Here is a 144179-nt window from a genome sequence, read left to right as displayed (position 1 = left end):
GTCTTCAACAAAAGGTGCTGGGAAGACTGGAAATCCATATGCAACAGAATGAAACTAAACCCCTATCTCTCACCCTGCACAAAAATCAACTCACAATGGATCAAGGACCTCGAAATCAGACCAGAGACCCTGTATCTTATAGAAGAAAAAGTAGGTCCAAATCTTCAACTTGTTGGCTTAGGATCAGACTTCCTTAACAGGACTCCCATAGCACAAGAAATAAAAGCAAGAATCAATAACTGGTATAGATTCAAACTAAATAGCTTTCTCTCAGCAAAGGAAACTATCAGCAATGTAAAGAGAGAGCCTACAGAGTGGGAGAATATCTTTGCCACTTATACTTCAGAGAGAGCACTAATTTCCAGAATATAAAAAGAACTCAGAAAACTCTACACGAAGAGTACAAATAACCCAATCAACAAATGGGCTAAGGATATGAACAGACTCTTCACAGAAGATCTAAAAGCAATCAACAGACATATGAAAATGCAAATCAAAACTACACTAAGATTCCATCTCACCCCAATTAGAATGGCGATTATCAAGAATACAAGCAACAATAGGTGTTGCAGAGGATGTGGGGAAAAAGGTACACACATTGCTGGTGGGGATGCAAATTTGTGCAGCTACTCTGGAAAGCAGTGTGGCGATTCCTTAGAAAACTTGGAATGGACCTACTATTTGACCCAGCTATCCCACTCCTTGGCCTATACCCAAAGGACTTAAAATCAGCATACTACAGAGATACAGCCACATCAATGTTCATAGCTGCTCAATTCACAATAGCCAGACTGTGGAACCAACCTAGATGTCCTTCAATTGATGAATGGATAAAGAAACTGTGGTATATATATACAATGGAATATTACTCAGCTACAAAGAATAATAAAATTATGGCATTTGCAGGCAAATGGATGAAATTGGAGGATATCATGCTAAGTGAGATAAGCCAATCTCAAAAAACCAAAGGAGGAATAATCTCACTAATAAGCGGATGATGACATAATGGGGGCTAGGAGGGGGGCAAGAATGGAGGAAGGAGGGACTGTGTAGAGGGAAAAGAGGGGTGGGAGGGGTGGAGGGGAAGGAAACAAAAACAGAATGAATCAAACATCATTACCCTATGTAAATGTATGATTACGCAAATGGCATGCTGTTACTCCATGTACAAACAGAAACATGTATCCCATTTGTTTACAATAAAAATAAATTTAAAAAGATGAGGAAACAGTTTCTAAACAGCTGTCTTATTTGTTCACGGTCACATGGCTTGGAAATGAAAGAGCAATGGCCCAAACAGTCCTCACGACTCCAGATCAAGAAGCCCAGTGGACCATGCTGGTGCTGTGGTCAGGTGTGTTAGTCAGCTTTTTTCTCACACTGTGACAAATACCTGAGAAAAACAACTTAGAGGACAAAAGATATACTTTGGCTCATGATTTTGAATATTTCAGTCCACAGTTACCCAGCTTCGTTGCTGTTGGGCCTGAGGTAAGGCAGAACCTCATGATGGAAGGGCATGGTGGAGGCATGCTGCTCAGTTCATAGCAATAGAGAGAAGAAAAAGGGGAAGGAGAAAGGAGGAAGAGGAGAAGGAGGAGGAGGAGGAGGAGGAGGAGGAGGAGGAGGAGGAGGAGGGTGAGGGGAATCTGCCTTAGTACAAGGAAGGAGCCAGGGACAAGAAATACTCTTCCAAGGCATGTCCCCAGTGACCTACTTCCTCCAACTAGGTTGTTCTCATAGCCTCCACCACTTCCTGATAGTCCGTTCAGCTATCAATGGGTTAATCCATTGACCAGGTGAACTATCGTGCAGGTGAACCGGAATCATGACTTCCAAAAAAAATACTCCCTCTTCCCTCTGGTTTTCTAAGCTGTGGAACTTAAACTGGAAATGCTGGTAATCCTTCTTCAAATTATAAAAAGCCAAGGAGCAAAAGGCAGAACCTAGAGGTGTCAAAAATCTCTTCCTGGCAACATAGGTTGAACACTAGAATTCAGCCATACCTGGAATTTTCTTCCCAGGACCCCCATTTTTTTCATAGACCGTACGGACCTGTCATCTTCACCTAGAAGAACCTGCAATAAAGGAAAAACTCCTGATTGGGCAGACATGAAACTTATCCCAGTCTGTTATTTAGAAGTTGTGTGACTTTTGGCAAATTATTTTGCCTCTCTGGGCACACAAACTTTGTGTATAAAATGAGAATTTTGTATTGAATGTTCTTCAGATGACTTTCTAGAGCTGAACATGGAGAAGGAAAACAGGGGCCAAACTCCCAGCTCAGCTGGAACTAAGGGGAAAGCTTTGCTTCCAAGTGAGCTTATTCTCTATTCCCAGCACATTCACCACCGCAGACAGGCAACCACTGCTGCCCATTCAGTGTAGGCTGCTGTGACTAATGACCACACCCAGCTCTTGTTAGTCCCTTGATCTTCCCAGGAGATCTCATCTCATCTTCTCCACTTCAATCAACCAAGTACACTATGCAATTTTCATGATCTGTCTCTTCAAATCTAATCGGCACATCAAATGACCAAATAAATATTCAATGTATAACAGAAGTAAAATGTGGTGTTCGGTATTGTGATTATTAGCATTCTGTCTTTATGTGTATCCTCCTTGGAAGGGACTGAATTCATTTTCTTCAAATGCATGCCTGAGAAACAAATGGGTTTTGAAGTCAAAATGAAGGAAAAACATTTTTTAAATATCTTTATTATTTACTAATTATTTGTATGTGGACCTGAGGATACAACCCAGTGCCTCACACATGCCAGGCAAGTGCTCTTACCTCTGAGCCACAACCCCAGCCCCAGAGATGAAAGAAATTTTTGAAGAGTACTTAATCCTCCTCATTGTTCATCCATTCATTCTTCCATCACCCAATGACCAGGGCATTGTTTTGGGCTCTTTACATTGATTCTATTTTCTGCTATTGCTTTCAGTGAATGAAAATTTAGCCAAAATAAACTATACTTATGGAAAATAAAGATATCAGCATAATCTTGTATGATTTACCTAACATTTGTTGAGCTGAGAGGTCACATACCACTTTTAGATGTGGGAAAGACACAATTGTTATCTTGCCCTGAAAACCCCATTCCCACGGATGCTGGGAAAATGTCTAAACTAGTTCATTGAAGAAACTTCATTCTCTGTTGGCTAAAGAAATCTTTTAAAGACTTGTTTAGTATCTTCTGGGTAAATAATCAACCAAATTCAAGGTTCGTGTCCCACTGAGTGGTATCTCTCATCTTAGATTTCCACAAGATGGTGCCTTCCCCAAGAGACACTTCCCACAAGGAGTCTTCCATTAGATGGCACCTGGGTGGAGAGAAAAGCGAATCTTACATTTTGTGTTGAAGAAAGAAGTGATGTCTACCTGCTGATCCAGGTGGTGTCCTCTCTGGTCTTTGAGATGTCCTTCCTATCCGCTGGGCAGAAGCTGTTGATGCCCATCATCAGTGTAACTTATGGTCCGGGGACCCGGTGGGAGTCTGTGTATCTCCCTCTTGTTGTGCTCCCTTACCTTGATCTTTAAGCCAAGTCTCTGTCCCACAGTGATCCATGATGGTCCTCGGGCCCTCATCTCTTTCTTACCCTTCCACCTCTGGGAGCATGTGCTAATGCCCCACGCTAGCTGACCTTCTCTCAACTATCTTCTTTTGCTTAAGCATGGTGTACTCCCATGTCTACTTCTCAGTTTGGTTGCAGTTTTCCCACTCTGGTGTAGGGGGTCCCTGAAAAGTGCTGTTCCTCCTGAGCTTCAATCAAAATGGGGCATGGATCTTCTCTGCTTCTAGGTTTCTTTGCTGACCTCTCTTGATCTGACCTCAGGAACATGTCTTCTCATGGTTTCCTCCTGGAATCAGACAGTCCATTCACATCAGTGTTGTTGGAGGACTGGTCAAAAATACGAATTCTCAGGTCCCGCTTCAGGTCTATCAAATCAGAATCTCTAGGGATAAGACACAGCATTTGGTTTTAACAAACCCTCCAGGGGATTCTGACCCCCACCCACAACAATCTGAAAACCACTCTTCAGACTCTATACCACGCAACTCAGGGCTTGAACCCTGGGCCTAGCCACACTGTCCTTACCTGAGAATATTTTAGAAATGCAGATTGGCTAATGCACCTGAGATTATTGCTAAGAACTTTAAAGATCCTGGGGTGATTCTTATAAACTCTCAGTTTGAGACCCATTGCTCTCAATGATTCGACCTGTACTCAGCTTGGATTGTAGATAGTGCTACAGAAGGCAGTTTTCCTTTCACTCTGTCAAGAGGCCACCTCCTGTCAAAGCTTGGACATCTGGAAGACAGTGATTAGACTATAACTCACTTGTGCACAATCCAACAAAGTAGCTTTATTTCTGTTACTGTTCTACTCGTCCTCCTGACTTACCGACCTACTGGGTAGCAGGGTGCCAAAAATTACTTCACTTGTAAATGAAAGACACTGTCACCTCTTCTTGCTTTAACTGTCTCTATAGGGTAACTTGATCACATTGGGGTAAATGTTGAGCGTTTCAGAAAAACTCCAACTATCCTACCCTCCCGTGATGGCTCCGGGTAGGAGAGGCTTACATGACCTTGTTTTGCCAGGGACAGGTGGGGTTATACTGTTTGCATGGCATTCTGTGCAAAATAGAAAAAGGTGATGTTCCTTAAAACACTTTCCATTCAGTTGTTGAAAAAGTGTCATGTTTACTTTTTTAGAATAGACACATCATTGCCATATACTTTAAAACTGCCACAGTAAATGTAAAAATTCAGTGTCTGAACTGAGTAGTGTCTCCCTAGACGTGGATTTGTGTGTGTGTGTGTGTGTGTGTGCAGTGCTCAGTCTGCACAACTCTTCATCAGTCTCCATATTTTTTATCATAATGATGTGCAGCAGATGGAGAATGAGGTTTCTCCCAAAGTCTTGCAAACCTACAGGGAACGTGAACTACTAGCAGTAACCATCACACACACTGCTCTCCAGGCTGTGAGGTTCAACACTCCTCTCTGCCCTCTTCTTTTTGGCTCTTCTTTGTGTCTTCCCTACAATGCACTGGATCAGGAGCACAGCAGATTCCCGCCTGGCCTGATCCACGCTTGATGACATCATAGCTGGTCCTCATTTTCCCTTGGCAGAAAGAAAACTCCAAGTTGAAGCCCAGGCCTTCTTCTTCATGTGAAATAGAGCCTGAGGGATGTTCAAAATGTCTTTCTTTCTCCACAATGACTGGTTTTCGGGACTCTGATCACTAGTGACTCATAGTGTTGACTTCCTATTTTCTAGTTAAAATTCACCATCTTCCTGAAGCTCGAAAAGACACTTGCTTCAGCGGGCAGGTCCCTCAGGGCAACAGTATCTTCTGGATTTGAAAACAACAGAAAACCTCTTGTAAGAATTGTATTACTTGCCTTAAGGTCTTGTGGAACCTTATTGAAGGCTCTAAGAAGAAACCAAAAGGCTCCAGTGTCTTGACTTTTTTCCCGATATTTCTCTGTTGAGAGTCTTGGCAGGTGTTGTCAAGGGTACAGCCGGCAGGGGTTTAACCAACGATTTTGCTGCTGCTTAATGAGAGCTGCTCATTGCACCAGCTAGAGGTACCCTCCTTTCCCTCTCTGTTGGACCTCTCCATCTCTGCCTATTCAACAATGTACATCACCCCATCTCCATGTTCCATATTAGGACCTTTTGCGGTTAAGGAGACAACCCCCCCCCCGCAAGTTTAGATTAAATTAAATCATAAGATGGTTTATTTGGTTCATGTAACTGCAACATGCAGACTCGCCATGTCACTAGGATATAGCTCCAGTGTTCTGTGATTCCCGTCTTCCATGTGCTGGCTCTTTCTTGATAACAAAATGGCCATAAAGCGGTCAGGCACTTCATCTGCATACCACATCATCAGGAGCCAAAAAAGAGCCTTTGTCCCAGCACCTAAGCAGGTTAGTCACATGCCCACCACTGAACCTTCTCGGTGGTCAGGAGATTAGACCGCTTGGATGGTTTCAGTTAGCTACTGAGGAACATGATCTATTCCTAAAGCCAAGAAACTCACAAAACTGGGAGTTAGGCATCCCTCCAAAGAGGCATCTCTGGACGATGTGACATTTGAAAGAATGTCTAGCTGATGCCCAGGAATCTATGTCACTAACTGGGCCCCTGCCCGTCTCACCAGTAAGCCCCGCGCCCTAACAGTCAAGGAGGCAGCAAAGAACCCCTGCGATTCAAGGACCACAGAAAACTTAGGCAACACGGATGCCACTGGTGACTGTTGGAGACTGTAAATCAAAAGTCCCTCCTGCTTCCATTTCCTTTTCTTTTTTGAAAATGTATTTTATTAGAATTATATTTAATAGTGGAATTCATTATGTTATATTTGTAAACTTCCCCTTGCCCTCCCGGCCTCCCTCAGGATCTCCTTCCTCAACTCTTTGGGTCTCCTTTCTATTTTTATGAGATACCTTCCATTTATTATTATTATTATTATTATTACTATTATTATTATTATTATTCCTGTCCCTCTACAGTTTTCTTAGCATCGAGTCAACCTCCCTGATTCTGGTGAGGACCCAGAAGAGGAAGAAAATTCTGCCATGACTTCAAAGGACTCCCGTGGCCGGTTAGCATAAGGACAGGCAGTTAAAACTAAGTTGGCAAAGAAAAAGCAGCAGTTCTTTTTGTTGCACTGACTATCCCCAGAGACTGCGCTGTGTAGTCTGCAACAAAATCAAGTCAATTTATGACATCTTACTACAAATCTCGGGGTGAAACATCCCAAAAATATTTCTTGTAAGGGGTGACTTCTGGAAATCACAACTCCTGTTGCTGCCAATTTACAATGATTACGAGGTCCTCAATAATGTCTTTTTCTATAGTTTAACTTGAGCAAATGTAAAAAATACCAATGAAGGTTTTCCTAAAGGAAACTCTTTCTCTTAACCATATTTTCCCATATAATCCTAAAATTTTTCAACCCCCAATACAAAATAGTTCCGAGGGTTTCAAGAATCAAACTCCGACATTGAAATGGCACTTAGTTTATTCCATTAATCAAAATTTGGTTTATTCATTCAATGAACAGTTGTAATTACTAGTGAGAATATCAATAAGAATGGGTCCTTAGAACAGGTGTGGGCCACCTGTAATCCCAGTGACCGGGGAGGCAGTAAGATTGCAAATTCAAGGCCAGCCTGGCAACTTGGAGAGACCCTGCCTCAAAATAAAATGCAAAGGTCTGGCAGTTGTAGCTCAGTGATAGAGCAACCCCTGAGTTCAATTCCCCAGCAACACACACACACACACACACACACACACACACACCCTTTGTAGGTCAGAATGAGAGTAGAGTTGTTACTCAATTTCCACGCTGGAGTTTCAGGATACTTTGTTAATGTCAATAGCATTGGAGGCGGGGCCAGAACTTTTAGGACATTTATGAAAAGAATTTTCATAGAAGGATGTTTACAAGTCCATTCAACTATCCAAGAGTTTTCAATGAAATACTGAGTACTGAAGTTACTATTGGGCTTGTCAAGTCACTGTGGATTAGAAGTTCTTGATCGCATTGGATTTGAAACTCAGCACACATTTCCTGGTGAATAAAATTTATATTTCTATTCCAGAACTGGCACTGAACAACATGGAGAAGTCTCTGGTTCATTCCTCTATTGGATGAGTGCATGGTTTGCTTTTTAAACATCTAATTGCAACATTATTTGAGGAATTGCAACCTTTTTTTTAATGTGTAAAAATCCACTGGTGTTTCATAAAGGGCTTCAGAAAATGATAAGCAGAAGAAAAATAGGTTATGGGACATTATATGTTTAATGATATGCAAATGCTATTAAATTAGAACATGATTGTATCACTGTTCTTCGGGGGAGAATGGATTTAAGCAATTCAAAACAACAGATGTTAAGAGTTTTTTTCTGGTGTAGAGATCTAACAATATTAAATTAGAAATTAAAAACCATACATATTGAATTGCATCTTTCATAGATATTAATTTCATAGTAGACAAAAAGACAAACTGATTATAACTTAATTTGCTTTTTATTTGAAAGGTGGTTAGTATTTTCTTACATATGTAGGACAACTAAATAAAGGCAAAGGCTACAGCCACAATCTTGCAGAAATTACACAATTTAGCCTAAGTCTTCTGACACCTGGACTGACCAATTTTAACCAGCTTAGGAAAAAAAAATACTGGAATGACATTTGGAGTTTAAACTAAGAGAAAGTATCTGATGACTCCTGAGCTTTTCAGAGAGCAGAGGAATAAATGGTGCAGAGGGTTTCAGCATCTTCCTTCCTTCATTCCCACCTCTTAGGGAGTATTGTCTTTTGGGTAAGAAAACACACCTTGGGCTCCTCTGGCTCTTGACTCAGCGAAGTGCGCAGGAACTACAAGGTTCCGTGATAGAGCACCATCGCCACCTAGTGGGCACAAGTCGGATGAGCAACAAGTGATGTGGCAAGAAAAGGATCTCAGGAAAAGTGAACCTTAACCCCACATCACTTCCTCTTCACCCTCAATTAGACCTGCTTGTGTTATTTTCAGCTAATTTCTTCAAACCAGGTGCATTAGTTGAATGTAACCAATCACACAAATCTAATCTCAGTGTGCTCCGTCTTAAAGCTGTCATAAACCCGGAAGAATAAAAGAAAGAACTGTGCTCAAATATCTTTTTTACTTGAATGAAGTTAGAAGGTTTACACTAATGAATAAAGAAAACTTTGGAAACGTATACTGCTGTACTTTAAGTTTAATTTTTTATTGTCCTCCCTAGGAGGTGACCACTTAGTAGATATAAATAAACATCTCAGTCAGAACCAGATTTTTTTCAGAAGAGTACACAAAAGAGGAGGGACAGATAGAAGTGCCCTTGGCAGCCACTTCCCAGGAGAAAACAGGAGGGACAAGGAAAGAGAATCTTTAAAATCTCTCCCCTGTCTATTGATACAGTTAACACAAAAATAAAAAGCCCAGGTAGTTTTCAATAGTTAAGGAGGTGACAGGTGTTCCCCTGGATGGCATTAGACTTCCTCCAAAATGGTTCAAGCACATGCCAAAAAGACCCAGTGGTTTTTATTTATTTTTTTTCCTTAGTTTTTGTGAAGATGGGGTCAGTGGTTTGTGTGTGCCTGTGAATACATGTCTTTTTGTGTCTGCTGGAGAATTCTTCGGGTTCCTGGCAGGGTCACTGGATGGACATCGACAAAGAAGTCTATTATCCTAAAAGCTTTATTGGGTTGGGGTTTTACAGCAGTGGTGTTTCCATGGCAACCCGTGAACCGGTTTAACCGGAAAAGAACAGAGACTCCGCATGGATAGCAGAATGATGGTGAGGCAAAAAGGAAAGAGTGCTACAAAAAGAAACACCTCCATGCTCCCTGTCGCCAATTCTATTTTAAAATCAATGCCTCCAACTAAAAACAAGCTAATGAAGTCAACGGAGGCAATTGGCAAATAATCGTTTATTTGATCATTACTCCAAAGAATAGATATCTAATGTCCTGTCAGCTTAGCTTGACAAGAGGAAGAGGATAATCAGTTTGGGTAAGCACATTTGCTCTGGATGCTCCCAGGGAGATAATGCTATGTAATTTGGATAAAATGAAGTGATTATTTTTGATGTCTTTTAAGTTCTTTATCCATGAAGATTCTCCAGATTCGGTAGAGAAAATGGAAGTTTTAAAAACCTGTATTTGGTCTCTTCTCTGGCTTATCCAAGATGTCTATTTTGAGTTCATTAAATTTAAAAAATAACATTTTGAATAAAAAAAAAAGTCAAAAACATAAATAAATTTATAATAGATGTCAACCTGTAGGTTGATAATTCACAGTGTGTGTCTCCACAGAATTGTGGGCAAAGAACAGGTGCCTCTGACAATACCCTACAGAACCAGAAACAGTGGAGATCCTCGAACTACCTTAACAGATGGATTTAACCCTCTGGAGGGAGTGACCATGACAATAGTTTCCTTGGGATCAGCTCCTATCAGTTCATATCACTATGTCCCTACGCCCAGAGTCCTTCCTTTTTTATTTCTCAGGTAGCTGGATACAATCCTGATAAAATGGGAATAACTCATAGTAAGGAGCAATTATCTCACCACAGTGGATAAAGTGTTTTCATAGCTACTTGTTAAAAGTAGGTGTTACTGTTAGGTTGGAATTTGGGCGACTATATGATGGAGAGCAGAGCAACTGAGGCAAAGGGCATTGCGCCACAATTAAACGGGCAGGAAAACTCCACTGACCCCTTACCTCCACCTGCCACTCAGCAGGATCCCCGCCCATTCCAACCTATAAAGACCCTGGGCAGCCGGAGCCATGTGCGATTTTCTCTGGCTCCCTACCCTGACCTGTACCTTGGAGGGGGCTGGGGATTTCGCCCAGACCAAATTCCAATAAAGCTTGCTTCAGCCGCTTTCTATCCGATTTTATTTGCCCACTAGCCGTGCCCCGAGCTTATAGTTACAATTGCCCCTGCAGTTTGGGACAAAAAATTTCAAGAAAGTTTTTCAAAGAGTTAGTCAGTGGATGATCTGATGTTCCAGTCTGGGTCTTCTGGTGATAAAATCCCAGGCAATAGTAGCTGGAAGGTCTTGTCCCTTCCAGAAATATTTTCAGTTTAATGGGGAACTTTGATACGGAAACCTAAAAGCCTTTAAAAAACTAAAGGGTTCACGATCCATGTGGAAATTTTTAGATGGTGTCTAGCGCACTCTGTCCTGAATCACACAAGCATCTTCCCCGTTTGGCTTCTCTGTGACTGGCCCTCCTCTGAGGGTAACTACGGATCGCTAGGAGGTTTTGGCAACTTGGCTCATTTGGGAACTAATCCCACAACATCTTAAATAAGTGTTCTGCTATTAATTGTTAAATAGAACATTCTCCTTAAGAGTGGTACAAATTTGTATTTGCCAGTCTCGTCACAAAACCAATTGAAGGAAAGTCCCAATCAGGACTCTGTAACAGGTCAGTTTAATTACTATCTATAAGATTTATGATATTTCCAGAGGTAATAATTAATGTGATAACTCTCTCCTTTTCCCTATCATGACCTAAACCCAACAATGACACTGAAGAACTCTTTACTCATATGTCTGTACCACACCTAAAGAAAGGGTAAAAGTATTTTAAAAAAATCTTAAAGGTAGAAAATCAACTCTGGAGGCAATTCAGGGTCCTTGGCTTCAAGTTCTGACTGCTTTTAGTTAACTGTGTGGTCCTTTCTGTATCTTTTACCTTTAAATGTGTTCAATTCAAAGGTCACCAATAATGTATTAGTAATGAAACAGCTCACACAATTGTATTCTATTTAGTGCAGTGTCTTTATCTCTTAAGCACACGTGAGTGTGTCTCATTCAGAGTGCCTGGACAGAATCTATGGATTCTCTAAAATCGTTATAACCAGAATAATGCAAAGAACAGATAATGCGCAGAAGGTCTCAAAACCAGGCAGTTTTCTATTGTTTATGGATCACCATGAAAGACTTTAAGGAAAATTATTGCCATTTAGGCACTCACTGATTTTTCAGTGTGTGTTGAGAAATTCATTATGGAGAGAATATTACTCTCATTATTAGGATTTTGGTTTTGAATGTGAGGGTAAAACATGGTATCAAGACATTTGCTACCTGATCATTTTGGGACGAGTAGAAAGAGCAAATAAAGAAGAGAAGGAAGGAAAGGAGAAAAGGAAAGAGCAGGATAAAGAGTCTTTAAAAACACTTTGGTTAGGAGAAATGTCACCTAGTGCCGACCTAAATCTAGGCAGCCATTTCCTCAATGAAGATTCATAATGATCTATCAAGACCCTAAATACTCTAAGTCCACAAAGAAGTCCTTGGGTGGAAGATTTAACATAACTGTCTACTTGTCTAAACATAAACTTCTGATGATTTCAGCTATCATGTCCTCGGCTGTAGACTGAAAAAGAATCAAAACAAAACTGGGAATCCATTTACTTTTACCTCCTATAGAAATCTTATAAGCTCAGTGACTAGGTTTCCAGACTGACATAAACCTCGTGAAGCTTCATGAGATCATTTCTGTTGTAACTTCAGTATTTAAACCTAGTAATAGAGTAAATTCAAAAAAAAATATTTGTTATAAAGGAGGAGAAGCATTAGTTGGGGATTGTTGGAGATAGAGAATTGAGAGAGCTGATGGTTCATGGCCCAAAATCCAAAGTAAGAGTAAGAAAAGCCATAAAATCCAGATACAGGCTGGTTTTGTGGTGGCACACACCTGTAATCCCTGAGACTCAGGAGGCTGAGGAAGGAGGATCACAAGTCAGAGGCCAGCTTGGGCAACTTAGTGAGGTCCTATTTCAAAATGAAATTTGAAAAAGGGCTGGGGATGTAGCTCAGTGGTAAAGTCTCCTTGGGTTCAATCCCCAGTACCTTAGAAAACAAACAAACCAACAACCAAAAACACACACAATGGGCACTGATTTAAAAGTACTGATCTTACTAACCTCTGAGGGATGATGGCCCAGATACAAAAAAAAAAAAAAAAATTATCATCAACAATAATGATCCCAAGTCATTAGGAAAATATTAGGTTTTGTTTAATCCATCTCATTTAATAAAAGGCAGGCAGGGAGATGTACAATGTGCTTTTTAATGTTTCCATTGGACAGGATTAAAATCTTCACTGAGGACACCTGTCGCCTCCCAGGCTGCACTTCCCTTTACAAAAGGTGATCTGGACACAGTGACCTCCTGTACCCCATCCTTCGTTCTATTCCAGGACCTCTAATTCCACAGTGTCTTTTGTAGACACAGAAAGTGTGCATTTCCCTTGCCTTTGTGATTTATTGCGGGTCCCAGTACAGAATTTCAATATGTTCCACATATCGGACCTTCCCGTTTCGGTTACAAAGCAGTACAGAATCGGGTCGGCCACGCAGTTCAGACTCGTCAGGGCCACGGAGATCCTGTACATTGTGTACGTCTGCCTCCCGGACTTGTCCTCCAGGTTCATGTCCCGCTCTAAAATGCAGCGAACCAGCAGCATCACGTGAAAGGGAGTGAAACAGAGGACGAAAGTCAGAGTGATGCTGACCAGCAGTTTAATGATTCGTATCTTTTCCTGGTTTTCTGTGGCTTGATTGTGCCTCACAGCCTGATAGACTTTCTGGTTGCAAATCACGATGATGACCAAGGGTACCGCGTAGCCCGTGCAGGTCCTGAACAGGTTGAGGTTGATCTGCCACTTCTCCAGAGGGTATTTGTCATAACATAAGGTAAAATTAGACCTTCTGGCATCACAATATTCGATGGTTGTTTCATCTTCCCACAAAATGACAGCATTAAAGATAGATTCCAACACCCAGATAGAGAGGCTGACCATGAAGGCGAATCTTCTCGTCCTGAAAAAGGAGAACTTCAAAGGGTAGACCACGGCTAAATACCGATCCACAGCAATGCAGGTGAGGAAGCCTGTACTGCTGTAGAAGTTCATGTACATACAGAAGGCACTCCCTTTGCACAAGGCAGGTGAGAAAGTCCAGTTGTCTTTATTCCAAGTGTAATCAATCCACAGGGGGAGAGTTAATGCATACAGCAAATCCGACAGAGATAAGCTGAAGAGGTAAATCCCTAACTCGTTTTCCTTCTTTGCTTGCAGAAAGGACACACACAGGGACCCGATATTGGCTGGGATACTGACTATGATCACAAAGATGTAAACAATTGGAAACAGATAGTGTTCCAGGTCGTGCTGTTCTTCAATGCATGTGCTGTTCATTGTTTCTTCTTAAGGTGGCAATAACATTAATTCTTAGAATGTAGGAACAGGAAAAATAGTCTTTTGTAGTTTGTTTTCAACATTGAATTCTCTTTTCCTGTTTTTTTTTTTTTTTTCCAATTTTCCTTTGGTTTCTAAGGTTCTAATTAATTCATCACTGCTTTTAAAGGGTGGTTCAGTTTTTATAGATGATCCATTGTTGGAAGTCAGAATCCAAACTCCTGGCAGTTAGTTAAATTCAATGAATAGAAGTCCACGTGTCCATAAGCACAGAACCCTTCAGGATCAACTGGAATGTCCTTCAAGTTCCATGGAGCATTGTCTCAATTTAATTTTCTTCATGAGTCTCACAGAGATTGGTGCAAAAAGAATTAATTTTCACAGAGACTGACATCTCCTTTTAAACACTTTTGGGTCTGTAATGAAAGATGAACTAGAATAGGTTAGATGTTTACAAGATAGATAACCTCAATACAATCATGATTTTGAAGAATTCTTTTATTCCATTTATTGAAAATATTGCAAATGCTCTAAATTACAATGAAGGTGCTTAAGTAGAAAAAATACTTAGTAGACTTTAGTAAATAAAATCATGCTGAGATATTTTACTTACTGCAAATAAGAATTACCTAAGGGAATTATATTTCTCGCCAGACATGAGCTAACAACCCAAACTAAACCCAAAAGGCAATTTTAAGTGGCTAAAAATAGAAAATTTAGTTATTTGGTTGTGATCAGGAAATGCCTCCAAGTTCGTGATACTCCTTGTGATGATACAATTTCACATTTTTAATTTCGTGTTCAATCTAGTTGTAAAGCACTTTCAAAATCACCATTTTAGCCAAGTAAATATTTTCATAAGAAATATGATAAAGTTGAATTCTAAAGTACAGCAGCTTATTGAGTCTTAATACATAGACAGCCCTATCTCTTCTATCCTTTTCCTTCCTTTGTGAGCTATCACACTCTGTCTTTCAGAAACAAGAGAGACTTTCATAAGGCTTTTATACTTTCATAAACAAGATGATAGAATGTTCTGACTTCTAGGTAAAATCTTATGATCAACCATTTTTTTGCTGATATCCCAGGTAATTTATTAGGGTAGTTTCTTTTTGAAGCTATAATGTCATAGCTTCACACAGGAGTAAAGGATCCATTCTTCTCCCCATCCTGGAGTGGAGAAATACTTCGTATTCCTGTTGGTGGGGGGCTCTCTGTAGTTTGGATGATTTACCTGATGGGGACCTTCACAGAAAGCTTTGCAAGGGCACCATGCAGAGCATTAAACCTCTACTTCCAAGCACTGAAGGATCCTGAGCATATAAGGGACCTGCCATCATAAGGCACAAGGATCCTGCTTGTAGAGCAAGCCATATCCAGAGTACATAATATATCTCATTCAAAACAAAATGAAGAAAACCTCCTGAGATCTTCTAGCTTCATCACACCTAAAAACATGAATGACATGTGAAAAACAGCCTTTCAAATCCAAACAGTCCCTTCCAGAGAGAAAAATAATTCTGCTGGAGAAATGAAAGTGGGAGCTGAGATGAGGGAGGTCAGTGATAAGCTCTGGAGAATCCGAAGGCATCCGTGGCTCTGGAGGAAATAGCCAGAGCCTCTGGAGCAGATCAGCACTAAGTCTGGGCCCACACAGGGAGGGAGGTCCTCGACCACCCCACACACATTGGGATCCAGGGGTCTCCACCCTCAGGGGAAGGGTGAACCAGAAAACAAAATAAAGTAGTAAACCCCACAGACATTTTGCAGACAGCAGAGAAAAGTTGGCAAGTTCCATATCTCAGCTTAGTTTCTGTGAGGAGCTATAAAAAAAAAAATGCTTCCCTGAGTATTCATGCAACTCCATCTCTAGGTATATATGGATACACACATGCTTAGCACAGCAGTGCACCAAGATTAGAATGTTCACAGTAGCACTGTGTGTAAAATCCCTCAAATTAAATGCCTTTTAGCAGTAGATTGGATAAGTAAACTGTGGTGTATTAACACAATTGAAATCTATACATTAATAAAAATGAAGAAATTATTGTTACATGCAATAACATGGGTGAAGTTCACAAATATAATGCAGAGTGATAGGAAAGACAAACGTGGCAGAGTGTGTACTAATAAAAGCCTAGCAAAGTTAATACATGCTGCTAGAAGTTAGAAGTGTGCTCATTTTTGGTAAGGTACCAGATGCCATGGAAAGAGGGCATGATGGGAACTTCTGAGATTTTGGTAGTTTTCTGTTTCTTGATATTCTGCCACTTCCACCAGCAAACCCAGTGTGTAAAAATTTATCGGACTGCATACTTGGGAAATGTGCTTTTTTTTTCCTGCATGAAATAGTGGAATTAGAAGGCTGTGTGAGATGGAATGCGAAGTATCTTGACAAATAACATCTGTTTCACAAGCAGATGGAGTATGTATGCCTTCCTAAGAAATATGATTTTACTTTTTAAAACATAAAAAGTCATTAAAACAGAACAAAGCATAAATAATTTAAATAGTTATGGAAATAAATTCACTAAAAATAAACATTGATTATATGAAAAATAAATAAATTTTAGGCACTTGGAAGAAGTAAATACAAATTCTCCCTTGAGATAAGCCTTCTTAACATCACCTTCAAAGAATCCCGGAAAGCTGGTCATATGCGTGTTATCCCAGTGGCTCAGGAGACTGAGGCAGGAGGATAGTAAGTTCAAAGCCAGACTCAGCAACTCAGCAAGACCCTGTCTCCAAATAAAATACAAAGAAGGGCTGAGTATGTGGCTAAGTAGTTAAGTACCTCCGAGTTAAAATCCCTAGTACCAAAAAAAAAAAAAGCCATGTGACCTTACTAAAAATATCTATATATGACCTCTCTAAAAAAATCCATATATAAACTCACTAAAACATACACGTGCACATGTATACACACAGAGAGAGAGAGAGAGAGAGAGAGAGAGAGAGAGAGAGAGAGAGAAATAAGCCACTGTGTGTGAGACTGAGCAGAAACAAGAAAGAACTAGATCCCTAGATCCACTAAAGCTTTAGAGGTAAATTAATATGTAACACAAAATGTGTGTTTAATATGTTTAAAGAAATAAAAGAAGGAACTGGAACACAAGAGTAAGGAGCAAGAGAAAATAAAAATGACATAATTTTTTAAAAGATTGAAATAGTTTCTAGAAATAAAAACCATAATAATTTAAATTTAAGAATCAACCAATTAGTTAGATACAGATGAAGAGAGAATTCACATTTTGCAAGACAGAACTAAAGAAAGGAAATGAGATGATCGGTGTTAAAGAGAAAACACCAAAGAGCCATGTATAATGGTCAGCAGGTGTGTAACCTGAGTTGCATGAAGGGAGAGAAGAGAGGGTAGGGAAGAGGCAATACTTACAAAGATAACGATTGAGCACTTTCTGGAACTGATGAAGGACATGGAATCCTCAGATTTATGAAGACTTACAAATTCCAAATAGGATTAAAAAAATAACAGAAACGTGACTCTATACTTAGAGACATTGCAATCAAACTGCAGATCACCAAAGATTAAGAAAAAAAAGTGCCAGAGAGAAAAGATGGATTACCTACATAGGATAAGGTTTAGACTGACAGAGGATTTGGTAAAAACAATAATAGTAGACAGAGGATTCATAGTCCTAAATGGCTAAGAAAATATATGTCATCTTATAACTGTGTAAACAACAGAACTAATTTGCTAGAACCAGAGAAAAAATAAAAACATTTTAAGACAAACTACCACCGAGAAAATTTCCTCCCATTAAATTTCTCACTTAAGCAGCTTCTGTAGGACATAATGGAAGGACTAGAGTGGAGTCTGAGAAGTACCAAGAATTGATGAAGCTGCTAAGGAGGTGACCTGATGAGGACTCGGCATGGTGTTCCCCGCTAGGCTGATACACATGAACCCTGGAAACATCCTCCCTTGGGACCAGGACCACGATTGTGGAAGGCTGGCCATGTGTACCCCTGCTTCTCAATGTTACTCAGTAAGTATACATTTTTCCTCAAGAAAAAGGATAACATGGATAAAACGATTTGGGGAGAGTTTATAAAGTTCTCAGTAGAATGGATTTCTCTAGCTGCAAAAGTGTTTTCTGTCTTGCTGAAAACAACCACGGGACAAGCCGGTTTGATGAGGCAGATACCGGGTCTCCTCTCTGTTGGGCAACAGAGGCCCTACGACCTTGTGGTTATAAGCATGGGTTCTGGAGACAGTTCGAAAACTTCTCCATGACCTTTGGGGGCTCTGTGACCTAAGTTCCAATTTCCACATGCGTCACTTAGTCATAGGGTAGTTGTGAGGGTTGAACGGGATGGACACCAAGCAAAGAACCCGGCACAGGGCAAGCCTTCACTGTGTGCTAACTGTCGCTGTGGTTTCAATGGTAACATTGGTACTATGCTGCTCTCACCTGTGCTTTCCCCTATGTTTCTTACAAGGAGCTCACCTTTGACCACCTGGCCAGAGCATGGCAGAGGAACCAGAGGAACTTAGCCTGGTTTGAACAGTAACGCTTCATATATAATACCAAGATTTGCAGATAATATTTGTTAATTTAATGCATGCAGGTCCACAGTTTTAGTGGAACACAAACTTCCTGTTATTCATGCATTTTTTTTTTCAAATGTTGGCTTGTCTACTTTAATCAGATTTGGAAAAAAATTGTTTTTAGAACCAGCCAAGAAATTTGGATGAGTTTTTAATTTTTATTTTAATATTTACTAAATGCCAAAAGACAATCTACAGAATCTTAAAGTATACCTGTTCCTAAACAGCTCCAAAAATAGTCAGAATCATTGATGAGAATTATCGAAAGGAAACTGTTTTCCTCTAGTGTTACAAGAAGGTTTGCTTTCATTTATCAGTTTACTAGCTATTTATTAAGACTACTGTATTCCAGGCAATGTGATAGTCACTTACTAACAAATAGTTGTTAATGTTAGAACATTATTTCCTAACTTCACATGATTTCTGATGAGCATGAAAGATGTCATTAGATTATTGTATTGCTGAGGAAACGTGCCCAGTAGCCCTGCAGCTGGGAGCTGGTAGGTTTCCTCCTAAACAATGCATTTTGGCAATATACCATTTTCTGAACAAGAAATGGAGCATGTTTATTCCCTTTTTGTATATCTACCTAACTAGTTCTAAATTTAAATTTAGAACCTAACTAGTTCTAAATTTAAATTTCGACATCCCTTCACCAACGCTCAAAGTAGAGGAAACCACGCGTCTTCCTCTTCTCTTACAATACCCTGCCTCACTACATTCATTATCCTACACCAGATAAAACTCTGCAGCCATGCTGACCACCCTGCCAAAGCACGTTATCTAGCTTAAAATCTCATTCTGTTTTCAATCTTACACTTACCCCTCTTTCTTGGAGTGAGGCTTTTGTTGACTGAGGAGTCTGATAACTCTGGCATCGAGAAGAGAAACCAGCACTCTTGAGGGGACAGGAAATTGCACTCATATCTCATATTTCATCATAAACCAATGAGGAAGCAGCATCTTAATGGGAAGGTTTATATTGTCCAAATTCGAGCAACAAAATAAAAAAAAAAGTCAAGATCTTAAGTACTTTAAAACAACGTTTTTATCATTTACTGTGTGTAATTTTTATGACTCACTTTTCTCTTTGCATTTTATTTACAAATATGTACTGATAGTATGTGTGCTTTACTTAATAGAAGATGTACTAGATGTTCCACTCGTTCATTCATTCCACCCATACATATTTCTATGCTATTCTTAGGACACTGTGCTAGGAGAGGTGTAAGACCTGTCTGTGACCCAAATAGGAACTTGTCACTTAGTAAAGGAGACGTACAGGTAAGGTATGATGAGCCAGGACGGTGTGAGATAAGAGACAAAGCTGCAGGTGGATTCGGGTGATCAAGTTCTGGGAACAAGACAGAAGAGGAAGAACATGGGTTAGGCGATTGATCGATTGTGGAGAGTCTGGTTTAACTGATGCTGCAGAGTCTGGTTTAACGCAGTGATAAGGTGCAGCATGGGGAGGTTAAGGTAGTCCACTTTGTAAAGTCTTTTTTTTCTCTTCTTTTTAGGGCTAATGGGATTATATATGTAGTATTTCATTGTCTTTTAACTCTCCTTTGAGAATAGAAAACAGATTTTAAAACCAGTTAAACTTCCTGGCTTGGGCAAATAAATAATTTTATGAAACTTGAAAGACTAATACAGATAGTTTAAGACTAATATAGTTATGATAAAATTCATGTAGTACTGTAATGCGTTAAAAGTTACTGCTAAATTTATAAAATTGTTTAATATGAAGTGAAATTATCTCCTAGAACTTCCTACTTTTGAGATATAAAAAATGTCAGACGTCATCTTTGAAACTTGTCCTCACAAACCTTTATTAGAAATGGGGGAGAAAAATCACATTGTACTGACAGACGTCATTTGGGACGGAAAGTTTTGACTTAATGAATCAGCACACGCTGAGTCTGTAACCACAATTATTCATCTTGGCCTTAAGTAGGGTATATCAAAAATGTACAAGTCTTTGATACTTTTTTTTTAAAGTTTTTGATTAAGAACGGTAAAAGTAATACATTAATAAAGTACAGAAGAATTCACAAATAAGTGAGCATACTATAACTTCAAAATTCAGAATATATTGTTACTAAAATGATGAAAGATTAAAGGAAAATTAATTTTAAAAAAGCCTTAAATCTTTACAAAAACGAAAGTAATGATTTCAGTTTACTCGTGACTACAATCCCAAATTCTCCTTTTTTTAGCTTGGTTTGGTACGTCTGCTTCTCTGTGGTTTCTAAACATCGGTATTTCATGACTCTAACAATCTCTTACATTAACTAACTAGATGATACTTCTGCTTTTAGGGAAAGAGTATTCCATGTCCACAGCAAATATCTATGCAGTTTGCTCTTCAAAACTAAAAACAAAAAAAAGGATGTAGTTAGAGAACGTGAGAAATACAATTAAACTTTCACTTCTCCTGATTCGATAGGAGAAAAATTGTGGCTAACCTGTGCTAAAACCCTGCCCAGTTCACACAGTAAGTTTACCAACACTAAATAAGAAGATACTTCCTTCTTATTTAGTCCCAAAAATATAGCACTGGCATATTTTCAACCATAGGGGTCTCTAATGAGTAGTCAGAAATGCTAGACACTGAGTCACTGTGACATTTTAACAACGTAAAGGTCAGACACAGTCAATTAGCCTTACTAAGCGCACTGTCTTAGGGAGGTTAGCATTTGTGTTCAGGTGTCCAGCCTTCTGAGGTCACAAGCTGGGCACCCAGCACTGGCCAGTCAGAACACTTGGGATACCCAATGGGGAAAAAGGAATCGAATGTGGATCTGCCTGGTTCCAACTTCTCCATGAGGCAGACAGCACAGGATTTGATTCTGCTGATAAGGGGTCCTTTGTGAGGCCACATAATTTGTCTGGTGCAATCTCACTAATGAAAACAACAACTACACATGGCAGGGTAAGATTTTGAAATACTGTTCTATTTTCTCAATCTTATTTCTTTTTACCTCGGGGCTCTTCTTACACACTCCATTAGCCATTTTATGTTTATTGTCTCAAGAAAAGAGATTCTTGTCAGAAAGTAAGAAAAGGAAGAAAGGGGGAAAAATGTGAGTTTTAAGGTTACAAAAGATGGAAGCAACTCAGAGGATAGAAAGGGCTGAGGCAGAGACAATGTGCTTGGGAGAATTCCTGCTGAGGTGAAGGAAACCTTCCAGACCCCAGGAGCACAAACAGATTTTCCTGTGTGGTGTGGGTGGGGCCCAGGGTTGTAAGAGAGGAAGCAGGGAGAGCTTAGATGTGGTGAGAACCTGAGAAAGGGGCCCTGCATCCTGACTAGCTACCCTTCCCCACCCCCAGCAATGCCCTCCGGATGGGGGAAGGTGTAAGATAAATTGTGTGATCTGGGGAGGAGAGTGGACCTTTGGTTCCTTCCAAGATGAAGTCCAGGTGGGTGATTTGACTCAGGGTAGGTTCTCGAGGGGCCTGAGGCAGCCCTACCACCACAGCACAGGTGGACTAGAATAATTTCTGGAAGGCCTCAGCCACTTCCTGGAATTCCTAGTAGCCCAGTGTGGTGACACAGAAGCAGCCTGGCAGCCACTGGTGAGGAACAACTCAGGTGATTCCTACATGAGAAAGCTGTAGAAGAAAAGAGGGTGTTTAAGGAGACACCAGAATTATTAGAGAGAACAGCCCTAAGAATCAGGGTTCAGACTGCTCTCAAGCCTTGGCAACATGCGAATCCCCTGGACCCTAAATGATGTTATGGAGTGGAGTATGTCCCTCCAAAAAGTCATTATGTTGAGGCCCTAACCCCTAGTACCTCAGAATATATTTGAAGATAGGGCCTTTAAAGAGGTGATTAAGCTAAAATAATGCCCTAAAGATGCGCCCTCATCCAGCCTGACTGGTGTCCTTATAAGAATGGGAAAGTTGATAACCTAGAAGAGATGGATACTGTTGAGAACAGGGTGATCTCTGTGCAGTTAACTGTCTTAATCACCAGGATGCAGGCAGTTGTGACTGCACTCTCAAGAGCCAATACAGGACAAACAGGACTGCTGGGCCCCCGTGCTTATCGAGGTTGTTAAGAGATATTTGTCTGAGGAATGTGCAGCTGCCTGGAAACCTTATCTGTCAAGGACAGGGGGGCCTAGCCCCGACTCCTCTCCTGCATAGTTCACCCCTTCCCTCCTCCCTGCTTCCCCTAGGACCGTTCAGTTCTGGTGGGACCCAATAAGAATCAAATAGATTGGCAGGACCCAACCAGAGGAGGACTAATATTAAGCTGTTCAAATGTTAACCAATAACGTACAGGTCTTTGTGTGCGAATGCTTGGAAATCTCTTAAATAGAGGGCTTTCTCACCCCTCGGGTCCACTCCCCACTCAGCCATTGCAATGGTCTGAGAGGCTGGTTGCGGTTCAGGTTCAAGCTTGCAATAAAACCTCGTTGTGTGTCTTGCATTACCATGTGTGCACTTTGACTCTCTGGGGATCAGTCGATATCAGGGACCAGTCAGTGTTGGACCCTAACAATACTTCCTAGACACATGCAACCTACCAAGACAGAATCATGAAGAAATAGGAAACCTGGACAGACGGATAACAAGTAAGCGAAATGGACTCAGATCTGGACACACTCAGGCGCAAACTCCACAACTTAAGTTGTTTTCCAGGAAAAGCCTCCAGGCTTCTCAGAAATAATTCTGTGGTTTGGAACCAGTTTTTTCAGAATGGACATGAGCAGAGTCAGGTGCTCTGGTCAATGATGTCACAAGTTCAAAATCATCTATGCAGAACATAACCTCCCCACGCCTCAAAAGATATTTATGCCCTTCTTGTCATTCAACCAACAAGCAGCTTTCAAAAAACTTTTTCTTTTTGTAAAGTTCTGTTGCCATAGAAACAGCTAAGCCTGTAGGGCAGCAAGCGCTTACATGATAACCTAAGAAAACTGAATTAAAAAAAGTCTCCCATCAAAGATAAGCCCAGGTGTCAATGGCTTCACTACTGAATTCTACCAAACAGTTAAGAAGGAATAATACTAATTGTAAGGAATCCGGCCTCCCCACCACCTGTCAATCTGCGCTCCGCCCGCCTCTTCCGTTACAGGAATTTCTGGCCTCCCCATCACCTGTCAGTCTGCGTTCTGCCCTTCTCTTACATTACAGGAATTTCCGGCTTATGCTGCTGTCATCTTCCTGCCTCCCACATTACCTTCTAACATGTTATTGGTCCATCAGTCAGTGTGCAAGAATTCTCCTCCGCGATTGGTTCCTCCCAGCCCTCGAAATTCCAATATCTGGGAGAAACCATGCGCCATGTTCTCTCTTTTTTCTTTCTCCCCCGCCCCCCAGCAGACGTGAGTCGTCCGCATAAAATAAAGTCCCTTGTGTGAGATCTTGTGTCTGCGGAGCATTTTTCTGGGAGCTATGGACGAGCCACAACTACCCCTAACACTAATCCTTTTCAAACTCTTCCAAAAAGTTAAAGAGGTCAAATTCCAAATTCATTTCATGAAGTTAGAATTACCTTAATGATGAAGCCAGACAGGACACTAAGAAGAGAAAATTATAGGCCAATGTCCCTGAAGAACATAGATGTAAAAATCCTAAAAACAAAACAGCAGTCAAATTCAACAACATGTTAAAAGGATCAGAATTTCACCATGATCAAGTGGAACTTACACAAGAATGCAAAGATGGCTTGACAGATACAAATTTATAAGTGAGATGTGTCACATTAACAGAATGAAAGATAAAAACCAAACCTATTGAGGTAATTGAGTTGAAAAAATATTGTTCAAATGCCTGTACTACCCAAAGCAATCTACAGGTACAATGCAATTCTTATCAAAATGTTGCTGAAAGCTCAGTCCTTGCCCCAGATCCCAATGTGATAATGAGGACACTTTTGAGAAAAAGGCAAAAGAAGGTTTATTGCTTTGCTAGCAAAGGAAAAACACAGAGGACTCCTGTCCCAAAGGTTGTGATTCTGCCCATCAGCAGGAACAGGGGACTTTTAAAGGGGTGACTCAAAGGCTGCATTCCAAATGTTCTCTTGTCTAGAGTTGTAATTCACTTGCTAATTTGGGAGACTCATTTCTGAGATCTTCTGGTACCATCCCCAAAGTCTGAATTACTTAGTTCCTATGGTGGGTGTATTGAAGGACAGATAAATCTGCCTAAAATGGAAAAGTAAGGTAATCCTGTTTCCCCTGAGATTGGGGAGTGGGGAGATTAGGGAGGGGCAGAAAGAGAGAGGAAGAGAAACAAAAATGTCCATTCAAAAAATAAGTTGCAGTGGCAGAGCAGCGAGGGCTGTATTCAAAACATAAAGTGGACCATGGTAGACATAAGGTGGACAAAAGTTCCAAAGATATTAAAAAAAAAATCAAAAAATTTGTATAGAATCACAAACTCCTCGAATAGCAAAAGCAATCTTGAGTAAAAAGAACAAAGCTGGTGGTATCACACTACCTGACTTCAAAATCTGTAACAAATCTAAAGTAATCAAAACAGCATGGAACTAATGTAAATATAGACACACAGACCAGTGGAGCAGACCAGAGATCCCAGAAATAAATCTATGCATTATACTCAATTTATTTCTGACAGAGATGCAAAGGACACATAATGGGGAATGGAATTTTTGTAACCCTGGTCCACTTTATGCTTTGAAGATAGCCCTCCCTGCTCTGCCACTGCAACTTATTTTTTGAATGGACCTGGTTCTTTCTCTTCCTCTCTCTTTCTGCTCCTCCCTAATCTCCTCACTCCCTAATCTCAGGGGAAATAGGATTACCTTACTTTTCCATTTTAGGCAGATTTATCTGTCCGTGAGTACACACCCACCATAGGAACTAAGTAATTCAGAATTGGGGGATGTTACAGAAGATCTCAGAAATGACTGTCTCCCAAATTAGCAAGTGAATTACAACTCTAGACAAGAGAACACTTGGAATGAAGCCTCTGAATCACCTCTTTAAAAGCCCCCCATTCCTGCTGATGGGCAGAATCACAGCCTTTGGGACAAGAGTTCCCTGTTTCTCCTTTGGCTAGCAAAGCAGTGAACCTCTTTTTTCCTTTTTCTCAAAACCATGTCCTCATTATCACATTGGCATCAGGGAGAAGGACTGAGCTTTTGATAATAATTTCTTCATTAAATAATATTAGAACAGCTGAATCTTTACATGATGAACAAAATTATATCCTTTTCTCACACACTATATATATATTCCATCAAAATGGAATAAGACATCATTGACAGATCTAAAACCATAAAACTACTAGAAGAAAACATACAGGAAAGTCTCCCATGACATTGGAATAGGTAAAATTTGGGGGGTATCACCTCCAAAGCATAGGCAACAACAGTGAAAACAGGCAAATAAGATTGCTTAAACTGAAAAACATCTGCACATCCAAGGAAACAATAGAGTGAAGATAAAACCTATAGAATGGAGAAAATATTTGCAAATCTTACATCTAAGAAATTAATATCTAAAATATGTAAGGAATTAAATTCAATTGCCAAAAAATAAACAACCCAATGAAAACATGGACAATAGACCTAAAAATATATATTTCTTAAAGGAAGACATAAAATGGACAAGAGTTATACAGAAAACCAAACTCAAGCTAGGTACAGTGGTGCAGGCCTGTAATCCTAATGGATCAGGAGGTTGAGGCAGGAGGATCACAAGTTCAAAGCCAGCCTCAGCAAAAGCAAGGCACTAAGCAACTCAGTGAGACCCTGCTCTAAATAAAATACAAAAATGGGCTGGGGATGTGGCTCAGTTGTCAAGTGCCCCTGAGTTCAATCTCTGGTACCCCAAACCCCCCTGCCCCCACAAAAATGAAACTCAACATCACTAATTGCTAGGAAAGTGAAAATTCAAACCACATTGAAATATCTCCTCGCACCTGTTAGACTGGTAGTTATCAAAAAAGGAAACAAAACAAATGGTGGCAAAGATGTGGGGAAAAGAGAACCTATGCACACTGTTGGTGGGAAAGTAAATTCATATGGAATCATGCAAAACCATATGGAGATTTCTCAAAAAACTTAAAAATAGAATGGCCATATGACCTAGTAATCTTGTTCCTGGAAATAAATCCAAAGAAAATGGAATCAGTGGTGAAGAGTTTGTGCTTCCATCTTCATTGCTGCCGTACTAGTCAAGACGCTGAATCCGTCTAGGTGTCCATCGATGGATGAATGGATAAAGAAAATGGAATACGAGGAAGCCTTAAAAGAGAAGAAAATCCTGTCCTTTGTGACAACCTGGAAGAACCTGGCAGACATTATGTTAAGAGAAATAAGCCAGGCGCAGAAAGACACATACTTCAAGATCTCATTTATGTGAAGAATCTAAAAACAGTGTTTAAACTCATAAAAGTAGAGTCGAATGGTTGTCATCAGGACCTGGGAGCTGGGGTGGTTTGGGGAGATGTTGATCAACTGGGAGAAAATTTTAGATATATCAGGGGATTGAGTTCAAGAGAATTATCATACAGCAGGGAGACTATGGATTGTACAGCAGGGATTCGGTGGGTTGTATTCTTGAAAAGAGCTAAGGGGGTAGATTTCATGTCTTCTCACCACAAAAACAAAAACAAAAATGGTATATGAGGTGATACATATGTTAATTGACCCAATTTAGCCCGTATATAGGATGTTGTACATGATCGATATATGTGTAGGTTTTGTCCTTTGAAAATGCATTAATTTTATTAAAGAAGAAATTTGAACTTACAAAAAGGCACCAGGTGGCCTGTACCCAGGGGAAAGACCACGTGAGGACATAATGAGAAGGTGGCTGTCTATAGGCTAAGGAGGGACCAGCCCTGCAGATATGGCTATCACAGTTCAGTTCAGAGGGGAGTGATTATTATGTACTTGAAATGTCACTAATCCAAACTCAGATGTGTATATGCATAAAATGCACTCTAGGTCTTTTGAAATTTTAACATGAAAAGAAGAACATAAATATGTATACCACTGCATGTTGTGATGATGATAATCTGAGTATCTAGAGTCAAATAAAATATATCATCAAAGTGAATTGCATCTGTTTTCTACTTTTGATGTGGCTGCTAGAAAAATCTCTTATTATCTACGTACATTGCATTACATTTCTGTTGGACGGTATTGTATTAACTGTCCTCTTCTTCCTGCCTAGGCTCTCGACCTAAGTGGACTCTAAAATTCTTCCCCCTGGCAGAAGTGCAAAAATAAGATGGGTATTCAGAATCCAGAGGAGACTGAACACATCTCAGGTGTAGCGTGGACGGCAAACCTTCCTGGGGTCCCTTATCTGAGAAGATCTATGCAGTTACAGCCTCCAACAGAAGAACCACAACCAATGAAGGCAGTTTTAAAGTGGGGAAGATGCAGAGACAGAGACTGAGAATTCTCTGCCCTGATCACGTTAGTCCTCCATTGCAACCTGGCCTATTCATTGCAGAAAACAGAAACCATCCATGGTTACATGGAGCAGGAAAGGAGTGACTGAGCAGCAATCCGAAGACTGACACCAGGGCTTTGGAAACAGGCTTGTAAATCAGGTGAGAACCAAAGACCAAAAGACAGCCAGGTTCCTGCCTAAGCACTCAGGCTAGGATGGCACTGCTGACCCCACTGTGCTGGGCTCTGGCAGCCACCTTGATGAACCTTCTGTGTCACTGCCTCCTCTAGACTCTGGCATGGTTCCAGGGTGATTCCAACTGTACTGTCAGGAGCATAGTCCAGTTGTGCTAGGGCCGTGGGATAAGTTGCTGAAAGACCAAAGAAAACACCTGGGGTCGGGGGACAGGCACAGGAGACACAACACAAGGTTTATTGGAGAATGTTTATGGGGAGGGCACAGTGGTGACAGGCTGGCCAGAGAACACCTCTGTCCCTCATGGGACAAATACTGTTTCCATTTCTCATGATGCCTTGTCTAGTGGTGGTTGGCTGGAAAGCTGGTACTTAACTTTACAGTGTCCTCAATTCCACACCAGTTACCAGGCTTCATGTTCGTCTACAGAAACAGTAACATCATTAGTTTACTTAGTTTGCTTTGTGCCTTCTGTGACCAGCATTCCAAGGAGCAGCTGTCCTGGGGTGAGTGCAAGAAAAGCAGTTCCTACAGAGGACACTAGTTTGACCTATTTGCAATATATGTGATAAAGAGAGTCAGAAAATGGTGTTTATGTGCACATTCTGTTCCTGACCTGCTGTCATTGTTTCCTTAACTTGGCTAGACTCTTGGGACCAGAGAGGGGCGTTTCAGGAAGATGGGGCCTCACTGCCCTCCCTTTCTTTAAGAATGACACATGTGTGCATATCTGGTCACCCTTCCAAGGTCAAAGTCAAGGGTTCAAGGAACCCACTGAGGGAGCTTGGTCACTGTCAGAGCCTGTGTTGCTGAGAGCAGCAAGAGGAAGGATCTGGAGCCTTTGCTTCTCAAAGAGGCAGAATTCTGCCTCCTGCCAAGACCCTCATCATGGGGAATAAGTCACATTGAATGTGGATTTGGGTAATCATGGGCCAACAGAACAGAACAAAATGAATCATATAAATAAGAAAACAAAACAAACGCATGCATTCTTTCCCTCATAAATAAAATATCCAGACCAATAGAAAGAGAGAAATAATCTATTTTTCTGGGATTGTCTTAATGTGAGAAGAGAAGTAAACATGAGAGTTATACTATTGTTAAATTAGTATGTCATTTAAAGAGCATGTGATATGGATTGGTCACTCTCCTAAGTGCTATGTGACTGTAAACTTGACTGAACTTCATGTCAGTGCATTGCAATCATTATCTCTGCTTTATAGATGGGTAAACGGAAACCTAAAGAAGGTAACAACTTAGCTATAACTAGTTAGTAAGTTGTAGGAGAGCGACTTGAAGTCAAGCAGTATAGAAATTCAGGACCAATGTTCTAAGCACTACACTTTACCATAATGGCTCTTATTTCTATGTAGTCTCAAGAAAACAAACATTCAGTAAGCAACATCTAATTTATTTCATAAGGTGGATTATGTTCTCTGAAACACTTTTATTGCCATTATATAAAGTTCTGAGTTAATAGAACCCTTTACATATTTTAGAGAGAAGCTGCTGAACAGGGTGACCACATTAACAGCTGAGATCAAGAGACTTAGGTCCAGAACTGAAAAACCAGATCCACAGGAGATGCCACAGGATAGTTCATGAAAAGAAAATAATTCATATCATTTTATGGCCAGGGACTCCTTTAAGGAGTGTTTTCAATGTCTTTTGTAAATAATCTTTCATCTTATCTTCTTATGTGACCAATCAGGGATATTTTTTTAGTTCAAGTAGCATTTACTGAGTATGTATTACACGTTGTATGTTGTCATTAGACATTTTGTACTTAGGAAGTACAAAGAGAAACAAGACTTGGCCTCTGTTCTTGAATTTCTGACAACCTACTTGAGATTTCTACAAGGAAAGCCATTTCCTCACATCACAGGACAACCAGACCACTATCAGACTGTCAATGCGTTTTTGTTGAAAGGCAAGATCTCTTCTCATTAGAGATTATGTGACCTTTTTTTCATATTTTTTGCTTTAGAAATACTAGCTCTTTGCCGTGACTTATGTACACTCGTGATACTCAGAAAGACTTCTGGTTTAAGAGAGAGAGGCTGTGGTTCACCAGGCCCATGTCTGTTTTGCTTGCTCCTCAAGCATCCTCAAGGATCAGTTGCTGATGCAAGGGAAAAGGTGTCCTTGGAAAGTCAGCAAACCAAAGAAGGGAGCCTAGAACCAACAGAGACAATGTTAGGGAATTGGGGTACAAAGGTTTCATAAGGAGGAAAAGGAAGAGTGGGGATGAACCTGCTGACCAGGGTATTCATCCTCTACAGTCTGTTTTTTTTTTTTTCCCTCTTCCAGAATATTCTTGAGGTAAAAATTGACTTTCATCTCCTAGGCTATTCCCTATAATTTTTTAAATTATTTTTTTATTTTTACATACTGCATTTTGATTCATTGTACACAAATGGGGTACATCTTTTCGTTTTTATGGCTGTGCACGATGTAGATTCACACCATTCATGTAATCACACATGTACATAGAGTAATGATGTCTGCCTCATTCCACCATCTTTCATACCCACCCTTCCCTCTCATTTCCCTCTACATAATCTAAAGTTCCTCCATTCTTCTCTCATCCCCCCCAACCCCCACCCCAGTTTATATCATCATCCACTTATCAGGGAAAACATTCAGTCTTTGGTTTTTTGGGATTGGCTTATTTCACTTAGCATGATATTCTCCAATTCCATCCATTTATCTGCAAATGCCATAATATCATTCTTCTTTATGACTGAATAATTTTCCATTGTATATATATAACACAGTTTCTTTATCCATTCATCTGTTGAAGGGCATCTAGGTGGGTATGCTAATTTTAAGTCCTTTGGATATAAACTGAGGAATGGGATGACTGGGTCAAAAGGTGGGTCCATTTCAAGTTTTCTGAGGATTCTCCACACCACTTTCCAGAGTGGCTGCACCAATTTGCAATCCCACCAGTAATGTAAAAGTGTGCCTTTTAGATAAACACATTATTTCTCTGCAAATTAAACATTCTTTCTTTTTCTTTTGTCTTGGAATTGAACCCGGGGTTGTTTTACCTCTGAGCCACATTCTCAGCCTTTTATAAAAAATTTTTTTTTAACTTTTTTATTTTGAAACAGAGTCTCACTGCCTTGCAGAGGGTCTTGCCAAATTTTTTGGCAATAGGGTGCCGAGGGTGATCTTGAACTTCCGATTCTCCTGTCTCCACCTCTCAAATTGCTGGGATTACAGGCACGAGCCATTTAAACTGGTCACATTACTTCTTTTTAAATTAAAGAACAAAATAAATAAATCCTCTGCCCATACTTTGAGGTTATCTGAAGACCATTAGATGTCTTGGGGTTCTGTAAATCTAGAAAAAAGTTACTGTTTGGTAACTTTAACAACTTGTGCCTCTTCAGTCCCATTTCTCAGGACTGGCTAAACTTGAAGTTGATCACTGAGATACGAAAGGCATCAAAAGGCAACCTTTAACTGGAGAATGGGGGAATACAGTGAAAGACAGCCATTTTCTCCTGGTAGGGGACACTCAGAAGTGTCATCTACAGCCAAGCTAGTGGGAGACTAATAATAAATGGCTCAGCAGTGTGACTTCCAAAAAGAGTGATTTTTAAAGTCAACTAAAAGCAAGGGAGGCTGGAGTGTTTATTTAGGATTTTACTTGGTTATGTCATTATTTTTTAAACTCATTTGAAATGGGAGAAATGGGATCCTCCTCTCTTCATGTCTTGCTTAACTCACTGATCCTGAAACCAGAGATGCAATGGGAACCATTGCATGTTATTCTCTTTATCTTTATTGAACATCTTAAGCAAATTGTTTTCCAGCTTGTATTTATTGCTCCTTTCCTTTTTTTTTTTTTTTTTTTTTGTTTAGTGGTCTTGCAACAGAAAAGGTTGCATTCTGCAGGCTCCTGACAAGGCTGAGGACTCGAGAGACAGAGTGACGGGAGAAGAAAGAGCTTCACAAAACAAATTTTCAACTCTAGGGAGCTGAAAGTTCACAGATAAAGGATAGGAATAATGAAGGAGGGAGATAAGTTAGTAAAGGGAAGGAATATTCATATCTTTTTGATACTACCATTTATCAGTGAAAGTTCTGCTTCTGATGTTGAAGTATAACACCAGAGAAGCAGGCCGAGGCTGTTAAGAACAGGTGACATCTGTGCAGCCATGTTGTATGAACAAGCCATTTTGGGAACTGGCCTGTAAAACCTCCCCCCAGGAAAGGGCGCACAGGTACTACCCTCAAGAGCCAATACAGGACAAACAGGATGTACTGGGCCCCTGGGGTTTATCAAGGCTGTTAAGAGATATCTGTCCGAGAAATGGGCAGCTGCCCAGAAACCTTATCTATCAAGGACAGGGGAGGGGGCCTAGCCCTGACTCATCTCCTGCATAGTTCACCTCCTCCCTCCTCCCTTCTTCCTCCAGGACCATTCAGTTTTGGTGGGACCCAATGAGATTCAAATAAATTGGCAGGACCCAACCAAAAGAGAACAAATGTTTAGCTGTTCCAATGTTAACCAATAACGTACAGGTCTTTGTATGTGAATGATTGGAAATTTCTTAAGTAGAGCGCTTTCTCATCCCTCGGGGCCGCTCCCCACTCAGCCATGGTAGTGGTCTGAGAGGCAGGTTCAGGCTCGAGATAAAACCTCGTTGTGTGATTTGCATTGCCGTGTGTGCACCTTGACTTTCTGGGGATTGGTTGATATTGAACCCCAATAAGGCAAGCACAGGAAGCAGGTTTTATTTCAAGGTAGTAACAAAGACTTCTCCTGGGAGGGAGAAGGGGGCCATGGCTGATGTTCTGGTATCCCAAGAAGTGAGAGCGCCCTCTCCCAGCCTTATCTCTTTCCATTTTGCCTAGTGAGGAGGCCCAGGAGATGCAGGTGAGATAGCAAAAAGGTGAGAAGCAGATGGACAGCGGGAAGGGCCAAAGGGAGTGATTCAGCCAGGTCAGGCCCAGGGGGCATTAATTAGCAATTCCCTGTCTGCAGCCTTTTGGGTGGCGTAGTGTTAGGTCGGAAATTAGGTGACTGTGGGGGGCACAGCTGAGCAGCTAGAACAAAGACCAGCCCACCAAAGGTGACCAGAAAGTTCGCAGCAAGGTGGATGGAAAGTTCCACTGACCCTTCACACCCACCTGTCACTCAACAGGACCCCCTCTCTGTTAGGGGTCGCTGGCTCAGTTGTGGCTCGCCAATAGCTCCCAGAAAAACCACTCCGCGGACACGAGATCTCACGCGAGAGACTTTATTTATGCGGATGATTCACATCCACTGTGGGGGGGGGGGAGAAGGGAAGAAAGATAAAAGATGGTGTATGGCTTCTCCCAGATATTGGAATCTCACGGGCTGGGAGGATCCAATCGCGGAGGAGAATTCTTGCAGGCTGACTGATGAACCAATAGCATGTTAGGACGTATTGTGGGAGGCAGGAAGATGACGACAGTGTAAGCGTAAGAGGCGGGCAGAGTGCAGATTGACAGGTGATGGGGAGGCCGGAAATTCCTGTAATGGAAGAGGCGGGCGGCTTTATACCTTACACTCCCAACCTAGTCTATAAAAACCCTGGGCAGCCAGGGCCACTTGCAACCTGACCTTCTCCGGGTCCCTATACCCCGGGGGTCTGGGAATCTTGCCCCAGAGCCAAATTCCAATAAAGCTTGCTTTGGCCACTTTCTGTCCCATTGTATTTGGCTGCTAACTGTGCCCTCCGAGCCTGCCTGAGCTTACATTAGGTGCCGAAACCCGAGAGGGGATTTTTTGGGCTCCCCCACCTAGGGATTGAGACCCACCCCCTCCTCAGAAGAACCAGGAGATTCTGTTCCATCCCACTCAGCTCTACTCCGTTTGGTCGTTCCCTGGTTTTTCCCCATACGCCATTCCAATTTGTACCCTCCGTTCCGCAGGAGGTCTGTGTGTGGGCGCCCCACAGGCCTCGCCCCTGCTCCGTCTGGGGTCTGGTTGTTGTCAGCCCACCATTTATTCTGTTTTTGGGCCCCCGAAAGTTGAGAGACATCCTGGCTTTCGGCCCGCCCGCCGTTCTCCGGTGAGCAGGAGTCAGAATTGGGACGCCTTTTCCGATTCCGGCACACTCTCCGGGTGAAATTGGACGGCTAATGGGAAATACCGGGAGCTCATTGGACCCCAAAACTCCAAATTACGGCTATCTCTACCGTAATTTTACTAAACTGGGACTTTCCAAAGACTTAAGCCGTAAGTGGTTAGTTTTTTATTCAAGCCTCAGTATGTTTTAGATCTCAAGATGGCCACCAAAAGGCACTCGCAACCATTCGCAAGCTTTCTTTTTGGAATTTGGCCCTCGCCCCGCTCCTCCTCCTACCTGCTCCACCACCCACATTCTCCTCCCCTGAGCAGTCCCAAATCCCGCCTGCCTCCATGCTCTGGCCAGGACTCCACCTCCTCTTCCTGTCCTCCTCCAGAGGAAAACCCGCCCCCTCCCCCCACGGATGCAGCTCCTCCCCCCTTCCTCCTTGGAGCCCTCCCACTTCCTCTCCCACCTCCTTCTTCAGAATGTCTCTTTGCCTAGTCTGTTCCCTCCTCCCCTGTCAGCACTAACACGCAACTTTATCAGACTCTCCCACTGCCTAACCCAGAGCTGCTTTATCCTCTCTGGGAAATAGCTAGTGCAAAAGGGTTATGTGAATCTAAGTTCCATTCTCGTTTAGGGTCTTTCTCTGCTGATTCCTGTACTTATATTAAGGAATTTAAGTATCTTTCCCAAACTTATAGTCTTAATATCCTTTCTTCCACTCCCAGTATCCAACAGGCAACACAGGACTACACTGACCAAGCCCATTTAACTAGTATAACTTTATCCACAGGAGCAGGTTCCAATAACTGAACCAAGCAGGAACTACCAGGAAGGCCAGCAGGGCCACCGTTTTTGTGCTTGCATGATCCAATACCTCATAGCAGGCATGCAAGCAGTCTCCAATAAGGTGGTATACTTTAATAAACTGAGGGAAATTACCCAGAATCCAGATGAGAATCCAGCTCTGTTTCTTAACCACCTTACAGAGGCCCTTACTTGATATATTAAACTGGACCCCTATACCTCGCCAGGCCCAGGGTAAAAGCTCCAGGTAACGGATAATTCTATAATTTTCCTTGTGGACATGGGGGCCACCTATTCTGTCTTGCCTGCCCACTCTAAGCCTTTATTTCCTTCCCAGGTTTTGGTTATGGGAATTGATGGAAAACCCTCCTTCCCAAGCAGAATAGCTAAATTAGCCTGTGCCCTGGAGGGACATCCTTTTACACACTCGCTCCTAGTCATTCCCTCCTGTCCAGTCCCCTCCTAGGAAGAGATGTTCTCCAACCCCTAGGATCCACCCTACAGCTTCTTCTCAGGCACACTGCTAGTGCTCACCTTCTTCTACCTCTGTTTCATACATTTTCTAGCGCCCCCACCACCTACCCTACTGTTGCCCCCAGACGACCCCCAAGTCTGGGACACCTCCAAGCCAGTCATAGCCTCCCACCACAAGCCAGTCCTTATCCAACTAAAACCTCAAACTAAGTTTCCCTCATTTCCCCAGTTTCCAATTTCCCGTATTCACAGAAGGACTTAAACCCATTATAGACCGGTTGCTTACTCAGGGATTCCTTATCCCCACTGAATCCCCTGTAACACCCCCATACTGCCAGTATGTAAACCCTCAGGAACCTATCGCTTGGTCCAGGACCTCCGTCTAATTAATGAGGCAGTTATTCCCATCCACCCCGTGGTTCCTAACCCTTACACCTTCCTTCTCACATCCCCCCTTCTACCACCCACTTCACAGTCCTGGACCTCAAAGATGCGTTCTTTACAGTTCCCCTTCACCCTGACTCCTATTACCTCCTTGCCTTCACATAGGAGGATCCTACATCCTTTAGGTCTCAACAGCTGACATGGACAGTTTTACCCCAAGGCTTCTGGGACAGTCCTCACCTTTTTGGGCAAGTCTTAGCTCAGGATTTAGCTACTTGTGATTTGGGAAGTAGCACACTCCTACAATATGTGGATGCCCTCCTCCTGAAGCCAGAATTAAGGACAGGTAGTTAGTGTAGAAATAGAAAATCGGGTCAATTCAAGGAAATGAAGCCATGAAGCCATCTGCCTTTGGAAGTTGGAGACTGCCCCTGGAAGAATGGAATGTCAAAGATCTCCGGAGCCCATTGATTACCAAATTTACCTGCCTTTATCAAGGACTGCAAACAAGGAGCTGCTAATTAATGCCCCCTGGCCCTTACCCGCCTGAATCACCTTGGCCCTCCCCCTGCCCTTGGCTTCTCACTTATGCAAAACCGGGCCTAGTCACGAAGGCAGGAAGGAGAGATAAGGGGGGAAAGAACTGGAGAACAAAAGAGACTTTAACCTATAAAAGATGCAGGGTGTGCTCACTTCTTGGGACTTTAGAACATCAGCCATGGCCCCCTTCTCCCTGCCGGGAGAAGTCTGTATTATTCCCTTTAAATAAACCTGCTTAATATGCTTGCCTTGGCGTGCTTCTCTAGTGCTTAATCTTCAACATTAGAAGAAGCAGAACTCGTCACCGGTAAACAGCGGTATCACTCCCATGCAGCTCATCCCTCAAGGCCTCCCAGACTCACACTGCCCAGCTCCTTAACTTCCTGGGGTCTCGAGGCTATCGAGTCTCTCCAGCCAAAGCCCATCTCACCACCCCTTCAGTCACATATTCGGGCATACTCCTCCCTCGTACCTCTAAGAAGCTCACAACAGACAGAATCCAAGTCCTGTGTGACTTACAGCCACCAGAAACAGCAGATTACATTCTCTCCTTCCTGGGTTTAACTGGTTTTTTCAGACACTGGGTCCCTAATTTTGCACTACTTGCCAAACCCCTATATCAGGCAGCGAAGGAGATTCCACATAAGCCCCTTACCTCCCCCAAGATGATAGCTTACTCTTTTTACAAGCTCAGGGATGCTCTTATATCCTCCCCTGCTCTCTCTTCCCAACCCTAACAGTCCTTTCCACCTCTTCATGGATGAAAAGCAGGGTGTTGCCACTGGCCTCCTCGTGCAACCAACTGGACCTTCTCACAGACCGGTGGCATCTCTCCAGGCAGCTTGATTCCACGGTTCGTGGGTGGCTACCATGTCTCCAAGCACTGGTGACAGCAGCTGAATTAACTAAGGAAGCTCTAAAATTCACCCTACTTCAATCAGTAACTGTGTTTTCCACCCATCAACTGCAGAACTTCTTAAACCATAAATCCCTTCCACTCCCACAGGTGCTGGAGATGCTACATTCACCTCCTGAAGACCTCTTTGATTACCCACTCCCCTCTCCTAACCTAACCATTTTTGTAGATGGCAGTTCTGTGCTGGGTCCTGATGGATGCTGTAGAGCCACTTTACACAGATGTCACCACCGCCTCAGTTCTGGAAGTCAATTGCCTTCCAGAAGGGACCACTTCCCAAAAGGCTGAACTTTTTACTCTGATCAGGGCTCTAATTTTATCCAAAAGTAAACAAGTCAACATCTACACAGATTCCAAATATGCCTTCCTGATTGCTCACTCACATTGAGCTAGATGGAAGGAGTGTGAATTTTTCACCACAAAGTGCTCACCAGATAGGAAAGAAAAACAGAAGGTTCTAAGTATGGGAATGTATTCAGTAGAAAGTAAAAGAATGTTCCTAAGGCAGAAAGTTCTTGTGTGATGGAATATATAAGGGTCAAAGTAAGTACTAAGAAAGTCCGTGTAAGTGAAGGGCAAATTTCAACATTGCATATAACTAAGTTGGTTATATGTACGTGAGACAGGCTGTGGCCTGGTACCTGGGAATGTTCCTATGCAGGGGCACAACATGCCCAGCTGCTGTGCCAGTACCCTCGCTGGGGAGGCTCTGTGCAGGAATCCTATCTGCTCTGACACTGATCTTAGGCACGCAGCTCTCGGGCAGGAAGGAATTCCTTTACAGATAACCAGTGTTTTCTCAGTTCCCTTCTCTGGTTCCTGCCTGCCTTATAGTAACTTTGGACAGTGGACTTCCATGAAAGCAACACAGAGCTGCTAACATTGCACTTTGCAGCTGTGAAAAGTTGTGTAGATGTCCTAGTCTCTGTAACTTTCCTGAAAACAAAGAATAATGCTTACATAATCTTTAACCTGATAATAAGACATATATAAAGATTGATGATGTAACTCTTTAGAACTGCATTTCCATCGGAGAATAGAGCTCCATCTGATCTCTGCTTAATCTTCAAAATCTGTGTTTTGTGAAGAGCCCTGCCTTATCTGAAATAAGGCTCTGCCTCACCCTGCTGCATGTTAGAATGGCTCCAAAGTAAGCCAGACTTTAACTCATCGAAAGTTGTGTTCAAAAGTTTGATGTTTGCTGTAAAGATTACTGTGATCTCAAACAGGGGATATAATGAATAACTCAGCCAAAATTCAGGATACCTATTGCACAAACTGAATGTTTTACTGTTGGTGATTCCATTTTGTATTTTCCTTATAAACTCTGTTGCCTAATTAATTTTTGCAGAAGTATTGCTTCAAGAGCAAACACTGTAAATTAACTTGAAATAGTAAGGCATCACCGATAGGACAGATAATGTAAACCCCAATTAGATAAAAGGGGATAAATAACTGTAAAGTCATCGACATTGAAGTTAAAACCCAGCACTCTTACTTTGTGACTGGTGAGACTAACTTACTGGATGGTTAAGATCAAATTTAGAAATTGAGATTAAATACAGAGGCCAAGAAAAGTCAGTAACAGGCCAATTTGACCAGCTTAATCTTAGACACCTAAAAAAAACAGTTAAAACCTAAATATAGCCATTCTTTGGCATTTAAGAGAAACAATAGTTAAATGCAACCTGAGATGTACACTTGTGTTAACCTCCCTAAAATAAATAAAGACTGGAAGCTACAAGAGAGAAATTCTTAGGCAGATGTACCTGCTAACTATCAAGAGAAATTGCCAGAATCAGGAGTTTTTAGTCAGTTTAAAGCCTACAGATCCTCCTTAACTACATAGGTAGGCTTAATCTATGCTTGCTAGTATGATTATCTAGCCCCAAGTCACAGGAATATAGAGATCTCTACTAAACACAGGTTATACCAACAAGAGGACTTAATTATGCAGTCACTGCCAAACAAAAGCTAGAACAGCAACTCCAGAAGGCAGTAGAGGCACCTGCTGCCTCCCTGACATCCCTGCAGAGATGAATAACATTTATTGCTCAAGTTTTCTTGCAGAACCATCGAGCACTAGATCTGACAGCAGACAAAGGGGGAATACGCCTCTTCCTAAAAGAACGTTGTTGCTGCATCAATGAAACTGGTCTAATGAAGGCAATGTTAAAACTCTTAGACATCTAAATAAAAGGCTGAAGCAAGAAGAATCAAATGACCCCTGGCCAGGATGGCTGAACTCCATTCTTGTCACCTGGCTAACCTGTACCCTTACTCTCCTATTTGTGACATTTCTGCTAATAATTGCTCCCTGTCTTCTCAGGTTTGCCCGGAACCACATAAGTGAGGTTGCCAGGGTGACCTACAATCAGATGCTCCTAAACTCTTATAGTCGCCTCCCCACTGACCTAGAACCCAAACCTTTTTCTCCCCCATAACGCCCCCTAACATGCAGGAAGGAGCCAGACAGACTCCTCCGGCACCCTATATCACCAAAAAGGTTGGGATGTTAGGTTGGAAATTAGGCAACTGTAGGGGGCACAGCTGAGCAGCTAGAACAAAGACTAGCTCACCAAAGGTGACCAGAAAGTTCGCAGCAAGGTGGATGGAAAGTTCCACTGACTCTTCACACCCACCTGTCACTCAACAGGACCCCCCTCCCATCCCAGTCTATAAAAACCCTGGGCCGCCAGGGCCACTTGCGATTTTCTCCGGGTCCCTATACCCCGGGGGTCTGGGAATTTCGCCCGAGAGTCAAATTCCAATAAAGCTTGCTTCAGCCACTTTCTGTCCCATTTTATTTGGCTGCTAACTGTGCCCGCCAAGCCCACTGACTTTACATTTGGTCCCACCGTTGAGCCCGAGCCCGCCGAGCCCGTCTAAGCTTACAGGTAGTATAGGCAAGTAACCCTGGTGATCAAAAGGTCTCTGGAGACACTGACATTCCAGTCTCCCAGGGGTGTTCTCCAACTTCCCAGACTCAGAAGGCCTTCATTCCTCCATTCAACCCAATTCCTATAATTCTGGTTTCACTTTCTGGGAATAGGCAGAGATCTCCCAGGAACTCAGGTGCCACCTCTTTTTGCTCCTTTTATGGTCTGGTGTTGGTGGTTGGTAGGTGTCTTTAGCCCAAAGGTTAAGGCCACAAAGAAGACAGAAACAATATGAAGACAGAGATGTCAAACCTTTTTATCTTGTTCCAGATCCCCTATCAGACGTCCTGCAGGTCCAAATGAAGAGTCAGTGTTTTTAACAAAAGTGGCCTTCAAGTCCCTGAAAAGTGAGCTAAGCAACTGTTAACCCTCATGGCAGAGGTGTTATCTACAACAAAGCTAGTGGGAGACGAAGCATGAACTACAAATAATGAATGTCTGTGTAAACTCCAAAATTAAAAATTTTTTAGTCAACTAAGATCAAGTAAAACCAGAAAGTTTATTCAGGTTTTTCCTCATAAATGGTCTCCTGCGTATAGATTAGAAATCAGAAACAAGCGATGTTCTCTCTGGTAAGCAATTCTTCAGCATAGGAAGTACTAGGAAGCAATGGTATTTCCTGTTGGGGGTAGGGGTACCTTTTCTGTTAGATGCTGCATCCTCTTCTGCAGATTTTAAGTACTGCACAAATATTTGTGGCTTGTCTTCTAAGTACAAGGTGCAATGATGTGCTACAGGATAACACTTTCTGTGTACTGGTTTCAACTTCTAATTTCATGTGCATGGTATTTTCCTGTTATCACCTTGGTATTTCTAATCTACTCAATTTTTCATGTGATCCTTGTGTGCTATATGCATATTACAGATATGAAACTTCTGGGTTAGTGGAAGTGTGACATTTACTTTTTTTTATCATCCATGACTTGCAACCATGGATGTGAAGGATATAGAAAATAGGCCCCTTGGAACTTCCCTCACTGTTCCCCTACCTGCCCTACCCTGCCCTAAATGAGCTGGCTACCAACACTCTTCCCATGACCTGGCTCTGCTAAGACCCTATAAAACCCAGACCCACTGGAAGATGTGTCCCTCCTTGTACTGAATAAAGCATCGCTGGTCCTGAGCTCTCCCTCCAATTAATTTTTCTTTTTTGTATTCTCTTTCATGTGCTTTCAGGTTGCTCCAACTCATGCTTAAAATTTTGTGGTAGAACACATGGATCAGAGTAAGTTCTGCAAAGCTAAATTTACACAAGTGGAGAGTTACTTACATATCAGACAATGGTGGTGGTGGTGGTGGTGGTGGTGGTGCAGATGCAGAGTGTTCAGAAAATAAGTGTCTCATACATGGGGGACCACATAACTTACTCAAACCAGAACACTGTTGAGGGTGAAAGGGGCATTGCTAGTAGTTACGTTGGGAGTACAGACAGAAGCTGAGGCTGTCTTTGGTAAATCAGAAGAAACCTAGAATAATTTAAAGAGAGAAAGAATGAACATAACTATTGTTCAGTAAGAACCTAGAGATATCAGAGGGTCTGATGAGGTTGTTTATGGGATTACCCAGATGGAGATTTGCCTTCCTCATATAATTAATTGTGGTTCTGACTGTGATTGGTTAACAGATCTGGCTCCATGAGAATGTTATAGGCCAGACTCTAAGGGAAATGACTAAACAGACTCCATTTTGCTCTGAGACTCCACGTTATATAGGAAATAAGCTTCTCCCATGGGAACACCCTGCCTCTGTTCTTATCATCAGTTACTTAGTGCGACATGTTTAACAATACAGAATGATAATTCCTATGTAAAGAAACATTGCTCTCTTTTGATCCCTATTGCTCCTAAACAATGTACCATGTGAACAGTGATTGTGTGGGTGTTAGTAACCATTCTTTAGTTTGTACCTAGGTAACGGTCATTTTGACCCACTTCCCCCTCTGTCGATGATCTCATGTTGTTAATGTGTAATTTCGAATCATAGCATCAGACACTTATGATTAATGTGATTTTTGGTGTAAGAACCCCTACGACCCTGTGATCGGGGCTGTTCTCCCAATAGCCATTTTTGGGGCATTGTGTGAGACAGTCAGACGGCCAGCTTAATAGAGACTCTCAAATTTGGACTTCTCAGTGGTGATCGGTCTGTTCTTAAGTTGCACCCCATAACACTGACACTTAAAATCTGGTTTGTGGGTAAATGGCAAAACAATTAGATTCCAAACAGGACTGTGCGGAGACTGTGTCCTTAAAGTTTGTGTCTCTTCTTGAATTTTGGTATCTTAGGGGCCTGTATGAGTACTAATAACCAATTCCTTGCTTCTGCCAAGAGGGATTCAGAGATGAGAATAACTTTCTCCACAGTCTTTCAGAGTATCTTTAATTCGATCCAATAACAAGGGTCTCAGAGATCCCAGGGCAACTTTGCTAACAATTGACTTGGAGTCGTTTCAATTAACAGTGGGAAAATGGTTTAAGTGAGGCATAATTCCATCTCCATACTTTAGGGTTCTGGTTGGGCCCAAGAATAAAATTGATGTAAGACAGATTTTTTTTCCTTTCACTTATTTATTTATATGGAAGACCCAATGTCTTGTGTTTTATACATGGAGGCCAAATATAACACTGCATAGACTAAGTGAAACTTGACACATAACCTCATACTACACATAAAATTAAAAATGAATCAAAGATAAATATAAAATCTTTAAAAAGTACTGAAAGAAAACTTAAAACTCTATGTTGTGGTTTAGACAAAGTTTCATAAGACAGATTTACAGGAAAGACACATACAGGTTTATTTAAATTTATGTGGCACAGGAGACTGCAAAAGGAAATGACTCAAAGAAGCAGGTTAGTCAATCACTTATACTGAATTGGACTAAAAACCAGTTAAGTTGTGTAATGTGCTAAAGCAAAGGGGCTTGGGCTACAGTATTTAACTGGACAGAGGACTGATTAGGAAGAGAAACGTTAACTGTTTGCAAAGATTGCTATTGGGTTTCAACTTCCTGTCCTTGATATTATTTTATAAAGGTGACATCTTACATGTGGGAATTTCATCTCCTGTTTGAAACAAATGAAGGTCAGAGTGATCTTGCACCTCCTGTTTTCTTTCATTTGCTTTTAATTACAAATAGTCAATATGCCAGAGCAGCATATTTTGGGGTGGCATCTTCTCCTTCAAGGCTAAAAGGCCTGGTTATACCTTGGTAGTTACCAGAATAGAGAACCTTCTCAAAGTTTGGTGCATTCCAGGAAAGTTTATCGAGGGTCTATTAACTGATCTCATTAAAAAACAACAAAAAAACCCCCACAAAACCTGATCTCATTTTTTTTGAAAAAAAAAAAAAATCTTATTAACTGTTGATGAACCTTTACTTATTTGTATGCAGCGCTGAGAATTGAACCCAGTGCCTCACGCGTGCTAGGCATGCGCTCTGCCGCTGAACCACAGCCCCCGCCCTCACCGCCTTCATTTAATCATGCCTTCCCCCATACGGCAGCTCTTCTCATCCCATCCTATATAGAGCTCACACTCTGAAAGCTAAGTGACTGGACCATGGTGACAGGAGAACAGGGACTTGGTTGGGGTGCAAACCCCTTGCAAACCTGGTCCTCTTTCTTGTTCAGTTACAGACTGGTCGTGGTAGGTGCGCCCTAAGTTGCTGGGTAGGTTCGTGCTAAGCCCACTCCTTGCTCTCAGCCTTTGGCAGGCCTTGGATATCCACCTTCCTTTCGCTAACATGCTCCATGAGGTGAAGCCAAAAGAGTAGCCGCGGAACCACAGCACTAAAAGGTGGATAGCTCGCAAGAAAAAGGCTCCCCTCGCCTTCTCTCAACACTATTGCGGCTGCGCGGGCAGCCCGCGGCCCTCACTCAAGATGGCAGAAGCCGCGTCAGCAGCTTTCTGCCCTTTTCCATCATGGCGGCGGTCGGACCCGCCTCCCTGGGCACCCGTGTCATGTGACCCACACAATGGCTGGGAGCCCGCACCAGGCTTCCCGGCAACGCCGAGCCAAAGTCATGACGGCCGCCGCGGGTTCGGCGGGCCCTGCCGCGTTGCCCCTGCTACTGTGCGCACTGCTGGCGCCCAGTGCCGCGTACGTGCTCGACGACTCCGACGGGCTGGGCCGGGAGTTCGACGGCATCGGCGCTGTCAGCGGCGGCGGGGTGAGCGGCAGGTGGCGGGAAGCGCGGGGGACGCCGGCGACCGCCGGGACTCGCCCCAGCCTACGAGCCCTGCGGCGCCGCCCCGCACCGGGAAGCGGGTCCGTGGACTCCGCTCCCCGCGGCCTGGCTGCGGACAGGGGCGGCCGGTGCGGAGCGGGGCTCGTTTAGGATGAACCTCAGGGGCACTTAAGTTTGAGGAATCAAGTCCGTGGAGGTCCAGGGGGTGTGACAGGTCTGTCCTCGCCGCTCTCGGTCGCCCCAGGAAGGGCCCGGAGCCGCCTGGCGCCAAAGGGAGTAGTACCCCAGTGGGGTGCACCGGCGCCGGCTGCTCCTTCGGGGGAGTCGGTGGACCGGGAGGCGGAAGCCCCGCTCCGTAGTGCAGGTTATGGCGACCCCTTTCTGAGGGTTTTTATTTGGAGGCACCACTGTTTGTCTCTAGGACGATGCGAGGCGGAACTAGCTGGGACCTTTTTCGTTTCCTTGGTGGGAGGCTGCGAGCCCACCATGGTCTAGGGGGTTGTTGCGGTCGCTCCGTCCCCCCCCGGAGGGCCTTGGCACCAGGGTGAACCATCCCCGAAGGCCGGGGTCTCTGTGTCTTGCCCATGGTTATTTCTGTGTGCGGGGAGGAGGGAGATGTTGGCGCTTCACTCTCGGGGTGCATAAGAATCGCCGGGGCTGTGCTCTTAAAACCTAGATTGCCTTCCGCAGTCTGACCTTGTTGTTCTGGAGCAACGGGAGACTCTTCATTTTAACCAGTTTACCAGTTAATTATCAGAATAGGTGTTGGGAGACAATAGTCGTAATTCAAACATCTCAGGAGATTTTTAAAAATTAATTTTAAAAATTGAAACGCTGGAGAGGATGTGGGGTAAAAGGAATCCTTATACACTGTTGGTGGGAATGTAAGTTAGTAAGCCACCATGGACATCAGTGTGTCCTCAAAAAAGTAAAAATGGACCTACCATATGATCCATCCATACTGCTCCTGGGTATAACCCGAAGGGATTAAAGTCACCTTACTATAGAGGTATCTGCATACTCATGTTTGTGGTGGCACAATTCACAATAACCAAATCCTGGAATCAGCCTTAGTGCCTGTCAACTGAAGAATGGATAAAGATAATGTGGTATATAGACACAATGGAATATTATTTAGTCATAAGGAGGAACAAAATCATGTCATTTGTAGGAAAATGGATGGAACTGAAGATCATAATGTTTAGCAAAATAAGCCAGACCAGAAAGACAAGTCTCATATTTCTAACCTCATGTGAAATCTAGGAGGATAAACAAACTACGCCCACAAACAACAACGACAACAAAACGCGTGACATGAAAGTTGTAGGGAGACTGTTAGAGAAGAGGAAGGGGATTTGAAGAGTAAGTGAGGGTACTGGAGGGTAGTTATAATCAAAGTATGTTATGTTATGTATGAATATGCCACAGTGAAACCATTATCCTGTGTAATTAAAACACTAATAAATAATAATTTAAAATTTCACAGTAATTTTAGATTTACAGAAAATTAAGAAGACAATATAGGGTTCTCATATACCAGAAACCAGTTTCCCTTATTAGCATGCCATGTTAGAAGGGTTACTTTTGTCATAACCAATATTGATACATTTTCCTTCTTTCAGATTTCCTTAGTTTTCACCAAATGCCCTTTTTCTGTCCCAGAATTTCATTAGTTGGTTTGTATTTTTGATCTTTTCTTGGTGAAGGCAGTGGGATGAGTTATTTTTATGAGGGCATTCCATGGGATTTATTTGAAAGGAAACAGGAAGGTAATTGTAGATTTGGGTGTAATTGTGAATGGGCACAGCTGGTCATTTCTGAGTTCTCTGGACATGCCAACAAGGTGGCTTCGAAGCCTAGGAGCTTTCTTCAGTGGCATGATTGTTCTTGGTGCCTAATAATATTTAAGTGTCTCATCACATACTCTTTGTAACTTTTGCTTCTGTTTTGCCTCCTGCCTTTTAACTTTTGGGCTCTTGGGAACCAGGCATTCAAGACCTTTGAATGCTGCCAGACCTTTGGATGAGATAGGTGTTTTTGTTTTGTTTTGTTTTTTCTTATACCCTTGATCACATCTAGGGCTCATTTTATTTTCAAATGTTGAGACTGAGCTCTTAAACTTCTGGTTTTGTTGGGTTGAGTCAGATGGGAACTTCCATTTTTAAATTCAACCCAGAACAAGCTTGGATGCTTGCTTGCTGTATGGGGGACCCAGACTGTAGAATGATCACAGATCTCACCTTCAGCTTGGGGAAAAATCATTTTCTTAATTCTACCACTCCCTCTTGATTTTTGCACTTTTCAATGGATCCTGATGCATATTTCTGGGGGAACCTGTGGGTTCATGAACTAATTGTTCTTCACTGTTGTCATTCTCCTTTTTTATTTTTCTGGTCCAAACCTAAAATAGCCAATATTTTATAACAAGGCCTTGATCTTTCCTTCTGATACCTTTATTTCTGATATTAAATCTATTGTATAACCTTATTGAAAAATGGAAGTGTTTGGTTCTATTATGTTTATCTCATTTAAAAATTATTAAAATGAGAATCATTTCATAACCCAGAATAAGAAACTCTGATAATCTGATAAAGTATTCACGTTATTAGTGTCTCTAAGTACATAGTACATTTCTCATCTTAAAAGATCAATAAATAATGAATGTGAATGGTCGCACTACTATGTGTACATACCAGTTCAAGCATTTTTTTTTCTTTTTTGTGGAATCCTTGGTACCTGGCATGGTTTGTGGGCATGTTTAGAATGCTCTCATTGAATCTTCAGATCATAGGGAAGGCATTTTGCTGCAGTTGTTAAGGATGTGGGCTTGAGAGGGTTTTGGGATCCGTGCTGGAATCTGCCACTCACTCTGTGGCCTTGGCAGATTACTTAATGTCTCTGCTTCATTTTCTTTTCTGGGGCTACAGTGATACCTGTCTGGTATGAGCATTGTGAGGACAGATAATATGTGTTTAGGATGACAGTTTGGCACATGGTTAATTTTGGTTAATATCAAGTTTTAGGGATTAGGATGGAGGAAATTATTTCAAGGCTTCTTCCTGGTCTTGTGAAAAGCTTCAGGCCTTTTTCAAGCAGTGTGATCAGCAATTTGGAGATATGTTATTGCTTGATGGTTGGTGCATTTCATCATTTGGTTATGTTGCCTTTGACTAATGCTTTTGTGTTGCAATAGCATAATAATATGGTGTGTTTTTCTAAGGCTGATACTTTTTGTGTTAATGGAAAGAATATATACAGAGCAAAATAACCCCAAACAGCAAAATACACAGTTCTACTGGCATAATACAAGGTGTGAAGGATTGTTTACTAGGGTCAAGGATAAGTTAGTGTGCAGTTACGGTGTTCATTCATGTAAAGAGTACCAACTTTAGCATTTGAGCCTCTGCTATGCTGTGAACTCTTTGAAAGCAATATATTTTAAAAGAAATTTGTATATACAATGCCTGCCATTTTTTGAGAGCTTCTATCTGCTGGTAGCTTTGCTAATTTTTTTATGGACATCTTATTTTAGTCTTACAACAGCTGATGAATAATTATAATAATTTGCTTACAATCATATGGCTTGTAAATGATAGGGTCAGGGTGCAAACTTTGTTTGACTCAGAGCCTCCTCCATTATGTTGCCTGTACCAGTGCAACAACAACAAAAAAGCTAGTAAGGGAATGTTAATTGAATAGCACAGGATAAGGATACCAACTTGGGTAAGACAGTCTGTGTCCTCAAGGAATTTAGAGGTGAGACAGCAAAGTAAAGCAGTGATTAGGTGCAGAGTTAGAATTATGATAGAGATACAAACCTTGTGCCAAGGGTGCTTGCAGGAGATACAGTGGGGAGATACAGAAGGTAAGCTGAAAGCCAAAGGATGAATTGGAGTTTCCCCAGTGAGGGCACAGGGTGTATTCTGGGCAGTAAGAAACAAAAAAGTAGTTTGATATGTATGGATAGAACATGTGAGAGTGATCAGGGCAAAATGTTAGAATTAAAGTCCAAATAATGAAGAGATTTGGGTGTAAAACTGAACAGTTCTGAACTTTATCCTGAAAGCTAGTGGGAAGGGGGTGTTGTTAGCAGGTTTAAACAGAGTAGATTCATGATTTGGGGAGCATAAGTAGTGTGGAGGGTAGAATACAGGGAGAAGATGGGAAGCTAAGGATCATTTACACTATTCTAATAAGTGAGGAGGGCCTAGGTTAGATGTGGGGGTGGCGGCAGGAAGAGTAGGAGATGGATTTAAGAGACATTAAGGACATCTTGGTGACTTCATGGATGGGAGGTTTGATGAATGGTTGATCCCAGGTTTTTGGTTTAGGAAGATGTTCTGCAGTAAGAAAGGAAATGTAGGGGGATGGGCAGATCTAGGACAAGTGCTGTGTTTGGTCTGGATGTACTGAGCTAATGAGATGAATCTTCAGTTCAGTGGCAGGGACTGGGGAGGTTCTGGATGTGAAGAGAATAGATACGGGCACTACCGAATGTCAGTGGCAGCATTTGTGAGAAGGTAGAATGGAAGGTTGAACCCCATAAAAGTCAAGTGTCTTGTCGCTGTTAGATACCTGGCAAGGTATCAGCATTTTGAACCTATGTCTGTCCAGCTTCTAAGCCAAGGGACATGATACTGTTTCACGCTGAAAATCTACCTCTTATTTCTCTTGCTTATATTGCCTCCTAAAGGATAGATTTTGGGTCAGATAGTGTTTTTGTGCTTTCTTTTTTCAAGCAGTCTTCTGCCATGGTCTAGGTGTGGCCATGTATAGCCCCTGCACTTTCTGTATGTGTCTTTCCATTCTTTCTGATGCCAATCTTTTGCGAGGTTTCCTTAATCTGTATGGCTTGGGGAATCCTTGTGTGGTCATTTGTAAGAGAAGCAGATGAACTTAGAAAGGACGAGGAAAGTAGTGCTTCCTTTCAGCATTGCTGCCTATAATAATTTCCTGCAGGACCTTGAGGGTAAAGCTATCTGAGATTCATCCTGCTCATCTTAGCCCTGCGATATTGTTGACAAATGGTCTTAGATACAAAGTCCAAGTTTCAAGATAAGTTTACAGTCATGATTTCACCAGTAGCCTTAGTAAGCTACCTCCCAACCAATCCTTGTGTCCCAGCAGAAGAGAACCTTTTAGCTGTTGGGAAAATGATAGCCCTGCTTGTCCAATGACTGGCAAAGCTAGGCCAGGCAAAGCCAGACCAAGCAAGCGACCTGGGAATGACTTTCCACACCTCCATCTTTCCCATGAGCTGGCTAAGCAGGAACATGTCAGGGGGCCTTACATGTGCATTATAGACGAGAATTCATGGTTGGATTTATTTTTTTCACATTTTTGGCTATTTTTTTTTTTCAGGCAACCTCCCGACTTCTAGTAAATTACCCAGAGCCCTATCGTTCTGAAATATTGGATTATCTCTTTAAGGTAATGAAAAAATAATTATTTAATGGACCTGTGATGTTTTAGAAAGTGTATGGTGGATTTCAGCCATAAAACTGTATCAGTTTCACAGTTCTAGGTTTTTGAAAAACCTAGAACAAGTTCCTTTTGGAATGAGCTTCCATTTGAAGTTATGCTTTTGTTTTCTCATCTATAAAATGAAAGGTAGTTACTAATAATTGTCTTGAGGTTTCACATGATGAAGCAGTGTTAATACTGTTATTTCTTTCCACAGCCAAATTTTGGTGCCTCTTTGCATATTCTAAAAGTTGAAATAGGTGGTGATGGGCAAACAACAGGTAGGAGTATTTGGGAAATAGGATCCCCACCCCCCGACATTTTAATTTATACTTAACCTTGTGGACAATGATTTCAAAATATAAATACCAACTTTTTTAAGGTTGATTATTGCTTAGTAGATTGTTTCTTACTTTTCCTTTTTTACCTGTAATTATTAAAAAATATAGAAATGGGAATTTTTCAAAATAGTATTCAGAATTTTAATTACTTATTTAGTCGAAGTAATCAGTAGTAAACAAATCCATAGTTTTCTAAAAACTATATACATTAGTGGGAAAACAGGGCAGTTTAAAATTTTATGGAGAATTTAATAAAGAAAGATTTTAATTTTTGTATAGGATGTGTAAGGTGTAAGATGTTAACTTTAAAAATATGCCTTAAAATTATAAGTGATCTGTATTTTAGAGGTATAGCCTTTTTTTCTTTTAAAAACAAAACTGTGTTTAACCACTAAGTCTTCAATCTTCATAGTCACTATTTTGATTGGCTTTGTAGAGTACCTGTTGTCAATCAGAAGTTTATAGGACTCTGGTTTTCAGGAAGAAGGAAAAATTATTCTCTCAATGATTAGATATTCTTTATGGGTCTGATTATATTATATTTAACTCTTTCTGCTAGTGATTTGGAAGTAATTTTTTAAAACAGATATCTCTGTGTGAGGTGGTGTTAGTATTTATGTTTAAAGGAAAAACTGGAAATCAAAATCAAAAGAAAATTCCCATAACAGAAAGTTTTCCCAAGAGATTGTAAGAGAATATGTATTTTATCATCAAAACCTTCTAGGCAGAACTGATAATGACTGGCCAACTTCATTTGCTGAAGCTAAATTAGAGGTAGAAAAATATATGCAAGCAGTTTTTGTGAATTATGGTGTTTGCCTTTAATGGGCCAGTGTCCTACTTGTAATACCCTACCTGACAAGGTACATCTGAAGCATGGGGACATATGAGGACTTTGATGAAAATTACCTACCTCTGTGCTTAAAATTACCTCAACTAACTATGAGTGTTAGCATAGAATTTTGTTATTGTTATAATGGGGATGTGGACTCATTCTTTTTCTTTTCTTGAAATTCTTACTCATGATGTGGAGTATAAGATCTGGGTTTCAGGAGCATAGGGATTCACATCCAAAACTGAGAGGCTGGAAGTTGAGGTAATGTGAACTTGAAATTGGACATGGGGATTTGAAAACCTTAGAGAAATCAAAAGCCTAGCAGAATATAGTCCTAGGACTTTTCAGTTATACAAAGTAATGACATTTCTCTTATTGCTGTTCTTAATAGAAAGTTGTGGTTTTATAATAATGCCCTTAGTGTTTAGAATAATGAAACAGGATGAAATAATGTGCTTTGGTCATTGTGTTATTGTGACAAAATACCCAAGGAAAAAAACTTAAAAGAGGGAATATTTATTTTGGCCCATGGTTTCACAGTTTAGTCCATGGCTGACTGACATTGTTTTGGGCCTGGTGTGAGACTGATCATTGTGGTTGAAGGGTGTGGCATGGGGAAGCTGCTCAGCTCATGATAGCCAGGAAGTAGAAAAAGAGGCCAGGAACAAGATATACCTATTCAGGGGACACCTCCAGTGACCTACTGTGTTCAACTAGGCCCTGCTTTCTACAGTTTACATCACCTCAAGTAGTTTATTCAATGATGAACCCATCAGTGGATCGATTCATTGACAAAGTCAGAGCCCTCATGGTCCAGTTATTTCCCCAAAGCCCACCTCTGAACATTGCTACACTGGGGACTAAGCTTTCAACATAGGAGGCTTTGGGGGACATTGCAGATCCAAACCATAGTAGCCATCCATCTTCAAGTTTAGTAAAATTTTTCTTATTTGCCCAGCTTCCGGATTGGAACTGGAGTACTACTTTTGTGAATGTATATGTGTAAATGGCCCAAGAAACACAATTCGTGATGCATTTCCCTTTTCTTTTGCTCTCCTTCTATTCAGATGGTACTGAACCCTCCCACATGCATTATACACTAGATGAGAATTATTTCCGAGGATATGAGTGGTGGTTAATGGAGGAAGCTAAGAAGAGGAACCCTAATATTATACTTATAGGTAAGAAGTGCAGTGCTTCTGCTGTTTCTTCTCCTTTCACTTTTAATTATAAACCATGTTGATACAGTATGCTAATATTGAAATACTAATAAAGTTAATTTACCAGCATGCTATTAATAGCAAATTATTTTTATCTGCCTTTGTATGTTATGTCAGGTTTTTCTAATGCCTCTGGAATAAGTTGTTACTTTTCTCATTTTATAGAAGAAGCAGTGGGCATTTAGATCATGCCACTGATCCAAGGTCATAGATAGTTAATGGCAAGGTCAGGTTTAGAACTTAATTCCATTTCTTTTCTGGGTTGCTAAACTTAACTTGACAAAATTTCTCATTAAAATTTGTAAAAGGGCAATATTTTTTAAAAAATTATATATTAAGTGCAGTAATAGATCCCATTTTTTTGAAGAGGTACATACAAGAACATTTTTGTTTGTTTTAAACACCAGGGATATGCAGATCGCTCTTTCAGGGACCAAGGATACTGAGCAATCCAAACCCCAATTATTGCCCATGTGGACTTAGGTTCTTAGTGTCAAGGTCATTGGGTAATTGCTCAGTGGGAGTGTATTCACTTCACAATTCTGTTGCAGTGTATGCAGAACCTCTGAAGTGTCTCAGACTTCCAGAGTGGTGGCATCTTTTCATTATTTGAAATGAATTTGGTATTTTTTAAAAAAATTTTCAGACTGCATTTTGATTCATTATTTTGAAATGAGTTTATGTTCCAATCAAGTTAAGTGAAAAGATCTGTTTTAATGACTAGATTTCAAATTATTTTAAAAAAGAATTTTCTCCACAAATTCAAGGAAAAGAATGTTATTTTCTAAACAAAATAAGTGAGGAGTGAATGTGTTCCTTCAAATGGACTTTTGTGAGAAATTCCAGAGATGCTTTGAGCAATAAAAGCAGCATTGAATTGAGCACATATTTTCCCACTGGGCTGTTTCCAAGGTCAAACCTCATTTGAATGTAGAAAATCTGGCATTTCAATTATGTCCCAACAAAAACTCACACATGGTGGATTTCAGTTTATATTTAACATTTCATTGTTTTAAATGTTCCATTATTTTAATGTCACACTTTTTATGTAAGGTACTTAGTTTAGAAAAGTAGCATTTTGTCATTTTGATTTCATTTTTTCCCCTCCTAGTGGTGAACTAGATTGGTAATATATTTAACAGCTAAGGATCTTAACTATTAAGCTTATTTTAATGTGTTAGTAACCAAGTTAGGATTTACAGCTGAAATCAGGGCTTTTCTACTATTCTGAGTTTTTTTTTTTTTTTTTTTGGTGGTGCTGAGGATTGAACTCAGGACCCTGTGCCTGCAAGGCAAGCACTTTACCAACTGTGCCATCTCCCCAGCCTCCTATTCTCAGTTTTTAACTTAATCAATAAAATTATTGCAAGAATATGGACTTACTTAATATATATCATTTAACAAAGATGTATTTTCCTATTGAGTCAATGGCATTTACATTGATACCAGGACAAATTAGTTTGCTAAATTTGATTGCCTGACCTGTTAATATTCTAAATAGCCTTAAATTGTAAAAGTATGTGCTTGTGAATGTGACATGTGTATTACACTTACCTGATAGGGGTCGTTTAGTATAACTTCTCAGAACTTGTAGATCTGACCTCAGAGAACAGAAATTTAACATTGAATATCACAATGTAGAGTGGAGATGTTAAGTTAAAATGTTGGACATGTCTATTAGTGAGTGTCTTTGAGAGAGGCATTTATTATTTGTTTTTACTTCATTTTCTGGAAAGAATTTTTGGAATTATGGGATCTGACTGTAGGGGTCCATAAGAAATTAGTGTCCACAGATTGGAAGAAATTTTAAGAATTTTTTTTTGGTATATAACTTTTCCTTTTGGTCAGATGAGTAATGTCCTTTAGTCACTGGAGAAGAGATGTCTCCAGATAAGGGTCCAAGGAGTTCCCAGAGGATGGGGGGCACTCAATTCAGGACCAGTGTGGTTCTTGATAAATGTGATGGAAAAGAATTTCAGCACTAGCCAGACATAGGCAGACAGAGGTTTATTTAGGAAAGCAGATACACATTCAAGAGAGAATGCAGATAGTGAGAAGCGGCCCTGACTTGGGCTTGGGATCCAATATTTATAGAAGGACTGTATCAGGGACCAGACTGGAGGTGGATCCAGGGTGGAGTTACACAATATTTTCCTACACTTGTGATTTTCCCTCATTTTACAAGGGCATGGGCCAAAGTTTACAACTGTGTTTTCTGCTTCTCAATGACTTGAGGGTATTTCCCTTAAGATACCATATTTTTCTCTCCTTATCCTAAATTTCTATCTCATTCCCCCCACTGAGACTTTGATCCCTTAATCTTAAGGGTTGAGGAGAGGTGAAGATCTGTCTTCTATGGCTGCTTCAGACTGGTGAGGAGTGATGACCCTGCCTAGTCAGGGATCAAAGTCTCATCCTGACTGTTCTATTAGAGATAGATGCTGGGTTTAATTGCAGGGATGTGTTGATATTCTTGTGTTGCCATCCTCTTAACATGGAATTGCAATCTGGAAGATACAAGCTTTATTCGATTAAAAAGACCCAGACTGAGCAATCGGAACAGAAGTGTAGTTACCAGAGATCCGAACTGTAGAAACAACCAAGTGAAGTTAGGTAGGTAAGAATTAATAGTTTTATTTGCCTGTATGTATCTCAGGATCTGGGTTTTTTTTTAAGCTTGTCTGTTAGATCAGAAAAATTAACTTAGGGAAAACATCATTTTAGCAGTCTCTTCTGATTGTTACCAGACACTCATTAATGACTTCTTTTTCTATATCCTTTGCTTACTTTTGGTAAGGCTGCTGCAACTGTACATCAGGTTACATTTGGGCTGGGGATATGGCTCAGTGGTGGTGCTCTCACTCGCCTAGTATGTGTGGGGCCCTGGGTTCGATCCTCAGCACCACATAAAAATAAAGGTATTGTGTCCACCTACAACTAAAAAATTAAAAGTAAAATAAAATGAAATAAAAAAATTAAATTAAAGGATAATTCTTTTTTAATGTCCATTTATGATCATTCTTTAGTTATACTTTCCTGCCAGGTGTTAAAGACCAAGTTGGTCAAAAATTGGCCTTGTTCCTATCTACTGTTGGGGTCAGCTGGAGATGTGTCACTTTTGGGAGCTTGTGGGAAACCTCATGGCTCTTTTGGCCTTCCTCTACCAGTTGTGCTATCTGCCAGGATAGGTCAGGGTCTTGCTGACCATGTGTGGCTTCCCTTGGAAGCAGCAGGGACATTTCCCTCTCTAATGGCCTTCCTCTTTTCAGAATGTGCACTGGTTTGCTTCCTGTTCTCTAGGGTCCTTTTGATCCCCTCAATTGGGAGGTCAAGTGACTCACTCAGAGTTACAGGACACTTAGAGCAGTCACATTGGTCCCTGGGTCCTAGCTGCTATTAGAGGGCAAGAACCAAAATACTGGCTATTCTTTCCTGGCCCTTTTACTTCTTTTCCTTTGGTTCCCAAATTTTGGTTTTAAATATCCAGCAGGTTTGTTTTACTTTGATGTCCATAATTTCATAGTTATCCCTTCCATTTAACTGGGGTTAGTATTAGTACTGGAAGTTAAACTTATATCCTATTCTGTCCTATAGGTGATGGGTTATCATCTCAAATTAACTCAGGTTGCTCTGTTAGAAGGAGTACTTCATCAAAACCCTAACAGGCAAAAGTTATAAAGTTCTGTTAGGAATATACAAAATGAAATGAGCAAGACCAAAAACATTCAGTTTGTATAATAGCGTCAAACCAAGAAACACAATTTCTATAATTATACTAATGTCTTTGATATCTCTTTTGCCTCCACAAAGACATGTAAATTTATCAGCACAATCACATGAGATGCTTTACAAATTTTACTTTTCTTTAAAACTCTTGCAATCTTACATATCTTTTATAATTTACCCAAACCTTACTTAGTTTTGTTATATATCCCTTGGTTATTTTGAGATCACAGTAATTTTTGCAACACAAATCTATCTTTTGAACACAACTTTAAAGCTTAAGTCTACTTACTTTGGAATCATCCTAATATGGAATAAGATGTGAGGTAGAGTCTTAACTCAGGTGAGGCTGGTCTCTTGACAAATCTTAGGTTAAGTGTTTTATTTTTGAAACTGATCTTTGCCTCTTTCTTAAATATCATTTTACAAAGCCCTCATATATTGTTTCCTGAGTCTGCATGAATGTCAGTTAACACAATACAACACTACATCTGAAACATGAATCAAATAAGCTAAGAGAGCTCCTAAATCCTTTTTGTGGAAAAGTGGCAAACTATTTTCATGTTCCACATTATCAGCCTTTAAACAAATCAGGATTTACTTACTGCCTTCCAAAAATACATTTAAATTCCTATCCCAGTGTAAAGGTAACAGAAAATTTTATATATCACTTATTGATGACAGGTTATTTTTATCCAGTTACAAAACATTAAAATTACATAAATAAATTCCCAACCAAATTTGTTATTTTTATAGAAGTGTGAAAGAAATTGTTGCTATGGACAAAACTTTAGATTGGAGAAGACCAGCTTGGTAAAGCGCGTGCCTAAGCTTTACATTTTAAAGGGCTTGTATACTTGGAGAACATGAATATATCTCGTACACAAAGAAGCCAGTGAATGTCAGTTACACAGATGTCCTTTTAAAGAAGAATTTAGAATCCATAGTGTAGGGTAACTATAATCACAGGTCTGCATAGGTTAGCAACCCTGACACAAATCAAAATATAACTTAAAATTTTTGTATGTTGAGGAAACACTGTTGATAATCAGAAATAAATTTATTATCTGATGTATAAATGCATCTTATTTCTATAATACAAATGTTAACATAGCACTTAGACAAAACTTGGACAAACATATTTAGTTCCATACCTTCAACTTCTTTACATCTCTTTCCTAGTTGCTGACCCTTTCTTAAATTTACATTCTGAAACAACCTTATGAAATTTCTGATTTTTACCCCCAATTATTCCTCTTAATAAGATTAAATACTTTGTGTTATTTACAGTACTTCATTTGAAACACAGCTGGAACTTTTTGTACTCTTTGCATATAGAATTACTCCTGTTAGAATTTCAACTTTGTATTCTTGCTTTCAGTGAAAACTCAGAAACAAAATAATCTTAAACTCTTCTCATTTACCACTTTATAAAAACACATTTAATAGACTCAAATATATATATATATGCATATATATGTACATATATATATTCCCTTATAGAAGTTAAGAAATCAAGAGTACTTGAATCTATATTTAGCAGTTGATGTTTTAGTATTTTGACTTTGCAAATTAATCAGGTGTCTCCTCTAACAAACACATTTATGAAGATTAATTCCACTGATGTTAAATCTAATCATTTTTTAACTGTTAACTTTAAGTTACCCATGAAAACCAGGATATCAGTCAAGTATAGTTAACAGTGTAAGCCATCTTTTCCCTGCTGAAGAAAAATCCTAGAAGCAATGGACATTATACTTCAGACATTTTTTAGAAGTCAATATCCTGTTGATTACCTGGCTACTTAGAAAAAAGTGTGGGTTAGTAATTTAAAAAACATCTTTGCTCTTATCTGTTTAACTGATATAAATGGGACTTTTTCTTAAAGGTCTAAGTCATGTGAACTAAAATGTATTTGGATTCATTCCTTATTTAAAAAGTTTAACTTATGAGTGGTCATTTACCTATATGCTAATTTTGGTACCATGTAAACGATATACAAAGATACATATATAGACACACATATAACACACAGGTATGCACAAATATACATAAAAAACAAACTGAAACAAAAGATTTTTGAGCTTTCCTTTGAATAATTGACTTTAATTTAATAAAGACAGCAGGAAGAACAGATAGAGGGCAAAAAAACAAAAACCCTCTGTAGACAAAACAAGACTAATCAGAACAATATATATTAATTTAGGCATGCAGGATCAAGTGCGAATTCACCAAAAAACAAATGACCTATAAAAAAAAAAAAAAAAAAGAAAATCTCACACATAGGGCACTTGACCATTTCCCTCCCCTCTTCATTTTGTAAAACCATCTCTTAAGGTGTTTGTGTTTCCCTTTGAGACCATTATGTTATTCCCCCAGCTGGTAGTCGTACCAGGTTTGATGTAGAAAATTGATCAGGCATTTCCTTGTTATTTGTCTGGCTCACTGACCATGTGAATGAAGGGATTTAGACTTTAGGGTGGTTCCCACAGGCCTGAGAAACCGTTGTCTCTCAGGGGCACACATAAACCTTGACTCCTGACAGGGCACAACCTTGCATCACCTTTTTACAAGTCCCCTGTTTCCCTGGCAGTGAGAACTGTAACCTCTAGGGTAGAACAGTTTAGCTGGGGCATGTAAGTGAGACTGTGCAAAGAGAGTTTGGAAAGGGAGTGAGGGAGGACTGGCCACGAGGTGTCCCTCAGAACTTAAGAGTCTGAGCTAAAACTTAGGTTGGGAGATGTATAGCAGAAGCTTAGAGTTAGATTGGCCACTGAGGGTCTAACTTGGTGATTAATGGAGGTAGCTGCTTTGTCCTGTCAAGGCCAGGTCCCTCCAAGAATGTGTCTTGGGTGAACCCCACATTTGGCAAAATGAAGGGGTGCTCAAGACTCTGGGAGACCAGTCCTTCATAGGCATCTTCCAAATGAGCAATTTATGTTCCCTCTTGTCCTGAGTTGAGCTCCCCCCCTTATCTCAGGAACTGGGTATGTGGCCTAAGGGACTCTCTTGTCTTCTGTGCTTTTATAAACAAGCACTCATCTTCTTAAGGGAAAAAGCGTTTTTTGGTTTAGTAAGAGGAAAAGTAAGAATATCACCATTTAAGTCCCATAGAGGTTGAGAAACCTATTGTTTTCCACTGTGCAGCATAAGAGAAAGAGCTTTAAAAAGGACCCCTGAGCTCCCTGGTTTGAGTTCAAAGACTCTTATTAGATCCTAGGACTGTGTCAGCTGCCACCTTACTGCCACTTAAATCTACGTGGCATGGGGGCATTTCCCAGCCACCCAGGAAGGGGAGCCATGGCAAATGAGGTGGATTAAGATTAGGCTCTCTGGTGTTGAAAGTGGAAGAAGGAGAGGGAAAGAGTAAGGGGGAGGGAGAGGGAGAGGGAGAGGGAGAGGGAGAGGGGGAAGTTTATAGCTAGCTACAGAACTAATGGAATAGTCATAGTCAAGACAAAGAAAATATTTGATAACACCAAAGTCGATGCCTCTGAAGCTCCATATTTGGGCACCGACAGATATCATGGGAGAAGAGATGTCTCTGGAGAAGGGTGTAAGGAGTTCCCAGAGGAGGGGGCAGCTCAACTCAGGACCAGAGGGTCTCTTGACATATGTGACAGGAAGAATTTCAGCATGAGCCAGACAAAGGCATAGACAGAGCTTTATTTAGGAAGGAAGATACATGGATAGGGAGAATGTGGGCTGTCTCAAGAGGGTCCAGTATTTATAGGAGGGCTGTATCAGGGGCTGGACTGGAGGTGGATCCAGGGTGGAGTGCCACAATTTTGTGCCAGTTTTCCTGCCCTTGTGTATTTCCCTCATTTTTCAAGGGCATGGGCCAAGGCTTACGACTGTGTTTTCTGCATCTCAGTGGCTTGAGGATGTTTCTCTTAATATTCCATATTTCTCTCTTCTTATCCTAAATCCCTATCTCACTGTGGCTTTGCTGAGTGTTCTTACTGTTTTCAGTAGTGCTGGTACCAGAGTGTGGCCGCTTGTCCCAAAAGCCAGTTGAAGAGATGAGCGGTGGCGAAGGCAGGAAAGGAGCTTTATTCAGCAGCCACACCAGAAAGAATAGAGGTCAAGTGACCTAATATCTGTCTTAAGGCATTGACAAGAGCTTTGGGGCTTTAGAGAAAGGGGAGTGAAGGCAAAGGTTGGTGTCTGCTTGACTGTCAGAGTGGTCTGTCTCGGTTAGCCAGTGGTCTGGTTGGTCATTGTCACATGTCTGGTTCTGCAGGGTCCTGCTGGCTCTGGGCTTGATGGGGGTCATTTGGTTCCATCATGGGATGACCGTACCTGCTCCAGGGTGAACCCTCATCATGGGGTAATTGGTCCAGCTTAGGGGGGCAGCCTCATGGGATGATCTGTCTGCCAGGCTCGCTGTTCCTGGAATCTAAGGTAAGTGCAGGAGAAAAAGACTGAGGACAAAAGGACATGTCAAAAAGGCAAGGTGGAGTTAGTTCCTGCAGGTTTAGGGCAGCGACTGGAGACTTACAAGTGCCATTCTTGGGGTTTGGACCGGGACAGCTGACGGTCTGTTGATTATGAGGACCCTTGGTTACTCTTGTCTTGGTACCTTCAGGCTTGACAGGGGAGGATTACCAGCTTTCAACGAACACTCTAAATGATTAGCGTGTCTGCGTGCAGAGTACAAGGTAGGAAGGAGACAGACACCAAATGAAGGCAGATGTGCCACATTTTTGTCCCCACAGGACACGTCTGCAGGCTCAAGTGAAGCATCAGTGCTTTCGGCAAGAGCAGCTTTTAGCAGTCCCCACTCCAGTGCCAGCTCTTCACCCCGCCTTCACCTCTCTCCCTCTCTCCACAGGGTTGCCATGGTCCTTCCCCGGATGGCTGGGAAATGGTTTCAATTGGCCTTACGTAAATCTCGAGCTGACTGCCTACTACATCGTGAGCTGGATTTTGGGTGCCAAGCGTTATCATGATTTGGACATTGATTATATTGGAGTTAGTAGTATATTTAAAATATTCATTTTGAATATTTGTAATTTTTAAAAGTACTTTGATTCCACAGCACTTTGTTGACTAACCATTTTGTGTCGTGAGACTAATTTGTTCTTTTGTTGTCTGATAATAACACAGATTAACTACAGGGATCTTTATTACTTTTTTTCCCCCATCCAAATTCTTCTCACTTTTAAAAACTGTACTGAATGTATACCTTCTCTTAACTGTTTTTAAAGTTTTTTTTTTTATACCAACTAACTCAGCTTTTCTTCTTCAAAGTCTTTCCTAGTCTTTCTAGTTCTTACCCAATACTGTGTTTCCTGTACAGCTTCATAATTATTCACATTTTTTCTTCTCTTGTTTTCTTAAACCAGGGATTGATAAGGTTTCTTAAAGGGCCAGAGCACAAATATTTCATGGGTTTATAGGTCAAAATGCAGTATTAAAGATATTTTTATGGTAATTATTTATCTATTTAAAATGTAACCATTTTAAACTAAAAATCATTTTTAGCTCTCAGACTGTAAAAGTACAGGTGGTAGCTAGATTTGGCAGGCTGACTGAAATCTGCCTTTCCCTGTCCTAAACTTTATTTAACATCTTTTAATGATTTAAACACTATTAAACATGATGTTGTGTTTCTCTAGAGCTAAACTGTTGGCAGATGGAGGTGTGTCTCAGGTTGCATGGTAACCCTGAGGGGCTCACTCATACGCAGAGTAGATCTCCATAAACATTTGCTTATTAATATAACATCTGCCAGAAGATTTTTAAGTTTTTATGCAGTTAGGATTTAGATTATCAGCAAGCGCTTACCCAATTCCTGCTGTGTTGCAAAGGTGTAATATTCTAGGGATACCGAGATTAAATTCTTTAGTCCAGAGAGCAGGGTAGACCCTGGAACACACAACTGCACCAGCATGAACAAAGGCTGTAGGAAACCTGAAGTGCAGATGTACTTGTTTTTTTAGGCTTTCCCAAATTACAGCTGAAAATTAGTCTGTATTTGAGAACTTAAATGTCAGGCCATTTTAATCCACAGTGAGACTGAATGTAGGATTGGAACCTGTAGCTTTCTATTATGTCACACTCGTCTTTAGACAATGTTTCTGGTAAATAGTGGGTGACTCACACTTGATAATAGCATGCTGTGGTGAGGAGTTTCTTTGATAAGAAACTCTGTATATTACCTGGATTGGAGGCTTCTCTCTGTTGTTGATAGTTTTCTCAATTGCAAAATAAAAGTCATAGAAGTTCTCTTTCAACATTGAAATCGCGGGCTTCATGAGTCTTTTTTTTTTTTTTTTTTTTTTTGGGTGCTGGGGATCGAACCCAGGGCCTTGTGCTTATAAGGCAAGCACTTTACCAACTGAGCTATCTCCCCAGCCCCATGAGTCTTAACTAAGTGATTTGTGTGCGATTGCTTTTGTCCCTCCTGGTTTTCTTTTGGGATCTAGCACAACCTTGTGATTCTGTGTGCTTAAAATCTTTTCCTGTATATAGTATCCTTATTAATGTGTGACTTTCAGGTATGCCTGTAGAGATCTTGTCAGAATTATTACAATACTCTTCACATCTGTTAGTTCTCCAGTGCCTAGGATAGTCCTGGCACACATTGTACCATCAATATTTATTGAATATTGAATGAATGCCTAGTCCATTGTTCCACTCTCTGGAAAATATGCACCAAATAGTTTGAGGTTTCTAAAAATAATATGAGAATTTAAAGAAGTTATGTTGCCTTATAAATGATGAATTCTATGGCAGCAGATTCTGTAAGTTAGGGAAAATGGCTTATCGGGTAAAATGAAAGATGTGTGAGAAGTGACATCTTAATGTCTACTTTCTGACATTTGAAAACTTTCAATTCAAACTTAATGTTTTTTTGTTTTGCAGATTTGGAATGAAAGATCATTTGATAGCAATTACATCAAGGTATGCACAACTTTAATATTGTTTGATCTTTAATTATTTATGAATAATTCCAGTGGTTCCTTATATCAAAAATTAGTAGGAAAATTAAAGTAGTAATTTTATTTCATTTTATTTCAGCACAGGTATTTATTTTGCTAATTGTGATATAAAATTGAAGTAGAATATGAAGTGTACAGTCTTGATATTAAAGCATATGTAATTCTCTGTAAGCTCTGAATTGCCTTTATCTGAAGATTTGGGTGGGCTTTTCCTATTTTAAATTTTATTAGTTTTATGGGGCCAGGATGTAACTCAAACTAAAGTGTGTTTATTTGCACAAGGAACTGCATTCAATCTCGAGCATCAATAAACAAACCAAAAAAAGAAAAAATACATTAGTTTTAGACTTATAATAAACATTATTAAAATAATTATGTCATTTTAGACTTTAAGGACTTAAGAAATTTAACTTTTTATTGTCATGACATAATACACAGTATATATTATCATTCTTGTTTTCTTTGAAATTCCTGTAATATTAGAATGTGTTATAATTCCTGTAATGTTATAATGTGTTATAGTATGTTTCTATTTGTGATTAGCAAAGAGGTAGCACCTCACATTTGCAGACTATGTTATTTTTTGAGCCACTTTTCCTAAATATTTATTTTAGTTTGATTCTTATAAGTCTTCCTGTGAGGCATACTATCATTTTTATTTTTCAGGAAAGGAGAAACTAAAAATATTAACTCTTGTCATAATAAGAATAACTTGTCATAATAATAACTCCTGTTTGTTTAAAGCACAGTTTTGCTTTTCAGGTTGAGTTATTCTTATATTTCTACTTCATTTGTCTTATGTCACTTTTCCCTAAGAAATAAAATTTCATGGTAATATTCTGTTTTAATTTTAAAATTTTCTCTTTAAATAGGGTATTTTATGTTTTTAAGCAGATAATTTCAGTGTATTTCTTTTGTTTATCACTCAACCCTTGAATCAGCAAACATTTGCTTAACACCCAATGCGTCAGGCATCATAAGCCTGGTAGGAACACAAAGATAAAGAATACTGATTCTGCCTAAAAGAAGTCTGGGCTGTGGCTAGAGTCAGTTATGGCCAACTAAAATATCAGCTTTAATTTCTCTAACAGAAGAGTGCAATACAGGATTCTCAGGAGGCACCCTTCCCTGAGTTGATTGGGGAGTCTGTTGGAGGAGGTGATGTATAGTTAGAATCTTTTAAGATTTTTAGGGACTGCCCAAATTGCAAAGGCAGGGTGTGCACTTGGCGGGGAGTCCAAGGCTGAATGTAAAGGAATGCAGGGGAAAAGCAAGTCTTGAAAGATGAATTAGATCAGGAGGAGAAGCCGGGGACTGAGCCCAGTGAGTACACAGATGTATTCACTGGAATGGTGGCACATTTTAACTGATCTGTAGATGTAGGGCCAGAGAGAAGACTAGGTTTGATAGTTGCCCTTACAGCCAGAGCCAGGTTCCTCAGTCATCTCCTGGCTACAGGCATTACGGTAGGGGTGGGTTGGGTGCGGGAGCTGGGACAGTGGAGGTGCTGTGACTTCGAAGCTCAAGGCCTGTTAATGGAATGTCCTTACTGCTGTGAGAGCAGAGCTGATGAAAGCGAGAGCCCAGAGCAGAAGGTGCAATCTCATGTGCGGCATAGTGTCCCCCAAACAAGTGGACAGCATTGCCACAGGTTTGCAACAGTGCAATGTACAGAGCTTTGCATCTGACCACATTTGACTTTTCAAAGCTTGTTTTATTTTGTGATTATATGTGTCTTTCTAGTTTTTATTTCATTTGTGAGAAGCATTAGAAGTATTAGAATCTGACTTTTTTCTTTTAAATCAGTGATTTGGAACTGAAGTGGCTATTTTATTATTTTTTTTACTTATTGTAACTGTAATAATCATTATTAATTTTTACTGTTTTAAGTCCGTTTTGATGCCATTCTATGCCAATTGAACTCACCCGATTTGGGAGACTAATTATTGATCTAAGACTCATCATCAGTGTTTTGAACAGTTTAGACTTCATTCCTTTTTCTTTTAATATATTACCTGAAGGAAAATGTCTCAAGATATAGAAACTTTTAGCTTTTTGTCAGGTTTTTTTTTGTAGCAGGATTCTGTTGGAATCTATAGTCTGTTGAGATATCTATAGTGTAATAAAGCGAATGTAGGTGCTCTGGTTTGATGATAACCTTAATGAATATATATTCCATATAGTATATATTAAGATGACTATTGAAAAGGATGAGGATTTGGTTTTAAGAGTAAAAATAAATGTAATACAAGTGATTTATATAAAGATAAGGGCACTCCTTATTTTAAATTTATTTTTTGTTGCATAATTATATTTATGATCTAGTCTGGTTTTCATGGTGTTCTTAGTGTTTTAAAATTGTGTCTGAAAGATTCTATCTAGGATCTGGGGGTGGTAGAAAGAAATGGATTTGCAGTCTCTGGATTCTCCAGAACATCCTTCTCATATATCTTATAAATAGGGCTTTCATCCAAGCATTTTTTTTTTAAAGGGAAAATTTCACACCAAAAACATTTGAAAATATGTTAGGTGAAATTTTGCTCGAAGATTGCTGCTAATCATACTGACTTTGGGATGGAAAATTATTTATAAATCACAGCTTATAGACTTGTATGTTTTCGAATGTTATTCAAATGTACTGTGTAGAAAAGTAAGCAATCTGACTGGTGATAATCTAGGAATAGGACTAGAAAAACAAGGTATATCCATAGTGACAAATGCAAATTTGACTAAGTTGCTGTCTCTTTTCTCTGTAACAATAAGAAAAGTTTCACAGTGACGAAACTCAAGGCTGCTCTCCTAATAGAGGGATAGAGATCCTCATGCTGAATCTTAAGTTGGTCTTTTATCTACTGCTAAGAATCTGTTTGTGTTGCTTTCAGGGTTCCCTCAGACTCAGCTGACCTTGTTTAAAAGATGAATTTGGATTGTTACTCCAATAACCATATTTTCTGAAATACCACAATACATTAGTTTTAAGAAACCATCCATTATAAAGTGTGAATTTAATTAGAACTTTTATTTTTTGCCTCCTAAAGGAGCACATTAAATGGAAATTTCCTTAGTTCTGAAAGTTAGTGTTAAAAGAAATCTTGCAAAATTGCTTATGCTTGCTTATCTTAATTGGTTCAACTGATACTATTGAGCACCTGCTCCTATGTGCCAGACAGTTCCAAGTGCTTGGGTATGTGGATAGTAGGGAGCTTATTTGTATTCATTCATCAAGAGCTGCTTCTGCTGTGAAATCAGATTCTTCTGATCCTGGGTTAAATGGTGTCCTCTCTGCTCCTGTCATACTGATAGATAATCCATACATTCTGTTATGTACATGGTCTCTGATTTTCTAGTTCACCTTGGTAGTCCTGGTGGCCTGGTGAGTGTGTTCACACCTGAGGGTGAGCGCTCCATCTTGTGCTGCCTTGAGAGTCCTCATGGGTCCATGGATGGTCCCAAGTACTAGTGAAAGCTCTCAATTTGTGCTTTGTCCATTTATTGCCTGTTAGAACTTAACTTCTTTCTTTGAAATTTTGTAGGTGAGCAGTCCTATAAGTAGATTTTAAAATTTTCTGTCCTGCTTATAAGTGTGAAAGACTTGATAGTAAGAATGGAGTATTTCTTAGTTCTTCTAATATGGTACAAGATATTAGGAACTGTAGTATTTCTAATTATGGCAGAATATTTACAGACATTAAGAAAAACTTAAAATAAGATGAGGTTAAAGCCATTTTACTGAATGGTATGTATGATATTATCCCAATGTTATTATTATGTCTACATAGGAAAATTCCTATAAGAAAGTATACCAAAATATTGATTTTTTTTTCTGGGTAATATTATTTTTCTGATTATTTTTACTTACATTCCTCACCTTCTACCCTCCAAGTTCTCTAGTTAAACATAATTTTAAAGTCAGAGGGAAAAATCTGTAAAACATTTTTACCCCAGGTGGCACATTTCTATTGATAAATAATATATATTGAAATCATCATCCAGAATGCTGATTTTTGAAGATACTTTAGCTATTTTAGTCATTATTCAATAGTGAAAAACTCATTTGTAACTATTAATAATTCCTGTGTTCTGTTTCTCTCACAAAAGGTGTTGAGAAGGATGCTGGACTCTCAGGATCTACAGAGAGTCAAAATCATAGCGAGTGATAATCTCTGGGAGCCTATTTCTACTTCCCTGCTGCTGGACTCTGCACTCTGGAAGGTGGTTGATGTTATCGGGTAAGGCACACTTTACTTTGAAAACTAGTATTTTCTGGCTTCTTGCTCTGGGTATGGACTGTGTCTTTGTTTTTGTCTTCTCTTCCCTGTTTGATTATGTTTGATTACTTTCTCGGAAGATATGGCATTCACTTAAAGCTTAAAGCATGTCTAACTCATGGTTTGTACCTTTCCCTTTGAAATGTATGTACTCTGGGATCTTTCTGTGACAAAGAAATGTTTGGTAATGTTTTAAATATGTGTAGCTCTTTGGAGTAATGAAACAGGGCCTGATGTAGATTAATGGCAGAGTAGTGTTTAATTTTATAAATTTTAAAGGCAGTGTTGTGAAATTAGTTCCTAAGTCAGGTTTCCTGTGTGTTTTAGTCAGCATTTGTGACTAAATGACCTGACTACACAATGGTAGAGAAGTTTATTTGAGGGCTCATGCTTTCAGAGGTCTTAATCCATAGAAGGCCGGCTGCATTCCTTGGGGCTTGATGCGAGACTGAACATCATTGAGGGAGGGTGTGGCAGAGGGAAGCAGCTCACATGATGATCAGAGAGCAGCCAGATACAAAATATATACCCCATAACCACCAACCAGTGAATCACTTCCTCCAGCCACATCCCACCTGCCTCCAGTTACCACTCAATTAATCCCATCAGAGATTAATCTGCTGACTAGGTTAAGGTCATAGCCCAATCATTTTCCCTCCAAACCTCCTTGCATTGTTTTGCATTGTGAGCTTTTGGGGGACACCAGATCTAAACCATAACACTGTGGCTGGGAGTTTTTGCATGAACCCTTATAAATGGTTTGCTCACCTCACTGACTAACTTTTGTCATGTGTCCTTAGTCGTGTAGTTTTGACCCTATTCCTTAATCCATTTCTGCCTCAGCTCTCTAGGCCCTGAGAAGTCAGGGTTGAGTTCCCCAGTGAATTTTTATTTTATCCGCCATTAGAGTGTTAAAACATTTGAAAAATAGAATACGTATATGTGTGGAACTTGTTCTAATGTGAAGTCTCTGTTTGATCTCTACATACACTTTTTCCCCCTCCTACGGAGAATTTTGAAAGTACACAAAGGTAGGTAGAATAATATAGTGAATACTTATGTTCCTGTCACTGAGCCTGAAAAACTAAGAACCGCTGATTAGTTTTCCACCACACTTACCCACTCCTTTTTCCTTACTCTTCACATATTTTTGAAACAAATCTTGGACATTTTATATTATTTTTTGCATAGATATTCACCGTTTATCTCTAAAGATATAAATTCTTTTACAGAAATATTACACAAAAATGTAAGTTTCTTGATATTATAGATGCCTATTATTATTATTTTACAATTTTATTTGGTTGAAACTGGATCCATTTAGGATTCATACATTGTGGTTCATTGATATTTAAGACTCTTTTAATCCTTAGGATTTTTTTCTTTTAATTTATTTGTTGAAGAAACTATGTTGTTTGTCTTGTAAAGTTCCTGTCTAGATTTTATTGATTTCATCCCTGTAGATTAATTTAACCTGCTTCCATAACCTGTTTCTTATTGGAAATTGGTAGAGACATGATTATATTAGATTTAGGATTGATTTTGGAGGGTGACAAGAGAAGCAATGTATTTATGTACTTATATTTAAACATTTTATACTTTGAAATTAGAATGAAAATTTTGCCTTTATTGTTAAAACTTTCATAAATAGCTCAAGACTTGAGAAAGTTATATTGATCTGGAATATATTTGGTTAGGAAAAATATTTAAAGTATGAGTTTCACTGTTTCTTATGAAGAAACTGGATGTTTAATTTATTTTGTTTTTATTGACACAGAACATTTGTATGCAGTAAAATTTTCTCTGAGCTTTAGTTTTATCACATAGAGTCTGTTTTGTTATTATTAATTCCTAACTTTATAGCACTCTGGTCATTTAATGTCAAATAATTTACTTAAATTAAAAAAATTTTTTTTCTCAAATTTTGTGTGTAATCTCTTATCAGGATACAATGTTGAGCTCTTAACATCTGCCTTGTTGATTGTACTGTTTAGATACTCTGTGTCTTAATTACATTGTCCACTTCAGCTGTCCAGGGGTACCAGGAGTGAGTCCTCTTAGTAGTAGTATTCTATTTCTCTTGTCCATCTTATGCAGTTTGAACTGTATGAAAGTTGCTGCTTTGTTATTTGGTGTATAGATACACACAAATGTTTTGTCTTTATGGATATCTTGTTTATTAGTGTCACCTGGTTGGTCTGTTTGATTTCAGGAGGAGTGTTAGGCAGTTTTAGAAACTGAGCTGCCATCAAGTTCTGCCTTGTCTAGAGGTTCTGATTTTCTTTCAGTTCAGTGTAGATACATTGCTCTGTTTTTTGTTTTTGCTTTTGTTTTTGTTTGCTATAAAGTCAATTCATTTTCAGTGATCTTATATTTGTCATTTGAAGTTTGAAAAAGTCATGCTGTGAAATGATAGGGAAATTTTACTGGACTGTGTTACTAGTAATAATAGATCTGGACATTGGGAGAGGCTCAACTTTTAGTATCAATTTTGTCTATATTTGTTCAGATCATTTAATAAATGGCTCAGTTTTGTACATAGTAACAATTTCATCATTTTATGAATGCAGTATATGTCACCTGCTCCTGTGCATGCTTTTTATAGCAAATTGTAATATGTAGAAAACTATAAATATAGAATTAGAAGTCACTCATAATCTTAACATCTATTGATCATAGGTAACATGATACTTTCAGGATTTAAAAAAAATACAAGTATATTTTAACCAGCTACATCAGACATGTATTTTCCTCAAAGACAACTAGCTAAGTATTTGGCTGAGGTGCCAAAGCAAAATATCATGATTGTAGAATGAGTTGTGGGATGAAAGAATAAATGAAAAGTGTGGAAATTTATTCAAATCATATCTTTAAAAAGATTAGTAGTGGAAGAGCAGTAGTTTATTAGTGCATATTAATTATACAGAATAGTGGGTTTCATTGTCTCGTAATTGTACATACCTATAACATATTTTGATGATGGCTACCTGTCCATTACTCATCCAACCCTTTCACCCCTCCTTCTGATCCCCTTTTTCTCTGATAGTCTCACTTCTACATTCATGTTTTCTCCCTTTCTCCAGATTATGAAAGAAAATGTATGATACTTTTGAGTTTGGCTTATTTCATTTAACACATTCCATCCCCTTTTCTGCAAAGGACATGATTTTTTTCTTATTTTTGACTAAATAATATCCCAATTTGTATATATGCCACATTTTCTTTATTCATTCATCTGTTGGGCACCTAGGGTGATTCCATGACTTAGCTATTATGAATTATACCATGATAAACTGTGTGTACAGGTATCTCTATAGCATGCTGACTTTATTTTATTTTTTTAAAAGGAATTCTTTTTTTCATTTATTTATATGCGGTGCTGAGAATTGAATGCAGTGCCTCATACATACTAGGCTAGTGCTCTACCACTGAGCCACAGTCCCAGCCCAGCATGCTAACTTTAATTCCTTTGGGTGTATACCCAGGGGTAACATAGCTATATCCTATGGTAGTTCTAGTGTTAGTTTTTTGAGGAACTTTCATGCTGATTTCCATAGTGGCTGAACTAATTTACATTCCAACCAACATTTTCTGTAAGTGTTCCTTTTGCCCTGCATCCTCACCAGAATTTATTGTTATTTGCATTTTTGATGATTGCCCTTCTGACTAGGGTGAGATGGAATCTCAGTGTCATTTTGATCTGCATTTTCCTAATGGCTAAAGATGTTGAACTTTTTTTGTGTAGTTATTGGACATTTGCACTTCTTTTGAGAAGTATCTATTTACTTCATTTGCCCATTTATTGACTGGAATTTGTGTATTTAGTTTTTTGAGTTTGTTATGTATGCTGGGTGTTAATTCCCTGTTGGAAGAATGCTGGCCAAGGTCCTCTCCCATTCTGCAGGTTGTCTGTACTTCTTTGTTTCCTTCACTGTGAAGAAGATTTTTAATTTGATGCCATACATTCATCAGTTCTTGCTATTATTCCTGAGCTAATGGAGTCCTATTCAGGAAGTTGTTGCCTGTGACTTTATCTTAACATGTTTCCCCTTGTTTCCTTCTAGCGGTTTCAGAGTTTCATGTGTTTTTCTTATGTATTTGATCCATTTGGAATTGGTTTTTGTACAGCGTGATAGGGATTAATTTTCATTCTTCTATTTAAGGATATTTGATTTTTCCCAGCACCATTAGTTAAAGAGACTGTCTTTTCTCTTAAGAAATGTTTTTGGCACCTTCATCAAGAATTAGGTGGTTGTAGCTGTGTGGGTTTAAATATGTGTCTTCTATTCTAGTCCATTGGTTTACTTGTGTGTTTTTAATGCCTGTACCATGTTGATTTTATTACTGTGACTCTATAGTGTATTTTGAAATCAGATATTGTGATACTTCCAACATTGCTCTTTTTGTTCAGTGTTGCTGTGGCTATTTTTTTTCCTTAGAAATTTTAGGATTGATTTTTCTAGCTCTGTGAAGAGTGCCTCTGGTGTTTTGATGGGTATTGCATTGAATTTGAAGCTGTCTTTCAGAAATATGACCATTTGGCAATATTAATTACATCAATCAAGTTCCATCTTTAATGTCTTCTTCAATATCTTTCTTTAGTCTTCTGTAATTTGTAATGTGTCTTTCACTTTCTTGGTTAGATTTACTCCTAGGGATTTTATTTTATTTTATTATATTTTATTTTATTTTATTTATTATTATTACTTTTTGGGAGTACTAGGGATTGAACTCACGGGTACTCAACCACTGAACCATATCCTGACCCATATTTTGTGTTTTATTTAGAGACAGGGTCTCACTGATTTATTTAGCACTTCACTGTTGCTGAGGCTGGTTTTGAACTTGTCATCCTCCTGCCTCAGCCTCCTGAGCTGCTGGGATTACAGGCGTGTGCCATGCCCAGCTTATTTTATTTTTTGAAGCTATTGTGAAAGGAATTGTTTTCCTGATTTCTTTATCAAATGGTTGATTCATTATTGATGTTTCTAGAGAAAAAGCTGTTGATTATGTTGATATATTTATCCTGGTATACTGCTGAATTTGTTTATCGGATCTGAAAGTCTTCTGGTAGAGCCTTTAAGACCTCCTAAGTATAAGATCATATCATTTGCAAATGGGGATAATGTAATTTCTTTTTTCCTATTTGCATACCAATTTCTTTCTTTCTCTTGCCCAGTTGCTTTGACTAAAATTTCAAGTGCTCTATTGAATAGGAATGATGAGAGGGACATTCTTGTTTCTGATTTTAGAGGACTGCTTTCAGTTTTTTCCATTCAGTGTGATGTTGGATTTGGGTTTGTTGTAGATGGCTAATATTATGGTGACATAAGATCTTTCTATACTTAGTTTCTTTCAGGGATTTTTATGATGAAAGGATATTGCATTTTGTTGAAGGCTTTTTCTGCATCTATTGAGATGATCATGTGATTTCTATTTTTGGTTTGATATATGTGATATATTAGGTTTATTGATTTGCATATGTTGAACCAGCCTACCATTCGTGAAATGAAATCAACTTGATCATAGTTGGGTGGTCTTTTTAATGTGTTATTGAATTCAGTTTTCAAGTACTGTATTAAGGATTTTTGTGTTTATGTTCATCAAGGATATATGTCCACAATTTTCTTTGTCACTTCTTTATGAAGTTTTGGTATTAGGGTGATATTGGCATTGTAGAATGAGTTTGGAAACATTCCTTCCCTTTCTACGTTGTGAAATAGTTTGAGGAGAACTGGTGTTAGTTCTTTAAAGATCTGGTAAAATTCAGCTGGATATCTATCTGGTCCAAGACTTTTCTTGTGGCGGAGATGTAATCCCATTGTAATCCCATTATTAGTCTGTTTAGTTTTTTTTTTTTTTTTTTAATAGCCTGTTGGTCCAGTTTTTGTAGGTTGTGTATGTCTTGAAATGTATCCATTTCTTATAGATTTTCCAATTTATTGGAATGTACGTTTTCAAAATAGTCCCTATTGATCCTCTGGATTCAGTGATATCTGTAGTTAAATCTCCTTTGTCATGTCCAATTTTATTCATGGGTATCTTTTCTGTCTTTTGGTTGGTTTGGCTGAGGGTTTATCAATTTTGTTTTTCTTTTCAAAGAACTAATTCTTCATCAAACTATGTTATTATTCTTTTCATCTCTTTTTCATTAATTTCAGCTCTGATCTTTATTATTTCTTCCCTTCTGGTTTTGGGTTTCATTCGTTGTTCTTTGTACATCAGTAGGTTATTTATTTTAGATCACTCAGATTTTTAAATGTAGGCACCTGTAACTATAAACTTCTATCTTAACTGTCTTTGCTATATCCTGCAGATTCTAGAATGTTGTATTTCCATTTTTATTTGATTCCAGGAATTTTTAAACTTCCCTCTGGTTTCGCCTATGACCCAGTGGTCATTGAAAAGTACATTGTTCCATCTTCATATGTTTGTATAGTTTCTGTAGTTTCTCTTGCTGTTGATTTATGATTTCATTCTATTATGATCTGAAAAGATACAGGAAATTATTTCAGTTTTTTTGTAAGTGCTAAGGTTTATTTATGGTCTAAGATATGGTTTGTTGGGGGGAAGTTTCATTAACTGCTGCAGAGAATGTGTCTATCGACTGTATTAGTCAGCTTTTTCACTGCTGTGACTAAAAGGACCCAACCAGAACAACTGTAAAGGAGGAAAAGTTTATTTGAGGGCTCATGGTTTCAGAGGTCTCAATCCATAGATAGTAACCTTATTCCTCAGGTCTCCAGGTAGGGCAGAATAACATGGAGGAAGAATGTGGCAGAGAGAAGCAGCTCACATGAGGATAAGAAAGCAGAGAGAGAGAGAGAGAGAAAGAGAGATCTCCGCTTGCTGGATACAAATATATACCCACAAGCCATGTCCCCAGTGCCCCATCTCCTCCAGCCACACCCTACCTGCCTTCAGTTACCACTCAGTTAATCCCCATCAGAGGATTAATTCAGTTTTTGGGTCAAGGCCCTCACAACCCAATCATTTCTCCTCCAAACCTTCTTGCATTGTCTCACACCTGAGCTTTTGGGGGACACCTCACATCCAAACCATAACATCAACATACAATAAAAACTTATTAAAAATTAACTCTACTAAAAAAAGATTAGAAAGGAAGAGTAATAATAGAACAGGCTGATAGTAAAATTAATATATGTATATATGCTAATTATATACATATAAAAGATTTCATTTTGAGACAATTTAAATGAAGAGAATTATTTTTGGGACTTCTAATTTTAAAATCTGTCAGCTATGGAGTGTGGGGTGTGTGGTGACTTGTAGGATACAACCATAGTCAGTTTGTTCCTTCTCTGCGCCAACCCAAACTGACCAAACCTGTTAGGGGAGACTAGCATGAGCTCTGCCCCTCTTTGCCCACTAGTGATTGCTGAGGGAAGTTGGCTGCTACAGAACTAAGTTGACTTTACTACCTGTTTTTTGTAAGTGTGTCTGAGGTCATGAATATGGTAGGAACTGTCTGCCAAACCCAGTCTTGTCTGCAGAGCCTGTGGACCTATCTAAACTGCTCTGTATCCTAGGTCCTGAGAGCCTTACTCAGTGCTCTTAGAGGGTAGGGAGTGTCCGAGTTGCTTTGGGGAACCCTCTGATCGACTCCGATGGACAAGAGGGAATTGGGCTGCAGGGTCTGTGCTTGGTTGGGAGCTGTGGGTACCAGGTTTTCTACCAGTCCCAGCTGCAGTACTTCTGGTCCCAGCCCCCTTCTGAATCCACACAGGGTTGGTCTCTCTGTCACAAAGATCAAATCACCAATTTTAAATGGAAACACTCTGCTTCCCTTCACTCAGAATGAAGGGAAGGGAAAGGATTGGCAAACTTCTCCCACTATCCAGAGTTCTCAGTGGATCTGTGTGCTAGCCTCTTACTTGGGACCAGCCTGCTCTCAGGGTGGGTGCCTGTTGACCCAGTGGAAAAAAAAAAAAGTGACTGTTGGGTCTTGAAGACACATATATAAAATGCAGGAGGTTCTGAGCTCCCACAGAAAGCCTAGACAGTGCTGTCTTTCTGAGGTGGCTCCCTCTCCTGGCACTGTGTGAGTCTGGCACTGTGGGACCCTCTCCTCCTGCTTTGACTTGATGTTACAGAGTCCAGGTGTCCTGTCTGCGCAAGAGTGTAGTTGCTCATTAATGGACCCTGCATTTCTTGAGATGACTGGGAACCTCTTAGCCCACAGAAGAGAGCTTTCCCTCCCACACTGAGCTGCCATGTACCCATCTCTGGTGCAGTCCATTTCTTGTATTCATTCTCTTTATTAACCTAAACACCAATATTTCTGTGCTTCTGTTGCTGAACCTCTCCAGTTTCGCTGGAGCACTTTCCCATGCTCCCCACCTTCTCATGCAGCCACAAACCCATTGCTTTGATTCACTCTCAGAAGCAGCTGGTACGTGCCCACAGTCTCTAGTTTGCCATTTTATTGTCTCTTTAAAGATTAGTAGTTTGATTTCCGAGTTTAAGGTAATTGTGCAAGGACATTAAATTCTAAAATAGAATGTTTTCATAATCATTCTTTTGATGTTATGAATACTGCTTAACACCAAACTACAAAGATTGGAATTCTGATATAATCCAATCTCCCTATTCTGCTTGTATTGGTGTTAATTTTTTTTTTATAAATAATTGTTGACCTAAAAAGTATACACTCTTATTCCCCAAAGTTATTTAACTCACATGCACTCTTCTTATTGTACTAGCAATCTGTTTTCTGCTTTACATTTACTATTTCATGCATAGTTTTATTCATGTAATCAGTTGCTTCAGTAGTCCTCATTATGGTAGTATTTTACTCCTGCAGTAGTAAGTATTCTTTTGTACTTCACCAGATTGGCTCCCTTCAAATGCTGGAGTGAGGGAGGGATTCATTTTCTGGGGCAATTTCTCATCTTCTAACACTATTGATATTTTCACTGGATATTCCTTGTTGTGGACGCCTGTCTTGTGCATTTTATATGTTCCGTGGCATTTTTGGCCTCAGTTCACTAGATGCTGGTATGTCAAATCTCCCCTACCCCAGGTGGAACAGTTGAAAAAGTGTCTCCAAATTTTGGCAAATACTCACTTCAGGGATAGAATTACCCAGGTTGAGAACTACAACAATTCTGAGAGAGTAATTTCTACATTTGACAATATAGTTTATTCTTTTTTCTTGAGAACAAATCAACTGTAGGGTTTTGTTTTTTGTTTTTGTATTTTGCATGGGCAAAAATGCCAGGCTGTCCTCCTTTCTGTACACTTGGAGCAGGAGTAAGGGAGATGGTGCTGCTTTATGTAATAGATTCACTAGTCCTGTTATTGGCCTCCTCCTTGCTTCTTCCTGCCTATGGTCCCCAAGCTCTCTAGCTTCCCTTGGAAAGTCTGAATCCCGTCTCTACCTCATGCTCCTCTTGGAGTGCTGTAGGCTGTATCTCCAACCATCAATGTGCTTCCATCTATTTTATGTCATTTGTGCGACTGTAGGTTTATCTCCTTCCTTTTTTTGGTTATCATTGTAAGAGTATCTCAGGACAGAACTGTGGGAAGCAGATGCTTACATTCAATCTGCCATCTATCTGGAAGCTGCCCAGTTTTCAAAAATAGGAAACCTTGGAGAAAACTTGTGTGTAATTCACTCAGCAAATATTTGTAAGTGCCACGTTCTGACCTTTACCCACTCCCTTTTCCCTTTTCTTTTCTAGGGCTCATTATCCTGGGACCCACACGGTACAGATTGCAAAGCTGACCGAGAAGAAGCTTTGGTCCTCTGAAGATTTTAGCACTTTAAACAGTGATGTGGGTGCTGGCTGTTGGGGTCGCATATTAAATCAAAATTATATCAATGGTTACATGACTTCGTAAGTAATTGAAATCCTTTTAGGGTTTCTGTGACAGCAAATTTAGACAATAAATGGAAAAAAGGGATGATGGGCATCCATGTTCTTATAACATTCAACGATTCAATGATTCAATGATTCAATGGTTCAGTGATTTTAACATTTGTGTTGGCTTCATGTATACCTATACCTACTTCTAATTTACATCTAATCTGTACCTGTTTTTCTATATTTGAGTGAAGCCTATATTAAGTAAAGTTGTGTTAATTGAGGTATAACATATATAGTATGATTCATGAAGTTCTGTTATTTTTGACAAGCAACATGTATTTTAAATTAACAGTTATGAAATAAATTATATTTCATGACACCATACCCCTAAATACTTTAGTGTCTCTAAAACATAAGGATATTCTTTACATGATTAGAATGTAATTTTCATGCATTTGAGCATTTGAAAATATTTTAATACCCAGTCTACATTCAGATTTTCCTCATTGTCCTCTAAAATATCTTTTATCACTTTTTGTTTTCTTAAAGGAAGATCTAGTTAAGTACCATGCTTTTCACATAAAAACTGTGACCCTCAAGTCTCTGTTAATCTACAGTAGTTTTCTTCACCATTTTTTAAAATAGTGATCTTATAAAAAATAAAAAATAAAAACAGGCCATATGTTGTATAGGACTCTGTACTTCTTGGGTCTGCCTAATTCCTCATGGGATCTCTTACTTGGGTAACCATTTATTTGTAAAACAGAAGTTCTTATGGAAGAACATACCTTTACTTATTTCTAAAGGAAGCATTGCTTATTTCTTTGATGACACTTTAATTATAATTAGATTCAAATTAGCCTTCTAAGACCCTGAAAAATAGAACAAGAGCAAACCATCTTATGTATTTTTGTGACTTTAATGCAAGTTGACATACATTTGCATTTTTTGTATATCTTTTTGAAAAAAATAATGCTTTTCATATCCTGTTTGGTATTAAGATAATGCATGTTACATCTGAAAATTTAGATGCTGAAGATATATACAAAAAGAGTGAAACTAAAAATCACCTATAATCTTACCATCCAGAAATAATTATCCTTAAAAATAGTGGTATATATCCTTCTATATTTTATTTACACATATATATTTTTAATACAAAATTGAGACCATACTGTATAATCTGTTAGGTGATGTGCTTTTCACTTAACATTCCATTATGAACTTCCTTTGATATTTATTTCTACTTGATTTTGCATGCCTATGTATATTCTGTTACATAAAGCAGTATTTCCCAAACTTGCATTGCCTTAAGAAGCACCCAAGATACTTGTTTTTACTGACTGCTAGGCAGCTGCACATACTTAACCAAAGCAGAATCTACAAGGAGGACTCTGGGACTCTGTCTATTCAATATTGCAGGTGATTCTGCAAATTTGGGAAACACCAATGTAGAAAATATACCTCATTGAATATTTCCCTTTTCCCAGAAATGGAAGTTTCTGTTTTAATTAGTAGCACTATATAAGCTGAAATGATATTTGTACACATCTATAATCCCAGTGACCTTTGAGGTAGGAGAGCTGAGGCAGGAGGATCTCAAATCCAAGGCCAACCTCAGCAACTTAGTGAGACTTAAAATAGAAAATAAAAAGGGCTGGGAATGTATCCTAGTCCTAGAATGCCTCTGAATTCAAACCCATAATGGAAAAGAAAAAAAAAGAAAATTCAATAAAATCTTATGTGACTATACCATTGTCCAGTAAAAAACCTGTATATCTCATACACATTTGTATGTTTTTTATCATGTGTAATTCACCATTAGAAATGTTTAGATGCATACAACACTGGATTTTTCAAAATGTGAGTGAACTTAGGCAACTTATTGGTTTTTGGGTAGTCATTTTATGGTCAATTACATATATAATTATGATAAGAACTTTTTATGCACGGTTCATAGACATTTATATTTTCTCACAAGTTGTTCTGGTATTTCTTTTTTATCAAATAAATCTTTTAGCACAATCGCTTGGAATTTGGTGTCTAGTTACTATGAACAGTTGCCGTATGGGCGATGTGGATTGATGACTGCTCAGGAGCCTTGGAGTGGACACTATGTGGTTGACTCTCCTATCTGGGTATCAGGTATGGTTCAGATTCTCTCACTCTCTAAACACTTAGAGGACTTTATACAAACGGTGTGCGTGTTCGTGTCTTAAGTGTGTGTTTCTATTTTAATTGAGGTTAGCCGGTGTTTTATAAGAATGTTTTTTGTAATGAGATCACTTTCTATATTCCACAGATCATTTATTCTAAAACCAGACCATTAGAAAAAAGAGTGGGAGAGGGAAAAGGAGAAAGAATGAAAAAGAGAGAGAGAGAGAAAGAGAGAGAGAGAGAAAGAGAGAGAGAGGAAGAGAGAGGGAGGGGTGGAGGAGGGAGAAAGAGAGAAAGAGGAAAAGAAGGAGGAGGAGGAGGAGGAAGTGGAAGGGAGGGAAGGAGAAGAGGGAAAGGAGTGTCTAGTGGTGGAGACAGAAATAATCACCTAAATATCACAAGTTATGATAATGGCTAATAAAATGTGTTCATACAGATTCATTACAATTCAGAGCATCTAAAAGTCTTAAAATTAGTCTAGGAGACATTTTGTCTTTTTATATTAATTATTTTGATTAGAATAGTATACTAACAAAATTGAAGGTAATAAATAACAAATATAAGTTGATTAACAAATGCTATATTTATTGAATCATGAAATGAGTAAGTAAATATAAACATATGAAATATAATGGCTTTAGTTTGTTCCCTCACTCTACTCATGGGTATTGTTAAAAACTTATTTTCCGAAAAGATAAAATCATGATTCCTCACATAGACAAAAAATGAGCTTATGCTGAAGATTTTATGTTTCTCAAATGATAAAGGAACAAGGCAGATGTTAGAACCAGTTTAAAGGAAGAGTCAATACAATTACAAATTTTTATGGAGTAAAGGAAATTGAGATGAATTGTAGATGGAGACAAGTTGAGTTTCCCAAAACCAGGAGATTAATTAAATCTGTCCCAGACAGGACATGATTTGTATAGCTCAAAGACAAGCTGTAGATTGATCCATTCTCATTGAAACAAAGCTTTTTTCTAGTGTCATTCCTTAGTCACAAGGAAAGTTGAGATCATGCAGACAGTGGATGACATGGTTTCACTTTTTGATGAAGGGATGCACCATCTTAATTATGAATGTAATTCAAACAAAATAAAAAGTCTGTTGATTTATACTGAATTTTTTTGTAAAAATATTAAACATTTATGACCATTTTGTTTTAAAATCATAACCACAGTCATAGACATACTTTTCAGAGGAAAAGTATGAATTCAAATTGTTTTAATTTTAAATCTATATTTCAGTGATTTTCATTTTTAGTTGATGTGTGCTCCTCAGACAGATATGTAATTAGGAAATTTATCATGTTATAATGACAGTATTCTAAACTCCTTAAGTTGTTTTTTCAAAAATATGGGAAAATTAAGTTGGACTTACAAGTCTTGTTTGGTCAGCCCCTTACATGTTTAAATTCTTATACCTACTTATTTAGGTGATTGATACATTATTAGAAATTTGAGACTTTTCTTTTTAATTTTGGGGGACTGTGTACTTGGAATATTGCTTAACCTATTTTCAGAATCAGTTTTAGAAGTGACCAATAAATATATATGTTGGGGAAACAAATTTGTAAACCGTATAGTTTCTGAAGTGCCTTGACTTTTTTTTTTTAACCACTGTCCCCTTCTTTTTGTAGTTAGGAAGGGTTAAATAGAGATGATCAAAGGTTGGGAGGAGTGACTTAATTTTGCTCTTGAAAAAAAAAGACTAAAATTCTTGGACTGACAGGTTCTTTTTATTTTTACCAGTTGTTCTACAAATCTTGTTGCAATTATATCATTTAACTGAATTAATCATTTAAAATATGAAATATGAGGTTGGAAGGTATTTTTCTTTAAAATAGAATATAGCTGGTTAGAATCAGACTCAAATTGGTGGACAGACTTTTTAAAAGAAACCTAATCATAACAATTTTGTCTCATTTGTAGCTTTCTCTGCTTTTTCTATAGCTCATACAACTCAGTTTACTCAACCAGGTTGGTATTACCTGAAGACAGTTGGACATTTAAAGAAAGGAGGAAGCTACGTAGCTCTGACTGATGGCTTAGGTAACCTCACCATCATCGTTGAAACTATGGTAATTTTTCATTATTGATATTGGATTAACTTACTTGTTTACTATTGGAAAAATAGCATAATGCAAAACTGAACACCCTTCGTTTTTGGTTTTATGCATGCATGTACATAAACATTTAGAAAGATGCCAAGGTCTTAGAGCTTTCATTTAAAAATTTTAGTAAGACATGGCAGTGCAACTCACTGGTCTGTGTAGGATAGTCGGTGCTTGTCTTTCTGGCAGTGGGGTTGTGTAAGGTTCCCATCCACCAGTATTTGTGGAGGAGACCTTCAAGACCTTCCCTTTCCCTGATCTGTAATCTCATGAAGGTTGTGTCTTTTTCCATTTTCAGTCTCTGGCAGGTGCTTTTGGGGATGTTGAATCTGTTGAGAGAAGGGGGCCTAAAGTTCAAGTGGCTGAGAGGCTGTAGTGGGAAGGAAAAAGGTCTGGCAGTGGTAAACAGAGGAATGGAGAGGGCAGCGACTGGAAGTGGGACAAATCAAGGACTCAGGGAACTGGATGGAAGACTGAAAGTGGCAAAAGGAGGAAGGGGGAGCAGGGGCAAATGGAAAGCAGAGGTCTCATAAGTGCCAATTTAGGAGCTTAAACTTAGGGAGATGGATAGAGTTGCTGTAGTGTGTAGTCAACAGGGGGTTGAAAAGAGGGTTTCAGTTGACCTATGGGAGAACCAGGATCCTATTGAGAGAGGCCTTAAAAATAGACGTATCTCCTATGAGGTTCTGAATTTCAGCCTACTTTGTAGCCACCTTCTGACCATAGCACTCTTAACAAAATTAGAAAAATCCTTTCAAGTATTTTATTATCAGGTTTCAGCCAGGACAAATAGTAAATGTTCCTGTCACTGTTGATCTTTTTTTATACCAAAGCTACCAAGTGCTTTGGAATCAAAACCAATAAGCCTTTCATCCTTACCATGGAACAAAAAGGACTTCCCTATAGAGATGCAGCTCTCCCTAGATCCAGAGCCATTCTCAGAGAGCCAAATGAAAGACAAACACAGATATTCTCCCCACCAGAGCTGGCAGCAGTCAGTATGCTAACTGCAATTGGGGTACAACCTGTATTTGACCCAGCCATATAATGGGGGCTCCTAACATGAAGTTGGGTGCTTGTACAAACAAAACTGACAACTCAGATGCCGCGGACAGGCAGAAAGTCAGGCCAGGTTCTTAGGGCATAAGTTGAGACAAACAGGAAAGCAATATTTAAGTTGTCCCTGAGAGGAAAAGGATCCATAACTAGTAGTAAACCAAATTTACATAAGAATAACAGATGAAACAATTGTTTTTCTCTTGCTAAACTGAATTTGGAAAGGAGAGGACAAGGAGGGGTTTTTTTTTTTTTTTTTTGTTTTGTTTTTAAACTTTCCTCTTAACCTGGTACTCTATAAGGAAATCCAGGAAAGCAGGCCTTGGCAAGAATTCTTACCTTTTTGCTAGGTTTTTGTCAGTTTTCCCAGGATCTCCTATGTAGTCTCCAGAACCAGTGGGCATGTCATTCTTTTCACCAGAAATTTTGTCTTCAGAACTAAGGATGTTCTTTTCCTCTGGGTGTAGAAAGGGAACTCGTCAAACGAAGCTCTTATGACCTACTTCAGGGTAGAAAAGCAGGGGAAAGTTAGAGGGTAACCTTCTTGCTTCTGTTCTTTTCTCAAATTCCTTCCCCTGAAATGTTTTGGGACTGAAAAAAATAGCACAGCACAATAAGACTACATGTTCCTGTTGCTTCATGGCTTGGAATTGAAGCAGCAGGAATACTGATTCCTAGGTGCCTGACTGAGGGAATTTATTGAAATTTCAATATTGGATAATCAGACTCAGAGACCCAGAAATTCTGGTATTTCAAACAGAGGACAATGAGGAGTCCATGCAGCCAAGCCAGTGGTGACAGTGGTGCCAGGTCACTGCAGAGGAAAGAGGTAACACAAATGGAAAGATAGAGAAACAGTGGCAAATCTAGCATGGAAACACCTATAGAATAGAAGGGCACTAAGAATTTATCTGATTCAGAGGCTGCACAGCAGGCTGGAGTATTAAAAAGTGCTCCGGGTTTCTCAGCTTGTGAGGGGAGAGCTGATGCAGGGGAGCCATCTCGTGAAGCCACACTGGAGCTTCTGCAGGAAGCAGGTGCATCATAGCAAATATTGCTACACTGCCCAGGTCAGCACCTACCATGTGGCCTAGGTTGCACCTGGCAGAACATGACTGAAAAAGACTGAAGAAGATTATATCCAGGCGGATTCAGGTCAATAGGTATCATAGTGTAATTTACTTTCCTTTTGAGTCTGGTGGCTCCAACCAGCTGAAGAGGGTTGGGAAATCAAATAGGTGACTGTGAGTACATTTAGGGACTCTGTCTTAGAAGGCTATAGTCATGGGTGCTTTAGTGTGTGAGACCTGCTATGTCCCCTCCACCTAAGCTGGTTGATTATTCTGCCTTATGAGTAGAATTCATGGGAGGGTTGTGAGTTACAGATGACTAGCAGAGATGAGCATCTCCCTGACCCTAGGGTTTAATCTAATGATCTAATCTCTTCAGAGTAGATACTACCTGACAAAGTTCTAAAATTCTGATCAGAGTTAGCCCCAGTCAAGAGAACTTCCTGTTTAGAACTCTACATTATCTCTGCCCCAGGAATGCATCGATCTAGTTTCTGGACAAAACTCCAATATGTGGTACTTCCCATTCCATCCTTTTTTGTGCTGGTGAACAGGGAAGTTGAGAGTTATTTCACCCAGCTCCAAGCCCAGGCCACTCCAGTCAGCAGATTGGCAGGCAACACAGAAGGAAGGGTTTAATGACCCCCAGTGTTTCCTCTGTGGGTGACTAGCCCAAGAAGAAACAGAAAGAATGGCAGTCTAGCACAGATAGTAAATATCCAAGTTTTACCATTGTTTTGACCAGTGGAGACAGTTCTTTCATTTTTCATTAGGAATTTTTTTTGTTGGTTCTCATATAGATACACACATATTTTTACTTTTAAATCATTTTTTTCCATTTATTATCTTTCTGTTGTTCTTTCTTCTCCCTCTAATAGTCAAATTTTCTTATTTCTATCTCTTTTGCTCTTTCTCCATTTAGTCCCTCCACCTTCTTTTTGGCCTTCATGTATTAACTCTGTTCTGTTTTCTCTCTTTTTACCTTTGAATATTTTAACCTTACTTTTTCTATTCTACCTCATTTTCTTTTCCCTCAATGAACTGTGTTTTTACCATTAATTAAAAGTATTTAGTAATTTCTGCCCCCACCATTCATGTTGTTGACATTATTAGCATTGTGGATATTTTTCTTGACACCTGATGTTTACTTCAGTGCTACATCTAGTTCATGGCTGATTGTTGTTTTTGCTGTCATTAATTTCTGACTAGTACCATTTTTGTGGTTATTAGTGTTGTAGATGTCATAGCAGAACTTGGTATTTAGTTTAATACTATATGTTTTGGGCTGCTATTTTGCTATCATTTATTTCCCCCTTGTCTGAAGTGCTGGTGATCTAGTGTGATACTATCACAGATAGTGTTAGTAGATTCTATGCTACTGAACTGTACCCCAACTGAGCTAAGAGTAGGTACACCTTGCTCCACACAAACCTAATCCCACTCAAACTTCAGCCACACTGTGTACCATGAAGAGTAGGGGTGATGATAAACCCAAAGTGATGACCATTCCCTATGTAGGAATGACTGGGGGTCGCTCAGATTTTACTCATAGACATGTGGTCCTACAGCAACAGCAGAGAGAAGTAACACAAAGACTGAGGATACCATACTGAGAAGGGGCCTAAATATAGATTGAAAACATATAGAGTTGTCAATTTAGAAGAGCAGTCCCAGAGGGTGTACCTCATGGGCCCTTCTGTATGCAACCAGTTGTATGACTTACTAGAAGGACCCCAGGTTGCTGTGAGTTACATTCAGTAATTGACAGCAGTCATCCTTGAACACTTTACCAAGAGAAGGCTGTTCCCTAAAAAGACCCTCACATAAAAGTGGAAGAGAAATTCATCCCAACATAAGCACAAATCACAACATGGGAATGTAAGAAACATGAATAAACAAAGTAACCTGATACCTCTTAAGGTTCATAATTCACTGGCAAGTGACTTCAAAGATATTGAAGTGATGGAATACCAGATAAAGAATTCAGAAGAATGATTATATTAAAAAATCAATGAATTACAAGAGAATACAGAAAAACAACTGAATGAATTCAAGGAAGTCATTATGGGATATGAACAAAAAGTTCAATAAGTAGATAATGAAAACCACACAAAAGTCTTGGATATGAAATGCATAATAGATTAAATTAAAAAATCAGTTGAAAATCTCTCCAGTAGAGTAGACCAAGTAGAAGACAGAGTCTTAGAACTTGAAGGCAAATTGACCAGCTTTGAGTATTTAGACATTATTTAAAAATAAGAAATTATGATCAGAATATACAAGAACTCTGGGACAATATTAAGAGATCAGACTTAAGAATCATGGGCATCAAGAATGGAAAAGAAATACAGGCTAATGGCATGGATAACATTTTCAGTGAACAACAGAATTTTTTTAATCCTTGGGAATGAGATGGACATAGATGAAAGGAGACATTTGGAACCTGGAATAGACAAGTTCGATAAAGATCTTTTACATGACACATTATAATTAAAATGCTAAATATTCAGATTAAGCATAGAATTTTCAAAGTCTCAGGAGAGAAATGTAAGGTCACATTTATAGGTAAACCCATCAAAATAGCATCTGATTTCCTAAAAGAGACCCTGAACATTAAGAAGATTATACATCGTAGGCAATAGGGTTTCCTTCCAGGGATGTGAAGATGGTTCAACCTAGACATGTCAATAAATATAATTCACCACATAAATAGAATAGGGACAAAATGCACTTAAGTATATTCATAGATGCAGAAAAGTCTCAAACAAAATTCATGATAAAAACAGTGAAGAAACTAGGGATAGAAGGAACTTACTTCAACATTATAAAGGCTACATGTAACAAACCTGAAACCAGCATCATAGTGAATAGGGAAAAACTGAAAGCATTTTCTCTAATATCAGGACAAGAAAAGGATGTCCACTCTCAGTACGGTAATTGAAACTTTAGCCAGAGCAATTACTCAGAAGAAGGAAATAAAAAGGATACAAATGGAAAAGGAAAAAGTCATAAAACATCCAAAGAAGTCCACCTATACTTAAAACATCCAAAGAAGTCCACCAGAAGACTTCAAGAGCTAGTGAACAGTTCAGCAAAGTAGCAGGACACAAAATCAACATACAAAACTCAACAGCTTTTCTATACAAGAATAAAGAATCAGCTGTAAAAGAAATCGAGGAACAGTTCCACTGAGAACACTCTCAAAACAGAAAGATAAAGAAAATTCCTTGAAATAAACCTAAACCTAACCAAGAAAAAGACCTCTGCAATGAAAATTATAGAACACTGAAGTCAGAAAGTGAAGCAGACACTAGAAAATGAAAATTCCTCCCATGTTCACAGATAGAGAGAATTAATATGAATTAATATTTTCAATATTAATTCATTTAATATTTTATTAATTCATTTAATATTTTCAATATTAATTCAATATTTTCAATATTTTGACTCATATTGCTAAAAGTTATCTAAAAATTCAACACAAACCCCATCAAAACACCCAGTTAATTATTCATGGAACTATAAAAATGCCCTAAAATTCATAAGACGAATATAAAGCCAGAAAAAGTAAAACAATTCTGAGCAGTAAGAGCAATACTCAGGACATCACAATGCCTAATTTCTAATTATACTACAGAAGTATAGTACCAAAACTCTTTTAATGCATGGTTCTGGTATTAAAACAGATACATAGACCAGTGGACTAGAGGACACAGAGACAGATCCACATAGATACAGTCATTTGATCTTTGACAAGGGAACCAACAGTGTCCCATGGAGAAAAGATAGCCTTTAAACTAGTGGTCCTGGGAAAATTCAATATCCATATTTAGAAGAATGAAACTAGATCTGTGTCTCTCACCCTGCACAAAAGTCTACTCAGAATGAATCAAAAGTCCTTGGGTAGAGTATAGACTTTGCAACTACTAGAAGAAAACAGGGCAGCACTCCACATACAGGTGCAGGCAATGACTTTCTCAATAGGATTCCTAAAGCTCAGGAAATAATACCAATAATTAATAAGTGGAATGGAATCAAATTAAAAAGCTTTGCACAAAAAAGGAAACTATGGAGCATGAAGAAATAGCCAACAGAATGGGAGAAAATCTTTGCTACTTTTCTGACAGGGGATTAATATCTGGAATATATAAAGAACTCAGAATGCACCACAAACCCCCCCAAACAACCCAATCAATAAATGGGCAAATCAACAGAACAGACACTTCTCAAATGAAGAAATACAGATGGCCAACAAATATGTGAAAAAATGATCGATATATTTAGTAACCAGGGAAGTGCAAATCATAACTACACTGAGGGTTTCATCTCACTCCAGTTACAATGGCAATCATCTAGAATATAAATAATAGCCAGTCACAGTGGTGCATGCTGTAATCCCAGCAGCTCAGGAGGCTGAGGCAGGAGAACCATAAATTCAAAGCAACCTCATCAACTTAGCAAGGCCCTGAGCAACTTAGTGAGACCCTGTCTGAAAATATGAAATAAAAAGGACTGGGGATGTGGCTCAGTGGTTAAGCACCCCTCAGTTTAATCCCCAGTACCAAAACAAAAACAAATGAACAAACAAAACAAAACAAACCAGCCAACCAAAAAATAAATGATAATAAATAGTATAAATAGTGATTATTTGAGGGAAAAAGGAACACTTATACACTGTTGATTGGACTGTAAATCAGTCCAACCTCTACGGAGATTGATAGGGAGGTTTCTTAAAAGACTGCAAATGGAGCCACCATATGACCCAGCTCTACCACTCCTTGAAATTTCCAAGGAATTAAAGTCAGCATGCTATATTGATACTCAGGTTTATAGCAGCATGATTCACAATAGCCAAATCATGGACCACCCTGGGTATCTATGAAGAGATGAATGGATACAGCAAATTGGGCATAATATGCACAGTAGAGTTTTATTCAGCCATAAAGAAGACTGAAATTGTCATTTACAGAAAATAGATGAAACTTGAGAATATTATGTTAAGTGAAATAAGTCAAACTCAGAAAGTCAAGGGTCATCTCAGAGATTTTTAAAGAAGAAAAAAGGGGTGGGTGAATCTGATGAAAATAGAAAGGAAACCATAGAATAGAGAAAGTGTATCAGGGAAAGGGAGGAGAAGAGGGAAAAGGGAGGTTTTGGGGAATGAAATTGACCAAGTTATGTTTTATACATGTATGAATATGTCCTAATGAATCCCATTATGGTGTGTAATTATATCACACCAATAAAAGAAATAGTGTGGCATAACTTTTCCTGAACTGTCATGCCTATTATGAAGAATGCTACAATTAACATTTGTGTAGAAGTTCTGTGAATGTGTTTTAGTTCTCTTGTGTGTGTATATCTAGGAGTGAAATTGCTAGGTTGAATGATATCTTTATGTTTAACATTTTGAGGAACTACCAGATTATTTTCCAGTGTAGACCCACAATTTTACATTGCCACCAGCTGGTTTATGAACTGTAGGATTTTTCTTTGTCTTCATGAATAGTTATTGTCTGTCTTTTTGGTAATAGCCATCCTAGTGTGTATGAAGTAATATGTTAATTGCAGTTTGATTTGCATTTGTGACTAAAGATGTTGAATGTCTTTTGATGTGTTTATTGACTTTTGTATATCTTTGGAGAAATGTCTGTTTAAGCCCATTGCCATTTTTAATTTGAATATTTATGGTTTTATTCTTTAGTTGTATATAAAAGTTTATAAAAGTCCCTTATCAGATCTATAATTTACAGATATTTTCTCCCATTCTGTAAGTTGTCTTTCTCTTTCTTAATGTTGAATTTTGAAGTAAAAATGTTTAAAATTTAAGTAAAGTCCAATTTTTCCTTCTGTTTCTTCTCCTTTGGTGGCATATTTAAGAAATCAGTGCATAATCCAAGGTCATGAATGTTAGGATTTACATCGATAGTATCTTATAAGACTGTTTTAGTTTTGAAATCTTAACATTTAGGTCTTTGTTCCATTTTATTTCACAATGTGGCATTTTACATATTTATCTAACCTCCTTCTTTTTCCTGTGCATATCCAGTTGTCCTAGCACCATTTATTAAAAAGACTGTTCTTCATACTGGAGTTGTCTGTCTTTGGCACCCTGTTGTAAACCAGTTGGCTATACATTTGAGAGTTTATTTCTGGAATCTCAATGATATTTTATTTTCCTATACAGCTGCCCTTGGGTGGGCACCATACTTCTTAATTACTGTAATTCTCTGGTAAGTTTTAGAATCAGGAAGAATGAGTTCTCCAGCTTTGTTCTCTTTCAGGCTTGTTTGGCTATTATAGGTCCCTTGCATTTCAAAGTGAATTTTAGGATCAGCTTGTTGATTTCTGCAGCGAGGCTACCTAGAATTTTGTTAGGGAATTTGCTTCCTCTGTAGATTAACTTGGGGGGTATTGCCATCGTAACATGCTAGTCCATGAAGGTGTGATGTCTGTGTATTCATTATGTCTTATTTAATTTCTGTGATGTGTTGTAGTTTCAGTGTATACATCTTTTGTTTCTTTTTGTTTTAAGTTGTTATTCCTGAGTATTTTTTTGATGCTACTACAGTTTCATTTTCAGATTCTTCATTGCTAGTGTATAGGGCAAAATAATTGATTTTTAAATATTGGTCTTGTATCTCACAAGTTTGCTGTACTCATTTATTAGTTCTAATAATTTTCAAGTAGGTTCCTAGAGGATTTTCTGTTTATAAGTATGCTGCCTGCAAATAAATATAGTTTTACTTATTCCTTTCCAATCTATATGCCTTTTATTTCTTTGACTCATCTAATCGTCTTTGTTATGTGGTCTGGGGTTTTGGTACAATCATGTCAATTTTGCCCATGTTCTCATAGTGTGGTATGTTATACTGACTGACTTTTGTATGGCTCCACCCATGCATTCCTGAGACAAATCCTATTTTGTCATCATGTATAAACCTTTTTTATTTGTTGCTGGGTTTGGTTTGCTAGTTTTTCATGAGGACTTTGTGTCTCTATTCATAAGTGAGATTGGTTCAGTTTCCTTATGATGTCTTTGGTTTTGGTATCATGGTAGTACCTCATAGAATAAAGTGTTCTTTTTTGAAGAATTTGTGAAGGATTGTTATTAATTCTTCAAGTGTTTGGTAGGAACGGTTAGTGATGCCATGTGGCCCTCGGACTTTTCTTCAAAAAGCTTTGGTTTATCATTTCAGTCTCTTTTTACTTGTTATGGTTTACTTGTTATCCAGACCTTACATTATTTCTTTAGTAGATTTTGTTTTTATGTATATTTGTCTTTTTAACCTATGTTATTTAATTTATTTGCAAGTAATTGTGCATAATTTTCCCTTTTTAAAATTTAGTGTGGTTGGTAAAAATGACCCTCTTCCATTCCTGGTCTCAGTAATCTGAGTCTTCTCTCTCTCTTCTTGCTTAGTGTTCCTAAAGGTTTAATTTTGTTCTTCTTTTCAAAGAAACAACCTTTACTTTCATTGATTTTTCTCTGTTGTTTTTTTTATTTCAGTGATTTGTACTCTAGTGTTTTTTATTTCTTCCCTTCAGTTTCCTATGGATTTGGTTTGTCCACAGGAATCACTGTGCTTTAGTCAGCTTTTTTGTCCATGTGATGAAAGGACCCGAGCAGAACAGCTGTAGAGGAGGAAAAGTTTATTTGGGGGCTCATGGTTTCAGAGGACTCAATCCACAGACAGAAGGCTCCATTCCTCAGGGTTCAGGTGAGGCAGAACAATGTGGCAGAAGAGCGAGGCAGAGGGAAGCAGCTCACATGATGATCAGACAGCAGAGTGACTCCATTACCAGATACAATTATACCCCAAAGCCAAGCCCCCAATGCCCACCTCCTCCAGCCACACCCACCTGCCTTCAGTTACCACTCAGTTAATCCCGGCAGGTGATCAGTTCACTGATTGGGTTATGGGGTAATCATTTCTTCCCTGAACCTTTTTGCATTGTCTCACACATGAGCTTTTGGGGGACACCTCACATCCAATCCCTTACCTACTGTTTCATCACTTCAGATTTAAACTGAGTTCTAGTGAGATAAAATTTTTTAGTTTCTTGGGCTGGCAGGAAGGTTAATGCTTTGAGGTTTTCTTTTCTTTTCTTTTTTTTTTTTTTTTTTTAAGTATAGGCATTTGTAGCGATCACTTTCTCTAGAAGCAGTACTCTAGTACTCTAGTATATTCTTAGTATACTAGTGTTTTCTAAAGTTTTATGGTCTATTTACATTTTTATTGCTCTCAGAGTGTTTTTCTAGTTTTCTTTATGTTCTTCCTTAACCCATTGGTTCTTTAGGAAGGTATTGTTGAATTTCCACTTTCATGAATTTCACATTTTTTGTTATCGATTTTTCATTTTATTTTATTGTGATTGGAAAAGATACTTATTTCTTATTTTAATTCCTGTCCTGTCATTTGGTGTATCCTGAAGAATGTGGACTTGGGAAGAGTATACATTCTGTCTTGTGTGGAATGCTGTGCAGATGTTTCTTAGGTCTGGTTAGTTTATGGGATTGTTTAATTCTTGTTTTTCTTGTTCGATCTGTTATTAATAGTTACTAATTAAAATCTTCAACTGCAGTTTTTGCCCTATCTTCCTTCCCCTGGTCTGTCAGTTATTTGTTTCATCTTGTTTTGAAACTTTTTTCTTAGGTGCAAACATGTTTATATTTACTCTTTTTATCTAATGTATTGACCTTTCTATCATTATATTCTATCCCTAATTATAGTTTTTATTTTTTAAAAAATCTTTTGTGGGTTATCCTTCTAGCTGTTATCATTCTAGCTTTCTTGTAGTTTCTGTTCATATAGCTTCCCCTCTTTTTACTTTCAGTCTACCTTTTCTCCTGTCAGCAGCACATGTTGGATCTCTCTTTTTTTTTAAATCTCATCTGACCTTTCCATTGGATTGTGTCACCCGTTCACATTTAATGTTACTAATGTTACAGGTGGATTTATAGCTATCTTCTCAGTGTTTGCATTCTATATGTCTCAATTTTGGTTTCTCTATTCCTCCTTTACTATTTTTTTGCATTGATGAATATTTTTGGATGTAGCATTTTAATTCCTTTAATGACCTTTTTCACTATTTTTGCATTACTTATTTAGTGATGGTTCTAGAGCCTACCATATACCTCTCATCAGAATCACTTCAGATTTAAACTAATTGAGTTCCAGTGAGATAAAGAAATATTCATTGTTGCTTTATTCCTCTCCTTTGTTTGATTTTTATTGTATCATTACTCCATATTACTGTATTACACCTAGCAAGACATTATAAATTTTAGTTCATATGTAAATTTATGTTTTTAACAAGCTAAGAGAAGAAAGGGGAGCAGGTATGTGTTCATAGCTTTTGCTACATTTATTTCTTAATTTATTATTTGGGTTCTTTTCATCTGTTTCTATGTGTTTGAGTTGCCATCTGGTGTCATTTCCTTATTCCAGATATAGCTTTTTGTCCACCTGGCTCCTTTGTGCTGTTCCTGGCAATTAAACATTTCCGTTCATTGCAAGCCCACCAGAAAAACTATGTATATTATCTCATAAAGCAATTTTAAAATCAGTTATGAGAAGAAAGGATAGTATGAGTTTTTACTGTCTTTAAAATAATTGTCATTACCAGTACGTTTGTTCGTGGATTTGAAATACTGTATGGAGTCCCTTGCTTTTCAGCTTGAAGTGTTTCTTGTTGTGTTTTGTAAAAGCTTCATCTGCTACCATCACATTCCATCAATTCTGCTTACTTGAAAATGACATTTTTTTTTTTTTTGGAAGATAGCTTTGATGGACGTAGGATTCTTGGATGGCAGTTTTTTGTTGTCCTTCATCGTATCATTGATAACGGTTAATCTTATTGAGGTTCCTTTGTTAGTAGTATCATTTTTTTCTTGCTGCTTCCCAGATTTTTTTCTTTAACTTTCAGCATTTTTCCTAAGATGTGTCTGTGTGTGCATCTCTTTGTATTTATCCTTGGAGTTTGTTGGACTTCTTAGATAAGTAAACTCATTTTTAATCATACTTAGGAAATTTTCAGTTTATTTTTATTTTTTATTTGGCCCTTGTAGAAGTTTTTTATTAGTTTTTACATATTTTGAAATTTTCCAGAGGTTTCTTTTTCTCTTTCTTTCTGAGTTAACTCTGCTGTGGTCAAAAAATGTACTTTGCACGCCTTAAACTTTTTAAATATATTGAGATTTCTTTTGTAGATAGGGACATGGTACGTTGGTCAGTGTTCTGTGTGGAGAGGTCTATAGAAGTCAATCAGGAAGTTACCTGAAGTGTTGTTCATTTCTCCTGTAGCCATACTGATTTTCTCTCTGGTTATATTATCAATTACTGAGAGTAGGGATTGCGATAGTTGTGATTTTTTTTTTTTTTATTGTCTGCAAAGGCTGGGACAGACTCTGTTACTATAAGTGCTCTCTAATTGTTGAGTCCTCTATAGTAGGAATTATATATCATACATACTTCTTTTTTTTTGCAGTCCTGGGGAATCGAACCCAGTTCCTCGTGCATGCAAGGCAAGCACTCTACCAACTGAGCTATCTCCCCAGTTCTGAGTCATACATTTTTGATCCCAATTCATAGTAGTAACTATTTAGTCAGAGTGAGAACTGTTTGTCACATGTGTTTAGCTGATTTTACTATGTATTTATATGCGATGCCTTTTTAGCAAGAACATCCAAGCTTTTGATTTTTATTTGGTGTATTTTATTTGAAAAACATTTATAACAAAAATAATTTTGAGTCTCTGCATTTAGCCATGCATTCAGAGTTTGATTAAGTTGAAATCTCATTGAAATTTGCATTGACTGTGTACATATAATGCACATTCATTCAGGTGATAGTAGAAAAAAGCATTTTAAAGTATGAAATAAATTCATATTTGTTATCTAATGCATGCCTTTTTTGTTAATGTTGGGTCATTAAATAACTCCACCCCAAATAGCTTGTACATCATTTGGATAACTTACATGATTATTTTTTTCTTTCAGAGTCATAAACATTCTACGTGTATACGACCATTTCTTCCATATTATAATGTGTCACACCAATTGGCTACCTTTGTTTTGAAGGGATCTTTTGTAAGTACATAAATGTGACTCTTATTTTGATTTTGATTTCAGAATTTATATATTCTATCACAGGCCAGCAGTTCTTAAGTCTTAATTATGAACTACTAACAATTTGCATATGAATATATGACTGCTCTGGTATCTTCTTTCTCCTGACTTCTTTTAATATAATAGGACAGAAGCTAGTAGGAGGTAAAGCTCCCTGTGTGTTTGAGGAAGTTATAGAAGTCACTCGCAAGAAAATTGTTCTTCGTAGTCTGAGGGCCAGTTGTGTGGTCTGAGAAACTTTTAAGCATTGAGTGTACTAAACACAAATAAAAAACAAAAGATAAGACACCAGATTATTGCTATTTCTACCTCTTGTTAGATTTGAATTGAGACAATGCATTACCTTGTCTGACAATTTTTACATAGGTACAAAAATGAGCATTTTTTAAGCAAAGGCACTAAAATCTTTTAAAACATTGGCCCAAATTCTTTAGTGTTTAAGGATATAAAGTATTTGCTTAAATGACGTTTTCCTATTTTAAAAAATATTATTGTTTAAAATTTGAGATGGTTCTTTTGATAAAGAGAAACCGTGTATGTTGTCTTTGCTCTGTTCTTGCTGGTACTGATTTTGGAAATTCTCAGAGCTTATGTGATGGATCACTGAACCATGCTTTCTTATGTTTTCTCCCCAGAGTGACATACCAGAGCTACAGGTGTGGTATACCAAACTTGCAAATCCATTGGAGAGACATCTTTTTAAACAACTGGATTCTCTATGGGTAGTTTTAAAATAAATTCCTGTATTTTGGGTATTGTAACAGTAAAGCAGTTAAAGGGAATAGAAAGTTGATTGATGAATTAAGATTTTTTAATTGATCATCGATTTTATAGCTGAAGCATAATGGAGATATATTTGCGCTCCAGTTTTTAAAATAGAAATCTTCTAAGGCATTACAGAAGTTTGTATATTTATGGTATGTTTTGTTCTTAGATGTTGGTTTGATTTGGTGGCCAGTGCCACTGCCATCTGGATGCGTATGGGGGACATTCAAGTCTCTCGAGACTGTCTTTTCCATCATCCTCCCTCTGCATTCCACTGTGATCAGTTGGGACCATTCTTTTATCTGTGCGCTTTTGGTATCATTTCTTATTTTCTACCCCTGCTGCTGCTGCCTGTTTCAGTTCCTCGTTGTCACTCTCCTGGATTTCAGAAACCGCCTCCAAGCATCACCTCCGCTAGAGTGCTGTCTGCAGTGCAGATCTGGTTCTGCCAGTACCTTGTTCAGAATGCTCCAGCGATTTTCTCTCCCTGTCAGTTCACATCCGTTGGCATATAGCACGTGACCCTTGCTACCTTTCTCTCAAGGTGGAAGACTGCTTTCTAGATGCATGTCCTGTTAAACTGGCCTCTCTCCACAGATTGGACCTCGTGCATTTTTCAAAGCTTGGCATGCCCGTTTGCCTACTTGCACATTTTTTTTTTTTTTTTTTTTTTGCAGTGCTGGGGATTGAACCCAGGGCCTTGTGCATGCAAGGCAAGCACTCTTACCAACTGAGCTATCTCCCCAGCCCCACTACTTGCACATTTTGCACATGTTCTTTTATTCTCCTGGAACGATTCTCATCAGATCTTTGTCATCTTTCAGTATTCAGCTCAAGTGTCACTGCCCTTGAAGCCTTCCCTTCCAGTCTTAGCGCCGAGCCGTTTGGCTTGTGTGCTGACCAGTTTGTTTCCCCATATCAGCGGGTGTGTGAGAACTGGAGCCCTGCCTTACTTAGCTTCAGCCCAGGGGCCTGCTACAGTGCTCAGCGTGGAGGTTTCTCCAAAAGGTCTCAATGAAATCTTCGGCCCCAGCAAACACATTACTTCATCTAAGTAACACAAATCTTGCTCCTTTTTCTGATCATTCTTAATGTTCTATTTACTAACTTATCATTATTAATGATTAAACACCCATTACATAACAAAATCAGGATGGTTTCTACTTTTCGTGTAACAAATTGCTAGAAGTAACATAATAAACCTGATTTTTCCCAGAGGATAAAGAATATTATTTCTGAACCACAATATGGCATCAGATATTTTATAGATCTGATTATCAGTTTATGATTAAAGCAAAGATATGTAAACCTCTTTAATTCCAAATAGGAAAAAAAAAACTTCACAAAGTCCATAAAATGGACATAAATTTAATGCTTACATTAATTTTGCAAGGATTCTAGTGTCTTCAGAGGTCTGCATCTAACGCAGGACAGCTACGACATAGGGAGTTTTTGCTGTTGGTCACACATTAAGCTAAGCACTTTATACAAATTATCTGGTTTAGTCTTTAGAATTCCTAAGTATTTTATAACTGATTTGGGAATCATCTAATTCTTCTTCCCTTCATGGAGCAAAATGCTTTACATTTTTTTCTATAAATTATAGTTAATGTTATAAAGTCTTCTAAAATACTTAAGAAAAAAGGATCCCAAGGGCCTTGGTATATTAATTAATGTGTCTTTGACACGTTTAGGAAGTTCTAGCAGAAATGAACTGGGCTCTTCATTAAGCTTGGTTTTGTAAAAGCTGTTTTGTCCCAGAGATGAACAATAGCACCTGGCTTTGACCTTCCAACATCTCTTTCAGCTTCTTGACACTGGTGGCCGTTTCACCCTGGACCTGCGAGAGGACGAGCTGTTTACACTCACCACTCTCACCACAGGCCGCAAAGGCAGCCACCCGCTGCCTCCCAAATCCCAGTCCTTCCCACTCACTTATAAGGACGATTTCAATGTCGGTAAGTATCTTTCACTAAAAAGTCCCTTGGTCTCCATCTTTAGCAGGAGTAGGTCAGTTTCTATCTGTCAGACTCCTTGCATGATGGAATGCCTTTCACAAGCACATTAATCCAACTCTCAAATTTTTGGTGAAAGGAGACCTAAGTTTTGTGTTCCTGCAAGATAAATCTCATCTTGGAATCTAATATTTTTCAGTGTCGGAAAAAAATAGAGGTCATTTTCAGAATGAAAGTTATAATTCTCAGTTGTTTTTATTGTCTTAACAGTCACAACTCTGCCCCTGCCCCATCGACTGTTCCTGGCATTCTCCTTGGTGTGGCATTTAAGCCGTATTCATGCCGTCTTTTCGTTGTGCTTGTGAACTGAGTGCTGCAGTTGGGGGGAGCGGAGGGGGAATTACTGTTCTTGAGTAATCACGTCATCATAAACCCTTTGGCTGTGCCTGGGAGTTGTATATTATAGCTGGTGTTTAGAAAGATTCACCTTAAAATCATTAGAAAAGTTTAGCATGGTAGGTAATTTAGGAGAACCATTTGAAAAAGAGAAGAAATGGTCATTGTGATTATATTCCTAGATCACTCAGTAAGCAACAAAATTTGTTAACTAACAAGTGGTGTTGCGTAGGATTATTGGCCTCATAGACAGTCAGGTGGCTCTTTAATCTGCTCCAAAATTTCTGTACCTGTAGGAGAGTAAGAGGGAGAGAATTAGTATTGCTAAAGAGATTTGAACTTCCTCTTGGCTTCAGGTCTGCTTGTTCCACCATTTGAAGACTTCTACCACCCATTGTCTCTCACTGCTACTGGGTCTGTGTCCTTTCCCAGGAAATGATCTTTAGCCAATTGACGTAAAGCTCTTTGGACTGTACTGCAGTCTGCTAAACTACTTGGATAATATAAAAATGGATAAAAGTTGGATGATATAAAAATCAATCTCTCTTTATTAGACCTAAACCCTAAATTTTGGTTATATGTATTATTTACTTAAAATTTTCAACGGTGTTTCAAAATATACTATAAGATTCTGTAAGGATTTGATACTAAAACAGAATCCATTGTGTTCTAAACAGATTACCCATTTTTTAGTGAAGCTCCAAATTTTGCTGATCAGACTGGTGTATTTGAGTACTATATGAATGTTGAAGACCCCGGAGAGCATCGCTACACGCTACGCCAGGTTCTCAATCAGCGACCTATTACGTGGGCCTCTGATTCTTCCAACACGATCAGCATTATAGGAGATTACCAGTGGTATGTAAGACACTTCAGAATATACCCAGCGTTACAAGGTCATTTCAGCCAGATCTACACTGAGGATGTCAAAGAGTGTTCAGTAGTCCTCCTTGTACAAGAACCCAACAGATGCATCATCATTTTTTAGTACTATGGCACCTACTAATTAGCAAATTATTTTAGTGCCTCCATGTTCTTCCTTAATATTGGCCCAATTTAGTACTGGTTATTGCAGGAGAAATTGATCCTAATATAAAAAGTGAAAAATTTTGGACTCAGTTGTAATTGAATATTTACTTGTAGATTGTGATTTTATTTTGCTGGAGAGTTGATTTGTTGATCTGGTGTTGCCACCTGCTGGATCAATAGTAGAATGACACTGTCTTAGCCTTTGTGGAAAGTTTGATTACCAGGTGTCAGTATATGGTGATAGTGAAAAGTAAATCAGCTTTACTTGGCTATTGAATTCAACTCTCTTCTTCAAATACATGGTGAAGGGACATGTTGTATTTCTTTTTCCCTTAAAATATAATTACCTAATCCAAACTTACCCTTCCTCTTTAGTTATGAAATTTCAATGTTCTAACTTATTATTACCCATTTTGGGTGGTTCTTAAGAGTTTAAGAGTTCATGGCATGACCCCATTATTTTGACCATCAGGTTGGAAGTAAGCCATCGTAGGAAACCTTTAACTTTTCTTTGTATTCCTGCCCCCAGCCCCCTGAACACTATAGAGGGCTCTCTCTAAACTCCAACTCTCTTATTTCTGGGTGAGAATCCAGAAAAATTGAGAGGCCACTTGTGGTAGAAAGACGAGATACACTCTCCAAAGACAGCATTTTAAAGATTCAATACTAAGTGGTAACAGTCTTTGCTGTAATCTGTTACGCGGGTAAGGCAGTGGGGAAGAGAGAGGTGGAGGAGAGTACAGTCTGGGAGAACAGCGCTAGGCATCGTGGTTATCTGCGTCGAGGAAGGACCGTTGGACATGGTGCTCCACTGCTGGGAACGCACAGCGGCGCTTCCCGCTCTCCCAGCAGCTCCACGCTTCTCCTCCTGACTTCCCAGATCTGTGTGATTGGTCTCTTCTATTTATTCTGTTTTCCCCAATATTCCGTCCTCTGTGTGAGGCAGCCAGATGTGCTTAGCGATCTACACTGGTCCCGTGTCCCCTTCTGTCCTGTGTCTGCTGACTCAGGAAAGGAGGGAGTGAAACTGAAATACCAGGCACTTTAGGGAACTTTCTGCAACTACCTGTGGCAGAGGTGTCATCCTCCTCACCTTATGAACCGAGGACCTGAGGTGTTGGAGTGAGATTTACCAGGACCCCAGACTTGTAGTGGCAGACCCTGGGCTGGAAGCTATTTGGCACCTCGCATCCTTGTTAATCAGTGTCTTCTCCCTGAGAGCGGGAGGGAGTCTCAGCTTGCTTATCTGCACTGCTGTTTTAGTTCTCAGGGCTGCTCAGTGCTGACAGTTCTTAAATTGTTTTTCAGGAGAACTTTCTCTCTCACAGATTTTGTTAAATCTAGCACAACAATTTGACAAAGGGGAGGCTCTTCTAAAGCTACTTAACACTGTTCTGTCTTTTGAGTAAGCTGTCACTGGGACCTGAAGATAATCACAAAATGACCTTTCTTGGAAACTGTTCATTCCTTTGATCAAATTTGCTTACTATATTGGCTTTTCACCCCTCCGCACAATTGAAAGATGGTGGCAGTGGAAGAGTAAACTGCACCTTTGTTCCATTTCATTCGTTATTTACAAAAGTGTCTGGCCAGTTCTGATACAAGAATCACTCATCCTAGAATATAATGTAGAAAAAAAGGAAAATGTTTCATTTTCTCCTATTCGATTTCTAAATAGAATAAATGTATTTGAAACTGACAGTATCTGTTGCACTTGCAAACTTCTAATGAGTCAAGAAAGAATTTGGGGATGTACACGAGAGTGCCCATCCTCAGGTTTCATGCTGGTGACGACCTATGGTGAGAACGGCTCCCTCTAATGTCAGAATACATGAGAGGTCTTTCTGTAAAGCAGTCCAGCTCCCAATAGATAATTAACTGTGTGCCTTCCTGATTGTGTTCCCATTGTAGGCACGTATTTTTAAATATATTTTCCTTTATGTAGTAAAACTTTACAGTGCAAAATTCTCTTAAACAGAAACTCTGAGGAATATAAAAGCCACATAATTCTAGATACACCCTCTCATTCCCAAAATGGATTTCTTGGTGTTCTTAGTCTTACTTCATATGGTTCCTTTAGTGCTTGGTTGTATGCAATATTTTCCCTTCCCATTTGCAGTTAGATACTGAGTAGGAAGTAATCGTTTCCGGAGATTATGTTGGTTTAGAGCCATTGTGTTGTTCCTGAAGGAAAGTGTTTACAGAGAAACCTGGAGGAGAGCTCGTTGTCAAACTCAGGTAGTCCCTGGTTGGCTGCATCTTCCCCCTTCTTTGATATACTCCTGGTAATGAGGGAGCCTAGAATCAGGGTAAAATTGCTTCTATATGAACAGATGCTCTATAGGTTAAAAATTGTAGTGGGATTGCAGTGGAATTTCTGGACCAGCAACATCAGCCTCACCTGGGAAGTTGTTAGACGTGCATATTCAGAGGGCCTACCTCAGACTTAGTGAATCGGATGCCATGACCAAGGGGCCGAGTTTAATAGATTTTCCAATACTGCCAAGTTTGAGAGGCCCTGCTACAGAGTCAACAGAGTTGACTCCATCTTTTCAAAGAAAGAATTTCTGACCTTTCTTCAGGAGCTTTTAATTCTTCTTAGGTGTAAATGTAGAAAGTGGCCTCAAAGTAGCTTATGTTCTCCCAGAGGCTCCCAGCATGGCTCTCATTATTTCTCTTTGCTGATGGAAATTTGAATAAATCTTTTGTTCACTTGCATAGAAACTGTTATTTTTTATGGAAAAACATAGCTTATTTCGATATTATAAGGATGGCAAGTTGTTTTATTATAGATAAAATATGATCTTTTAAATTTATTTTTAAATTGTTAAAGTATAGTTACCCATAAAAGTGGAATTCATGGGGATGTGTTTGTACTTGCACATGGCATAGTCTGATCAGTTCATTCTGTTCTTTCTCCTTTTTCCCATCTTCCCTTTCATTTTCATGAGATTCCCCCAACCCCTTTTTTTTTTTATATTTCCTTATTTCTCTCTAACTTCTGCATATAAAAGAAAACATTTGACCCTTCACTTTCCGAATCTGACTTTTTTTCACTCAGCATGGTGTTCTCCAGTTCTATCCATTTACCAGCAAATGACATAATAAAAAACATGATCCTAAGGAACTTAAGAATTATAAATATTATTGTCCAATAACCCATTAATAGAAGCATTGAAGTGACTTAAGTTTTTATAACACCTAAAACTAAGATCAGTGAAGGTTCTTGAAGCCCATCCAGATTATAAACTCACACTTAGCAAATCACTTTCTTGCTTCAGTTAGAAGTTTGGAAGCATTTGTTGTAAAAATGGCGTATTTGTACTGTATTAGGAAAGGCATGATTAGGCCGACTAATCAACTTTTTCATTTTGCAGGAGTGACATGAAGATACAGTGCGATGTTTACATAGAGACCCTTGATAGGGGAGGTGTTTTCATTGCAGGAAGAATAAATAAAGGTGGCATTTTGGTTAGAAGTGCCAGAGGAGTTTTCTTTTGGATTTTTGCAAATGGATCTTACAGAGTTACTGGTGATCTAGGTAGGTGGCATTTATTTTAATAGCACATGATGTTCTATGTGATGTTACTTTAAGCATCTGCTTGTTATTTGTGGGAGCAATGAAGAGTTCCACTGCAAGGTGCTTGTGTATCTGATTGGGAAGAGATCGACCAAACATATAAAAATAGCAAATAGTTCAGAACTGTAGAGAATTGTTTTATTGGGGTAGATGAGCAGCTCAGTAAATGAGAAAATAAGCATACAAAGGTTTTTAGGGTATAGTGGGGTGAGCTGGGCTGTGAGGGTAGGATTTGTGTAGACTGGGGTGAGGTAGTGAGGGGAGGGAGAGAATGCTGAGGACCCCCCCGTCCCCAAAAGCAGGACTATAGAAATGTTGCTGTTGTGCTTGTAGAAATTATAAGGAAGGGGATTGATCTGTTTCAAATGGACAAATCCTCTTTCCTAATTTATTTAATACTTGAAAACAGCTTGACTTTTCTCATTCTTTTTAAGAGCACTTGTCCTGCATAGCACAGTGTTTAACCCAGACTGGGTGCAGTAAGGATTGTTTAATTACAACACGAGTGAGTGAGATGATATCTCACTGATTTTTTTAGAACAGAGAGCCAGAAAGTTTAACTGATTTTCCTGAAGTCTCAAGAAATAGTGGCAGAACTGAAATCGGGAATTTAAAGTTGTATCTTCAGTACCCACTGATCTGTGCTTTAAACTGTCTGCTTCATGTCTCATCTTGACTTTTTCTCAGTCATTCAAATGCAGTAAATCCTAAACTTAGCTTGTCCTTTTCTAAGTGAATGCTGTTACCATGTGACTACTTCCACCAGCTGGGAATCTTAGGGTAAACTAGTCAGTTATAAGTGTACACTTGAACTAGAAGCTTTGGCTTCTAAGTTTGTCTCACTGGTTTGGTTGTGAGCAGTTTAAACACATAGCTTATGGCCCGCAGCAGATCTCAATACATGCTTATGGAACACATGACAAAGTGATAGATGTTTTATTTTAGATCTAGAAATGAAGGGACATAGTTCTTTATGAAGGCTAACTTTAGTACATATAGATGCCATCTGAGAGCCCCCACTGAATTATATGATTCTGATATAGATTTTAAAAATATATCAATTAAGATAATCTTTTTGTGTCACAGCTGGATGGATCACATATACTGCAGGCAGTGTTGAAGTTACGGCAAAAATGTGGTATACACTCACTTTAAAAATTAAGGTAAGTATTGCTGACCTCAATGCCTGTAGGTAAAATGACCTCATACCTTTCTAGAATTTTCTGTTATAAAACAAGTGGCAGAAAGTATGTTAAGTATTAGAGTCATTTAACCAGTAAACCACTCATCTCTGGGATGAAAATGTGTGTCAGTGTGACCCACATAATAATCAGCAATTGTCTCTATCCGACTACTATTTTTAAAAATTTTGTTTCTATCTCTTTAATTTCTAATTGTTAGTCAATAATTGGATTATTTTTGCAGTTTATTTGAACCAAGACTATAATTGGAACTTATAGGTATAAGCAAAGTCATATAAATTTATTTTTGATGGTTTAGAATAATGTGATTTTCAGCTATAAGCACAGTTTTGTAAAAGTTGGTTTCCATGGATATTTTTGTTAGAAAAGATTCCAGAGTAATGGTAGTATAAAGGAAATCTAAAAATAGTCATCAGAAATCACTGGCTGATAATGAGTTGCTGACTGACAGTGTTCCAAGGAGAAATGGTGAACAGAAATTCCTTTGTATAACATGCTGTTCTCTCCCAAGGTAGTTCTCTCATAATTTTGTTTAGACTGTGATAGAAATTAATTATGAGATTCAAATAAGTTTTGAATAAGTTTGTTCTCTCTTCTCACCAGTCACTGAAAATGACAGTTTTTCAAGCATCAACAATATGTGTTGGAGATCTGATTTGAATGCAGCATAATTTATTTATGGCTTGATGGGCATGACTTTGTTCTCAATTTTTCCCTTCTATGGGGGGATCCTAAATGTGCTTCTTGGGGTGCACATGTGGTATTTTTAGGCAGATATATAGAAGTAGAATTAAATTTTTTTAAGTTTTAATAGATACTGCCATATTGTTAGTTACAATTTTGAAGCAATTATAATATTTATTATTATTGACTTTAAAAATTTTTCCAAACTAATCTGCATTTCTTCAATAATTAGGGAGGTTGCACATCTTATTATGTTTGTTTACTATTGTAGCTTCATTTTTTCTAAAGTTGTTTGTCCATATCCCTTCTTCATTTACTTTGATCTTTTTTTGATGGATTTGTATGAATTTATTATAAATTTTAGATAGTAACCTATTATCTGTAGGTCACAGATATTTTCTTTTCTTTTGTTATGTGTATTTGAATTTTGCTTATGGTATTTTTGATGAATAAGTTTTAAAATTTGATACTGTCAAATATTTCACCTTTTAAAATGTTTTTTTATGTTTTGTGTTTTATTTAAGTAGCCTTTCCCTTTCTCAAGGCTAATAACATTTTTTCCCCAAACTAACCAAAGTTTAGGATTTATTTTAATGTTTAAATATTTAATCCACATGGAATTTACTCTTGAGTTATAAGGGGAGGTGTCCAATATACCGTTTTTTTTTTTTAAACAAATGGATTGCTGTTGTTGTTTTATTACTTAACTTGTCCTCTGTACATATTTTGAAGGCCACTTTTTGTTGTAACAAATCTGCACACGTACATCAGCTTGTTTCTGAACTTCACTCTCTGTCTTGCTGTCTGTCTGTTATCATCCCATATTGCCCTTGATGCTGTCTTTCTCTCTAAAGTCTTTGATTGTGTGGTTTACTCCTTCACTCTTTCAGAATTCTTTTCTGGTCACTTGGTATTAAATAGCCCCCATTACCCTCTCTGTCCCTTTTCTATTGCTTTATTTTCCCAAGGCTTTTTATCCCCATGTGACATCACACATGTTGGGTTCTGTGTTCTCTACCTTTGATACAGACACTTCTAACTGTACACTTGTTTCCTCTGATTTACTACTTTTAGAAAGTAACCCTTGTCTTTTTACTAGGGTAGAAGGGATTTTGCTGGCCTGCACATGCTGTAGCTCCATTATTTCTTGTCTGTCAGTCATGGACATTCCGCTTCTCCCTTGAATCTTTACTTTTGCCACATATGCTGAGAGCCTTTCTCTAGCTGTCCAATCCAGAGTAGCCTTTTAGTCCCCCATCTTTACATCAACCTATTTCAATTGCTTTCTTGCTACTTAGTGTTTATGTCTTTTTAATCATATGTGCATTTGTATGTCTCCTACTAGAATATAAGCTCCTTGAAAGCAGGCACCATGTCTTTCCTGTTCCTTCTAAATTCCCAATGCATTACATAGCATTTGGTATGTAATAGTCACTGCATAAATATAAAACCAAAACGTCATCTGTATTGTCCATATCCCACATTGCGGCTAGCATGAGGAATTTATCCTTTTTACCTTGACTGTTGATTTCTCAGCTTCTACCAGGTGCTTTGCCCCCAGCACTGTTGCATGGTGGATAGAATGACAGACTGTGCAGTCTGCTGGGTTCACTTCTAGCTTTTTGGTATCAGTCACCTTCAGTTTTACCACCTATGACATTAGGAAGACACATCCCTCTTATGAAGATTAAATGGGATTATATATAATGAAAGTTTGGCTCAGTATCTGATGTGCTAAGCACCTAATGAAGTTAATATCCTTACAAAAATAGTGTTCCTGATGGACCAGTATTCCAACTTCCTTTCTGAGAGTTTCTCTGTGCATTTCTGTTTCCTTATCTTTAAAATGGAGATAACTTCTGTGAGGTTATTTTGAGGGTCAAATGTGTTTCATTCTTTTATCTAACACATTTTCATTAAGCACCTACTATGTGCACTTTCCTAAGTGCTAGGGATTTGGCTTTGAACAAGACAGACAAGATTCCTGTTCTCCTACTTTCCTGTATCTTCTTCTAGGACAAGGGTTGGCAGACATACTGTAAAGGACCAGATAGTAAATATTTCAGGCTTGTGGGCCAAGTGGTCTCTGTTACAGTTACTCAGAGCTCTGCTGTTGTGAGAAAGCAGGAGATAAATGAGTGGTTATGCCTGGGTTCCAGGGAAATTTTATGTATAAAAAGAGATGACTGACCTGAGGACCTTTGTTTGCTGACCTTTATTCTAAGATAATAAACTTATAAATAATTATGAAGAAAAATGAATAAAAAATGAAAAAAAAAAAAAAAAAAGATAAAGTAGCTCTCCTGCTCCGATTCTGTGACTCGGAAGAGCAGGGCTCCCATGCTGAGTGGGGCTTGAACCATGAAGAATCCGAGCAGACCGCACAGCTGGTGCAAAGGAGGCAGGGCCGCCAGCGTAGGAAGCCGCTGGGAAGCCAGGGTGGCTGGGGGAGGAGAAAGGTACTGTTAGGCGGGTTTTGTGCTTAATGTCTTTGTACGTGTGTGCGCGTGCCTTGACTCGATATTGGTACTCACTGCCCTGTAAGTGGCGTAAGATGATTAGTCAGCACTTTTAGAGCTGAAGATTATTGCAGGCAGGTAGTAATAGGACTGTGGCTCTGAATTCAGAGTTGGATGACCTGGATGCAAGTCCCAGCTCTGCCGATAAGTCTGTGTGAGGCCCTGGGTTCAATTCTTAGCACTGAAAAAGAAAGAAAAAAAAAAAAAGACAAAAGCATTTATTTTGGTTTGGGGCCTACTTCTTTGGATACTCAGCTTATTACCTTTTGAGAGTAGCTCGTTGTAAATGTTTAGCTGTAGTTGGTATGCTGTGAAGTATGCCCAGAACGTGCTACAGTCATGACAGTAAAACCTAATAACATTTGTCGCTCGTGGTGTTCCAAGCACTGAACTGAGTGGAAAGGCAACATCGTAAGGAAGACACAGTTTTTTTCTTTCTTTGTCAGTGACCACTAAATCACACTTACAGGCACTTTCCTGCTTGTACCCCACACTCCACCCCATCATCAGTTAACTGATGGTTTTTCTACCTTAAGGGTACCAGTTCCCTATGGCTTCTAGTGATATGCTGAACATGGGGACAAAGCAGTAAAACTAAGATTATTTAATTCTCTTCTGGTTGGGTGAAGGGTCTGTAAGTCCTTAAATACATAAGGTAGGGACAGATGTTTTGGGTCCAGCACAATCATACCTGAAGAACTGGGGCCTGTTAACCATGGCACTTGTGTGTGAAACTACTTTAAATAACAAAAGTTTTGACTAAAACTTTATTAGAATGGTATGAAAAGTATTACATTTTTGTTTTTGCCCTTTGGTGGAGCTCAAGGATATGTTGAGATATTCCTTGTGCCTTGGTAACTATTTAAATAGGTAGTTCCTATTAATTCTTCCATAATTTTTTTCCCATATGTCAAACTTTTGTTCAGACCCTAGGAATGAATTGTGTTTTGCAGTGGATAAGTCTTGAGAAAAACATTTGCTTCACTAAGTGGGCTATACTTTATTAAGAAACAAAGTTCCAAGGATCATTTCTATATGTTTTTAAGGGATGCATTTCTTTCCACTTCAGGGTTCTTTCTCCTCTGGCATGTTGAATGGCAAGCCTCTGTGGACAAACGTCCGCGTGAATTACCCAAAGAATGGCTGGGCTGCAATTGGAACTCACTCCTTTGGATTTGCACAGTTTGACAACTTTCATGTGGAAGCCACAAGCTCATAGAAGCTCACAGCACATCATGGAACACTGCCTAGATTTTTTCATTTTGGTTTCGGCTCAGAGTCAATTCTTATTTTGATGGACCAATTATATGAGCCTTTGGAGGCTGACGATAATGAAGAGTAACTGGAAGAAAGATATATTTTTTGCTTGATGCTGTGAAAAATTTTCTAGAACTAATCCCAGAGGGAATATAGATGAATCTTTAATATTAGCTGGCTTGTCTCTTAAAATTCACACTGTCCGTTGGTCCTGTCTTCAGGAGTGGTTAGGGTGGTTCAGACCTCGAAGCCTGTGTCTTGTTTGGAAGTGAAGATGCAGACGGCCATGCATTGATCATCACGGAGATGTGTTTTTGAGTGCAGTGGTGTGTCTAAGTGAGCTGATGTCCTCATGGTGAATGATGCTACCGCAAGAGGAAGTTCAAGAATGTGGAAGAGCTGCTGTTTGAAAACCACTTCAGCATGTTATCCTTACACTCTAACAAGTACTTTTTTCTACCTTCTTCTTTTTTAAAATGATGCTTCTGAATTGCAGGATGTAATAAATGGGATGATTTGAAAAATGCCTCATTAATAAACTACCTCTAAAGCTATTTCTGCAGTAATAAATACTAGATTAATTGGGGTGTTTGCATTCTTTCATTCTTCCGATTTTGACTTCTCATCTTATAACCTTTGTGCCTCCCTGTGAACATTTTCCCAGGTGGCTGGAAGAAAAGAAGACCCAAGGTAGCCAGCTCTGGGCTTAGAGTAAGAGGGCTTAGAGATCGAGTGGTCCCAGTTTTCCTGTGTCATTTCATTGTGCCTTTTGTGGTCTGCCCTCGTGTGAGTCTCTGGGAACAGACCAGAAGAACTCTTGAGTGATTCATCTCCTTCTGTGTGGAAGGAGACTTTTACTGGCTCACAGAATTGGGTCATCTCCTAATGTTGTATATGGCTAGATCACTTATTATTATTATTTTTACTGTCCTAATATGTTTATATTTAGGTATGGCTGAACTTGTTTCTCATTAGTATGATTTATATCTAAGCATTAGTGTAGCTCTTAGAAGCAAATGAGTTATTATGAGGGTAAAGTAAGTTCTGGAATTCTTTCTAAGAAAAGAATTACTCATTGAACTGATTCTACTATTTAGGAATTTTTAATGGTCTAACAGGCCAACCCATAATGAAATTTTGCATTACTTTTGAAGATAAGACACTAATTACTAGAATAAATCAGATTAGAGAACAATTTAATATTAAAACCAAGTCTAAATGACTTCTAGTTCAGATTTCTTAAGATTATAAAAACCTAATATATAGGTGTACTTTATGTATGTATATATAATAGAATGGTCCCATTTTAAGTGTCTGGTTCAATGAGTCATGATAAATGGAGCCACCCACGTAATCAGCTCTCCAGTCAAGCTATTGAGTATTGCCATCACCTCAGAATGTTCTCAGTTCCCCTCCCTCCCGATCTCAGACAACCATTGGTATGACTTCTATTAGTGTTAATTAGATTTCTTTACTCTAAAACCTCAAAGTGGTATCATGTGCTGTGTGCTCTTGTGATTGGTCAGTCAGCATCTAGAGACTTGTCCATGTGGTACTTCAGTGACTGACTCCATCTGAAGGGTATTCTGTTTTTTTTTTGTTTTTTTTTATTATTGTATACAAATAGGATACATGTTGTTTCTCTATTTGTACATAGAGTCAAGGCATACCATTTGTGTAATCATACGTTTACATAGGGCAATGATGTTTGATTATTTTTTTTCCTTCCCCCCCACCCTTCCCACCCCTCTTTTCCCTCTATACAGTCCTTCTTTCCTTCATTCTTACCGCTCTCCTTATCCCTAACCCTACACCTAACCCTAAACCTAATGCTAACCCCTCCCACCCCACATTATATGTCCTCATCTGCTTATCAGCAAGATCATTCCTCCTTTAGTTTTTTGAGATTGGCTTATCTCACTTAGCATGATATTCTCCAATTTTATCCATTTGCCTGTAAATGCCATAATTTTATCATTCTTCATTGCGGAGTAATATTCCATTGTATATATATGCCACAGTTTCTTTATCCATTCATCAACTGAAGGGCATCTAGGTTGGTTCCACAATCTGGCTATGGTGAATTGAGCAGCAGTGAACATTGATGTGGCTGTATCTCTGTAGTATGCTTATTTTAAGTCCTTTGGGTATAGGCCAAGGAGTGGGATAGCTGGGTAAAATGGTGTTTCCATTCCAAGCTTTCTGAGGAATCTCCACACTGCTTTCCAGAGTGGCTGCACTAATTTTCAGCCCCACCAGCAATGTATGAGTGTTCCTTTTTCACCACATCCTCGCCAACACCTATTGTTGCTTGTATTCTTGATACTCGCCATTCTAATTGGGGTGAGATGAAATCTTAGGGTAGTTTTGATTTGCATTTCCCTTATTACTAGGGATGTTGAACATTTTTTCATATATCTGTTGATTGCTTGTACATCTTCTTCTGTGAAGTGTCTATTCATATCCTTAGCCCATTTGTCAATTGGATTATTTGTATTCTTCGTGTAGAGTTTTCTGAGTTCTTTATAGATTCTGGAAATTAGCGCTCTATCTGAAGTATGATTGGCAAAGATATTCTTCCACTCTGTAGGCTCTCCCTTCACATTTCTGATAGTTTCCTTTGCTGAGAGAAAGCTTTTTAGTTTGAATCTATCCCAGTTGTTGATTCTTGCTTTTATTTCTTGTGCTATGGGAGTCCTGTTAAGGAAGTCTGATCCTAAGCCAACAAGTTGAAGATTTGGACCTACTTTTCTTCTATAAGATGCAGGGTCTCTGGTCTGATTCCGAGGTCCTTGATCCATTTTGACTTTAGTTTTGTGTAGGGTGAGAGATAGGGGTTTAATTTCATTCTATTGCATATGGTTTTCCAGTTTTCCCAGCACCATTTGTTGAAGAGGCTATCTTTTCTCCATTGCATATTTTTGGAACCTTTGTCTAGTATGAGAAAATTGTATTTATTTGGGTTTGTGTCCGTTTCCTCTATTCTGTACCATTGATCTACCTGTCTTATTTTGGTACCAATACCATGCTGTTTTTGTTACTATTGCTTTGTAGTAGAGTTGAAGATCTGGTATTGCAATACCCCCTGCTTCGCTCTTGCTACTGAGGATTGCTTTAGCTATTCTAGGTTTTTTATTCTTCCAGATGAATTTCATAATTGCTTGCTCTATTTCTGCAAGGTACATCATTGGGATTTTAATTGGAATTGCATTGAATCTGTATAGCACTTTAGGTAGTATAGCCATTTTGACAATATTAATTCTGCCTATCCAGGAACATGGGAGATCTTTCCATCTTCTAAGGTTTTCTTTAATTTCTTTCTTTAGTGTTCTGTAGTTCTCATTGTAGAGGTCTTTCACCTCTTTTGTGAGATTGATTCCCAAGTATTTTATTTTTTTCGATGCTATTGTGAATGGGGTAGTTTTCCTAATTTCTCTTTCTGAAGATTTATCACTTATGTATAAAAATGCATTGGATTTATGAGCATTGATCTTGTAACCTGCTACTTTACTGAATTCACTTATGAGTTCTAAAAGTTTTCTGGTGGAATTTCCAGGTTCCTCTAAATATATAATCATGTCATCAGCGAACAGGGATAGTATGAGTTCTTCTTTTCCTATTCGTATCCCTTTAATTTCTTTGGTCTGTCTAATTGCTCTGGCTAGAGTCTCAAGGACGATGTTGAAAAGAAGTGGTGAAAGAGGGCATCCCTGCCTTGTTCCAGTTTTTAGGAGGAACGCTTTCAGTTTTTCACCATTTAGAATGATATTAGCCATGGGCTTAGCGTAGATGGCCTTTATAATGTTAAGGAATGTTCCCACTACCCCAATTTTTTCTAGTGTTTTGAGCATGAAGGGATGCTGTATTTTATCGAATGCTTTTTCTGCATCTATTGAAATAATCATGTGATTCTTAACTTTAAGTCTGTTGATATGGTGAATGACATTTATTGATTTCCTGATGTTGAACCAACCTTGCATCCCTGGGATGAAACCCACTTGATCGTGGTGCACTATCTTTTTAATATATATTTGTATGCGATTTGCTAAAATTTTGTTTAGAATTTTTGCGTCGATGTTCATTAAGGATATTGGTCTGAAATTTTCTTTCCTTGATGTGTCTCTGTCTGGTTTAGGTATCAGGGTGATATTGGCTTCATAGAATGAGTTTGGGAAGATTCCCTCCTCTTCTATTTCATGGAATACTTTGAGGAGTATTGGAATGAGCTCTTCTTTAAAGGTTTTGTAGAACTCGGCTGAGAACCCATCTGGTCCTGGACTTTTCTTTGTTGGTGGGCTTTTGATGACCTCTTCTATTTCATTGCTTGAAATTGGTTTATTTAAGTTGTGTATGTCCTCCTCGTTCAGTTTAGGTAATTCATATGTCTCTAGAAATTTCTTGATGTCTTCGAGGTTTTCTGTTTTGTTGGAGTATAGATTTTCGAAATAGCTTCTAATTATGTTTTGTATTTCACTCGTGTCTGTTGTGATGTTTCCTTGTTCATTTCGAATTTTAGTAATTTGAGTTTTCTCCCTCTTTCTCTTTGTTAGTGTGGCTAAGGGTTTATCAATTTTATTTATTTTTTCAAAGAACCAACTATTTATTTTGTTAATTTTTCCAATTGTTCCTTTTGTTTCGATTTTGTTGATTTCGGCTCTGATTTTAACTATTTCTGTCTTCTACTACTTTTGGTATTGGTCTGCTCTTCTTTTTCTAGCGCTTTGAGCTGTAGTGTTAAGTCGTTTATTTGTTGATTTCTACTTCTTTTTTTGAATGCACCCCATGAAATAAATCTTCCTCTAAGTACTGCTTTCATAGTGTCCCAGAGATTTTGATATGATGTGTCTTTGTTCTCGTTTACTTCTAAGAATTTTTTATTTCCCTCCTTATGTCTTCTGTTATCCATTCATCATATAATACTGTATTATTTAATCTCCAGGTATTGGAGAAGTTTCTGTTTTTTATTCTGTCATTTATTTCTAATTTCAATCCATTATGATCTGATAGAGTACAAGGTAGTATCTCTATCTTCTTGTATTTGCTAACAGTAGCTTTGTGGCATAAAATATGGTCTATTTTAGAGAAGGATCCATGTGCTGCTGAGAAGAAAGTGTATTCGTTCTTTGTTGGATGGTATATTCTATATATGTCCATTAAGTCTAAATTGTTGATTGTGTTGTTGAGATCTATAGTTTCTTTATTCAATTTTTGTTTGGACGATCTATCCAGTGGTGAGAGAGGTGTGTTAAAATCGCCTAGTATTATTGTGTTGTGGTCTATTTGATTTCTGGAATTGAGAAGGATTTATTTGATGTACGTGGATGAGCCAATGTTCGGGGCATAGATATTTATGATTGTTATGTCTTGCTGATTTATGCTTCCCTTAAGCAGCATGTAATGTCCTTCTTTATCCCTTCTGACTAGTTTTGACTTGAAGTCCACATTATCTGAAATGAGGATGGATACTCCAGCTTTTTTGCTGTGTCCATGTGCATGGTATGTTTTTCCCCATCCTTTCACCTTTAGTCTATGGGTGTCTCTTTCTATGAGATGAGTCTCTTGCAGGCAGCATATTGTTGGATTTTTCTTTTTAATCCAATCTGCCAGTCTATGTCTTTTGATTGATGAGTTCAGGCCATTAACATTCAGGGTTATTATTGTGATATGATTTGTATTCCCAGTCAATTGACTCATATTTATTTTTGACATGATTTGGTTTCTCCTTTATTTGGCTATTCCTTTAGGCTAGCGCTTCCTGTTGCTGATTTGCATCGTTGTTTTTCATCTCTTCCTCATGGAATATTTTGCTGAGAATGTTCTGTAATGCTGGCTTTCTTTTTGTAAATTCCTTTAGCTTTTGTTTATCTAGGAAGGATCTTATTTCATCGTCAAATTTGAAGGTAAGTTTTGCTGAGTATAAGATTCTTGGTTGGCATCCGTTTTCTTTCAGGGCTTGGTATATGTTGTTCCAGGCCCTTCTAGCTTTTAGGGTCTGGATTGAAAAATCTGCTGATATTCTTATTGGTTTCCCTCTGAATGTAATTTGATTCTTTTCTCTCGCGGCCTTTAAAATTCTGTCTTTATTTAGTATGTTAGGTATTTTCATAATAATGTGCCTTGGTGTGGGTCTGTTGTAATTTTGTATGTTTGGAGTTCTATAGGCCTCTTGTACTTGGTTTTCCATTTCATTCTTCAGATTTGGGAAATTTTCTGATATTATTTCATTGAATAGATTGTTCATTCCTTTGGTTTGTTTCTCTAAGCCTTCCTCAATCCCAATAATTCTTAAATTTGGCCTTTTCATGATATCCCGTAATTCTTGTAGATTCTGTTCATGATTTCTTACCATCTTTTCTGTTTGGCCAACTTTGTTTTCAAGATTAAATAATTTGTCTTCAATGTCTGAGGTTCTGTCTTCCAGGTGTTCTATCCTATTGGTTATGCTTTCTATGGAGTTTTTAACTTGGTTTATTGTTTCCTTCATTTCAAGTATTTCAGTTTGCTTTTTTTTCAGTATCTCTGACTCTTTATTGAAATGATCTCTTGCTTCCCGTAGTTGGTCTTTTAACTGTTGATTGGTCCGATCATTTAATGCCTGCATTTGTTCTTTCATCTCCTCCTTCAATGCCTGCATTTGCTCTTTCATCTCCTCATTTGCTTCCCTGATCGTTTTAATTACGTACATTCTGAACTCCCTTTCTGACATTTCTTCTGCTGTGCTGTCATTGGGTTTTATTGATGTAGTATCTAGGTTTATTTGGGACATTTTCCTCCCTTGTTTCTCATATTGGTCAGCTGTCAGTGGGACCCTGAGATATTGCAGATTTCCGCTATTGGCTTATAGTGTCCCAGTAGATTTCCAGTGTATCACCTCCCAGCCTTCAGTAGCCTGATGTCTTGGAGGAATTTGATAATGCAGTGCGTCCGAAGAAAGCTGCCCCTAGCCCGCTACTGGTTCCAGGGCTTGGAGCTGGCTCTGTGCGGAAAGGCTCTCATTGGGGGCCTGCACCGTTCAGCTGGCTGTGTGGGAGGAGCCCACCGCCGGAGTGCACAGGGCTACCTGGGGAAGACTCTAGCTGCCCTGTCCTGCTCTGATAAGCCACCCCTATCTGTGCCTGCCACCTGGGCTGAGCTTTACCCAGTGGGCAGACTCACCCGTGGCTCTATTTCAGTCCGAGTCTCTCAATGCCTCCCCTTCTTAACTCCTGGGTTCTGGCGCGACTGGGGATGCGGTCACCCTCTAGGCCGCCATCTTGGATCGGCCCGTGGAAAGAGCCTGCGGCCGGAGTGGGCAGAGCCGCCTGAAGAGGTCTCTGGCTGCCCTGCCCTGATTCCAGAGGCTGCTTGCGGATCGAAGCTCTCCGTTGGTTTGGGGACTTGTGGCTGGCTCTACGTAGAAAGCCTCTCACTGGGCGGTCTGCTCCGAGAAGCTAGCCTTGAAAGGCACCTCCCACCGCAGGTGTCCAGGCTGCTTTGGGAAGTCTCTGGCTGCGCTATCCTGGTCCCTGAAGCTGCTTGCGTGCCGGAGTACGCTGGGAGTACGCTGCGCTGGCTCCAGGACTTGGAGCTTGTTCTGGTCAGAAAGGCTCTCACTAGGGGGCCTGCTCCGAGAACCTGGAGAAGCTGGCTGTGTGGGCGGGGCCCACCGCCGGGGTGTGCAGGGCTGCCTGTGGATGACTCTAGCTGCCCTGCCCGGCTCCAATAAGCCACCTCTATCTGGGCCTGCCACCCGGGCTGAGCTTTACCCAGTGGGCAGACTCACCCGTGGCTCTATTTCAGTCCGAGTCTCTCAATGCCTCCCCTTCTTAACTCCTGGGTTCTGGAGCAACTGGGGGTGCAGTCACCCTCTAGGCCGCCATCTTGGATCGCCCTGTCTGAAGGGTATTCTGTTGTATGGATTACTACAATTTGTTTCTCCTCCCACTTTCCAGTATTAAAGATAAAATTCCATCAGTGTTTACGTATAAACCTTTGTGTGGACATATCTTTTTATTTCTTCTGGATGAACACTGAGGAGTAAAATTGATCGGTCTTATGTTAAATATGCTTAACTTTGTAAGAAACCATCAGACTGTTTTCCAAAATGATCGTGCAGTTTTGCATTCCTCTCATTGTTGGAGAGTTCTCATTATTCCATAATTCTCTTTAGTGCTTCACATTGTCTTTCTTTTTGATTAAACTTAATGGTGGATAGTAGGTTTATTTTTCTGGTGACTAAAGGTCTAGAGTGTCTCTTCACAGGCTTATTGGCCATTCATATATTTTGCTTAATGAAACAGTGGTCTAAATAGTTTTCTCATTTAAGAGCTTCTTCTTTATTCCAGATGCAAATTTTAAAAATCAATGTATTGCAAATTATTTTCTCTGTTTCTGCACAGAGCCTGGTAGAACTTTGATTGTTAAGTCCACTTAAATTACAGATCAGTTTGGGAAAGCTGATATCTAAAAAATATGCACCCTGTAATCCATGAGCAGTTATAGCTCTTCATGCATTAAGGCTTCTGTAACTTCAGCAATTTGGGTAGTTCCCAGTGTACAGGTCTTAAAATGTATCTTATTAAATTTATTTTTTTAAATTTTGGTTTTGATGCTATTGTGTGCTTTTATTTCCTTTTTCAGTCCTTTATTTGCTCATCTGTAGAAATATAGCCATTTTTTATATATTGATCTACAATCTTGCTGCCTTGCTAAGTTTACAAATAGTTCTAGCTTTTATTTTTCTATAAATTCTTCGGGATTTTCCACATAGGGTATTAAATCTTCTGTGAATACAGACAACTTTACTTCTCCTTTCCGGTATGGCTGCTCTGTTTCTGACGTCGTTTCCTTCTTGCACTGGCCGGGACGTCTGTATAGTGCTCAGAAGGGCGAGTCTGTGTCCTTGCCTGGTTCCTGTCTTTCACCACTAAATGTGATGTTCTGAGTTTTTTTGTGTTTTGATATCTCTTTGTCTAGGAAAAATTTCCTTCTGTTTTTAGTTTGCTGATTTTTTTTTTTATGAATAGGTATTGGATATGTTAAAGCATTTTTCTACTTTTAATGAGATCATTATGACTTTTCTCCTTTATTCTATTAATGTTTTGTGTCACACCGTTTGATTTTCAAATGTTAAAGCAACCTTACGTCCCTGACCAAGTGGGGTTTGTTTCCTTTTACAGATGGTTGAATTCTGTTTGCCAATATTTGGTTGAGAGTGTTTGTGTCTACACCCATGTGGAATATTTTCTTGTAACATCTTTGTCTGGTCTTCCAAATCAGTTTGGAAATATTCCTTCTTACTTTAGTTTTTGAAAGAATTTGTGAGGTTCTTAAATCTTGGACTTCATCATTTATTAGTAAGGATCTAATCAGGAGATAGAAACCACACCAGGAAGGACTCAACATAAAGAACTAATAATGGGATTTACTTCTGAGGATTAAAAAGAACTCTAAAGAAGGTAGGAATGGTACCTGTAGAGACCTGCTACCTCGTTGGTTGGGATGGAGTAAAAAGGAAAAAATTTGGAAGACGTCAAGGTTGAGGTTCATTTCACTGGGTTGTCCGTGACCCCGGGGGTGGCATAGAAGTTTGCTGAGATGCTGCATGCTGTGGCTGGTAAGCAGGAAACTGCTTTTTGAGGTGTGTGTTCCAGACACTGAGAGGTTAACTCCTGGGATATTGTTGAAACTCACCAGGAAGCTACTGTTCAGGTGCTGATGGAAGTTTCTGGGAAACACCTGCAGAGTGTTGGCGAAGACCCCTGGGGGGTAAGCGCCACTGGTTGTCCCAGCTCACCCTGGAAGGGCTGCCTCACTGGATGTCTGCTGGCAGCCACACTAGGCCACAGGAGCAAGAAGAAAAAAGCACACTAGGGCAAGAAAGATCAGCTCCGTCCCCTGCATGTTCCTCCCATGACCTGTATTGACAAAGGTCAAGTGTGCTGTTTCTAGACTCAGGTCCAGTACCAGAAAGCAGGTGAAAAAGAGTGGATTGTGGTTGAGCATCCTTAAAACCAGGGCGATTCCATTTTTTCAAGTCAGTGTTCAGTACTTTTGACAATTTGTGTCTTTCAAGGAGTTTGACCATTTCATCTAAATTGTTTGATTTATTGTATTAAAGCTGTTTATTGTCATTTTAATACCTAATACATTCCTAATATAGACAATTTGTGCTTGCTTTCTTTTTATTGTTATTGGTCTAGTTAGTGTTTTATCAATTTTATTCATCTTTCAAAGAACCAGATTTTTATGTCTTAGATTTTTTTTTTCTGTTGCTTCTTTGTTTGCTATTTTTGATTGCTGCTTATACCTTTACACTTATTCTAGTTTTGGATTAAGTTCACTCTTCTTCTAGCTCCTTAAGGTATAACTTAGGCCTTCAATTTTTGGATCTTTTAAAAATTTTAATATAAGCATTGAACAAAAATTTTTCTAAGCACTGATTTGGTTCCACCTTATATATTTTATACTAAGGTTTTATTTTTATTCAGTTCAAAATGATTTCTAATTTATGATTTTTTTTGAATTTTGTGTTAAGTAGAAGTGAGAATTTCCAAATATTTGAAGATTTTTCAGATATCTTTTTCTTATAGAGGTCAATTTTATTGTGATCAGAGAATATGCTGTTTCATTTAAGCTATTTTACATGTAGTTAGACCTCTTTAATGACCTAATTTATCTTAGTTATCATACCTTTAAAATAGTTAGCCTTCTTCCATGATTGGCTATAGTTTTAAAATAGAGGTCACATCTCTGTACTTATTGATTTTCTGTCTACTTGCTCTATCACTTACTGATAAAACGCTATTGAAATTGCCAGGCCTGTGGTACACACCTATAATCTGAGCTACTTGGGAGGCTGAGACAGGAGGATCTCAAGATCAAGGCCAGCCTGGGCAACTTAGTGAGACCCTGTCTCAACAGACAAACAGAAACAAAGCAAAACAAATATAAGTCTACAAAAACTATTGTGTGTTTTCTATTTTTCCTTTTCCTGATGGGTTGATTCTTTGGGGGCTGGTCTAGCTTTATAGCCTGTTCTTAAGGCATGGAATTTCCTGGGAGTTAAATGAGTTTTTTTCTGCTACAGTTTTTTAGATCTTGAACATTTTTCAGCCCTGTGAGAATTTTGGTGGTAGTTCAGCTAATAGGTCCCCTTTACCTGTTCTTTCCCTAGTTATTCTTTGCTTGGTCCATGGGGTTTCACACTGAATAAGTAGCTTACTTTAGAATCCAAAATACAAACAGGAGGAAATTTCTGGATCTCTTTTTCTGCATAGCTTTCAGGTGCTTTGCACTACAAATTTCAAGTGCCTGAAGTCTTCTTGAATGCTGATTTTTATCTGCACAGTTCTATAATATCCTTAAACTCTGAATTTCATCTTCCTGTGTTGGAATCGAATAAATTCCTCTAGACTGAAACTGAGGGTGAAAGGGATCACCTTTTCTATATCTCTTTTTTTGAGGATCACCTGACATTAACACCTGTGAAAGCACTATGATGAAAATTTTGAACTTGAGTCCTACGATCTGGATTGAATGTCAGCCTTACTACTTATTTATCTGACTTCAGTTGAATCACTGAAGCTCCAGAATGAAGCTGCTCCTTCTAGAAAGTAAAGAAGCTATGCTGGATGATCACTGAGATATCTTCCAGCTCTTAACTCTGTAATGCTAATATGCAAATACAGCCACATTTATTTGCATTTCTTGCATTTCATCCAGATCTTTAGGTCAGAGTTGCTTACCTGAAGAGGTAATTTAAAAAAAAAAAATTTTTATTGTAAACAAATGGGATACATGTTGTTTCTCTGTTTGTACATGGCGTAAAGGCATACCATTTGTGTAATCATAAATTTACATAGGGTAATGTTGTTTGATTCATTCTGTTATTTTTCCCCTTCCCCCCACCCCTCCCACCCCTCTTTTCCCTCTATACGGTCCTTCCTTCCTCCATTCTTGCCCCTCTCCCTAACCCTAACTCTAACCCTAACACTAACCCCTCCCACCCCACATTATGTGTCATCATCCACTTATTAGCGATATCATTCGTCCTTTGGTTTTTTGAGATTGGCTTATCTCACTTAGCATGATATTCTCCAATTTCATCCATTTGCCTGCAAATGCCATAAATTTATCATTCTTTATGGCTGAGTAATACCATTGTATATATATATCACAGTTTCTTTATCCATTCATCAATTGAAGGACATCTAGGTTGGTTCCACAATCTGGCTATTGTGAACTGAGCAGCTATGAACATTGATGTGGCTGTATCTCTGTAGTATGCTGATTTTAAGTCCTTTGGGTATAGGCCAAGGAGTGGGATAGCTGGGTCAAATGGTGGGTCCATTCCAAGTTTTCTAAGGAGTCTCCACACTGCTTTCCAGAGTGGCTGCACTAATTTTCAGCCCCACCAGCAATGTATGAGTGTACCTTTCTCCCCACATCCTCGCCAACACCTGTTGTTGCTTGTATTCTTGATAATCGCCATTCTAATTGGGGTGAGATGGAATCTTAGGGTGGTTTTGATTTGCATTTCTCTTATTACTAGAGATGTTGAACATTTTCCCATATGTTTGTTGATTGCTTGTAGATCTTCTGTGAAGTGTCTATTCATTTCCTTAGTCCATTTGTCGATTGGATTATTTGCATTCTTGGTGTAGAGTTTTCTGAGTTCTTTATAGATTCTGGAGATTAGTGCTGTATCTGAAGTATGATTGGCAAAGATTTTCTCCCACTCTGTAGGTTCTTTCTTCGCATTGCTGATAGTTTCCTTTGCTGAGAGAAAGCTTTTTAGTTTGAATCTATCCCAGTTATTGACTCTTGTTTTTATTTCTTGTGCTATGGTAGTCCTGTTGAGGAAGTCTGGTCCTAAGCCGACATGTTGAAGCTCTGGACCTACTTTTTCTTCTATAAGATGCAGGGTCTCTGGTCTGATTCCGAGGTCCTTAATCCATTTTGAGTTTAGTTTCGTGCATGGTGAGAGATATGGGTTTAGTTTCATTCTGTTGCATACGGATTTCCAATTCTCCCAGCACCATTTGTTGAAGAGGCTATCTTTTCTCCATTGCATATTTTTGGCCCCTTTGTCTAGTATGAGAAAATTATATTTATTTGGGTTTGTGTCCGTGTCCTCTATTCTGTACCATTGATTCACCTTTCTATTTTGGTACCAGTACCATGCCGTTTTTGTTACTATTGCTTTGTAATAGAGTTGAAGATCTGGTATTGCGATACCCCCTCCTTCACTCTTTCTGCCAAGGATTGCTTTAGCTATTCTGGGTTTTTTATTCTTCCAGATGAATTTCATAATTGCTTGCTCTATTTCTGCAAGGTTCATCTTTGGGATTTTAATTGGAATTGCATTGAATCTGTATAGCACTTTTGGCAGTATAGCCATTTTGACAATATTAATTCTTCCTATCCAAGAACATGGGAGATCTTTCCATCTTCTAAGGTTTTCTTGAATTTCTTTCTTTAGTGTTCTGTAGTTCTCATTGTAGAGGTCTTTCACCTCTTTTGTGAGATTGATTCCCAAGTATTTTATTTTTTTGATGCTATTGTTAATGGGGTAGTTTTCCTAATTTCTCTTTCTGAAGATTCATCACTTATGTATAAAAATGCATTAGATTTATGTGCATTGATCTTATATCCCGCTACTTTACTGAATTCACTTATGAGTTCTAAAAGTTTTCTGGTGGAATTTCCTGGTTCCTCTTAAGTATATAATCATATCATCAGCAAATAGGAATAGTTTGAGTTCTTCTTTTCCTATTCATATCCCTTTAATTTCTTTGGTCTGTCTAATTGCTCTGGCTAGAGTTTCAAGGACGATATTGAAAAGAAGTGGTGAAAGAGGGCATCCCTGCCTTGTTCCAGTTTTTAGGGGGAATGCTTTCAGTTTTTCACCATTTAGAATGATTTTAGCCATGTTTTAGCATAGATGGCCTTTACAATGTTAAGGAATGTTCCTACTACCCTATTTTTTCTAGTGTTTTGAGCATGAAGGGGTGCTGTATTTTATCAAATGCTTTTTCTGCATCTATTGAAATAGTCATGTGATTCTTGACTTTAAGTCTATTGATATGGTGAATTACATTTATTGATTTCCTGATGTTGAACCAACCTTGCATCCCTGGGATGAAACCCACTTGATCATGGTGCACTATCTTTTTAATATATATTTGTATGCGATTTGCTAAAATTTTGTTTAGAATTTTTGCGTTGATGTTCATTAAGGATATTGGTCTGAAATTTTCTTTCCTCGATGTGTCTCTGTATGGTTTAGGTATCAGGGTAATATTGGCTTCATAGAATGAGTTTGGGAGGGTTCCCTCCTCTTCTATTTTATGGAATACTTTGAGAAGTATTGGAATGAGCTCTTCTTTAAAGTTTGTAGAACTCGGCTGAGAACCCATCTGGTCCTGGACTTTTCTTTGTTGGTAGGCTTTTGATGACTTCTTCTATTTCATTACTTTAAATTGGTCTATTTAAATTGTGTATGTCCTCCTCATTCAGTTTAGGCAATTCATATGTCTCTAGAAACCTGTTGATGTCTTTGAAATTTTCTTTTTTGTTGGAGTATAGATTTTCAATTTAGCTTCTAATTATGTTTTGTATTTCAGTCGTGTCTGTTGTGATATTTCCTTGTTCATTCCAAATTTTAGTGATTTGGGTTTTCTCTCGTCTTCTCTTTGTTAGTGTGGCTAAAGGTTTATCAATTTTGTTTATTTTTTCGAAGAACCAACTATTTATTTTGTCAATTTTTTGTATTGTTTCTTTTGTTTCAATTTCGTTGATTTCAGCTCTGAGTTTAACTATTTCCTATCTTCTACTACTTTTGGTGTTGGTCTGTTCTTCTTTTTCTAGGGCTTTGAGCTGTAGTGTTAGGTCGTTTATTTGTTGAGTTTTACTTCTTTTATTAAATGCACTCAACAAATGTGCCTTGTTGTGGGTCTGTTGTAATTTTGTGTATTTGGAGTCCTAAAAGCCTCTTGAACTTGATTTTCCATTTCATTCTTCAGATTTGGGAAATTTTCTGGTATTATTTCATTGAATAGATTGTTCATTCCTTTGGTTTGTTTCTCTAAGCCTTCCTCAATCCCAATAATTCTCAAATTTGCCCTTTTCATGATATCCCATAGTTCTTGGAGATTCTGTTCATGGTTTCTTACCATCTTCTCTGTTTGTTCAACTTTGTTTTCAAGGTTAAATATTTTGTCTTCAGTGTCTGAGGTTCTGTCTTCCAGGTGTTCTATCCTATTGGTTATGCTTTCTATGGAGTTCTTAATTTGGTTTATTGTTTCCTTCATTTCAAGGATTTCTGTTTATGTTTTTTTCAATATCTCTAACTCTTTATTGAAATGATCTTTTGCTTCCTGTATTTGCTCTTTTAACTCTCGATTGGTGCGATCATTCAATGCCTGCATTTGCTCTTTCATCTCATCATTCAGTGCCTGCATTTGCTCATTCATCTCGTTTGCTTCTCTGATCATTTTAATTATGTACATTCTGAGCTCCCTTTCTGTCATTTCTTTTGCCATGCTGTCCTTGGATTTTATTGATATAACATCTAGATTTGTTTGGGGCATTTTCTTCCCTTGTTTTCTCATATTGTTCAGGAATCAGTGGATCATTAAGATATTGCAGATTTCCTCTATTGATTTATAACGTCCCTGAAGATTTCTAGTATATCCCCTCTTATCCTTCAGTAGCCTGAAGTCTTGGAGGAAGTTGATAATGCGGAGCTCCACAAGGAAGCTGCCTCTCTAGGGTTGGTGACCCTCAGGTGGGCTATATTCCCTGATAGTGGGCAGAGGTGCCTCCACTTGTTGACCAGTGGTCATCCAAAGGGGAACTAGGCTGTGGGCTGAGGCAAGGCCTGTTTGTGCCTGTGTCTCTGGTTTTACCGTCCCTGTGGGAAAACCTCACCCGGCAGGGAAGACTCACCCGGTGGGGAGGTCTCGCTGGTCAGTTCCCCTCCTAGAGGTTCCCCTCAATCTACAACTACCACCTGGGCTGGGCTGCCTTCCTCTGCAATGTTCCCAGGGTCCCGTACCTACCTCCTGGGCCTGGGAGCCTCACCCTTCCCAGACGAGTCTCCTTAGGCTGCCTCTCCTCAGAGAATCTGCCCGCAGTCATGGAAACTTCGCTCCGCCCTAAGCGTGTCTCTGTGCAGCTTTTCCACCAAGAAGCTACCTAGGTCCTGGGACCCTGCTCTGCACCTAATCGCCTGGCTATGCGACCCCTCCTCTGAGCGACCCCTCCTCTGAGCAGCCACCTGAGCCCCGTACAATAGCTCCGAGTCCCAGAGACCCGCCACACACCTCTTCCTCCAGACAGCCACCCGGTGTTGCAACGCAGTCACCAGGAGTCCAAGCAACTCACTGCATGCCTCCTCCTCCCGCCAACCGCCCGTAGCCCTAGGTAGTCACTCCGAGTCCAAGTGACCGCCCTGTTCCTCCTCCTCCTCGGGGTAGCCCCCCGGGTGTTCAGGAGCGGTTGCTCCGAGACCAAGCGACTCACTGTGCTCCTCCTCCGGGCATCCCCCCAGTGTTCGGGAGCGGTCGCTTTGAGTCCAAACAACTCACCACTCGCCTCCTCCTCTGAGCAGCCACCCGGAGCTCTGACGCAGTCACTCCTAGACCAAGTGACCCACCGCTCTCCTCCTCTTCCTCCGGGCAGCCCCCCAGTGTTCAGAAGTGGTCGCTCTGAGTCTAAGCAGCTCGCCGCGCAGCTCCTCCTCTGGCAACCGCCTGTAGCTCTGGTGTAGTCCCTCCGAGTCCAAGCGACCCGCCGCGCTCCTCCCCTTCCTCCGGGCAGCCCCCCGGTGTTCAGAAACGATCACTCTGAGTCCAAACAGCTCGCCACGCAGCTCCTCCTCACGTAGCTGCCCGGATCCCCAGTGGTTGCTCCGAGTCCAAGTGCTGTCCTGAGTGGCCTCCTCTACGATGCTCCCAGTTGTCTGTGTTTACCGCTCCAGCAAGGGGCGGGGCGTCTCGCCGGGCAACTCTACTTCACAAAGTTCCCTGCGTTCCGGGGCTACCGCACCATCCAGGACGCCTCCCCAACGGGAGAGACTCACCTGGCGGCTTTGAGTTGGTCCCAAGTCTCTCACTATCTCCTCTTTTGAATCCTGCGTCCTGGAACAACATGAAATGCAGCCACCCTCTAGTCCGCCATCTTGAAATCTCTGAAGAGGTAATTTTTAAAAATTTAATTAATTTTTTTTTTTGGGGGGGTACTTGATGATGAACCCAGGGCCTTGCACACGCTAGGCTAATGCTCTACTACTGAGCTACGCCTCCAGCCTCACCCCCTCACCTTTTTTTAATCAGTAAGGTCTATCACTTATTGTTTCCCCTTCCTACAGATGATCTAAAATTGCCTTATACCGCTCCATCCTGGCACAATGACTTCAGCAAATGAAATCAGTTTGCAAATGATTTTTATTTCATTTTATGCTAATATTTTTATGCTCTATGGCAGATTCCATTCTTCTAGATATGTAACCTGCTTAACAAGAACTCTCTTTTATCACTCTCCAAGGTCTACTGGTAATATTTTCAACTATTTTGGAGTCCAAGCATTGGATAGGTTAGATTGGAATCAAAAGGTAGAAGGTTTCATTTGTATTGTAACATGTTAGAATTTCTTTCCTAGACTGAATTATTCTGCTAAACATTTCGTTTCTCTGTCCAAGGACACTTGGCTTATTTCTAGGTTGTCAGGACCTGGGTTCAGGTGGAAGTAGGGACTTAGTGTTTAATGAACCCCAGAGGTTCAATTTTCCAAGACTAACATGTTCTGGAATTGATAGTACACACTTAGCACTACTGAACCCCTATATACTTAAGAATGATTAAAATGGAAGATTTTGATGTGAAATGTGTTTTACTAAAACTTAGAAAAAAGAGGAAGAAGGTGTTAAAAATCATAGAGTTCTTTAGATTTTTTTTTTTATCCTAGGTGGGTTCTTCTAATACTTAAGCTTTCTTTTATCTTGTGTTAATATTTTACATTCACTTGAAAGACAGCCTGATTGTATGGTAGAAGTAGTCTGATTTGACCACATTATTCTGAAAACAGCTTTTCTGCCTATTTAAAGTCCATGGATAATTTGAAATTGTTCTAAAATGCTTTGCCCCCTCCCCTTTCCCCTCCTCCTCCCTCTCCCCCCACTCCTCCTCCTTTTTCACCTTCTCCATCTTCTCAAACTTCTCCTATTCCTTCTCTTCCTCCTCCTTAGATTTTTTTTTTCTGTTGCTTCTTTGTTTGCTATTTTTGATTGCTGCTTATACCTTTACACTTATTCCTCTGTCCTTTTTTCCTTCTTCAATAAAATCAAACTTGATGCTCCTTGGAATTGATAATTGCTATTCATTTAGGAAAATGCAAATAATTTGAGAGATTGTAGAGGATTGTTGGGCAAGAAGTTTGAAGTGTTTTTTTTTCAATGAGATATTTATAGTTTTCACTTTTGCTGTGGGATGGGCATTGTAGAATTAAGTGATTTGAAAATTTATATTGAAGAGAGTTTATTCCTTTTTGCATCTGCTTAACAGTTTGTACTAACTGATGCTTCTGAATTGTGTGGTGTATATTTAACACAATGTGGGTCATGTTAAGGCCATGTTAAAAATTCTGTATGTGGTCTCATGTGCTTTGGGCATCAGCATGGACTTAGGCATCAGTTACTTGGCTGCAGGGAATTTACTACTCTGTTGAACAGGCTTTCAGCCATTCAACTGAGACTCTCCTGGATACAGGCAGACAGTGTAAGTTCTATTTTGTATATAAATGGTGGCATTACTCACCCGTGTATTGTTAACTCTTCAATGAGGGACACTCATGGCCATTTTCCAGGTGGGGGTGCATGGTTTCTGGATCTGTAGATTCACGGGGTTCCTGTGCTACAGTGTGATGGGAGCAGGAACATGGTCAGAAGCTTTCAAGTGGGAAGCTTCTGGATATATGTCCCATTCTGCCTCCTTCCAGTTGCTCTGGAGACTCCCATATATGAGACTCCAAACCTCTTTTTTGGGTGTGACTACTAACAATTCCAGAATATCTTGAGAATTTTTGCAAGACTGAGTGAGCAGGTGTAGCCATCCCCCAACCTCCTTCTAGATCTAGGCCGCACACCTTCTAGAAATCTTTTTATACTCTCTCTATGACAAATTTATATAAATGGTGATCATCTTTGCAAAAGCTTAAAGTTTTCAAGTAAAACTAAGAGGCTGTGATAGTTAATTTTATATGTCAACTTGGCTAGGTCATGGTACCCATATATCTGGCCGAACATTATTCTAGATGTCTTTTGAAGGTGGTTTTTTTTTTTTTTTTTTTTTTTTAGATGAGATTAACATTTGATTTGCATATGAGAGTTGACCTCATCCAATCAGTTGAAGACTTTAATAGAAAGAAAAAAACAACCTCTCCAAGCAAAAAGGAATTCTGCACTCAGTCTTTGGATGATGTTACATCCAAAGTCTTGGTTTAGATATGGGATATCCTCAAGAGCTCATTGTGTGAGACAATGCAAGAACATTCAGAGGTGAAATGATTGGGTTATGAGAGCCTTAACCTAATCAGTACATTAATCCACTGATATGGATTCGGTGGTAACTAGGCAGGTGGAGTGTGTTGGAGGAGATAGGTCACTGGGGTTGCGACTTTCAGTTTATATTTTTTCCCTGGTGAGTAAATATTTCTCTCTGCTTCCTGATTGCTATGTCCTGAGCTGTTTTCTTCCTCCATGACCTTCCACCCTGATGTTTTGCCTCACCTCAGACGTAGAGCAATGTAGTGAGCCATCATTGGACCGCGACCTCTGAAACTGTGAGTGCCAAATAAATGTTTCCTCCTCTAAAACTGTTCTTATTAGGTCTTTTAGTCACAGTGGCAAAGAAACTGACTGAAACAGATGGTCAACGGAGTCCCTTTCTGTTGACCTACCCTGCAGAGCATGGTCTTGCTAAGACTCCACAATTGCCAAGCCAATTCCTTAAAGTAAATCAATTATTCTTTCCCTCTCCTGCCTCTTTCCCCCTCCCTCTCTCCCTCTCTCTCTCTCCTCATTCACCCTCCCTAGCTCTCTTTCCTGTACACATATACTCCATTGGTTCTGTTTCTGTGTGGATAACCCTGAAGAGTACAGATCCCTTTAACCAAGAAGTGCATCTTGAATTCTTAGATGAAGGTAGATAAATCTTCTATTTGGAGAACTGCATTACATTTTCTAATAAAATATAATTTTTTTAAAGTACAGGAATTTTTGGTTACTTTTTATATGAGATAGAAGGGTACATGGAAAATCTTCACTGGTCATAAATGTTTGTTCACTGAAAAGCTTACCTATAGTCTAACTATGATGGCACTTTTTCCTTATAAGGTTAAAAAGTATAAGAACCATTAAAGTATTATGGCTCCTTGGGTAATGGTGATATATATATTTATTTAACAAAAAATATCATGAAACAAATATTAGCTTTCTAAAATTCTTTGGTATGTTTCAGAAGCATTTTACTTTCAATATCTTCCTTTCGTTTATTGGTTTGCATTAGGGGAAGAAAGGGCTTGACCCTTCCTGTTGGGACTAATGACATGTTAACTAACTCAGGCTGACTCCTTACTCACTGGTGAGTGAGCAAGATCAAGACCTCAAAGGTTTCAAAGGTTCATGACGATAAACTGGACCACCGTCAGGGATTGGTTAACAACAGTTCCACGAACGTGATCAGCTCGTGCTTACCATATAGTCCTATGGGACTCTCGCCTGCGTGAACCCCCTCTGCCTTGCTGACCTTTAAGCTGATTGGTTCCCGCCTAGCCCCCACCCTACAGAAAAGCTGTGCGACTTCCTCAATAAACGAGTTCCTGCTGTGACGGGTCTCCCTGACGTGTCTGATTGTCCTTCACCCGGAGGGCTGGGAGCAGACAGTCAGTCGGCCCTACCTATCCTGGTCTTACCTTGTTGGGGAGTGTCCCCTTCCCTTGTCGCTTGTCGAGAAGGGCAAGGGGGCTTAAGACCCTGACATCTGGCGCCTAACGTGCGGCCCCTCAAGGCTGAACCGCAGCCAAAGTAAAGAGGCAGTTTTGAAACCGAAAGTACCGGCAGATCGGGCCAAGCGAGTTCGGAGGTAAGGCATCCCTGAAAAGATGGGGCAAACACACACCACACATGGTGATCACAGACTCTAACCTCCCCCCTCCCTGTATGGCCTTCCTGATAAATGTTAAAATGTTAGTTTGGGAAGGAATGACTACGAATCACAAATTGGCCTGTGCAGGGATGAAAGATTGCTCCATGGGAAGGTGGATTGTGGCTACCAAAGATATTGGCACACAGCTTTCGCAAGCGAGTGGGCAGATGGAAAGGGATTCCTTATCTTCAAGTCTCTTCTTTCTTGTGCTTCTCTGCTCTTCCTGCAAACTCGAACACCTCCTTCTTCTCCCCCTCTTAATTCTTCCTCCTCCTCCAACTTTGCCTTACTCAGCCCACCTAGTGCTCCTGCCATGAGGTCCCACATATGCCAGTGTGGAGGGAGTAACCAGCCCAACCATCAGTGGCATGTCCTAGTAAGGAGTATGATATAGTAGCCCCAGGCCCCACAAATATTGGGAGATAATTGTTTCACAATTTGCTGTGTTCAAACCTGAATTGATTACTAACCAGGAATAAGGGTTAAAATACCCTAGGCATCAAGTTTCTGCTAGAGCATTTTAGCCCCTTTCAGATCCAAATCTCAGTCAAGGCTTACATTGAAATGTAAATGGAGGAAGCCAGAAGACTCAGTAGGAAACCGGTCTCAAACCCAAGGGAAAAAAAGAGCAAAAAGAATCTTACCTGAACTCCAGCAAAAGTAAATTTTATGGTGCTTTACTAAAGTAATTAACGGCCGTATCATTTTTCCAGGACTTTTGCTTTTTTGAATTCTACAGTTTTTTTTTTGAGCTCATGACTTTTTTGATCAGTTCTATTTTTTTATTCAACTAGAGTTTTTGAACATCTGTTACATTGCAATGGAGATTCACCTATAAAGTTTCAAGGCCTTTGATTTTGTGTTATGTATATGTCGTGCTGTCTGGTGTCATGTTTTGTCTGTATCAAAACTGAGTGCTCCTAAAATTAAAATTTAAAAATGGATCCAAATACTTTTAATTCACGTGGTTTAAAAAGGTCCAATTTAAATTGGGTAAACTAATAGAAGTAAAATGTCTTGAAAATAACTCGCAAGTCTTTAGGTGGTCAAATTAATAAAATGTTGATATTAATAAAATGTCTAACATCAATTTTTCTAGGACTTTTCTTCCACAGGAAAGAGACGGCAAATACTGTTGGTACACTTGTCTGATATCTTGTGTTTTTTTACAATAAGATAAGTGAATTAGAGTTCACACGTATGGGATTACTCAAATGTGTTTATAGAGAAAATTGTTTTGTGTCATCACTAAACTAAAAACAAGGTTACTAAGAGTTATGTCCTAACAGGTATAATTCTATATACAAAGGGTTCTAAAGATTTCAACTGTGTTTCAATTAGAGTACTATAAATAACAAAATATTTAATCTTATTAAAATGGAGTAATTTATATAAATTAGGAAATTTCATAAAAGTTGTTTCCAAATGTGAACAAAAAGGTCAACAGATAGGAAAGAAACAATAAAAGGTTCTAAATATGGAAATATATTTAGTGAAAAACAAAATGTTTCTGGGTAAGAAAGTGCTTATGTGATAAAATACATGAGGGTCTAAATAAGTGCTAAGAAAGTCTGTAAAGGGCAAGTTTCAACAAGTTTGCATGTAACTAAGTTGGTTGTATGTATGTGAAACAGTTAAAGCTATTTAAGGTTTTTCCTAAGGTGAAATACTAATGTTCTAATATAAACCAAAGTTTAATCTATATGGTAAAATGACATGGTAAAATATCAGGGATTTCTTAGAAACACTAATTTACTCTTAACTTTGCGTCTATTAAGTTTTATTCTTTAGAACAATTAGTCTTAAAAATTGGGGTATACAATTATGCTTAAGCAACTGTTAGAGTATTGTACTACGTTACAGAGTCTAAATTTTTCTTTAAAAACTAGATTTGGTAATATAAAAGTGTCAAGGTAATTGTGAAATGTCACTCTTTGTATATTAAATGTGTTCATATTTTCCAGGTATACAAGTTTTAAAGCAGGGAATTTATCAAACTGCTATTCTCCAAACTAAACTTGTCTGTAATGGTAATTATAAAGAGTAAATTTTATTAGGGATTTATTTCTGTCATTTAATGTTCTATTATAGGACCTGTTATCAATAGGGTATATGTAATATTTGTTACTTTTTACACTGAGAAAATTTTAAGTGTAAATGTATTTCTAAAGGTTAGAGCCTGATTTGTTTAAAGGTTAATATTGTGAAACATAAAAACATTTTGTCACTTTGCCACACAAAAGGAAAGTTAAAAGCTCTCTCAGCATTTCTTTAATTCATGTTCTAGATATAATGTTAAATTGTGTTAACTAATGTTCATATAGACTCAGGAGTCAATATATGTAAACTTCTTAAAATGACATTTAAGAAAGAGTGTAATGCACAGTAGCAAAAATGGGACAGCAGTGATTAAGATTGGGGTCTCTGACCTCATGACTTTGGACAGTGGACTTCCTTGAGAGCTACACAGAGCTCCTAACATTGCACTTTGCAGCTCTACTATCTTAGATCTACAGGCGCAACTTGATTCCTTGGCCACTTTGTCCTGCAAAATCATCGTGGTTTGGATCTGCTCACAGCGAAGGAAGGAGGGCTTTGCCCGTTCCTTGGTGAAGAGTGCTGTTTCTACACCAACCACTCCGGCATTGTACAAGATAAAATCAAAAACCTACAAGAAGATCTGGAACGTCGTAGGAGCGAGCTCCACTCTAATTTCCTTTGGACTGGGTTACACGGGTGGCTCCCCTACCTCCTCCCGCTTAGGAGACCACTAATCACCATTATCCTTGTGTTCACCTTTGGGCCTTGCATAATCAGTAAGCTTATCCATTTCCTGAAAAGCCAGGCTAAGTCTGTGCAGCTCATGGTGGTCCTACAGCATTATACCGCCCTTCATAATGATGATTGGAGCCCTATAGGATCATGGATCACTTGTATCAGGACACTGGGGTCTAAGTGTCTCTCCCTCAAGCCCTGCTCCTCCTGAGGGCCCCGCCTGAAGTGCTAAGGTGGTAGTCAAAGACGGGTAAGATTCACGGGGAGCTCATACCGACCTAAGACAGGAAATGAGGGCTAGAGCCTCATTGTCCAATGACGGGTAAGGATGTTGCTCTGCCATGGACAACCTAAGACAGGCACACCTTCGAGTAAGGCGGATCCCCAAACTGCTAGGGTGATGGTCCATGACGGGTAAGACCCTCCCAGGGGCAACCTAAGACAGACACACCCTTAATATAAAACAAAAAAGGGGGATGTGTTGGGACTAATGACATGTTAACTAACTCAGGCTGACTCCTTACTCACTGGTGAGTGAGCAAGATCAAGGCCTCAAAGGTTTCAAAGGTTCATGACAATAAACTGGACCACCATCAGGGATTGGTTAACAACAGTTCCGCGAACGTGATCAGCTCGTGCTTACCATATAGTCCTATGGGACTCTCGCCTGCGTGAACCCCCCCTGCCTTGCTGACCTTTAAGCTGATTGGTTCCCACCTAGCCCCCACCCTACATAAAAGCTGTGCGACTTCCTCAATAAACGAGTTCCTGCTGTGACGGGTCTCCCTGACGCGTCTGATTGTCCTCCACCCGGAGGGCTGGGAGCAGACGGTCAGTCGGCCCTACCTATCCTGGTCTGACCTTGTTGGGGAATGTCCCCTTCCCTTGTTGCTGGTCGAGAAGGGCAAGGGGGCTTAAGACCCCGACACTTCCCATTGAAGGAAACTGGCTGGAATGGCCAGTTTATGTCATTTGACCAACAAATAGCAAAATTCTTGGTAGGGAGTCATGGGGGAGGCTAGGACCCAGTCTTCCAGCTGATATATAGACATCCAGGGGACATCCTGGGGGTCAGCTACTAAGTGGGAAGGGGAAATGGACATTGGGGTAGGTGACTAGCAACCTTTGCCACAGAGTACCTATTTTTGTTAATATTATTTAAGATTTCAATTGGTGGAAGGACATTTTGCATAGTTCTTTTTTTTAAATACTACTAAATTAAAACTGAGCTAAAGTATCATTGTTTTTAGGAAATAAACAAATATTACAAATTTAGGGGTGGGAACGTAGTTCTGTGGTAGAGGACTTGACTAGCTTGCACAAGGCCCTGTGTTCAGTCCCTAGCACTACACAAAACAAAAACCCACCCACTCCCAAGCCTAAACAAAACCCACCAAGATCACATTTAAAATTACCCAGAAGTGTTAGGGTGGGCGTGGCTCTTGGTGATGCACTGGGAAGACTTCCTAGGCGCTGGGGAAGTCAGCTCAGGCTCTCTACTCACCCATAACCCAGTTATTTCAAGTTTAGTCAGATAAGTGTGTCTAGCTCTCCAGTGCTGCGTTCTTTTCTTGAAACTTAACTGTATAAATACCTGCCACTTGGCAATCAGCATGATCAAGTAAAACTTCGCAAATGCTTGGCCTCACACTATTTTTAGCAACAAATGAATCATTCCCATTCTTAGCATCTTGAAATAATAACAGCAGCATTTACTGAGAATTAGTTTGTAAGCTCCGTGGAAGCCGGGATGAAGTTTGACTTCATGCACCACTCTATCTGTAGTGCTTAGCATAGCCCCGATTCTTAATATATAATGCAAAAAAGAAATAGCTATTGGTTGAGTAAATGTAGTGTTTATGAGGTGGCAGACATTGTGTTAAGTACTTGTCATGAATTATCTAATTTCATCCTTGTAACAACCCCATGAGATAATGTTTGAAACTAAGATTTGAAAACATGCCCAAAGATACAAATAGTGAGTGTCGAGAGCTAGACTAGTCTGCCTGACTCCTTCCTGAGTTACTGGGGAAGCTGAGGGTTGGGGACTTGCCATTGATTATCATATGAAATGAATAAAACTACTCATGGATTAAGTATGAGGAATTTTAAAAGCCTGACTAGTTGACAAGCTGTCCAGGACAAAAGATAAGTTAATTAGGCTTATAAAAAAAATGGAAGAAAAAAATGACCTGTTAATTTAACCAACGATATGTGCTAATATTTTTGGGAGGGGGTTGGCCTGAGTGGTAATACTTATTCAATAAAGTTGCCACCCTTCGTTGTTTAATTAGGTTAAGGCTGTCATAACCCAATCACTTCACCTCTAAACCTTCTTGCATTGACTCACACATGAAGTTTTGGGGGACACCTAATATCTAAACCATACCAGAGGGCATAGAGCAGGGGGTCAGCAAAATAAGGTGAGCAGGACAAATATTACAGCCACCTGCAATATTTATGTATTATCTGGGGCCACTTCCATGCTACCACAGCAGAACTCCATAGTCACAGTAGTGACCATCTGGCTGGCAAAGCCAAAAATATTTACACTCTGGTCCTTTTCAAAAAAAGTTTGCCAATTCCTAGCATAGAATAAAGTCCACATTCAAGAGGCGGTAGAGGGCGTTTACAGATCAGTGGATTGGCTGATGATGACACTTGTCTTATTTTGTAACACACACAAATTGCAATAGTAATAATCATAAGACAAAAGATAGCTTTTATACATTTGTGAAGAACACGTTTTGTTTTTTCAAGCATGCCATAAACTAGGAACTATAAAGAAAGAGTTTTCAAATATAACTACAAATAACATTTTATTAAAGTGTCAGGGGAGCACCAAAAACAACATTGAAAGACAAATGACAAAACTTGGAAAAGTATTCCTAGGATGTGCTTGGCATGGTTTAACCTGTACTGGCCAGAGTTCAGTTACAGATGTAGAACCCACTCTGGCTCTTGAATCAGGGAAGGATTTCATGTACAGATATAGGTGCTTACTAAATTGTTGGAAGAGTCAAGAGACCAGCTTCTGGAGCTAGCCTGCCAAGGTATCTGGTACTCTCGTCCAGGAGGCTGCTGAGAAAGATGCTCTTTGCTGGCCATTGTGTCACATGGTCACAGCTATAATCCAAGGATTAGGAAGCTGTGACCAGAAGTGTTGGCTCATGAGCCCTCCTGAGACCACTGACTCCATAGCCACACCAGTGCCTGTGCTTCATGGATCACTCCTATTCTTTTTCACTGCTCCCTGCCAGTATGTCCAGGTGGTGGAACAGAGTCACATTTGGATTCTTAGCTGCAAGAGAGTCTGGAAAATGTGGTGTTTGACTTTCTTAGATTAGGAAGAGGTTAGGGCAGGTGCTGACAGAAGCACATTCTACTGCCAATAATGATGCACACTGTCAAGTACATAGAGCTGTGAAGAGTGACGCAGTCAAGGATGAGCACCTTAGTTTAAAAAACAGGCAAAGGAAAAAAAGCAACTCCTAAGAAGAAAATCAAGAGGTCTGTAAAAGGGAAAAGCTAAAATTGCTAGTAACAAGTGTGGTATTGTCAAGGATGTGGGAGATGAGGCACTTTCATACCAGTGTGAAGTCAGATAACCTTTGTAAAGGGCTGATTTACCAATCCTACTGCAAGGAGTGTCTGCAAGGAAGGGGAGAGCTTCATGAGATTGACGAGTAGCATCTCCAAGCATGGCTATCAGAGTGTTGCTTGCAATTGCAAAGCATTGCAAGCAATTGAACTGCCCATCAAAAAGGAACTGAATAAATAAATGGGGGTACATTTATACCACAGAGTACCATACCAGCTTTGAAAGACTGGCATTTCAGCTGCCTTTCAAAGAGACCGGCATCACGTGGAACCAAGTGCAGTGACAGGCTTTGGAACAAGATTTGAATCTTGATTCTACCACTTCCTGTGAAATCTTGGGACTTAATCTTTCAATGTGTACCTTTTCATATTTGTAAAATACAGATAAAACAGTAAAATAGGAATAATAACACATAACTTACTTGACTGGAATTTTTTTTTTTTTTAGTTAAATGAATTAATACACTACCTCTTGTTTAGCTTATATACATCAATGGTGAAGGGAACAACAGTTTGTCAGAGTGTTTACTTTGCACCGTATTTGTGTATAAATACTATATTTATGTATAAATGTGTGTTTATACTATTCCATGGAGTGTTTTAAAAAACTAATGAAAATTTACTTAAAAAACAAAAGGGCAGGGTTTAAGTTCCCTCCTTTTATGATTCTGACTAATGTAAGCCTCAGTCCACTACTGGCAGACTGGGTCCCAGGTCTCTGAAGGGAAGCTGAGACTGTCAGCCAAGCTTGGAAACTCGCTGTGCACCAGCAGGGAGCTGGGGCTCCCAGCAGGAGTCAGGCTCCAGCTTAGATCACCATGGCAACCACAACTGAACATCATAAGGAGTTCTGAAGGAAGAAATGCTTCTCTCTCAGACAAATAAATAAGAAGCTTTTAATTCTAATTTTTTGGAAAGCAATCCTCTTTCCTCCATCACCAAAGCTCCAGAGCAAGAATTCCAATCCTTTGACTGTAGACCCAAACAACAAATCATTGATTTGACTTTTTCCAGAAGTGGTCCTCTTTGAAAGACATCTTCTTTTGATGATCTGTGGACTCTATCAACATCATTGTTTATTAAACACCTTAAGAATGAGGCATGCAAATGAGTGGTACCGTCTTCAGATTAGAATTAGTGCATCTTTGAGTTATTAGGAAGCTGCTTTGGGTCTTAGATAAGGGGGATCCCTACTTCTGCAGCTCTCACTGGTGATGATTTAGTTCCCACCTGATTCCTTCGGGGACAGGTGTCCCTTTCCACACAGACATGTTTTCACCGTAGGAGAGTTATGATAATTAGAAGTGATGTTTTTCAAAGCCCAAGAATCTGTCCTTTTTTTTTTTTTTTTTTCCCTTTCCAATACTGGGAATTGAACATAAAGGCCTTCTGCCACTGAACTGCATCCTTAGCCCTATTTTTAATTTTTTAAAATTTGAGGAAGGATCTCACTAGGTTGCTTAGGCTGGCCTTGAACTTTTGTAATCTTCCCACCTCAGCCTCCCAGGTCACTGGGATGACAGGCATGCACCAACATGCCTGGCACAAATTTGCCTTTCATGCACTTGAGCCAGCTATGTCTAGTTCTAGATCAGAATAAACTCTGAGAACGTCCAATCCTTTTCCTATTTCTAAGCCCTTCAAATAGATAAAAACCACTGTCATGGACCATTTTGGGAGTGGCACTTATTTATGACCTCTGATAGGGTATGTTAGGAGTCCTTCGATGCTGGAGTGTCCAGAAAAATCATACTCATCTGCTTGATAGTGTTATTTAAAAAACTGATATAGTTTCTTTTCACCTCCCTCTAGTAACTCTTCAAAATCAGGGCAAGTATTAAGGCTTTGAGTTTCCTGGTTCTCTTGAGAATTGCTTGCTGTTGCTGTTCCTTCCACTGTGGTGTGAGGCTTGTTTTCAGATCCATCTCCTCCTCAAACTAAGTCACATTAGTGACGAGGCATAGGGCACTATCCATCCCTGATCCCAAATGCTGCTGTAATTTGGGACTTGATAAATATTGAATATCTGGCATGGCTGGTACAGAGGACAGAAAGATAAGGTCCCCTGTGTCTGGTATCTCTGCTAGGGCAGTCTAAGATGACATTAGTTTCTTGCTTTGTTGGTTGTTAGTGTCTTAGTCAATTTGGGTTGCTATCACAAATTACCATAGCCTAGGCATTTAAACAACAGACATTTATACCTCACAGTTCTGGAGGTGGGAAGCCCAAGATCAAGGTGCTCGCAGATCCTGTGTCTGGGGAGGGATCTCTTCCTGGCTCAGGACTGTCACCTTCTTGTTATGTCTTCACAAGGTGGACAGAGCCAGCTGTCTGGTGTTGCTCTTAAAACAGCACTAATTCCACCATGTGGGCCCTTCCCAGAGGATGCACTGCCGCTTGCCACCAACCAGCGGGACAAACAACACGTACTCTTCAGAAGTTCATGAAGCAGCTTCCGCGTTATTCGGACAACACCCTCAATATATAAGCAGTCTCATGCATAAGCAATTGTAACCAGATATGTCCATCCAATCCTATTAAAGATCAAGCGATCACGAGCTCAAGCATACATGTGAGATATATCTGTCCACGCGCTAGGTGGCTGAACTAATTATCATACAGCCAATCGTAAATGCTTCTTGTTTTTCTCAAGGCGCATTCAGCATGCCCTTTGGCTCTCTGCCAGTCGCCATCTTGGATGCATGTGGCGTAACCCTGGGCCCCAGGTCTCACCAGCCACAATGCACCTCCCAATGCTGTCACATGGGATTTGACACTGAAATTTGGGGGGAGGGGAATTTAGTTCACAGAAGTGAGTGTAGAGTTCAGCTATTGATAGACCCAAGTAGTTCTCTTTCACTGAGATGTCCCAGAACTTTGAGAACTTTAGCCAGAGGCAGATTGCCACTGGACTGGGGTGGGCTTTACCCACCCTTTCAGTGCAAAATCTTAAAATTTTGATGAACTTTTCCATTTTAGTTTTGAGCTGTTAAAAAATGGTATAAGAAGGGCTGGGGAGATAGCTCAGTTGGTAGAGTGTTTACCTTGCAAGCACAAGGCCCTGGGTTCGATCCCCAGCACCACAAAAAAAAAAAAAAAAAAAAAAAAAAAAAAAAAAAAATGGTGTAAGAGGGGTGGAGTGGGATCATCTGATCCTAGAATTGCTGGCAAAGTCCCACATCTGACACCCCAAAGTATAAAGCATCCTGTGTCTCCATTTCAGAGAATTGTTAGCACTTGGGACCTGACCCCTCTCCGCATGGCTTTACACGACACATCCTGTTTCTGTTGACTCAACTCTCCAAGGATAGAAGAGGGCTGGTATGGAGAGAAGCAATTGGGAAAGGGGAGGTTCCCAAATCCATAAAGGGTTTCTGAATCATTCCCATCTCCACCTGTTTGGGAACTAGTTGGTTATCTGTTGTCTCCTCTACCCGAGCTCTGTTGCTTCTGAAGAATGGAGACAGGAACTAAAGAGAGAAGGTGAAGGCCAAAGACCCCCTAGTGAGACTGCCTGCACTACACCCTGGGATTAGAAGGGACCCAGCATCCTGTGGTTCTAGTGGATTCCCTAGGAGGGGCAACTGTCTGGAGTTGGGGTTGCCTTCTTGAAGAGGGATCCCTGAAGTCTCCTCTGGGGGTGCTGAGGAAGTAAGAACGGACAAACCAAGCAGAATTTCTGTGATGGGAACTGTGCCTCTGGAGTCTCTGAGGATCACTCTCTGTCACAAGAATCCACAAATATGTTCCTAAGAATCCATTCTTAGTCCCTATTACATAGAGGGGACTCATGTCCAGGCAGGGTAGACAGAGAAACAGGCGACCAGTAGAAAAAGGCAGGCAGCTTGGCCACCAGCAACTTTCCAGGTGGATATCTGGACCACTTCTCTCCATCCTTCTGCCCCAATATGGCAGCAGTAGGAAATAGAAAGAGAGGCAAGGAGGGTATGTAGGAGTATCAGGGTCCAAGTTCATCTACCTTACAGGGAGAGCTTTAAACTGATGACTGTCTGAAGAGTTCAAATGAAGAAGAGTTAAAGATCTGAAGACAGGCCTTTAAGAACTGTAATGACACTACTTTTATAATTGAAAGTGACCAAGACATGATGGAAATGGCTGTAATATTACAGAAATACCCTTTTCTCCAACAGGGAAGAGTGTGCATAGTAGATTCTTTAGTGGAGTTACTGAGGAAAATAAGACCAGTCTTATTTTCTTATAAGACATCACCAGTGAGACCACGGCTGTGCGTCAGTCCACAGCTGTATCCTCATGGAAGCCTGCTGGGAGACCGGGTCACAGTTGTGGTTTAGATATGAGGTGTCCCCTTTGGACATAAGCAAAATTCCTGTTTTCATGGAGTTTACATTCTGGAAGGGATTGGTGAACTCTCTGTAAATGACTTTGTGGGCCATACAAAGCCTCTGTGGCAACGACTCCACTGGGTGCTTGCAGTGCGGAAGCATCCTTGGACCCTATGCACCTGTGTGGCGTAAGAGAAGAAGTTTGCATTGGACACTTGTTAAAACCCACTTGTTTATGTAGGAAAGAGGAACTTCAGCATAGACCCACTGCTCTGAATAGAGCAGCCCGAGGCGTGTAGGGAAGGAAAAATTACTAAGCAGAGCTTATTTAGGCATCAAGGAAAGGGAGATTCTTGCTAAACTAACCTAACAGAATTCTTGCCAAAGGCAGGTCAGAGACTTAGACATCAAGGATGGAGATGGAAATTTGAATGATATCAAAGGTGAGAGAATTCTTATTAAACTGGCTTAGCAGAATTCTTGCTAAAATTGGGATCAGCAGGCTAGGAGGCAGGCCAATGTTGAGGCCCAGTTGAGAAAAGGAGGCTGACTGAAGTTTGGCAAAGCAGAGGGTCTTTGTTAATGGGGATGGGTGTGTTCTAATAAAACTTTATTTTTATAACATGTGGCTGGCCTGGGGGCTGCATTGTGCAAATCTCCTATTTTGAACTATGTAGATAGCCTAGAACAATAAAGAAAGGGATGATGAATAGCAAGGGCCAGATTGCATAGGAATTTATGCTGAGTGATACAGAAATCCTTAGCAGGTTGGAAAAAGAAATGATTTGATTCAACCCACAGAAGACATGGCTGCAGCGTGGAGCACACGGCAGAAGACATGAAAATTCACAGGCTGAGAGGTTACTGCAGTGGTGCAGAGATCAAGGAAGGTGACTGGTGCCAGGGTGGTAGTGATGAATGAGGTAGGAAGAAGAGGTTGCATTGTAGGTAGATTTAGAAGGTGGAACCAACAAGTTTAGCTCATGGTCCAGATATCAGGCATATGAGAGAGAGCAGAGTTCAAGGATATTTGACTTGTTAAATTTGAAATCCGATATCCAGATGAAGATGATGAGTAGGTGATTGGATATACTGATCTGAGATTAAGTGAGAGATCTGGTGCCACAAATACAAGTGTCATTGATACATGGATAGTCATCGAGGTATGGACAAGATTAGCCAGTGAGTCAGAATTGACTCCATGCACTGAGCCCTGGGATACTCCAGTGTTTGGAGGGTATGAGAAGAGGCAGCAGCCATGGAGACAAGTGACCAGCATTGTTGGACACAGGCAAGAGAGAACAGAGTTAGGGCAGAGGGTGTGTGGTGTCCAGTGCTGCTGGTGGGGTGACCAGGACAAGGGCTGAGAATACCTACGTCTCCCGGCACTCTGGGCTTTCCGCGATGAGCGGATGGGGCTGAGAGCTAAGTGGGAGAGCCCTGAGAGTTTCCTTTGGGAATGTGCATTTCATCTTCCCCTGCTGTTCCCTGCTGCTGCTGTCAGAGATCCCAGGCCATCACTCTTTCCACATCCTGCAGTCACTAGACAAGTTACATTTCCTTCATGACTTGGCAGGGAAATGGTACCTTCCAAATTGCTCATGATCCTTGGCTAAGCTGCTCCCTTTGTACTGTAAAAATGAAGCCAGCAGAGCCAGAGAATGATTTCTGGGACCAACAGGAAAACCTCCTGATAAAAATACAGGCACATCATAGACCTGCACACTGGCTTCCTTCACCCACTGCCCCTTTTTCCTGCTCCCTGGGGCAAGATGGATGGAGTTTTGAAATCTCATCAAGTTAGCATTTCCCCTCTTGTGGGGTAAAGTGCAGCTACTCTGAGAGCTACAGGAAGCATTCTGGCTTTCACATGGAGACAGAAACAGGAGGGCTGCTCTTTCATGAGTGAGCGAGTGCATATGCTTATGGGCAAATGCGGAGTGAGCAGGGGCGGGTGGAGGCAAGGCAAAGTGACCAGAGCAGGCGATGGCAGGGCTTCCCTGTGCATCATCTTCACTGTCTTTAACCCGGAATCAGCCAGTGTTTAAGGTCATAGATCCAAGAAATTTGTCCCCATCTTCCTCTCCCCTGTTTTGACCCTGTAAAGATGACACCTGGCATTCTGGGCTTGCTTAGCTGACAACTTTGTTCTATTTTTTCCTACTCTGTTCAATTTGGGTGTTTGGCATGGCAGCCTGAGGTTTGAAAGTGACGCTCTAGCTGTCCCCTCTGTGCCCACTCCTACTGAATTATTCTGAAATCCAGCCTGCTTGGCAAGGCTTTCTTTAGTTCCTGCTAAGCAGAGTCTTCAGCAAGCCTCTGTTTTGACACAGAATCATGCACTTGGCACCTCCTGCCAATAGTCTTCTTGTGTTCTTGAACAGCTGTCCTCTAGGCTTCAGATCTTGTGGTTGGTGGACGACCAGCTGTCCCTGAATGGAACTGAGAGCCACAGAATCTATGGGGCCTCTCAACAGTTTGGGTTTCAAGCCAAGGAATATACAGGACCCCTGTGTTTAACACAGCTCTGGCCAGCGAAGTCCTTTATGCTAGTGGGGAACCCATAAAGATGGAATGGCCTTAAAATCATGTAATGATTATTTTTGTTCCTGAAACTTATCAAATTCAGGATACAGCATTTCTTTATTGTCCTGGCTACCAGGTATCGAGTCACGAAGAAGTAGGTGGTAGAAGAATGTATTATTTTAACATCTACTGCCAGAGTCATTCCCAAGAAGGGAGCTATTTTAGGAAAGTACCTTAACAAATCATTTGGGAATGGAGCAGGGAGCACTGAGGACTTTTAGGAGTTAAGACAACCAAAGGAGTTTCAAAATTGCTATGCATAGGACATGGAGGCTCAGGAATAGGAAAAGAAAGGAGCTGGAGTGGTGGCCAGTGTCCCCGTAGGTGGTAAGGAGGTCAAAGGAATGTCAGGCACAGAGAGGACAGATGCGCAATCTGAAGGGGCTGCATTTTACTAATGTAGCTCTGGTTTTCTAAAGTCTTTAGTTAAATGTATTGTGCACAAAAATGCACACCTGTAAGTGGTGTGTGTATACGAGTACATGCGTGTGTGGGTGTTTGCATGGGCATGTGAAGGTGTGTGTATCTGTGCATACATGTGTGTGAGAAAGAGAAACAGAGAGAGAGAAAGAAACATGGAGACTGGCTCATAGGTGGAAGAACCTGAGTGAGTTCCTCCTTAGGAGAGTTGCCCCAGTGCAAAACAGGGTTGCAATGAGGTAATCCAGAAACAGGAAACTCAGCAGAAGCGGGATTCTGAATCAGAGGTGCTGGAACATGCGAACCCCAGACATATTGTGGAGGACTGAAGAGAAATGGGAGCTGGACACAGTGGCGCACACCTTAATCCCAGCGACTCAGGAGCCTGAGGCGGGAGGATCACAAGTTCAAGACCAGCCTCAGCAACTTAGTGAGGCCCTAAGTAACTTAGTGTGACCCTGTCTCAAAACAAAAAATGAAAAAAAGGGCTGATATGTGGATTGGGGGTTAAGTGCCCCTGGGCCTACCCCTGGTTAAAAAAAAAGAGAGAGGGAGAGAGAGAAATGGGAGTTACAGCCAATCTTACCTTGTAAGGGACATGGTGATAGAAGCCACACTTCTGGAAGCTCAATTAACTCTTGGTAAAATTTAAATGCCCAAGGCCTATAAATATAGCCCAACCACAACTGACTCCCCTCTCAACAAGGCAAATAATCTGGATTGTTCCTTCACCTTTATATTCCTCTCCGGTTGTCACTATGTGACAACTTTCCATCACTCCTTAAGGCAGTCTAGCTTAATTTTAGCAAAGATGTGTTAGAGGTGAGGTTAGTGTAAGTTTCAGCAATGGCTTCGGATATCGGCCCCTTCCAATGGGTTTTTCACTCAGGACATTGAAAGAATTCAATAAAACAACTTGTTTTAATGAATTATGTGCAAATACAAGAAATAAAAAAAAAAAAAGACCTGATATGTAGATAACAAATGATGGCTTTTGTAACCACAATATCAGTGAAAATCAATTTGAGATGAATTTGAAATCCTGTCTTCTATTCCTCACTTTCTCATCTTCAATTCCAGGTGTTGCCACTGCAACAAATTTGGTGTCAATCTTTCTAAAGCATGAACTGATTTCTTCACTCTATAGTTATATCATTGGTGAACATGATACAATATAACAATTAATACACTGCATTATTTGAATCAATTAACCACATATCCCCACAGATAATTTGTATAATTCATATGTTACCCATTAATTTACTTCTATGAATTCAATGTCTTCCTATTGAATTTGAGCACGTTTTTACAGACCATCAGCATTAGCTCTTTTCCATGTATAAAGAAAATATTTTTTCCTAACCTGTAATTTCCCTATTTTTTGTTGTTTATTGCTTTTCATTGAAAGAGTTATTTTAATGCCATGAATTAAAATCTTTTATCTTTCTTTTGTAAGAAAAAAAAAAAAAAACAACAACTTGTTTTACATAGAACTGCTAGGATACCAGTTGTATAAGATGAACTGTATTTTCATGCAAAG

The 144179-nt window shown here is 39.4% G+C and overlaps 2 protein-coding genes across 5 annotated transcripts; one reads left to right on the top strand and one right to left on the bottom strand.

The window, feature by feature from the left end:
- Positions 1-12586: 12586 nt before the first annotated feature.
- Positions 12587-19264, bottom strand: Gpr65 (G protein-coupled receptor 65). Of its 3 annotated transcripts, XM_047540689.1 has the most exons (3): positions 19162-19189; positions 16398-16506; positions 12587-14184 (listed from the first exon to the last, which is right to left on the bottom strand). In XM_047540689.1, exon 3 carries the CDS (start codon positions 13766-13768, stop codon positions 12761-12763), a length of 1008 nt encoding a protein of 335 aa, XP_047396645.1. In that variant the 5' UTR covers positions 13769-14184; positions 16398-16506; positions 19162-19189; the 3' UTR covers positions 12587-12760. The 3 variants fall into 3 exon arrangements, with proteins under 3 accessions (XP_047396645.1, XP_047396644.1, XP_047396646.1); XM_047540688.1 differs by lacking the exon at positions 16398-16506 and having other exon boundaries at positions 19162-19264; XM_047540690.1 differs by lacking the exons at positions 16398-16506; positions 19162-19189 and adding an exon at positions 17163-17683.
- Positions 19265-44013: 24749 nt separating this feature from the next.
- On the top strand, positions 44014-108355 carry Galc (galactosylceramidase). 2 transcript variants are annotated; one of them, XM_047539706.1, is made up of 17 exons: positions 44014-44210; positions 49590-49658; positions 49909-49972; positions 51935-52048; positions 60645-60784; positions 62681-62719; positions 66856-66986; positions 76730-76885; positions 78876-79000; positions 80965-81092; positions 94254-94343; positions 95018-95104; positions 96955-97105; positions 98176-98356; positions 101905-102068; positions 103194-103270; positions 107582-108355. In XM_047539706.1, the coding sequence occupies exons 1-17, from the start codon at positions 44016-44018 to the stop codon at positions 107729-107731; spliced, it is 2061 nt and encodes a 686-aa protein (XP_047395662.1). In that variant the 5' UTR covers positions 44014-44015; the 3' UTR covers positions 107732-108355. The 2 variants fall into 2 exon arrangements, with proteins under 2 accessions (XP_047395662.1, XP_047395663.1); XM_047539707.1 differs by lacking the exon at positions 49909-49972 and having other exon boundaries at positions 44141-44210.
- Positions 108356-144179: the final 35824 nt, after the last annotated feature.

The sequence above is a fragment of the Sciurus carolinensis genome, chromosome 2, assembly GCF_902686445.1.
Source record: "Sciurus carolinensis chromosome 2, mSciCar1.2, whole genome shotgun sequence".
NCBI classification, from domain to species: Eukaryota; Metazoa; Chordata; class Mammalia; order Rodentia; family Sciuridae; genus Sciurus; species Sciurus carolinensis.
This window is presented reverse-complemented; position numbering and strand designations above follow the sequence as displayed.

Bases quoted from the DNA above. Each gene is read 5' to 3' on its own strand.
- Galc (XM_047539706.1), top strand. From the start codon at position 44,016: ATGGCTGGGAGCCCGCACCAGGCTTCCCGGCAACGCCGAGCCAAAGTC. The intron at 52,049-60,644 runs GTAAGAAGTGCA...CTCTCTCCACAG, and splicing joins CCCTAATATTATACTTATAG to GGTTGCCATGGTCCTTCCCC. The intron at 103,271-107,581 runs GTAAGTATTGCT...TTTCCACTTCAG, and splicing joins CACTCACTTTAAAAATTAAG to GGTTCTTTCTCCTCTGGCAT.
- Gpr65 (XM_047540688.1), bottom strand. From the start codon at position 13,768: ATGAACAGCACATGCATTGAAGAACAGCACGACCTGGAACACTATCTG.